We start from the raw sequence: 144,179 nt of genomic DNA, 5'->3' as shown, positions 1-144,179 counted from the left end.
TGTGAAATAGGGAGTAGAAAATAAGAGAAGATAACAGTAAATGATAAACAGAATACATGTATCATGTGTTGTGGATGTGAAAAGGTTCTTAATAAGAGAGAAAAATAAGGAAAAATTTTTTGAATTTGTGTAACTCACTTCCAACCTGGCTCAATTTCATTGTGGAATTTACAAATTTCTAGAACTAAATAATTATTTACTCAAATAGGAAAAAAAAAAAGAGGAAAGAAATGGGGGGAAGTAGTGTAATGTTAGAAAGAAATAATCTGTGAGAGAAGATGTTAAAAAGATAGGTAAAATTACAGTTAAAAGGGGAAAGAGAGGTTCTTATAGAAAATAAAGATTAGAGGAGCCTCCCTGTTGGCACAAGGGTCGTTAAGACACAACATATGAAGCCATCCACAGCCACTGCAGCACAAGTTCGATGTCAGGCCGGCCAGGGAGCTACCAACATGGTGCAGCAGACCTTTCCTGACTCGCCTGCTACTCCCCTCAGCAGTGTATTTCAGTCAATCTGCCTGTTCTGCTCCCCACTCTTTATTTGGTGAATTCTCTCACCCCCCTCACCTCTTGCCTGTACCCCAGTTCTTGTATGCATAATAAAATAAATCTTTAAAAAAGAAATAAAGAAAATAAGGATTAGACAGGCAAAGGATGAGAATTTAAGAAAATAGGAGGATGGACAGGAAAAGGAGGACATAGACAAGGTGTGTGAGAGGAGATTTTGAGATAAGGAACTTGAGCTACAAGAAAAAAGAATAAAGAGAAGAGGATAAAGGTGAGGTTTTATCCTTCCAGCTACAAAGTGATTAAAGATCTTTGATGTATTTTGTCTTAAAATGATATATAAATATCCCCCAAATTTAAAGCATGATAGCTGAAGTGAAAGAATTTACATAGAAATCAGTGTTAGAATTTCAAGGAATTAAATATTTAAATATTTTATAATAGGAAACTGAAATAAAGAAAATGCATAAAATTATGTTCTTTAAATATTTTCTGAAGGAGATTTTAAGATTACACACTTGGATTCTTTATCCAACCTAACTGTTAAAATAAATGTATTATAATTCTGATGATTCAGAGTGTTATATTGAACTTATTAAAAGGTTTGGAACATTATTTATGGCTTACCAGTTAGGAAGGGAAACATTTTGCCAAAAAAATGAACTAACCCTCAGCAACTCTGAATTGAACATCACAAAGTGATTATCTGAGTCACATGCTTGAGTTTGCTTTAGGTCAAAACAAGAAGAATTGTCAAGTCTTATCCCAAACCCCATGTTCATAGAGATATTAATGATATAAAATAGTGAGCCCAAATATATCCAACCTCATTCAGAAAGTGTATAGAGAAAATATTGTTCTTTAACTGATTCTTAGATTTTGAAAGGTCTAAAGTGAGCTGAAACCATCTTCTATCGTGGCAGTTTTACTCCCAGCTCTGCTGCATCACCACTGAGATCATACCACTCCATGTCACCTGAATAAAGTGATGGCACCTCCAGACCAATCTCAGTACACTATCACATCCAAAAGAAATAACTGTTGGATAAAAGTTTTTTATTTTGTCTTAGTTGTACAAAAAAAAAAATAGCACAAATTTAGCAGCTAAAAACAATACCTATTCGCTCATAATTCTGTAGGTCACATGTCAGACATGGTATGACTGGTTTCTCTACACAGTTTATCAGGGCAGAAATCAAGGTGTTGAGTGAACTGAGTTGTCATCTGAGGAATGAGAAAAAAAATCTTCTTCCAAACTCATTTTAATTATTTTTTTTAAGATTTATTTATTCATTTACACAAGAACCGGGGTACAGGCCGGATGCGCGGGTGGGTGAGAGGATTCACCAGAGACAGAGTAGGGAGCAGAACAGGCAGGCTGATGAAACACACCGCTGAGGGGAGCAGCAAGCAAGACAGGAGAGGTCTGCCAGGCCATCTGGTACCCTCACCTACCAGCCGGCCGGGATCGAACCAGCGCTGCAGAGGCTGCGGACAGCTTCGCGGCACTGCGCTCAACCACCTGCACCACCAGGGGAGGCCCTCATTCTAATTTTTTTTTTTCCCCCTGTCGCACCATGTGAGACTCTCCCTGGCCCGCCGGAATCAAACCTGAGCTGCAGAGGCTGCAGACAGCTTCACAGCGCAGCGCTCAACCCGCTGCGCCACCGAGGAGGCCCCCTCATTCCATTTATTGACAGAATTTAATTCTAGAAATTTTGGTGACCAAGATCCCTTTTTTTCACTAGCTGCAAACCTGGGCATTCTAAGCTCCTACAGACTTCCCACTGTTCCCTGCCAAGGGGCTCTCTCCATTGCATGGCATTTGCTACATCCAGCCAAAAGGCGTATGTCTCTGTTGCTTTGACACTCTGAATTCCTTCTTCCACCAGCTAGAGAAAACTGTCTCTTCTTAAAAGACTTTTTGATTAGTGAGGCCCATGTAAGCTAATCTTCTCCAGTGTTATAGGAGTAAATATCTCATTATATTCACAAGTTCTGCACATACCCCCAAGGGGAGAGGATGGGTTAAGGGCCAGGATCAAACCCTATGCTGAATTGGTCCTTAGTCAACATGACATCACAGTTCTTCAAAGGTCTTCCATGCATCACAGAAGAGAAACTAAGAATTTTATTTCCAGAATCCCTTTCCTTGTGTGGGGTTATAGGTTAGAGTCTGCCAACATGAAGATCAAAGTAATTTGAGCTGCTTTGAGAATCACTGAAATAGCTATGCAGGATGAGATCATCAGTGTAGTTTTCCTGCCCTTTGTTCTGCAGAGCTCCCAACAGCTAAATAAACCTCCATTTCCCTGTATTGAAACTCTTTGTGTAAAGAGTGCATACAATGCCTTCTGTGTTCTGACCAGACCCAGACTGTACATCACTAGTATATTCTTTAGGGGGAGACAGGGAAGAGGCACTTTATTCTTTCCTATTAAAGGAGCTCAGTCAGGGATACCCTAATCTATCAGATAGAGTGTGATGATGCTGAACTCCAAAAGGGATCTTAAACTTCTTCCTCCCAGAAAGTCCCCTGGTTCCTATGACAGTGGCTCGAATCTTTATCCTCCTGTCTTTAAATACATTTCCTGAAGTCATTAGGGAGAAGCAGCACAACTTACTACAGAGCAAGAATGTGTTGATTTTCTCTGCAAAAAAAAATTCCTAATACACTTGCCCTGTAAGAGTAAGTTCCAACTTATTACAGTCATGACTGAGACAGTTCTTTCCAGAACAAAAAAGATAAATGGATGGTTTCCCTTTAGAAATAAAATTGCTGACATTAGAACAACAGTTTATCCCATTAATAGGATAATTCCTAAAACTCACCCAATACAACAGAATGAACCTTAAACTCTTTACCTGACTATAACTCTTAATCTGGTCCATGTGGTCTCTATGTTATATTTCAGAATTATTTCTTCCACTATGAATTCAGGCTTCATTTGCCTTTTCATGATTTCTTGAGTCAATCCTGTTCCTTTAGGTCTTGGGACCTTTGTACATTTCATTGCTTTACCTGAAAAAAACTCATGGATTCTGACCATACCTTCTCAACTTCTGTCTCAGTAATTTTTACTCACTTTCCAAGTCTTTTATTTTTTTAAGATTTATTTATTTATAAGCACTGGGTAAAGTCAGAAGCACAGGAGGGTGAGAGAATTCACCAGAGCCAGAGCAAGGAGCAGAACAGGCAGACTGACGAAGTACACTGCTGAGGGGAGCAGCGGACGGCAGGAGAGGTCTGCGTGCCATGTGGGACCCTCGCCCAGAGGCCGGGGATCCAACTGGCGCTGCAGAGGCTGCGGGCAGCTTCGCAACCCAGCGCTCAACCACTGCACCACTGGGGAGGCCCAGGTTCTGTATTTCATATGCAGTTTTGAGTATGTAAGAAAATTTTAAATACACTTATTTTAAAATGTGACAGAATGTATCTATTACTTTTTTTTATTTTATTTTTTACATCATTGTAAAATTTTTAAATACACTTAACTGCTTTGGTGGACTGGTGTGACATCCCCACCTACATTTTTTGGAACGCTTGGCTGACCCTATTGCCACAGAACTCCAAGGACTAGATCAGCAAACAATGGCTCCATCCTTTACTGGATCTTGGCAATATAAAATAGCCTGAATCATAGGACAGGAAATAGAACAGACATGGACCATTCTCCCCTGGGTACACAAGTAACCATTTGCTACATGAAAAGGAAAGAAATGAATGCATTACATCAGCTATTCAGAATATGAGTAGCTCACCATTTGAATCAGTTTGTCCTGCAATATCTGCTGAATGTATACCATTATGTAGTCTCGAATTTCCACAGTTAACTTTGTAACTATCTCCCCAAAATATTCAACATAGCTTTCCCCAGGGATACGTGTGTGTTGGGTCATAAGCAGAAGGAACTTGGCACCCCCAGAACACAAAGATAAGTCATGTCAGGTCAAAGAGAAAGGGCAGGTCAAGAGGAAATGGGAGATATGGGGTGAAGAGTGGATTTCTTTAAAACTAGAGTTGTGGACATTTGCCAATACTACACAACTGCTTATTGTGTGGAAGAATGCCAAAGGTGACAGCAAGAAATTTCCATGAATAATAAAAGCGTCTTTCTATGAGAATTTAATGCACTGAGTTTGAAAAGCAATTCAATTTCATGACTTAAATTTTAGTAAAGATGAATGAGAAAGAGAAATCGAGCTTTCAAATCATGTATACTGAAGAAAAAGTATACACAGCACGTTAAAAAGGTGTTGCCTTCAAGACTTATATTTAAATTTTCCTAGTTCTCTGAAGCAATGAAAGAATCATACATGCATACATATATACAATTCCACATTTAAGGAAAATAAGAGGAAACTCATGTTAATAAGGATTTTGATGAGGATTCTTGGCATCAGATGCTGCTTTAGCTTTCTGTGTTTGCATTCTTATATTGACTGCCTTTGCCTACTTTTCTTACATGATTCTGTGTTGTTCAGATTATCACCTGAGTCTTGAGCACTTTCTTTCCTAAATCTGTACAACCTTCCAACATATTTTCTATGCTATGAACCATTTTACTTTCTTCATAGTAACTACCAACACCTAATCTCTTTTTAAATATATTATTTCCTTAAATCTGTCCCAAGCCATGATAAGTCACCTTGAGAAAGACAAAATACACTAAAAAAAAACTTTAAAAATTCTTAAAATATTTATTCCTTCTGTTTTACCTACCTCATTTATAAACTTTGTACAGAAGTTCTATTTGCAGTAACTAGTCTGTTTGAATTTATATCTCAAAGCTTAAAATCTGCCTTGTGTGTAGCTCAGTTTGTTGTTTATTGCCCCATATGTATACTATAATGCTAACTGATTAAATATGCCAAGTGATTCTCTCCAAATTTTCCCCCAGTGTAATAAAACACTTTTGAATTTTAGTCAGTGGATTGAGTTAATAGAAATATATGACTGAAATATAATTGCATGTTTTACTTTCTACAGATCATGGCTTTCCTCATGATATAGATTACAGATCATTTTGAAAAATAGACACTGAAACAAACTGTTTCTGATTTTATTGCAACTTTGTACTATCTTTCAAATTCCTTATTTAGTTCATTTTAATTGAGTAATATTAGGATAGCCTCATTGTACTATCCTAACATTCTTTAAAAAGAACCTGAAGAAGTAATTTTTCAAAGAATTTATGCATCCCTATATATGAAATCGCACAGACCCAACTGGAGGGACACACTACAAAATAACTGGCCAGTACTCTTGAAAAGAGTCAAGGTCATAAAAATCAAAGAAAGAATGAGGAAATGGTCTAGCCTGATGATGACTTAAGACATCTGCTAATTAAATGCAATACAAGATTCTGAACTGGCTCCTGTGTTAAAAAGACCCTATTTGGAAAATTGGCAAAACTTGAATGGAATGTAAAGATCACATGGTGAGAATGACTGAATGTTAATTCCCAGAATTGGATCACCACATTGCGTTTATGTAATAGAAAGCCCTAATTTGAATAAAAGGCACATTAAGTATTCTAGGGTGCTAGGGCACCATTTGGAAGCTTAATTTTAATATAGCTCAAGGGAAAATAGGTCTTTGTACTATATTTTCAAACACTATCGAATTTTAAATTATATAACAATAATTTAAATGAAATTATAAATAAAAATTAGGAAAAATATAAAAAACATTTAAATAATTTTAAGTCATAAACTTTGACCCAGAAATATACATTCATGTAACATTTGATTAATGACTTCTTCCCTTTGAAGTCCAGGACCTTGTTGAGGAAGTAACTAGAGATATGGCAGAAATTAGAAAAGAACTAGAAGCAGCCTGAAGATGTGACTGAGATCTTGCAATCTCAGGAAAAACTGGAGAGATAAGGAGTTGCTTTTTTTTTAATTTTTTTAATTAGTATTTTATTTTATATAATTCTTACATCATTTTCATTTTTGCACAATGTATGCATTTTCATTTTGGTTATATTCCCCATACAATTGCACCCCCCCCCCTTATTTTGACCCCAGTCTTTCCTCTCCCCTTCCCTCTCCCCCTCCGTACTGTGTCTCTGGTTTATAGTTGCTTGTTGATTTTGATTTTTACTTTGTATTAGTCTTTTTCCTGGTCCCATATTTAGGTTTTCTAAATTCCTGCTACGAGTGAGACCATTCGGTATTTTTCTTTTTCTTTCTGACTTAGGATGAGCAAGGAGAAGTAGTTTCTTGAGATGGAATCTATTCCTCGTTAAAATGCTTGTGAACACTGCTGAAATTTTGATACCGTATAAATTTAGTTCATAAAGCAGCAGAAGAGTATGAAATAATTGACTCTAATTTTGAAAGAAGTTCTAGCTTGGGTAAAATGTTCAAACAGCTACAGAAGAAATCTTTCCTGAAAGGAGGTGTCAATCAGTGTGGAAATCTTCAGTTTTCTTATTTTAAGAAATTTCCACAGGTTTCCAAATTTCTTCAAGCATCACCATGATCCAACTGTCAACATCAAGACAAGAAGATTGTGATTAGCTGAAGTCTCATATTATGATTAGTCTGGAACTGGATCAGTGATAGATAGATGATTGATAGATATATGGTTGAAAACAAGTTTGTTTACAAATTCAATCCCTGGCCAGCCAGGGAGCTAACCCACATGGCACTGCAGACCTCTCCAGTCTAGCCCAGTGCTCCCTTCAGTAGCGTATTTCAATCAATCTGCCTGTTCGGCTCCTCACTGTCTCTGATGAATCATCTCACCACCCGCCCTGCACCTCTGACTAACACCCCAGTTTTTGTATGCATAAATAAAAAAAATCTTTAAAAAAAAAAAAGAAAATACAGCTGGACTTCCATTTACCACATATAAGTAATTTCATTCAAGATTTGGTGGAATCTTTGAGACTTATAGGAGTTATCATTTAATTTGGTTCCACATGACAGTCTGCTTTTGTGCTCACCTGTATAGGCATGTCCTATGATATACCTGGCAGTACACATTTTGCGGCCTCCAGACCACAGAAACAAAGGCAGAGTTGTCTAAATATAGTTTTGCATGTTCATAAGAACATTACAATAGCCTATGAGGGCATCTTCATACAAAATATTTCTAAAATTAAGTTAGCATGAAAACTCTATTCTAGCATCCACCATGCTAAATAAAAACAATGACTAAATCTTTGGATTGTTGAAACTTAAGATTGTATGGTAGAAAATAAAAAACTTAAAGACCTGCCAAATGCCGTAATTATCTTGAGAGTTACATTAGATTCTGAGAATGGTTAGAGTACACTGAAGAGAGGCAATAGCATCTTTCTCTAGTTCCATATTATGTTCCTTGTAATAATCCAAATTAAGCTTTTAAGAGCAAAATTAAGTGCACATTTTTTTTATGGAATCTGACCAGACAATATTGATGAAAACTTTGAATTAGTAAAGATTAGACCTTCCAATAGCATGCTTTGCTGTTAGACAGAATTTTCATCTCAAAAATAGAAATGATGATGGGCTTTCCTGGTGGTGCAGGTGGTTGAGTGCAGCACTGTGAAGCTGTCCGAAGCCTCTGCAGTGCGGGTTCGATCCCGGCTGGCCCTGAGAGATACTTACATGGCACAGCAGACCTCTCCTGGCTCACCCACTGCTCCCCTCAGCAGTGTATTTCAGTCTGTCTGTTCTGTTCCCCACTCTGTCTCTGGTGAATCCACTCACCCTCCTGCACATCTGCCTGTACCCCAGTTCTTGTATGCATACATAAATTTTTTAAAAATCTTTAAAAAAAATAGAAATGATGGTTTTAAACTTGTTTATACAGAAGTATCTTGGAGAATACCAGAAGATGAGGAGAGGGTAGCCTGGTGAAGGAGATAATAATAATATATCTACTCTAATTTCACATTGAACTTTTTATAAATTTTCACTTAAAACATGTTATACAAATTTAGGGGTGAAAAAGCTTGAAACCACTCTAATAAGTGATACAAACCTGGTTTCAAGGCTAGTCACCTATGTGAGGAAGATGGTGCCATTGTCTCCACCACCTTTTGGTGGAGATGGTAGAGTCTGGCATCAGTCAGCATCCTGTCACTTCTCAGATGTGTGAGACATAGCACAAATTACCTGAGCCTCAGTGTTTCAACTAGAACTGGTGGTTAATAATACCTTTTTTGAGGATTGTTATGAAGACATGATGAACTATTACAGACCAGCATCCAACATCACAGATTCCTTAGATTGGTGGCATCTTTTACTTTGCAGCTCCCAGTTTCTGGCACCTGAGTACCTGAACCAACACTAACCTTCCCTTTTTTAGGTTCCCAGAGACAGTTGGTATGTTTCCAGCACTTCCTGTTTTCACAGACCTTCCCTCCTTCAGCAATGACAGAGACTAACCATTTCCATTACCACCATCATTGCTATCCACACACTGTCTCCTTTTTTCACACAGTAACATGTACAGTTGTCTTCTTGAAAATGAAGAGTCAGGCCTCTCTGGTGGCACAAGGGGTTAAGACACAATCTATGGAGCTATCCGCAGCCACTGAAGCATGAGTTCGATTCCCCAGCCAGAGAGCTACCCATGTGGTGCAGAAGATATCCCCTGGCTCGCCTGCCACTCCTCTCAGCAGTGTATTCCAGTCAGTCTGCCTGTGCTGTTCCCCACTCTGTCTCTGGTGAACCCTCTCACCCCCACACCTCTGGCCTATACCCCAATTCTTGTATGCATAAATAAATAAATCTTTATAAAAAAAAAGAGAGAGAGAGTCTTTGAAAATTAAGTCTATGAGAGAATAGAGTATTAAATAGTTTCTGGAGTTAGAGTGCCTTGATTTAAATCCTAACTCTATAACATACTGGATATGTGATTATGGGCAAGATACTAAACATTTCTAAACCTCATATTTATAATCTATAAAATGGGTACAAGAATAGAACCCATTTTCTCAGGTCATTTTGAAAAATAAATTAGATAATCTAATAAACCTCAAAGATGACAAAAGATACTTAGTAAATGTTAGCTATTATCATAAAGTATGTTACTAGAATAACCCCATTTCTAAATGTCACGTTTCTGGTAATAGAACCTCATGAATTAATATAAAATGAATAAGATATATTAAGTGAAAATGTAAGAATATACATGCTATAGATCATTTGTGCTTTTAAAAGGGGGCCTATATGTGTAGATATATGGGCTATTTGTGGAAGAAATAGACATAAGTGATTCCCTCTGAGAAGAACCTGGAAACTAGAGAAACGAGTGAAAAGGAGACTTTCATTTTACTGTAGAATAGTTTTTTACTCTGTGAATTATTTAATACTAACAATATTTGTAATATTTGTCAAGACACATTTGCTTTCAGGGTATAATAATTACAAAAGTATTAATTGGAAGAGTTAATACAAATCATTAACTAATACAAGAGAATTAATTTTGATTACAATGATATCACAATATTGTTCCACTTTACGGATTTTCATTAATTATATCTGCTGCTTCTTTGACAATGAAGCATAAGATGTCAACTCAGTTATCAGAAAGTTAAAAGATAAAAATTATGCTATATTTTATTTAAGGGACTTTAAAAATTTCAGAGTGAGAATACAATTCTAAACTTGATATTTAGTAATACACCATATTCCTCCCCATTCTATACCCCCAACACACACATCAAATTGATATGCAAATTTGATACCAAAATCTGAGTTAATGTATACGGTGACCATTTTTAATTCTACGAAATTTTCTCCGATTCTTTTAGGTAATCTTTTCTTTTCTACAGAAATGTTAATTACAATTTAATGACTGATTTCTATGTGTCAGACACTGCTTTGAACACATTCTTTGCTTTTTCATTTACATTGTTCCCAAGGAAAAAAAAGTATTTTTTAGATTCAGCAATAGAGAATAATAAAAATTAAATAATTTAGGGGCCTCCCTGGTGGCGCAAAGGGTTAAGATGCAACCTATGAAGCTATTCGCAGCCACTGCAGCACAAGTTCAATCCCCAGCCAGGGAGTTACCCACATGGTGCAGTAGACTTCTCCTGACCTGCCCACTGCTCCCCTCAGCAGTGTGTTTCAGTCAATCTTCCTGTTCTGTTCCACACTCTGTCTCTGGTGAATCCTCTCATCACCACCCCTGACCTCTGGCCTGCACCCCAGTCTTGTATGCATAAATAAATAAATCTTTAAAAAGAATTAAATAATTTGGCCAAGAACACATAGAAAATAAATGACCAAATATAAAATAAACCAAAACTATATGATTCTCATCATTAAAAAATAAGTACTGGCCAGTTATTACCTACACATCTCTTTAACCACTTAACTTATGCTACAGTTACAGAGCAGGACCTCCACAAAAAGGAGAGGTTCCAGGTTTCCTGCACCATCTAATGGAACGGAGTGGCAATAGGAGGTCAAAAAAAAAAGAATTAGAAGAAGACTTGGGGGAGGCATGTGAAGCAGAGAGGCATGTGTAGAAGTCCTGCTTATTTCTCAGGCTTGGACATGCACCAGGTTCTTGGGGGACATGGAAGAAATACTTGGGTTAGACACAGGGGGAGGCTGAAAATGGCAGCCTTTAGCTTTATTTGTATTTAGATTTTTCTCTTTTCATCCCAGACTTGACTGGCCCCTTTTGCCCCTTTCCTATGGTTCCCTGCCAGAAGATGTGCCTTATACTATGGCAAGGTGTGGGGCATCAGCAGCCCTACTTTGGGCTGACCCTATTTGGCTGAGCATTTACCCACAAGGAGACAGGTGGCTTTGGGTGTTTTATAGAAAAACTATTATTCTTTCTTTTCTTCTCTGTACATCATCCTATTAAAGTTCTTTCACATGAAGAGTATTCTTTGTCTTTATGCAGTGGATGGCAGAACCTATTTAGAGCATGTAGGTTTGGGGATCCCAATGTGCCCCTCAGTCTGCACACTAACACTACTTTGGGGTTTTTGTTGTTGTTGTTGTTTTTATTTTTGTTTGATTTTTGCCTATGTCCAATCATCCTAACTTGACCTTAAGTCCCTCTTGTAAATAATCTTATATTTTAACCCCTTTGTATTTCCAGCAATTAATTCTGGGCCCAAAGAATAATGATGGAAATAATGCCATTATGGTGACAGAGATAAAGATATAGTGATGAAGTCCACTGGAGATTTGGGACAGGTACTCTGCCCTTGGGTGTATTTATTCATTCAGTATGTATTATCTCAGTATCTACGCTATACCAATCTGGATTTACAGCAGAATAACAAGGTACTGCAAGCACAGTAGAAAATTTTATGGAAGGTACAAAAAGTTAACAATTACATCAAAAATGGAGACAAGACATTGTGGAATATAATTCAACTATATATTGTTACCATTTTTATTCTTCTACATAATAATGAGGGCTTAGTGTATACCAGGCCAAGTTAAGGACTTTGAATGCATTATTTCAATTAATCTTCATTATGACTTTGTGAGCTTGGTGTTTTTTTTTTAATGCAAATGCAAAAAAAGCAATGTTGATTTTTCCTAGGATTATTTAGCATATAATGTTAGGTCTAGTATTTGAGTTTATCACCCCAAAATTTGAACCCTTAAATAATGTTCAACACTTCTCTTCTAAGCCCTTTCAAATGAAAAATATTCCATTTGAAATCATTAAACAGTTCCATAAATTATGCAAAATCCAATCTGAAAATTATGCTAATGCACCTAGCTGAGCAGCAACAACCAGAGCTGAACAATATTTTCTGGATCTTTGCAACTCCACTTTGTGCATGGAAACCTGGGCAATAGATCAGAGAGCAGTGTTATCTAAACTCTATTCTGAGCAGTGGGTTGGCTCACCCACTCCAGACCTAAGGAGTCAAAAGAGATAGCCTAATTAATATTATTTTGAATTTTTTGAAAAGCAAAAGATGGACATTTTAAAGAGCCAAATTTTAAAGCCTGGTTTTTGTTTAAAAAAAAAATTATGTGAATAATCAAAATGCACAGTTTTAAGATTGCAGGCAAACCAGAGTCCAAAGGCATAAGAGAGAAAGCAAACATTAGTAATTTAAATTACTCTAAATTCATTTAATGCAAACAGTTTGTCAAATAAAGTGAAAATAGCCTGGATATGCATAGCTTATAATCTCTTGAGAAAGTCAGGCAGAAAGAGTCAGGAAGACTTTCCCAGAAATAAATCAAAGCTTTACTAATGACATTCACTACTGAAATATGGGATAGAAGTATGTGGCCAAAGAAGAGGCAGAACTATAAAATGGTTTCTGCCGGGAGCCAGTTATTGTAAATAGATTTGACACTGGAAATTTAAGGACTATGACAGAAACACATGGCTTAAAAAATAACATTCCATTCAAGGTACCTAAAGTTTCAAATAAAGCAATTAAATGCTCTATGCAATACAAAATATTTCTGTAGGTGGCCTAAAAGAATAAGGTAAAGTCACACTACTAATTCTTTCCAGTTTCACAAGCTACCTCGGTTACATACAATTGGGAGGAGGTTGCAGTTGTCAGGTTCTCAGTTATCTACAGCAAGTTGCTCAAATTATGATATAATTATTAGAAACACAAAAAATAACAATACTGATGTGTGTAAGAGGGAAAATATAAAAAGACTAGCCCAGATTCTTAGTGTAGTGCACTGTGCAACTATTCTGTATGATATTATAGTGGAGGAGTCATCTTATTATGCACTTGTTAAAATGCACAGAATAGGGCCTCCCCAGTGGTGCAGTGGTTGAGCGCTGGGCTGTGAAGCTGCCCGCAGCTTCTGTAGTGCCGGTTCAATCCCCGGCCACCCGCGAGGGTCCCACATGGCTGCAGGCCTCTCCAGCTGTGCCCGCTGCTCCCCTCAGCAGTGCGTTTCGTCAATCTGCCTGTTCTGCTACCCACTCTGGCTCTGGTGAATTCTTTCACCCTCCCGTGCTTCTGACTGTACCCTGTTTCTTGTATAAATAAATAAATAAATCTTAAAGAAAAAATGCACAGACTATACAGTGCCAAGAGAGAACCCTAATGAAAACTGTAGAGTTTGGATAATGAAGTGTCAATGTAGAGTCATCAATATTTACAAATGAACCACTCTGGTGCAGGAATGTTGATAGTGGAAGAGGCTGGGACTGTGTTGATCAGTGGATATATGGAAAAATTTATATGGGAACTCTCAGTACTCTACATTCAGTTTTGTTACTGCGAATCTAAAGTTCCTTTTAAAAATAGTCTTTAAATATTAGCCCAAGGATCACTTGATTGACCCATAGATCCCATAGACAACATATTAAAAAAGAGAGGATGAGGAATCTGACAAGATGGCAGCAGAGTGAAGACTCCAGGCTTGCCTCCAAACATACACAAAACTGATAAATTGATGCAAAACAAGCCAAAAACCCTGAAAGAAAAAGGACCACCTTATACAACAAGAGCATCAGCCCAATAGAAAAAGGTAGAAAAAACTCTAAGTGAACTCTATTTCGATAATGGGACCACACAGAACACTAGAGGGAGGAGAGGCTACAGTGCAAAGCCCCCTACAGCAATTGACTGGGGCACACACCAACAATGGGGCTCCTGAGACCTAGCATTACCCTATATAAGTGGGGTGCAAGCAGGCACCCCGAACAGAGGTTGCATTGCTCGAGAGCTGCAGAGGCAGGGGCACAGAATGAGGATTACAGGCTTGACTCTGAGGCTTATGACAAAAATAGATACAGCTGAATCCGGTCAGAGCACCTGAACTTCCCTATAGAAGAGGTTACTACTGAATTCCAGGCTGAGATATCCAACATACCTTCTACCCTCCCAAAAAAGAAATGCTTCACAAGAAATGCTTCACAAGAGGGTTGTGATCCTTTGATGCATGTTGTCTCCAGCCTCTTCGCTGGTACCAGACCCCCGACTACTCCAACAGGTGGAAAAACAGCAGGTGAAAGTCTATCCCTACTAAAACACACACAAAATCAAAAATGAGGAGACAGAAGACCACAGCACAAATCCTTGGACAAAAGGCCCTGAAAGGAGCCCCAACTCAGTAGAGTTGTGGGACATGACACAGAGGACTTCAGGGTAACAGTTCTGTCAATGCAGATAGAACTTTAAGAAACAACAGAGGATTTAAAACAACAGAATAAAGAGAATGTGGTAAAAACACACCACAGGATATAACACAGCCAGAAGAAAAGATTAAATACAGCCATTTTCAGCAAAATGGAGAGAATTTGAGAGAATTATGTGCAGCAAAGTAAATTAGAATGCTAAAAACAAATATTGACATTCACAAAGTCAACAACTGACAATGAAAAAAAACACTTTCAAAACCTAGCTGGAAAAGTGAAAAACATCCTGAGGGCTCTGAGATTAAGAGGGAGGGAGAAAAAGAGGGACAAGAGGACACAAGGGAAGGAGGTGGGGAAGAGACAAAAATATGCTCTCTTCTGGTATGAAAAGTAAAAGAAGAAAAAAACTTTACTTCAACCATAATATATTTTACTATAGGGCCTAGTATACCAACCAAAAAAAGGAGAATGAGCAAACCAAACTCCAGAGCTCCACCCTGCAGCATTCTAGTCTTTTGCCTCATTATGCCAAAGAGTGACTAAATATTCCCACTAACTGCTTCTCGTGTTTCTCAGACTATTTCAATGAGTTGTCTACTTTGAAAATACAGTGTGTTCATTCTAAAAGGAAACATCTACTGAATGAGTTAATAAATCCACTGTTGAAAATCTTCAACTGCAAATTTAAGTTGTTACTTTTACCACACAAAATTTAGTCTAAAAGTATTTCCCTTTTGTAGTTAAAAACGGCATCCTAAGCAATATTTTTCACATTTACAGAAAAGGCTCAAAGCTGTGTGATGTGTGCAAACATGAAGGACAGTTACACTATTATCTGTTTTTGAATCTATTTTAAATTCTCCTTAATATAAAGGGAACTTTAAAGGCTTAATTAGAAAGTTACAGTATATAGCAACTTAATGTACAATAACTCTACTAGGGCAATTTGATTGCTATCAGATTGTTATACTCATATATTTTACATTCTACAGCATCATAATATGAAAATATAATAAAGTATTTAAGAATATGAATTCAGAAATCAGATTGCCTCAAGGTTCATTTCACCTTCTCCACTTCTTAGCTATTATAATCTTGGAAAAGTTATTTACTCTGTTTACTCTCCAGTCTCTCCTCCAGAAATAGGAATGATATCACCTTAGGCCAATATGAGAATTAAATGACATAAAATATGTAAAGTCAGAACAATGTCTGGCTCATAATAAGTATTCCATGCACATCACCTATTATTAATATTTCAGAGTTTTATTTGGAACTTTAAATTTTTGATTTAAAACCAAAAGAAGTATAATAGTAAATATGATTGCATTCTAATCTATATTAGGGAAAAGATTTCAAAGGATTCACAATTCAGGATTTAAAAAACACTTTCTTATTCTAGTATTTCTAAGTTAAATATTTAGAAATTGTCTTTTAAATTTTAAAAATAGAAGAAATTATCCTACCATGGCCTAATTTAGGAACCTAAAGAAAATTTTGTCACCGAATTAATCAGTTTTCAATACTGCTCTAACTTTTCTTCCCACCAGACCTTCCAACATTTGCTCTGCACAGTGTACAGCTTCATGCCTAGCTAGAGATAGAGTCTAACTGGTAGTTAGTCATTATTATCACCATTTTTATGTGTGTGGCTCTCAGCAAATATATGCAAAATAAAGTGCTGGTCCTTTTCTATGTGTTTATATTCCCTAATAGTTAAAGGATTAAAGGTCCTCAAGAAGTAAGGATTCTGAAAGCTGGTAAAAAACAATAATTCATTATTCTGAAACTCATTTTCATCTCAAAACAAGTCCTTTCTAAAGGATGATTAGGATCTACTTTTAAAACAGGGATTTTAGAAATAAGTTTTTAGTGAGATCAAATAATGATTGAATAACATAAAATGTCTTTATGAGCATAATTCTAAGATACAGTTTTGAGTCTCCAAAAGTAAATATATTTAATTGTAGAACCCAGAGTTATTAAAAAAAAAAAGTTTTGTAATCTGTGGGATAGTTTTTCAATCCTTTCATTTCCTATACTGTCCTGGTAAAAGTCAAACTAATCACAAGATAAACCTATAGAATGGGGCCTCCCGGTGGCGCAGCGGTTGAGCGCTGGGTTGCGAAGCTTCTGCGGCGCCGGTTCGATCCCCGGCTGCTCCCCGGCCACCGGAGGAGGGTCCCACATGGCGCAGACCTCTCCTGCCGCCCGCTGCTCCCCTCAGCAGTGTACTTCGGTCCCTCTGCCTGCTCTGCTCCCCGCTCTGGTGAATTCCCTCGCCCTCCCGCGCTTCTGACTGTACCCAGTGCATGTATAAACAAAACAAACAAGAAACCAGCAAACAAATAAATAAAGCATGCCTCTATAAAAAAAAAAAAAAAAAAAAAAAAAAAACCTATAGAATGAAAGGCAGCCTGAATTAATGGATTACCTGTATACAATCCCACTCATTTTGAACATCTGACATAATTGTTACCAACAGTTTTTTTTTTTAATATGGGAGATAACTTAGAATTTAAACACAATTAACTGAAAGGCAATTGGAAAATGTAATAAGTGAGATATTATGTTATGAACTGCTGCCATGTAATTTTTCTGTTCTTTAAATTTACATGAATGTGTTCTTATAATAATATGCCAACAACTTGGATGGTCTTAATATGGAAAATAAGAGCCTGCAACAAAAAGCAAAAGAGTATGTAATTCCTCATGGCTATGGAAAGAAGTGAAGAAAGATGTCAAATTTCAACATCATGAAAAAAGGTAATGGTTTTTAAGGCTTAACTTGCATCCTACATTCTCAATATAGTAAAATTTGTATTTATAGTTTATTTTTTTTCCTAACAAACATATTGCAAACTTCAAAATAAGAGAACAGATGCAGAGCAAGGGAGACCAACAAAAAAAAAAAAAAAAAGTTAAGAAAAATACAGCACATTGCAATGAGGCCCTCTACTGACGCATTTTAAATATTACGCCAAAAGTCCAATTTCCAGTGGAACCTCATCTTTTCAGGGTTAAAACATTCATAAAGCTTTAAGGAAAAAATGACTTAAATCCTTCAACAAAGTTTAGTCATTTCCAAGATTTTTAAAAATTGAAGTGATTGATTCTGGGTAACGTAATTCCCAGAATCCCATTATTGGGTAATGAACACAGTGTCTGAGCCGCATGAACCTCAGTTAAATCCCTTAGTGACAACATTATTTATTTAAGAACAGATTTTTATTATTTATGCTGTATATTTAAGTATTTCCAAAAGGAGATTATAATCCTGCCAAATGGTTTCTACAATGACAAAGTTCATCCAATGCTATTGTAAAAAAATAAATAAATAAATTTAAGTAAAAACTCATGTCTCAAAGGCTTTTCCTAATAAAATATCTCTGTTTCTTGCGAAAAAGTACCTAGAAGTTCATAAAATTAATTCAAAAACTCATAGACTAAACCCAATGCCATTTGGCTATCATTTTTAAATTGCTAGCAATTTGAGTTACTGGGAAGTGAATCAAGCCTCACATGCAGGGTTGCTGTGAGTGCCGGGAGTGGCCTTTGTGAGGAAATCTAAGTGTAGAAAATAAAAGAGGTAGCAATAAGGATTTATGTCTATGTGGTATTTCTGATAAATTGCCTCAAGATAACTTAGAATAAAGGGAGCTAAAGTTTCACTGTTCATATAAATTGTCATGATATCTTTTGCTAGCAAACATCATGCTTATTTTTATATTTGTAGTTTTATCTTCTTTTTCTTAAAGAGCACCAACAAAATTGCATAAGCTTAGGATTCGCAATACAAAAGTTGTGGCCCTGAGCGAGACTTGAGTTTGCCTCTGCCACGTGTCAATAGTGGTATATTGCCTCTGCCACTTGCTGGTGGCATATTGTATTACTATCTGCCTGTCATAGGGATATACATTCCATATCACTGTCTTCGTAGTTGCCCAATTAACATGTCTGTCAAATGAAAGTGATGACTATCCCCTTCCTTTGCTGTTAGAACAGCATGCCTATGAGGAAACTGTTCTTTCAGGCCAAGGTTACTAAAAATAAGACATAAGAAGCAGAGAAGCAAGTGCTCTACCACCTACATAAAACATAGGTGACAAATTTTGTTGCTCTAAGTCACTGAGATTTTGGGGATAATACTGTTGCAAAGCCAAGCAGTACCCACTTCAATCATTTATTATTGATTGAGTTAAATAATACATTTTTAAGCAACTTACAACTTTCTGTGCTCACACAAACTCCTCTCACCCAAGGTCACTGCAAATCAGATTAAAGAATAGAACTTTTGCTGAGAGAAATGGGAATGGGAATATCAACTTTGCATCATAGCTTTAGTTCCTTTTCCTACCCTCTGCCATTGCTTCCCTGTTTTACAACCATCCCAGGCTGGGTAGGCTCACTGTCAGTTCTAGCAATTTGAAGGAGGATCTTGGAGCCCTTGGTATCCTTTTCAAAAGTTTTAGTGGTAAGTAGGGGAAACAAGCCAGCAAGAAGACAGCAATTTGAGTCCCCTGCAAGTCTCTATCTGCTCTTTTCTCTAGGCTTTCTCTGGCATTCTCTCATGGCCTCTTCCCCTTGTAGCCATTCCACGATAGCCCTTTTCCCATAGCCGTCTCTGAGTAACACCACCTTATAGTGTTGACCTCTAGGCTCAGGTGTGTACACTTGCACATGCGCACATGCCCATGCTCAGGTGTCCATAGGCATGAGGGACCCATACCCACATGCCCTCTATGTTACCAAAATCAAGGCCACAGGTGATAGCCACAGAGGTGAATGGCGCAAAAGCTTGTCCAACTTCATTTACCCTACACCCTCCCCCCAAGTTCAATACTCCTGTCCCATAAGTGGTATATTCAAGTCCTATCCCATCAACTTTAACGCCTCACAAAAAAAAAAATTGAGGATTTTGTTCTTTGGATGTTAATTCCATGAGAACATTGAAGGGGGTAAATGTCTTTTAAATGATGTCGCTTTTCATGTGCATTTTTGTCCCAATTCTTCTGAGAAAATACTCAGAACCATGTAAGCCCGCTTTAGCTCTGCATATTTACCAGAACTTCTATGTGAAATCCTGTTTATATGTATTCTGTGAGAAAAAAAATTTAAATATAGCTTTAAAAGATATTTCTATTTAACTAACAGTAAAAAAAAAATAAAACTAAAACAAACACCTTAACTAAACTCAATAAAGCAGTCACCACAGAGATGACAGAGAAAAAGCCCAAGAGATGGCACCGTGATTCATAATAAACCAGGTAGATATGACAGAGAAGCAGGTGAGTCAACAATTGGGCCTGAAGACAAGAATATCTTTATTATTCCTGCCCCTCGCATTTCCATTTCTTCACAATGTTGAAAGAACACAGGCTTCAGAATGATACATGCCTAGGCACCTTTGAATCACAGTTCAGTCACAATCTGCACAACCTAGACCAACTAGGCAACTTGAGGTTTACTTTCCTTACTCAGTAAATTAGGGGAAATAAAAGCTACCCTCAGGATTGCTGTACTAAATGGATTAAGGTGGGTGTGGCACATAACAGAGTACTTGGACAATAGCTTCTCAGCTTCTCAAAAAAAATGTATCATTCTTGGATCTTTGTCATTTATTTTTCTTCTTTTCATTCTCCCAACCAATCTTCAACAATCCATGTGCAAAATGCTTTAGTTCCCAGGTTGGGATGCTCCTATAGAGTAAGCGACTATAATCTACCACATAGAGACAAAAGCCAATAAAGCATTTTATGCTTTAAAACTAAGTTATTTAAAGTACATGGCATGGCAGACCTCTTCTGCCTCATACGCTGCTCCCCTCAGCACTACTTTCATTCCGTCTGCCTGTTCTGCTCCCCACTCTGTGTCTGTTGAATCCTCTCACCCTCCCATGCCACTGGCCTGTACCCCAGCTCTTGTATAAATAAATAAATCTTTAAAAAAAATAAGGTAAAATAAAATCACACATTTTCCAAAGAAAGTCATATAAGCAATTGTGTATTTTTTTGATTTCCAAACTGGGGGACAGAGAGAGAAAGAAATGAGACACGAGAGAGAAAATAACCCTTCCAGGCATCAAGAGTCATACTGAGTGATTCTAAGGAACAGAAGAAAATTTATACTGAATCCAAATTTCTAACTTCCAGGTTGCTAACTCCTGGCTACAGTTCCCATGTATGATATAATTTAGAAATTCAGTTTAGCTACAGGAAAATCATAGGATTTAAAACACTGTGCCTCTCAACAGGTGAAAAAAAAACACTGATGGAAAATCCAGGCAAGTCATTAATTGTCACAAAGAAGTTGAAAACCAAAAAGAAGATGCAAACTATCAGAGAGAACTTTTTAACCAAAAAGAGGAAAGAATGAATGATGACTTATTTTCTTCAGTATAAGTTGAATTGGACCTTCCTAGACCCACAGTTTTTCCCTTCTTCAAGAATTTTCTGCAGCAATGATTCCTTACCTAATGCCATTATAAGACCTACTGTAAGGATGGAACAAGCAATTATGTTACTACTTTTCCAATGAGAGATGATCACAGAAATTTGGAAATACACATATATTTTTTTTTTACTCCAATGCAGTAGTCCCAGAATGCACTATCCAGAACACTTGCACACATATGGTTCTCCCTGGTGGCGCAAGGGGTTAAGACATAACCTATGAAGCTATCCACAGCCACTGAAGCACAAGTTTGATTCCCCAGCCAGGGAGCTACCCACATGCTGCAGGAGACCTCTCCTGACTCGCCCGCTGCTTCCCTCAGCAGTGTGTTTCAGTCAATCTGCCTGTTCTGTTCCACACTCTGTCTCTGGTGATCCTCTCACCTCCCACACCTCTGGCCTGTACCCCAGTTCTTCTCTGCATAAATAAATAAATCTTTTAAAAAAGAAAAAAGAGGGCCTCCCCGGTGGCGCAGCGGTTGAGCTCTGGGTTGTGAAGCTGCTCGCAGCCTCTGCAGCGCCGGTTCAATCCCTGGCTGCTCCCCGGCCACCGGAGGAGGGTCCCACATGGCGCGCAGACCTCTCCTGCCGCCCGCTGCTCCCCTCAGCAGTGTCTTCGGTCCTTCTGCCTGCTCTGCTCCCCGCTCTGGCTCTGGTGGGTTTCTCTCACCCTCCAGCGCTTCTGACTGTACCCAGTGCTTGTATAAATAAATAAATATTTTAAAAAAAAAAGCAAGAAAAAAGACTTGCACACATATAATCCTGAAAAAAAAACTTGAGGGCTTCCCATTACCATTCTTGAAATGCAGTGAATTCTTCGATTCTTGATCTGATTTGAGTCAAACATTTTAAGTGATATTAATTTTCATTCATTAATCTCATTTTTACCTATGAAATCTGATACAGTTAATCACAACTATCCTTGACAATGGAGAAGAATTTATCAAATCATACAACTGTCCTCTGCCCCTACTAACATTTTAATCTTAGACATGCTGTGATACATAAAATCAACAACCATTTGGGCATAGCTGATATTCTCCACAGACAAGGCAATAGTTTCAGAATTAAATTACAGAGAGAAGAGGTCACAAATTGTTGCAGCTCAGTTCACTCACATCTTCACTTATTCACTCAAAATTTATTTATTAAGTACCTACTACATGTTAATCTTCTACTTGCTATAGAATAAAAAATTTGTCAAGAAATCTATACTCCTAGTGTTAATGAATAAATAAAAGAAGAAACTAAATTCCTTAGAAAATGATAATTACTCTGATGAAAAATAACAAACTTATTTGATTCTTGACATATTTGATTCAAGGTAGAGTCAACAGTTTTTGTTGTTGTTGTTTTTTCCCATGTGCAAAAAAAAAATTTTAAAAATAAAAACAAGGAGAGTTTTCCCATCTGGTCTAGGCAGAATGGCTCCCACAAAGAATGGTGGTGAGAAGAGGGTGCATTCTGCCATGATTGAGGCAAAGACCAGAGAATACACCATCAATCTTCCTAAGCATATCCACGGAGAGGGTGTCAAGAGGCATGCCTCTCAAGCACACAAGGAGATCTGGGAATTTGTCATGAAGGAAATGGGCACTCCAGATGTAAGCACTAATAATAAGTTCAACAAAACTGGGCCAAAGGAATAAGGAATGTGCCATACCAAGTCCTAAAAAAAATAAGGATAAAGATTCACCAAACTGGACAGGGTAGTTACTTATGTATCTGCAGTCAATGTGGATGAGAACTAACCACTGATTCTCAAGTAAACTTATAAATTGGTCACAAAAAGAAAGAGAAAGTGAGAGTGACACACAAATCAAAGATGACTGCTTGGTATCTGGGTTGAGTAACTACAAGGAGGAAATTACCATAAACTGAGATGGGGAAGAAGTTGGCAAGGCCTGTTTCGAGCAAGTCAAGATAAGGAACTCAGTTTTGCAAGTATTAAGTTTGAGACACATGGAGATGTGGATACTTAATACGGATGCTAATGAGAAAATCTAATATAGGGGAGGCCTGAAGGCCACAGTTAATTTGGCTGACTCTTCCTCCATCACTATATTTGGTTTTATCTACCTTTAAGAGGTCTTTTGATAGTCACCCTTTCCCTTCAGCCTATCCTAAATATTATACATCTTCCTTTCCCTCCATTAGAGAATTGAAATAAATAACAGATACTTCCATTGCTGAGTCTATGGCTAAAGATTTCCTCCATGCTTTTCTTAGGTAACTATTCTGCAATACCATGAATATTAAGTCATGATAAAAGGAAAGCCAAAAAATCTCAAGAGACTGAATTTTTTAGAAATAATTTGGAATTCTAAAAAATGTAAAAAAAAACTCTTGAAGTACACTGACAAACCAGCTGTGGCTCAAGTATTGTCACTGTTAAGACCATTATTCATGTGAGATATTTGCATAATTGTACTTTATAAGCTCAAACTGTTCCCTGTATTTATTATTAAACTAATACATTTCAGCTGCTGTATCTTGTGGTCTATGAATTATCAGGAGCTTGGGATATTTATGGTCATGCAAAGAGCCAAAAAAGATGTCATTCCCCAAATTAAAAACTGACCTTATTACAAATGTGAATATGATGAGCAAAGAGGCAAGCTACAACCTAGACTTGCTTATAGGTCTGTAACGTTTCCACAAAGGCCACGCTCCTACGAGGGGAAATGAAAGAACACTGTTCTAAATTAGATGACAATTCTAGCATTTACTTGGGAAAAGACTTATAGTAATGTTTTAAAACTTAAAAACACACAACACAGATCCTACCACCCCCCTACCTGCACACCGTGTACATTCTAAATATGAGAAGAAAAATATGTATGTTTATGGAATCTTGACTAAAAGTCTAGTTTTCCTTAAACTCCTTGATAAATGATAGGGAGAGACTTGATTTTATGTTTCAAGTAGATTCCTTTAACTCCTTTGCTCCCTTATTTGTGGAAACCCCCAACTGAGCAAGATTACCCACTCTTTCCTTTATACAGTTACACTGCTTAAAACATAAATAACTAGCTATAAGCAGTTTTTCTACTTAGTCCCATGTCTGAAAAGGCAAATCTTGCAGTCATAACAATTTGTTGCAGATTCCCAGAATATCTTCAGACTTATTATTTGTGGTAAATGAGTCTGTTTTATACCCTTCAAAATAAATGAAAATCACTACTTCCATTTTAATAGTCCTATAGTAAGGTACAGTGGCTAAGATTTCAATCTCTGAGCTCAGAGCTCCATTCCAAGCCCAGTTCTGCCTTTCCTGAACTGGGGGACCTTTGGCAAAGTTGACTTAACCTCTCTATGTCCCAGTTTCATTGTCTGCAAATGAAGTCCCTTATACAATCAAAGAGATCCATACCTGACACTGGTCAAAGTGATACAGAGATTTTATTCAGAAACTACTGCAATTTGGGAAAAGAAAGGTCAGTATAGTGGCCCTCCCTGGTGGCGCAAGGGGTTAACAGGCTACCGACGAAGCTATCCACAGCCACTGCAGCACAAGTTTGATCCCCGGCCAGGGAGCTACCCACATGGTGCAGCAGACCTCTCCTGGCTCTCCTTCTGCTCCTCTCAGCAGTGTATTTCAGCCGATCTGCCTGTTCTGTTCCCCACCCTGTTTCTGGTGAATCCTTTCACCACCACCCCCCCCCCACACACACACATCTCTGGCCTGTACCCCAGTTCTTGCATGCATAAATAAATAAATCTTAAAAAAAAAAAAAAAGGAAAGGTCAGTATAGAACTGAGCTCAATTCTGAATACACGAAGGACAGGTAGGAATTTGTAGCCAAAGAGAAGCGTGAGGAGGTCAGTGAATGGAAAATTACTAAGAGGAAAGAGACATCAGGGTAGGGTGATTCTTATTAATCTGACTTAACGGGATTCTTGCTGAAGGCAGGCCAGGGTGATCAGACATCAGGGGTCAGGAGATTCACCATAAACCTAGCAGGATTGTTGTTGAAAATGGACTGTACAAGCCAGCAAGAACTGGGTCCACAGTTGAAGCATAATTGAGAAGTTTAAAAGAACTTAAAGGTTGTTCAAGAAGAGAATCTTTGTAAATACAATACGTCTAAATATTTTAAAGGTATAAAATCAAATCAATGAACTATTAAATGCATGCTGTTTATTACTTCACGTAATATATATACTCTATTGTAGTCTCCTGACTACTTTATGGATAACTCTCTTTATTATTTTTCTTAGCCTATACAGGAATATAGCAGTACCCAAGCTCTTGTATGCATAAATAAATAAATCTTTAAAAAAAAAATGAATGATGTAAAATATATATAAAATAAAAAATAAGTACATAAAAAAACACTTTCATGTATACATACACATGCTTCACATATATATACATATGTTTCACATATATACATACATATGCTTTGCATATATATATATGCTTTGTATACAGACACACATATGAACATGTTAATGTGTTTAAAAATTAATGCAATATATATTTAGATACACATATTAGAGATTGCATTGTACCCCTACTCCCACAAAAATTCGTATGAATATGGAAGGTTTTTTTTTTTGTAATTTATTTATACAAGCACTGGGTACAGTCAGAAGTGTCGGAGGGTGAGAGAATTCACCAGAGCCAGAGCGGGGAACAGAACAGGCAGACCGATGAAATACACTGCTGAGGGGAGCAGCGGGCACGGCAGGAGAGGTCTGCACACCATGTGGGATCCTCATCAGCAGCCGGCCGCAGCCCAGCGCTCAACTGCTGCACCACCAGGGGAGGCCCTCATAAGGAAGTCTTAATCCACAATATGCTTGTATTTTTACACAGGGCCTTTTAAGGAGGTTCTTTATGGTTGAAATGGGTCCTAAGGGTGGAGCTCTAATCCAATATGACTACTTATAAGGAGAGGAAGACAGACCAGTGTGCAAACAGAAAAAGCAAAGTAATACACACATCTTCACAGAAACTTGTGAACCTATAGCAAGTTTCATTTTATGGATAAGGAAATTATCATCAAGGTACAACTGTTATTATGATTTATAACAACCATTGTCTATGTTCCCCAGAAAATCTGAAGACAAAATTATCCCCTTAAATACAAAGAAAAACAATCCAGTTTCGTATCCCCTCAAAGAATACTTATGCATATGGTGACCTATAATTTATCATCCAAACTGTATGGAAGTTAAAGAGACTACTGTTAACAATTATGCCAGAATAAAAATATAAAGTGAGATTGATCCACAAAATGAGCATTGTATTTATAGTATCTATCTGTTCATCTTATTTGTTTTCAATAAACATGCATCAAGAACATAGCAAACACTAAAGTTATAAAAATGAAGCAGAGAATCTCTCCTCTCAAGGAATTTATAATCTATTTAGCAAAACAAAAAGAATTCCTTATGGCTTTTTAAATTATTTATATATATCTATATATATATATATATATAACATCATTGTTCTTTTTTTTTTTTTACAATGTTTGCTTTCTTTTCTCAGGTGTAGTCTCCATAGAATTTCCACCACTAATTCACCCCTGCACCATCACCATAGTCCCTTATGCTCTTTCCACCCTTGTTTTGATCCCTCTTTCTTCCCCTCCCCTGCAGAATGTCTCTGATTTATAGCTGCGTATTTATTTTTGTTTTGTTTTTTAGAATTCGGTATGTTTTAATCACAAAACTGCAATAACTTTTATAGACATGTGTTCCAGAATATCAAAACTCAGTTAAAGCACTAAATGGGGCCTCCCCTGGTGGCACAGGCAGTTGAGCACAGCGCTGTGAAGCTGTCCGCAGCCTCTGCAGCACCAGTTTAATCCCGACAGGCAAGGGTCCCACACGGTACACAGACCTCTCCTGCTGCACCCGCTGCTCCCCTCAGCAGTGTATTTCATCAGTCTGCCTATTCTGTTCCCCATTCTGTCTCTGGTGAATCCTCTCATCCTCCCACACATCTGGCCTGGCCTGTACCCTGCACATAAAGCCTGTACCCTGGTTCTTGTATAAATACATAGATAATTCTTTAAAAAAAAAATAAAGCACTAAATGAAGTTTTATAATGGAAAGGAGATAAAGAGGCAGGGAAGACTGACCCAAGGAGGAAACATTTGAGCAGAGAATACTGAGCAAGAGAGAGTGGGCCTTTAAGTAGGTGGGTATTCTAAGGAAAAAGAAAAGCAACTGTAAGACAAGACAGGGTCTAAAGAAACATGATCTCCAAGCTCACAATCTCGGAATACATTAAGTTTTTGAGAATGTAATAGGAGTGAAACTGGGGGAGTCTTTGGAAGGCTATCCTATAAAGCAGCACATGCATCATTCTAAGGTATTTAGATATTTAGAACATATTCCCATTTCTTCATTTTGCTTGACTTGCTATGTATTATAAATATTAGATAAAATAGCCACTTCTCTTAGTCTTTATGGTTCAGCCTTGTGATGAACTTCATCTATCATTCTGGGGGACTCATAAATGCAAAGTCTTGTCTGTTTTAAGACTTAGGTGGCTTGGGAGTCAGTCTACGAGGCTGATGTCATAACAGCTGAGGTACTAAGTGTGTGTACCTTCCAAGGATAAGATAGCAACTTGGTTTTACTGATGGAGGAAGAAAGAAAAAAAATGGGGGGAAGTTTCCTCCAACTCTTTCAGACTATAGGAAGGATACCAGTCAGCACCTACATGTAGGCTAAATAGAAATCAGACCTTCGGACAGCATCTGGTAAAATATACAATCAATTCCATCCCAGGAAAAAAACTGGGAAATAGATATTATTGTTTGCTCCCTCTGCTCTAAGCCCATGATGATAGTCACAGGTTGTGCTCACATACCCTTTAACAACTGTTTCTTTGTTCGCTATACTTTTCTGAGACTTGTGAATGCAAGCCCTATTGGTCCAAGAGCTAGGTGATTGAAGGGTCTGTTCTCTGCATGACAACCTTAAAAAGCAGGGTGCTATAAATATATATTATAGACACCTTAGCTTCCAGAAATAAGTTGTGTTTGGGGGCATCCTCCCAATTGTAAGGCACTGTGCCAAGGGTGGCATTTATGGAAAGTGTGTCTCAGACTTTCCTACCCATTTCAATATGGGTATTTTCTCAATTTCTGATGTGTAGGAGTCACTCAATTAGTTTCTGGATTTCTCTCAGAGGGAAGTGATCCACAAGTCACTGGATATTCAGTACATATGCAGGACAAAAGAAATTCAGAAGCATCCTATGTTATCATCTTGATGATGTCAACCAAGATGTAAGTTCTTTTCTAAAACATTCACAACTGCCCATTTTGAACTAAGTGGAGATATTCATTTCTTTCTCCTAAACCCTACTACCAAGTGGCATTTTACAATGGAAACAAGCTCCCAAATGAATTTAGTTAATGCTTATCATTCTCATCTTCTTCAGATTGAGAATATCAAGAAATATAATAAAATCAGGTAGATATCAAAATATAGACTTTATTGTTGGAAAAACTAGATTAGGACATCATGTGGAACTAGCTAAGGATGAGATTTGGCATTTTATTTTAACTAAACAATCTATAAGAAGAAAAATTTAGACAAAAAGTCTGAGGTAGTTTCCTATTTAAAGAGAATTTACAGAGTTTAAATATGTATAAGGTCAATTGTACTAAGATCAATGAGATCACATTCAGTGGGTTAATTATCACAAGGTAGGTGAGCAAATTCAATTTCCTAACACAAATACAGCTTATAACTAAATGAGCTAACACAATTTTCTCCAACAAACATTTGAATAAGCGTTGAGTAACACAGTGTTAATACTATAGGCTATAACATTAGAAGATTAAAAATAAAACTGTCTTCCCTTAATCTTTGTTATCTGCACTGAAATGGTAAATATCATATTCTCAACACTGAATTCTTAATGCACTTGCATCAACAATGTTTATTTTGACTAAATTTTTTAAACAAGGCTAAGCTTTTTTCTTTATTTTAATTCCTATTTTTTCTCAAATGCTATTGATTTGCCAATTTTCTACAGAACTATATAATTTTGGGAGCATAACTTCACACCTCCATATGTGCACACACTTCATTCACCTCCACCAAAGCTCCAGTGACGATAGCCTGTCACCTTCCCTCTCTTATCCTCTCCTCTTTCTCCTCTTCCTGTAACAAGTATATTTTTCATAGAATCTAAAAATCATTTTTGATTGTGTTTTTTGGTTATATGTGTTTTTTGGTTATTTATATTCTGTAAATGAATGAAACCATTGGGTAACTGCCTTTCAATTTATGGCTTATTTCACTTAACATAATCACCTCAAGATCCATCAATTTTGTTACCAAAGGCACTATTTAATCATTTTTAATAGCTAAGTAGTATTCCATTGAGTATATTTCTATAATTTCCTTATCCAGTCATCTGTTAATGGGTATACAGATTTGTTCCATGACTTGGCTGTTGTAAATATCACTGTGATGAACACAGGCATGCATAAATCTCTTCATATTATTATCTTCACATTCTTCAGTAAATACTTAGCAGTGGTTTTACTGAATCATATGGTATTTCCAATGTTTTTTGGAGGAATTTTCATACCACTTTCATAGAAGTTGCACCAAATTGCATTCCTACCAACAGTGGATAAATGTTCTTTTTTTTCCACATTCTTGCCAACATTTGTTGTTTCTCATCTTAATATAGGTCAAGAATATAGATTATTTTCACAAGTGTGAGGTGATATAACATTGTGGTTTTGATGCATTTTACTTATAATAAGTGATACCGAGCATTTTTTCATATACATCTGAATGTCTTCTTTGGAAAACTATCTTTTTTTTTTTTTTGATTTTCTGATTGGGTTGTTTGGGTATTCTCAGTTCTCTAATTTGTTTGTTGTTTGGTGAATTGTATGATCCTCTATATATTTGGAAATTAACCTCTTGTTGGATATATACATGTAAGAGAGAGGTTTTAAGAACTTATTTCACACAATTGTGTGGCAAGTCCAAAATCTGGAGAACAGACCAGGAGGCTGGAAACATAAGGAAGAGTTTCAGCTCAAGTCCAGATGCAACCTTTCAGCTCAAGTCCAAATGAATTCCTTCTTGGTCATGGATGCTCTCTTCAGGTCTTCAATTGATTAAATGAAATTCCCCCACATTATCAAGGGCAAACTGCTTTACTCAGAGTCCAATGATTTGAATATTAATCTCATTAAAAAAATCTTCACGGAAATGTTCAGAATAATGTTTGACCAAACAGCTGATATAGCCAAGTTGAAATATAAAATTAGACAGCACAATAGGAAATTTTTAAATATTCCTTCACATTGAATGTCCATATATCCTTAAAGAAGAATATCCTTAAATTGGTCCCAATTCTCTGTAACAGATTTTCTCTTTTGCCTTCATGTGCCAAAATGACTTCAGAATATTTTTTTCCTTTTGTATTTCCCATTCCACACACTTTTGGGTATATAGCTTTATGGGAATCACCCAGTTCTCTGATTTATAAAACTAAAATGAGAAGGAATCTTCAAACATACTCTGTTAAACTGATGTTGGAAATTCTGGAATAATGTTTGGAACTTTGAGGATACAGCCAGAAAATAAATTCTACAATTATCCCTCCTGCCTTCATGCTCTTATGAGACAGAGGGGATACAACTGGAAGGAGACTAGGAAAGATATTGTAATGGCAGAGCTTCTAATATTTTTGTGAAACTTTTGCATTTTCTAGTCAATGTGGGTCATTCATCTTTTAAGAGTTAGTGTGAACAAATATCCTCATCTTCCCTGTGACCATAGACCTTAGGGCAACTTAGGTTCAGCTAACACATGTAAAAAAGTTTAGATTCCCATGCTCACACCCAGAAACCCTGTAATATGCATGGAAAGAGACCTGAAATCCATTTAACTGTTGACTGTGTGGAGAAATTCTGTGGCTATAGTAAAAACCAAAGAAGCACATCACTTTTACATTAGTATCAGGATTCACCCATAATGTCTTTAGCCTTATCCTTAGTCTCTGGCCTTCCAAACCCACATTCTCTTTGCGATTCTGCAATTCCCTTCATCTTCCTCTAGAACTTAAATTGTCTCAACAAAGGAAACATACATCTGTTGCATCACTATCACTAATTTGAATTCAAAGTTCTGTCCCATTCAACGAAGATTTTCCTGCTACCCCTGGCCCCCAATAAGAAAGACAAAGTCCTCGTAGGTTGGCTAGATGTTTATCAGTCAGACCTAAGTCTTTCAGCCACAAATCAAAACCAACAATAACTTCCTAGCCATTCTGAACTGCTGCTCTATCCAGAGATCCTCGAGTACTATCTAGAGGAATGATTTAACTAGACTTTTGTTTTCATTAAGCTTTAACCCAGTCTTTCATCGTTATGAGCTTTTTCCAAGTATAATTTATGAGCGTTGACTAGGACCACTAGTTTAATTCATCACCTTTCCCTTTTTCCAGAGTCCAATATTAAAATGCTAACCTTGCTTTTAATGTTTCAATATGATCGATAACTTCAGGTTCATCTTAAAGGTTGATTTCAACCACTGCTTGATTCCAGGCCCATATCCCTTCCTCTCAAGGATCCCATTTCCATCTTTCCATGGATTTCCATTGGGGCTTACCAATCATCAGAAGTCACCCCTCTCACTCTAGGAGCAGGCACAAGACCCAGTTTGCCAGGAAAAGTCTCCCATTCCCCAGGCTCAATGGTTAATTGACTGGTCCAGACAGGCAAAATATTCCAAGTAAGACCATTCATAATCTTTTGAGGGGCTGATATGGATAAAAAAAGAACAGAGGACACAGCATACAGTTATAAGGACCATTTTGGTCTGAATACACTTGGGATCAACTTTCTTACCACTTGAAAGAGAACCTGAAATAGAAATGATGCCAAAAGGAAAATATGCTTAACACTGTTTGAGAACCTGGAGGCAGTCATGCCTAAAGCAATATATCCCAGAGCTTTTCAGTTATATGAACAAATAAATTAATTTCTTCTGCCTATTCCAATTCAAGTTAGTTTTCTGTCATGTATAAGGAAAAGAATCCTGACTAATTTATTTCTATTTCCACATAGCAATTCCATAGTCATTCCAGGGAAGAGAAAATATTTTACCATCATTATATAGCTTATAGTGCCAGAGAAATTTTTCTTCTTTTTTTTTTAAGATTTATTTATCTATACATACAAGAACTGGAGTACAGGCCAGAGTTGTGGGGGTGAGAGAATTCACCAGAGATAGAGTGGGGAATAGAACAGGCAGATCAACTGAAATACACTGCTGAGGGGAGTAGTGGGCAAGTCAGGAGAGGTCTGCTGTGCCATGTGGGTAGCTTCCTGGCTGGGGATCAAACTTGTGCTACAGTGGCTGTGGCAAGCTTCGCAGGTTGTGTCTTAACCCCTTGAGCCACCAGGGAGGCCCTCTTCTTTTTTTATTTTACCTCAACTGGATTAATAACTGTGACAGTATATCCAATTAGTTAACATTTAGAAGATCCATTTTATTTTTAACTATTTTGTTGTCTTCAGGTAACTTGTGAAGAGATGTGGTCACATAGGTGACCACAGAGGTAGGGCTACCTAATGCTGGTCAACATGGTCCAACTTGCTCATCACAGGTATGCCACAACATCCACACAAAATCCATGTATTGCTGTCAGTGGCTTGCAACTTACAGGGAGACTTAACATATCACCTGTCATGACCAATTACTATCCCTTTTCTCTCTGTCAACTGTGTTTGATCCACTATCATGATCTGTTGCTTCTTTTTGCACAAAGCTGCTTGGATCTGATGACTTCTATTTCCAGAGCTGAACCCTTTATATTGTTAAAGCAGTACTCAGTCACTTTTCATCATGAGGCTCCTGTGTTAAAATGTGTGGCCAGATCTATTGTCCACTATATTCAATCCAGACTCCTTATCATCTTTCCTTATCATCCAGTAATTCCTCCTCCTCCTCACATACCACCTCCAACCACTTCTCTTCTCTCAATGGATCTTCTTTTAAGATGTTTTTTAAAATAAAGTGCAGAGAGGGGGCGGAGCAACATGGCGGCGAGGAGACGCTGCGAGTAAGATCTCCCATTAAAAAAAGTTAATAGGGAGGAAAAGCGGCAGGTCCCAGTGAGAACCGGGACACGGAAGATAAACGGGTGACGCCAGCAAACTGCCCGAAGAAGAAAGTGGCCATAAAAGAGGACCAGAAGGGAGGGAAGCGCAGAACCCTGCTCTCCTCCCCCGCCCACAGAGGCGGCACTCTCCGACCCGCAGAGAGGAGGAAAACAACAAACCAAAACGGCCAACAAGAACAAACGACGCAGCAAGCGGGACTGTGAGTGGAAAGGAACTATTGCAGCCACCACACCCCGTGAACGGGAGCTGTGGAGAATCCTGCAGGATCCGCCGCGGAGGTGAGCTCCAGGCGCCATTAAAGAGAGCCCCGCCCAGGAGGAGACCAGCACCAGCACACAGCCCCAGGCCGCCAGGTAAGCCTGCGCGGAAAAGCAGCGCGCTGGAAAAGCAGGCGCGGATCACGGTCAGGATTGCGCGGAAAAGCGGCGCGCTGGAAAACCAAGTGCGGATCGGAATCGGGATCGCGCGCGGAAAAGCAGTGCAGTTGAAAAGCAAACGCGGATCCAGATCGCAGCTGCCCAGGTCCCTGCGCCTGCGACCTAGGCAGGAACCAGGCGCCCAAGCACGGGAGCGGGATTCAAAAGGCGCCATTCCCGCGCCACTGAACTGGGCTACAGCCTGAGTCCTGGAACTGAGGGCTTTGGAACTGACACCCGGGGCACGAAATTAGGGGCGTGGGTTCCCCACGACGGTGGGGCACAAGGCAGACACAGCACCCCAAAGCCGTTGAGGTTTACCCTACCATTCCCGCTCTATTCCCTGTCCCACGGGGTGGAAAATCAGCTCCCCAAGGGCTCCAGGAGAGATCTCTGGCGCCACCTAGCGACTTGAAGCCAGCAGAGGCGCCTAGAGGAGCCAGTGGCCAGCTGGGGAGTTAGCCCACGCCGGGCCCCTTCCAACCAGTAGTCTGAGCCCACAGGGGGAGCGAGCACCCACAGCCGGGGCAGACCAGGCACGCAGAAGAGTGTGCCTGAGACCGGACGTGCAGGGAGTGTGTCCCACATCACAATCTTAGAACGGGGACACTTCTTCAGTAAAGACTACCTGCAGAAGGCTTCCTCAGGAGCCAGAGGTGAGCGGGGGAAGTTCGCCCATGCCAGACCCCATCTGGCCTGCAGTCCAAGCCCAGAGGGGGAGCAGGAACCCACCGCTGGGGCAGACCAGGCGCACAGGGGAGTGTGTCCCCACATCCGCATTTTAGAACGGGGACCTTTCTCCAGTAAAGACTGCTTGAAACTGACAGATGACTCCTGGAGGAACCAGAGGAGAGCAGAGAAGCTCACCCAAGATGCCGGCCAGTCCCAACTACACAGTATCCCAACGCATACGGCAAATTAGAAAACAGACAGTAGGGAGGAGAAGAACCACAAGCAACCTAGCAACTCCCCAGGGAAAAAGCACACCACAAAAAGAAAAGCAGCCCCCAGATTGCAACGACAGTAACTTGGAAGAACTTCTGAGCCTTCCAGAAAGAGAATTTAAAATTGCCGTGATTAAAAAACTGACAGAAGTGATAAAGGAAAACAATGATAAGGGAAAAATAATCAACGATCAGAAGAATGCAATTGAGTCCCTAGAGAGGGAAAACAATGGTCAGAAGAATGAAATTGAGTCCCTAAAGAGGGAAGTAAAAGAAATGCAGGAGATCAAAGAATTAATGGAAGAACTAAAGAATTCTGGGAAAAGCAATGAAAGCAGAATAGATGAAATGGAAGAACGAATAAGTACTCTTGAAGACACAGAAATAAAAAGAACCAAAACAGAAAAGGAAAGAGAAGTACGAAGGAAAAAGAACGAAGAAAGACTTCGGGAACTATCTGACTCCATGAGGAAAGGAAATATAAGAGTTATAGGAATACCAGAAGGAGAGGAGAGAGATGTAGGAACAGAGAAAATATTCAAAGAGATAATTGAAGAGAACTTCCCAAATGTGAAGAAGGAGCTGAAAATTGATATACAAGAAGCAAGAAGAACACCAAACTTCCACGACGAAAGGAAAAATACAGCAAGACACATAATAGTAAAGCTCCCAAGAATCCAGGACAAGGAAAAAATAATGAAGCTGGCAAGAGGGAAGAAACAGATAACATTCAAAGGAAAGCCAATCAGGCTGACATCAGACTTCCCGAAGAAACACTACGGGCAAGGAGAGAGTGGAGGGACATAGTCAACAGACTCCAAGAAAACAGATGCCAACCAAGAATTCTCTATCCTGCAAAGCTCTCCTTCCTCTTTGAAGAAAGAATATGGACCTTCCCAGACAAACAGAAACTCCGGAATTTCATTACAACTAAACCCTCACTCCAAAAAATACTACAAGGAGTCCTAAAGCCAGAACCTCAGAGGGATGAATAACAATGAAAGAAGTCCAAAAAAAAAAAAAGTTATTAAAAGAATAAATAAATAAAATCAAAGGAAAGACAAACACAATGGCAAATACAGATGCTAACATATCAATATTAACTCTAAATGTAAATGGACTAAACTCTTCAATAAAAAGACACAGAGTTGCAGCCTGGATTAAGAAACAAAACCCAACCTTTTGCTGTCTCCAGGAAACACATTTAGCTATAAAAGATAAAAATAGGCTCAAAGTTAAAGGATGGAAAACAATCCTACAAGCAAATGGACCAAAAAAGAAAGCAGGAACAGCTATACTTATATCAGATAAAACAGATTTCAAACTCAAAAAGATAAAAAGAGACCCCAATGGTCACTACATTATGATCAAGGGGACAATACTTCAAGAAGAAATAACACTCATTAACATATACTCACCAAACGAAGGAGCACCAAAATATATCAGACAACTGTTGTCCTCTCTGAAAACAGACATTAGAGAAAACACATACGTAGTGGGAGACTTCAACACACCACTATCAACAATGGATAGATCAACAAGACAAAAAATAAGTAAAGAAACCAAAGCTCTAAATAAGGACCTAGAGCAATTGGGCTTAACAGACATCTATAGAACACTAAACCCCAAAAAAACGGAGTACACATTTTTCTCAAGCGCACACGGATCATTCTCCAGGATCGATCACATACTGGGGCACAAGACAAACATCAACAGATACACCAAGATTGAAATCATATCAACCATCTTTTCTGACCATGAAGGCATCAAACTAGAAATAAACCATAAAAAGAAGGCAAGAAACTTTCCTACCTCATGGAGATTAAAAACCACACTATTGGAAGACCACTGGACTAATGAGGAGATCAAAGAAGAAATTAAAAAATTCTTTGAATTGAACGACAAGGAAGACACCAATATCCTAAATGTATGGGATGCAGCAAAAGCAGTAATAAGAGGAAAATATATAGCAATAGAAGCTCACATCAAGAAACAAGAAAGAACTCAAAGAACAACCTAATCTCGAAGCTCAAAGATCTAGAAAAAGAACAACAAAAAAAACCCAAAACCAGTAGAAGAAAAGAAATAATAAAAACCAAAGCAGAAATAAATGAAATTGAAACTAAAAAAACAATCCAAAGATCAATGAAACCAAGAGCTGGTTCTTTGAAAAAATCAATAAAATAGACAAACCCCTAGCCAGGCTCACAAAGGAAAAAAGGGAGAAAGCACAAATAAACAGGATCATCAATGAAAGAGGAGAAATCACAACGGACACAGCAGAAATCAAAAGAATAATCAGTAACTACTATGAACAGTTATATGGAAACAAGTTTAACAATCTAGAGGAGATGGACAAATTCCTACAACTCTACAATCACCCAAAGCTAGATAAAGAAGAAATAGAACACCTAAACAGACCAATTACAAGCAGCGAAATTGAAATGGTAATCAAAAACCTCCCCAAAAACAAAAGCCCAGGACCTGATGGATTTACAAATGAATTCTACCAAACATTCAGAGACGAATTAATGCCTATCCTTCACAAACTCTTCCAAAAAATTGAGAAGGGAGGGACAATACCAAACACGTTCTATGAAGCCAACATTACACTAATACCAAAACCGAACAAGGACAACACAAAAAAGGAAAACTACAGGCCAATCTCCCTAATGAACACTGATGCAAAAATCCTCAATAAAATTTTAGCTATCAGAATCCAACAATGTATCCATAAGATAATTCACCATGACCAAGTAGGATTCATTCCAGGGACACAAGGATGGTTTAACATCCGAAAATCAATCAACGTTATCCAACACATCAACAAAAAGAAATATAAAAACCATATGATAATATCAATAGATGCTGAGAAAGCTTTCGACAAAGTGCAACACCCATTCATGATAAAAGCCCTTGAAATTCTGGGGATACAAGGAACATACCTCAACATCATAAAGGCCATCTATGAGAAGCCAACAGCCAGTATCATTCTCGATGGTGAAAAGCTGAAAGCAATTCCATTAAGATCTGGAACAAGACAAGGATGTCCACTCTCACCACTGCTTTTCAATATAATACTGGAAGTCCTAGCCAGAGTAATAAGACAAGAGAAAGACATTCAAGGAATCCAAATAGGAAAAGAAATTGTCAAACTATCACTATTTGCAGATGATATGATAATATACATAGAGAACCCCAAAAAGTCCACAGAAAAACTAATTCAACTCATCAATCAGTTCAGTAAAGTGGCAGGATACAAAATCAACACGCAAAAGTCAGTAGCCTTCCTATACACAAACAATAAATCTGAAGAAGAAGAAATCAAAAAACCATCCCTTTTTTTCATTGAAACAAAAAAAAATCAAATATTTGGGAATAAATCTAACAAAAGAGGTAAAGGACCTATACAAAGAAAACTATAAAACACTGTTAAAAGAAATAGAAGAAGACACAAAGAAATGGAAAGACATCCCCTGCTCATGGATTGGAAGAATAAACATTATTAAAATGGCCATCCTCCCAAAAGCAATATACAGATTCAATGCTATTCCAATCAAAATTTCAATGTCATTCTTCAAAGAAATAGAACAATTATTGATGAAATGCATATGGAATCACAAAAAACCCCAAATAGCAAAAGCTCTCCTGAAAAAAAAAGAAGGGAATGGAGGCATCACACTCCCAGACTTCAAACTCTACTACAAAGCCATAATCATCAAAACTGCATGGTATTGGAACAAGAACAGACATACAGACCAATGGAATCGAATAGAAAATCCAGAAATAAAACCACAGATTTATGGTCAACTACTCTTTGACAAAGGAGCAAAGACTATGCATTGGAGCAAAGAAAGTTTGTTCAATAAATGGTGCTGGGAAAACTGGGTCGCTACATGCAAAAGAATGAAGCTTGACCACTACCTCACACCATACACAAAAATCAACTCAAAATGGATTAAAGAACTAGACATAAGACCTGAAACCATAAAATATATAGAAGGAAATATAGGCGAAACACTACGTGATTTGCACATCAAAGACATCTTTACAGACACATCACCCAAAGCAGTGATAGTAGAGGCAAAGATAAACAGCTGGGACTACATCAAATTAAAGAGCTTCTGCACAGCAAAAGAGACAATAACAAAAACAAAGAGAGGGCCTCCCCGGTGGCGCAGCGGTTGAGCGCTGGGTTGCGAAGCTGCACGCGGCCTCTGCGGCGCCGGTTCGATCCCCGGCTGCTCCCCGGCCACCGGAGGAGGGTCCCACATGGCGTGCAGACCTCTCCTGCCGCCCGCTGCTCCCCTCAGCAGTGTACTTCGGTCCTTCTGCCTGCTCTGCTCCCCGCTCTGGCTCTGGTGAATTCTCTCACCCTCCCACGCTTCTGACTGTACCCAGTGCATGTATGAACAGAACAAGCAAACAAACCAGCAAACAAATAAATAAAGCATGCCTCTATTAAAAATAAATAAAAAAAAAAAAAAAAAAAAAAAAACAAAGAGAAACCCCACCAACTGGGAGAACATTTTTGCACCCAACACTAATGATAAAGGACTGATCACAAAAATCTGCAAAGAGCTGATGAGACTCAGCAACAACAAAGAAAATAATCCAGTCAAAAAATGGGCAGAAGAGCTAAAAAGAAACTTCTCAGAAGAGGAAATGCAAATGGCCAACAGGCATATGAAAAAATGTTCAACATCACTTGTCATCAGGGAAATGCAAATCAAAACTACCATGAGATACCATCTTACACCAGTGAGAATGGCACATATTAAAAAAACTAGCAACAACAAATGTTGGCGAGGGTGTGGAGAAAAAGGAACTCTTCTGCACTGTTGGTGGGAGTGCAAACTGGTCCAACCACTGTGGAGAGCTGTGTGGAGATTTCTGGACCTACTAAACGTAGAGCTTCCATATGATCCAGCAATTCCACTCATAGGTATTTACCCAAAGGACACAGAAACATCAATTCCAAAGAACACCTGCACCCCTATGTTTATAGCAGCACTGTTTACAATAGCTAAGCTTTGGAAACAACCCAAATGCCCAAAAATAGATGACTGGATCAAGAAGATGTGGTACATATATACCATGGAATATTACTCAGCATTCAAAAAAGATAAACACATGCAATTTGCAGCAACATGGATGGCACTGGAAGGGATCATGCTCAGCAAAATAAGCCAAAAAGAAAAAGAAAAATACCGGATGGTCTCACTCATAGCAGGACTCTAGAAAACTTAAATAAGGGACCAGGAAAACGAATAACTATAAGAAAGTGAAAATCAAAATCAACAAAAAACTACGAACCAGAGACACTTTTACGGGGGCGGGGGTGGGAGGGGAGAGATTGGGGTCAGAATGGGGGGCTGCAATTATATGGGGAATATAAAAATAAAATTTATTATTAAAAAAATAAAATAAAATAAAATAAAGTGCAGTCACTATCATGTGGGGGGCCACCCCATCAAAATTTGCTTATTCTTTTTTTTGAGAAAATCTTCATCATTGAAAATACAAATTTTTTACTATAGTACAACTCTTGGGAGCAATTTTTGTGATAGGGTCAAAAGGGAGAAATTTGATTTGATATTTGAATTGACAAAAGTGTTTTCTTGGTTTATTGTCTTTATTTAGTTATTTAAATTTCAAAACAATCTGGCCCCAAGGGCCCTGGAACAGGGATGGGGATTTGTACCATTACTTTATAATACTAGAAATGTTGGTTCTGTTCTTCCTAGTGTGCATATATTAGAAACTTGATTTAACATTAGTTACTTCAACAGAAAGTTCCCTAAATCATCAAATTAGCTATTTTTCCCACCTTCTTCATTACCAAGTATTATTTATTATTATTGACCAGCTATTATGAGTAGAGCACTATGCTTGGCATTGGGACAATGGAGAGGGATAAATTTTCTTTTTGAGATTTCCTCTTTGAGCTGCTCACAAACTAGCTATGGATGGTACATGCTTTCTTTTCTCTAATACATCAAATTTGTAAATAAATACTTCATATTTTCCAAGGACAGAATGGTCACTCAAGACTTTAATCTCCTGGGAACTCTACAAAGTAAATAAGACTTATGCTGGAGTTGGAAGGATACATAAGAACTACATAAACAGAAGAGGAAAGTGCATTCCAAAATAAGAAAGAGGACATAAACACAAGAAATTGGAATGACCATAACCAGTTCCTAAAACAATGAGATTTCAATTTAGTTAGAATGGAAGTATATGATTATTTTAATACTGACTGTCCACTTTTTTTCCAACATTCAACTGGAAACTTGAAATGCAACAGATTTAAATAAGAGCAAAGGGTATGAACAAAGGTACATGAACAAAGCATTACCCTAAAACTGTATAGGTGTTTTGATACAGTGACATGAAAAGAATAGTCAAATCCAGGTAGGTAACTAAGAAAAGGCTTCTTAGTGAAAGTGGTGATTAAGTTGGATCATGGAAGATCCACGAGGGTAACCACAAGCATAGAGCAAGAAGTTGTTCTGAAACACTGTTATCACAAAGTGGATCTATATTATAAGTTTAAAACTCTTACAGTAAGAAAATTTTCGATAACCATCTTAGCATTCAATAGCCATTAGTCTTACAAAGTTATTTTACTCACCATGTTATTCTTTTCTTATAAAACCGAACATGGAGTATTTTATAACTTCCAGATTAAGTTTCTCAAGTTCATATTAAAGTTTTCTGTATAAGACAATTAAAGAAGAAATATATGTTGCCTAAATCTCACTACAAACAACTTTAACTCTGTAACTCTGATACAAAAGAATGCTTGATTTGGCCATAGTGTTAGCAGTCTATCTTCCTTGACTTCCTTAGGCTGCCCTAAAAATACATAGAACATTTCTGCTTTGGAAAACAGGATTAACTAAAATCCAGGTGCTTAAAATGCTTCTCAATCCAAATATATACATACCAGAATGTTTATCCATCATTCATTCCAAGTAGTCACAGGATATTTTACATTCCACATTAGTGGTAATCCCTTGGTAATCCTTGGTAATCCCTTCTCTACCACATACTGAGAAACACTATTAAATGATGGCAAAGTTTCTCCTTCTGGTATATGGAAATTCTCTCTTACCATTGGCAGAATGTTCAAATCCCTTTACACTTTTTTTTTAGGCTCTGCCAAGCCACCTGTGCCCATTACCCATATTCCTTTAAATTTTAAGATAATCTTATTGAAACCAGTCACCCCCAACATTCTTCTAAACAGATTTGATACATTACTGTTTTTTTACAACGCATGATTCATGAGTACCCATCTTTCTTAGGGTGCTCACATTCCTGATTTTCACATGCTCAGAAAAAGGACTTTCTCATGCTTTCCAAGTCTAATGTCTTCTTTGTTCATTTTACCCTTTACATATAGAGCCACTATACCTATTTAGAATTGCATCATAATTGATCCTTCAAAACAGAAGGCCCACTTTTTATTCTTATGTCTAAAATTTCTGGGACATAGCACTGCTGTCCAAGTGGTTGCTGACTGAGTGGAGTATACAAATAAAACTGGTGGATTTATACTGTGATATCTAATACCATTTTAAATTAATGATGCAAATATTAAGATATGTACCTCAATATTTTGAAATTTTCATAATCACTAACAAAAATAACCATATCTAGAATTTTGAGCTTTTTGTTAATCATTACCTAAAACAGAAAATATCAGTTGAATTTTACCTTCTGGGAATTAGGAACCCAGCAGAAGGGGAAAACAGTCTTATCAATGATTTGGTATCTCCCTATCTTCAATGTTCAAAAGGTATTTTTATTTTAAAACACAATATTTTTTTCAAAAAATTTCTAGCTATTAGATAATCTGTCAGCAATCAAAATATGCCAAGGAGTATGGGGAAGATATTTTGGGGCAGTGTGATTTCCTAAGTCCAGAGACTGGAATGTTTAAAGGACCCTCATGGCAGCTTTCTGCCTTATCCTTTTATCTCTAAAAATGAACTACATAAATGCTATTTTCTTGCAGTCACCATTTCTGTACTGTCTCCATAGTTCCTGCGTCAAGATCATTTCATTACTTTCCTAGGAGGGGTGGGGTAGTGGGTGCCTTTGGTCCTAGGCTTCTGCTCCTGGATTACTGCCCTCAGTTAGGGACAGCTGTTCCCCACTTTTGATCTGCTCAAGCCATCTTAGCTGGGAACTCACATTTGGGGTGGAATTTGAGTTTAGAATAAATTACAAAGGATTTATTTCAGAGTTAACCACCAACAATAATATATTTACCTGAGAGCTTTACTATTTACAAAGCACTTTCACACTTGTGGCCTTATTGGCTCCATCTAATCACCCTGAGAGGTAACATGGTGATGTAGTGATGATGATGATGATGATGATGATGATGATGATGATGATGATGAGAGGCTATCTCCATTTTACAAGCAACAAAAGACTCAAGATGATGACTCAGGTCATTGTTTTAAAATCTCAGAACTGAGGGGCCTCTCTGGTGGCACAGGGGTTAAAGTCAGCGCTAACAAGCTATCACCAGCCACTGTAGCATGAGTTCGATCCCCGGTGAGAGAGCTAACCCACATGACGCAGCAGACCTCTCCTGTCTCACCTGCTGCTCCCTTCAGCAGTGTACGTCAGTCAATCTGCCTGTTTTGCTCCTCACTCTGTCTCTAGTGAATCCTCTTCCCCCACCCCACACTTCTAGCCTGTACCCCAGTTCTTTTATGCATAAATAAATAAATCTTTTTTAAAAATCTCAGAATTGAAAGTTTTGCACTTCAGATGACCAGCAAAAAAATTTAAAAGATTACCTGATAATCAGTGAAAATACTTATATATTATATCCAGGAAAGGATTAGTATCCCAAACATATACATTACTCTTAAAATTCAATAACACAAAGGCAGATGATCCAATTAAAAGGTGGAAAAAAGATCTGGATAAACATTTCTCCAAAGAAGATACACAAATGGGAACTCCCCTGGTGGCGCAGGTGGTTGAGCACTGCACTGTGAAGCTGTTCGCAGCCTCTATAGCGCCAGTTCAATCCCGGATGGCCAGCGAGGGTCCCACATGACAGGGCAGACCTCTCCTGTCTCAACCGCTGCTCCCCTCAGCAGTATATTTCATCAATCTGCCTGTTCTGTTACCCACTCTGTCTCTGATGAATCTTCTCACTCTCCCACACATCTGGTCTGTACCCCGGTTCTTGTATAAAATAAATAATCTTTAAAAAAAAAAAAGAAGATATACAAATGGCCATTAAACACACAAAATGTTCTACATCATTACCATTAGGGAAATGCAAGTCAAAACTACAACCAAAACTACAGTAAGATACCATTTCATACCCACTAGGATGGCTATAATCAAAAAGACAGATAATAACAAGTATTGCCAAGAATTTGGAAAACTGGAGCCCCATCATCTACTGCTGGTGTGAATATAAAATGATATAGCCACTTTTCAAGATAGCCTGGCACTTTCTCAAAAGATTGAATATGGAGTTACAGTAATTGCAATCTTGGATAAATACCCAAGGGAAATGAAAATATGTGTAAACTAAAACTTGTACATGAATGTTTATAAAAGCATTAATCAAAAATGGAAACAAGTCCAATGTCCATCAGTTGATGAATAAATATAATGTGATCTAGTCAACAAGAGGATATTAACTAACAAGAAAAAATAAAAATGAGGTTGACACCATGCAGAGGATTAGGAAAGGGAAATAAATAGAAACAACCAATGACATAAGAAGAAAGTCCAATCTTTGCAACCACCCTGGATGCCCTAGGGGTTATTGGTCCCACTTTACCAACAGGTGAACAGAAGCTCAAAGTGGTGATGTTACAAGATCCTCTAGCAAAACAGTGTCAGTATATACACTCTGGATTGTCTGGGTTTACTGAAAGCTTTTCCATTCCGCAGGATTGTAACTGAAGAAAAGAGATGATTCTAAACATGTACATATTATTGCTACTATCATACTCATTTATTGAGTTAGGGTTAGGTTTTTTTGGTCAGTAATTTATATAATACTTACATTGCTGAGTTAAATCTCTCCCACTGTGAATAACACAGCTCTTATCTAATTCTATCAGCATTCCTGATCGAAATTCTCCATATGATTAAATTGAAGAACTTCTTTTAACTCACAAGGTTACCAAACCAATAGTAAAGCATGTTTTAAGCAAAATTCTGGAGACAGCACTGGGTAATAGACCTGAGGACAGAGACTGATGTGAAGATTGTGACAGCTTCAGGCTCCCACTGCAGCCACAGATATGTAAATTTGCCTTACATCTTCCTCCCCAGTTCTAGTTCAGTCCTTTATTCCATGTTTGGTTTTACAGCATTTTCCCTGCTGTCCTATAGTTCCTATGTTTCCATTTAACCAGAGAACCATATACAGTTAAAGTAGCATATACTCTAGCTTAAACTTCTAAGGCACAGAGTATTTAAATCTAGGAAACATAATTTTAGCACAGTGATAATTATTTAAAAATATCTTGGGCCTCCCTGGTGGCGCAAGGGATTAAGAAGCAACATATGAAGCTGTCTGCAGCCACTGCAGTACGAGTTCGATCCCCAGCCAGGGAGCTGCCCAAATGGTGCAGCAGAACACTCTTGACTTGCCCGCTGCTCCCCTCAGCAGTGTATCTCAGTCAATCTGCCTGTTCTGTTCCCCACTCTGTGTCTGGTGAATCTTCTCACTCCCCCACACCTCTGGCCTACCCCAGTTCTTGAATGCATAAATACATAAATCTTGAGGGGCCTCCGTGGTGGTGCAAGGGGTAAAGACGCAGCACTATGAAGCTATCTACAGCCACTGCAGCATGAGTTCAATCCCTGGCCAGCGGGGGTAACCCACATGGCACAGCAGACCTCTCCTATCTCACCCGCTGCTCCCCTCAGCAGTGTATTTCATCAGTCTGTTTCTTCTGTTCCCCACTCTGTCTCTGGTGAATCCTCTCACTCCCCCCACCCCCGCATCTCGGGCCTGCACCCCCAGCTCTTGTATGCATAAATAAATCTTTTTAAAAAAGAATCTTGAAAAATATTGCAAAAACTATGTTGAACTTTTTAAAGCACCCAAAATTTACATTTAGAGTCAAAAAATTTCCAAAATTTCCTAACTACACCTTATTAAAGTTCTTTTCACATTTACAAAACCTGAGACAAGATTCATTATTTTTAAAATAAAATCCTGACCTCTAGTGGCAAAACTGAATAAATTCAATACTGGAAACAAAATCTTAACATCACAGAGTCAGACTTTCTAAACTTTTTAATGAAATATAACAGACAACACACAAATCCACCTTGAAATATTTGTGAAAAAAATCAAATTTGAATCTCATCTAGCCTTCAGGTCCAAAGTAACAACTAGATTAGAGGAAATGAAGTAGATAAGTATGTTAAACATCATCACTTTTGATGTGGGAGATTCTATCACACAAAAGACCCAGTTTATTTTTAAACAAAGGACATTTAAAAAATGATGGGAGAGAAAACTATCACAGACTAAATGTCTTAAGAGACATATTAAGCAAATGAAATGTGTGGACCTTGGCTGAGTTCTGATCTGAACAAATTTTCTTTTAAATTGTGAAAACTAGGAAATGCAAGCTCTGATGGTAAATCAAATGATATTATGGAACTATAATTTACTTTTTAAGGAAGATGTGCTGTTGATATTATCTTTACTTTTTAAATGCTCTCTTAGATATTGATAGTGAAATATTTGCAATTCAAAATTTTAAAATATAAGTAACAATTACTTGTGTGGAAAACTACAGATGCAAATGTCCTGAAATATGTTTGAGAAGATGAGATCAAAAATGTCATGGAGGTGTAGGGTAACACAGAATTTTGTAGGATTCTTTATAACTTGAGCTATGTGAGATGGAAAGCAGAGTAGTGATAATCAGACTCGGATATTTATAAGGTCATTTTGTACAGAAAGCCAATTCGACAAGCAATGGTAAACACAGGGCAACCAGTTTGGAAACTACTGCAATAGTCTCAGGCAGCGAAGATGGTGGATTGGACAGCATATTGAGAATTCTAGTTATCGTTCAAAAATAGAGCTTATAGTCCTCACCAATCACTAGGTACACGTGTGTAAGGGAAAGAAAGGAGTGAAAGATGGCCAGTTTCTAGCCTTAGCTATTGGAAAGATGGAGTTGTCATTTGCTGAGATGAGAAAGATGGCAGGACAAGAGTTGGTGGAGAATTTAAAAGCTTAGTTTTTACCCTATCTCCCCCTGCCAAGTTGCACTTTTTATTAATTTGTGCTCTCTTCTATTTCTTTCATCAATGTTCTATAGTTTTTCAGTGTACAGATCTTTACCCTCCTTGGCTGAAATGTATCCCAAGGTATTTTATCTTTTTTTAAAAAAGAATTTTTATTTATTTATGCATAAAAGAACTGGTATGTAGCCAGAGGTGTGGGGGGCAGGGAGAGTGAGAGGATTCACCAGAGACAGAGCGGGGAACAGAACTGGCAGATTGACAGAAATACATTGCTGAGAGGAGCAATGGGTGAGATAGGAGAGGTCTGCTGCACCAGGTGGGTTAGCTCCCTGGCCGCTGGGGATTGAACTCATGCACAGATGCTGGTGATAGCTTGATAGTGCTGAGACTTTAACCCCTGCTCCACCAGGGAGGCCCAGTATTTTATCTTTTTAATGCAATTTAGATCATTTTTTAAATTTATTTCTGATAGTTCATTTTTAGTTACAGACACAACAGGTTTTTGAATAAGTTCATTTTTAGTTACAGACACAACAGGTTTTTGAATATTAATTTGCATTCTTCAACTTTATTGAATTTGATTCTAACATACTTTTGATGTACTTTCTAGTTTTCTGTATAGAATATCATGTCATTTTCAAATAGAGGCAATTTTATTCTTCCTTTCAATATAGATACCTTTTATTTCTTTTATTGCCTAATTGCTCCAGCTAGGACTTCCAGTCACTTTTATAGTGATAAAAGTGGTGAGAGTGGGTGCCTTGTCTTTTCCCTCATCTTAAAGGAAAAGCTTACAGTTTTTCACTGTCAAGTATATTAGTTGTGGGCTTGTTGCATATGATTTATTAAGTTGAGGTACATTCCCTCTACACCCACTTTGTTGAGAATTTTTGTCATATATAGATGTTGAATTTTGTCAAATGTCTTTTCTGTCTCTATTAAAATGATTAGATGGTTTTTACCCTTCATTTTGTTAACGCATGTATCACAATGATTGACTTGAGGATGTTGAGCCATTCTTGTATCACTGGAATAAATCCCACTTGATCATGATGTATGATTCATTTCATGTAATGTTGAATTAGGTTGCTAAAATTTTGTTAAGATATTTGCATCTATGTTGTATTGGTGATACTATTCTGTAATTTTCCACAGTGTCTTTAGCTTGCCTTGATACTAAGGACATTTCCTTCAATACTAAGGAAATGTCCTTCACAAAATGAGTTCGTGAGGAATCCGCCTTTTCTAATTTTTTGGAAAAACTTGAGAAGGGTTGGTATGCCATTTTCTTTCAATGTTTGAAGGATTTCCTCATGATCTGGTCCTGGACTTTTTTTGAGAGCTTTTTGTCACTGATTTAAATACCTTACTATAATTGTTCGATACAGATTTTTGTTTCTTCATAATTCAGTCTTAATAAGTTGTATGTTTCTAGGAATTTATCTTTTTCTCTAGGTTGTTCAATCTGTTTGTCTACCATAGATGCTTGTAATCCCTTCTCTTTCTGAAATAATAGTTGCATGTTTCCTCTTTATCAATATAATTCTATTTATTTAAGTCCCATTTTTTTTATTATTATAAGTGTAGGTCAAGGTTTACCTATTTTATCTTCTCTTGAGAAAACAGTTTTAGTTTCGGGTCCTCCCTAGTGGTGCACAAGTTAAAGACACAGTACTATAAAGGTCTTGCAGGCCAGGGAGCTAACCCATATGGCACAGCAGACCTCTCCTGTCTTGCCCACTGCTCCCCTTAGCAGTGTATTTCAATAGATCTGCCTGTTCTGCTCCCCACTCTGTCTCTGGTGAATCCTCTCACCCTCCTCCCTGCCACACCTTTGGCCTACACCCCAGTTCTTGTATGTATAAATACATAAATCTTTTTAAAAAAGTTTTCATTTCATTAACTTTTCCATTGCCATTTTAGTCTGTATTTCAAAATCTTCCCTTAAGATAATTAGGAACACAACTGACATTTCTCAGAGTTTCCTGCAAATCCTCTTGCCCTTATAGCCAATACACATTGTTCTCCTATCCTTGGTTTCAACTGTCATCTTTATGCCAATTATTAAGAAATTAATATTTCAAATTAGGAGGAAATATTTTAAAGTGTATTGAGTTTCCAGATCTGTTGGAAGCTGTGGTGACTTAGCCAGAAATTGTTTCAGGTAGACCCCATCACTGTGAACAAAAGCATCCGTAAGCAACACCATTAGCCTGTTACCCCCGGGTTACAACAATGTTTATTTTTGGTAAACTTTAAAGAAGATACACAGATTGTAGATCTTTGAAAAAATTCAATTTGTTAAAGGAAAATACTAATATAGTACTAGCTATTCCATTGACACCACAAGATGTCATTTATATATAAGAAAATTCTCTCAATTGTGAGGATACCAAGATGTGATTCTAATAAAAGTATGAATACAATATGGTTACCAACCTCAAGGGGCTTAAAATATCTCAGCATGATAGATATGTTTCAACTAGCTAAATATAATGCACAGTACATATAATGCAATGTCAGAAATACAAACTGTCCAGGCAAAAACAGACCCTGACAAAATTTAAAAGCTTAGAAACAACTTATTCAAGGCTATTGAAATAGGAGAGAGACCAGAACACAGTCTGAAGTCAACTCCACTGAAACAAGGAATGGTAGAATTGTTCGAGGGGAGGAGGAAATACTTTGTATTATAATAAAATATATATGATAAGAAATTTCCCATAAATTTCAGTTGTAAATGCTACATTTTCTATCTCTAGCAGAGCAGGTCCATTTTCTAATTTTCATAATCAAAAATTACCATTTTATCTAATAATGTTACTATATTAGTTTGCTGGGGCTGCCATAATAAAATGCCACAGAGTGAATGATTTAAGTAAGAGAAATTTATTCTCTTATAGTTCCAGAGCCTGAAAGTTCGAGGTAAGGGTAAGTGCAGGCTTGATTTATTCTGAGGAGACTCTTTTAGATTTGGACATTGAAGTCTTCTTACTTCATCCTTCTCCATATACTAGCGTCTCTGGAGTATTTCTGTGTGTTCTAATCTCTTCTTACATGGACATGAGTCATACTGGATTAGGGCCACCCTAACGGCCTCATTCTGAGATATGTGACATTCTGGGATTTAGAACTTCAAGATGTGCATTTGGAAAGGCTACAATTCAGCCTGTTAATAGTTAACAGCAATTGCTTAATACCCAGTTCATGTTCAATTTCCTATAAAGAGTATAACATATTATGAACTAGGTGTATTGTGTTGCCATGGTGTCACTTAATATCTTACTCTGTCCATCTTTTTTTCAATAAACTGGTAGTTAGATCTACAGCCTTGATCAGATTCATACTCAATTTCTGTTTTACAATCATCATATGTTTTTTATCTTTCTGTCAATGTGGTGAATTGCTTTGATTGATTTCAGAATGCTGAACCATTATTTTGTCCCTGGAATAAATCCAACTTGGTCATGGTGTATAATCCTTTTTATGCATTGTCAGATTTGGTTTGCTAAGATTTTATTAAGGATTTTATTATCTGTGTTCATAAGGGAGATTGGCCTGGAGTTTTCTTGAGTTGTCTTTGTTTGATTTTGGTATCATTGTGATGTTACCCTCATAAAATGTATTTGCAAGTATTCCTTCTCTCTCAAATTTTTTAGAGTTTGACAGGATAGGCATTAATTGATCTTTGAAAGTTTGGTAGTACTCACTTATGAAATTATCTGGTACTGTGCTTTTGTTTTTTGGAAGAGTTTAATTCCCTTGCTTGTGATTAGTTTGTTCAGGTTTTCTATTTCTTTTTTTTTCTTTTAAGATTTTTATTTATTTATTTTTGCATAGAAGAACTAGGGTGTAGGCCAGAGGTGTGGATGGTGAGAGAATTCACCAGAGAGTGGGGAGCAGAACAGGCATATTTACTGAACTACACTGCTAAGGGAAACAGCAGGCAAGACAGGAAAGGTCTGCTGCAACACATGTGGGTTAGCATCCTGGCAGGGGATTGAATTCAGTCTTTAGTGGTAATCGTGCTGAGATTTAACCCCTAGGCCACCAGAGAGGCCCCAGGTTTTCTATTTCTTCCTAAAATCATGGTAGAGCTCCTGCAGGTGAAAGTTAACAGAAGTATGGAGGCCCCCAATGACTGGGTCCTCATGGAGTTTTTAGCAATCAGAGTTGTTTACGTAGACTAATTCTTCAATTATAGGTTTCCCTCTGCCAGTTCTCATCCCCATGGAGGTTTCTGCTCCAGAAATTTGTGATTTTATATTCACCTATCAGTCTTCCTAATTTGGGATGGCAGTTTGTCCTCACTTCATATGTCTAACAGATGTAAGAAGAATTTTTGAATTTTCAGTTTGTTGAGCTTTTTAGTTATTGTTAGAATGGAATGGCAACTTCCAAATTCTTTACATATGAAAGTAAAAGCATTATTTTTTTTAAAGGTTGCAAGTTGGTGATATTGTCATTCTGTTCATTTATTCAGCGGAATTTTTCTGCAAGAAAGTTTCCCATCTATTACAGACGTTAAAGAAAAAAATGTTTGCTTTCATAAATAATTTGACTACCCTGAATTTCAGTTTGTACAGGAAGAGTAGTTGGGGGGGGGGTGTTAGCTTTATTTACCAATTTCAGAAAAATGAATACGTATCCTAGCAATCTTGAGGGGCAACCAGTGAGGGTTTTCTTAAGCATTATTAAAAATTCATTTATTTTAACATTTATAATGTTTCAATCCATTGTAGTCAAAAACTTGGTGCTTTAATTACCACTTCTTCTGCCAGTAAGAGCTCTTTCAAGTTGTATATTATGTCACTGGTGGCAGAAACACATACATATGCAAGACTCTATCTTGTTTCCCAGATAGTGGACATATATCTGCTCACATCCCATTGACCAAAGCAAGTTATATGATGAAATGCAAAGTCACTGGGATGGAAAAATGTGCTCTGCCCAAATTGAAGGCATAAACTATAGTGGAAGATTATGGGATTTGGTGGTAGGTGTAATGTGGTATCATATATTTGAAAAGGTGTGAATCTATAGTCATAAGTCACAGAAGAGTTGTAAACCTCAATGAAATAAACATAGTGTTAAAAAAATGAATTCAAGAGAAATGGGATTTTTTTTTAAGTTTTGAACTATAATACTATTTACCACATTGGATGTAATGATTGGTTTCATATGTCAACTTTACTAGACTACTATACCCATTTACCTAATCAAACACTAATCTAGCTGTTGCTGTGAAGGTATTATGTAGATGTGTTTTTCATCTATAGCTGGTTGACTTTAAGTACAGGATATTATTCTTGATAATGAGGGAAGGCCTTTTACAACCAGCTGAAGGTCTTAAGAGAAAGAACTGAGTTTTCTCAGAGAAGAAATTCTGCCTCAAAACTATAACAGTAACTCTTACATGGTTTTCAATCTACCAGCCCATCCTAAGATTTGACTTGCCAGTCACTACAATTGCATGTGTCAATTCCTAAAAATTAAGGGATGATGTGAGTCAGTCCAATAATGCAAGGAAAAGAAATAAAGATATCCAATTTGTAAAACATAAAACTATCTCAATTAAGAGATGATGTGATTCTATGCATAGGAACCCTGAAGAACACACACAAACAGAACAGATACACATACACTCATACAAACACTTGTAGCTAATAAATTCAGCAAACTTGCATGTACAAGATCAACAATGAAAAATCAGTTGTGCTTTTATATGCCAGCAAGCAATAATTTAAAAAGGAAATTAAGCAGAAATGTCTATGAGTAAAACTGTGCCCTAAAAATTCATATGTTGAAGCCATGACCCCCAATATGCCTATTTTTGGAGACAAGGTCTACAAGATGGAGTTAAAAGTGAGATCCTGACTATATAGAATTAATGTCCTTATGAGAAGAGCCACCAGAGCTTGCTCACTTCACTGCCCTCTCTCTCCCTTTCTCCTCCCATCTGTGAAAACGATGAGAAGGCTGTTATGCGTAAGTCAGGAAGACAACTCTCACCAGAAACAAAATAACAAGCATTTTGGACTTACCAGCCCCAGAACCTTAGAGAAATAAATTTCTGTTTGTTCAAGATACTCGATCTGTTGTACTTTGTTATAGTAGCCTGGGCGGTCTAAGATAGCACTCAAATAAACGAATATCCAGTGATAAATTTAACTATGGTGGTAAAAGATATAAACACACTGCTGAAAGAAATTTTTGAAAGTATAGATAAACAGAAATATATTGTGTCATGGATTACAAGACAATATCTGAAGGTACCAATATTTATCAAAGTGATCTGCTGATTGAGTGCAATTCCATAAAGATCCCAAAACCATCTAAGGAAATGGAAAAGCTGGTTTTCAAATTCACATAAAATTACAAGGGAAGCAGAATAGCAAAACAATATTTGAAAAAATGAAACTAGAGAATTTACATGTTCTAATCTCAAAACTTATTACAAAGCTACAATAATCAAACCATGTGGTACTGGAATAGAGTAGACATACAGACCAATGCAAAGAATTAATAATCCCAAAACAAATCCATGTCTGCAGCCAATTTGTTTTTGACAAGGATGTCAGATCAGGGGATAAGAATAGTTTCTTCAATCAGTAGCTCTGGAGCAACGCGCAAAAGAATGAAATGAAAACCCTACGTCATACTCTACACAAAAACTAATTCAAAATTGATGAATGACTTAAGTAGAAGAACTAAAACCACAAAGCTTTTAGAAGAAAACATCAGGGCACAACATTTTGACCTTGGATTCTGCAATAGATTCTTAAGCATGACTATAAAACACAAACCACAAGAGAAGAAATTGATAAATTAGACTTTATCAAAATTTTTAAAGTTTGTGCATCAAAGAGCAAAGAAAATTACCAAGAAGTGAAAAAACAACAGGGATAAACAAATGCAAATCATATATCTGGTAAGGATTTAGTATACAGAATATTTAAAGTGCTCATAATTTAAAACAAAGACAAACAATCCAAGTAAAAAATGAATTAAGGATTAAAATGCAATTCTCAAAAAAAAAAAAAAAGAGCTATACAAATGGGCAAGAGGACATGAGAAGATACTTATCGCTAGCCATTTGTGAAATGCAACTCAAAACATGAGGAGAAACTATCATTTCAGACCTAACAGAATGACTATGAAAAAAAAAAGCAAACATTGGTGATTTACTTTACAAATGGTTTGCAACTGTCTTAGCCACTGTGGAAAATAGCTTATCAATTCATCTTATGTTTAAGAAAAGAATTACCATGGAACCCAGCAATTCCATTCCCAGATATTAACAAAGACTTTCTCCTTACCTATACATTTGTCAGGCTCCTCTAAGTCCTCCAAGTTTCCTCATTAACTTCTGCCCTATGCAATCTGAATACCTGAATCAAACAGTTATAACAAGAATCTAAGTTAGAGCAATGGCTCCACATGTGTATCTAACTACACTCAAACTCTGATCAAATTATTCATCCCCTGTGTTCTTGGTGCCTTTAGTGGGAATCCTGTCAAGTCAGATTAGCTTGAAACCGCCCAAATTCCCTTTTTCCTTGTTTCTGGTATTTCTTCTAAGGAAATTTTGTCCACTGATCCTCATCCTGCTTATACCCTGTAAATATCCAAATGTTCATGCTGTCTTTGGAATTGAGCCTAGTTCAATACAAGATCTCTTTTTTTTATTGTAATGGAAATCTATTTTTACTACTTGAGCTACTATCACCTTCGTTGTTTAACAGATTATACCCAAAAAAAAAAAAAAAAACCCTTGAAAATAGGGACTCAAATAAAGCCTCACAATATTCATGGTAGCATAATTCACAATAGCTCAAAAGTGTAAAAAGCCCAAATGTATGTTTATGTTTGATTGGATCAAATTGTAGCATAGTCATGCACTGGAACAGAATATTAGCCACAAGAAGAAATTAAGTACTGACATTTGCTACAAGCAGGATGAATCTGGAAAACATTTCTCAAAAGGTCACTTTTCACTTATATGAAATATACAGATTAGGTAAATCTATAAATCAGAAAGCAATTGGTATCTGCCTGTTCTGGGAGAGCACAGAATGAAGAACAACTGCTTTATGGGGGTGATGAAAAGTGTTTAGAAACTGAACAGATGTGGGGTTGCATTTGTCACTTCAATATATTTTATTTTTATGTTCAATGAATTTCATTCACCTCAACATGTTTTTAATTTTATAACCAACAACCAAAGCTGTTTAAAGGTACAGAACTGCAATTAGACACTACAGTGTGTTCTGTTTACACAGTTTTTGAATTTTCAGAACTCTTCAGTAAAGTGGGTTTTTTACATTAAATTCATTAGTACTGTAAATTACTGTTGTAGGCAGCCAGGCTTGAACCAGTAAATGCAGGAATTATGTCGTTCCCTCTCCACGTGGATGCATTGGGCACCAAGGCAAATGAGTTCCAAGCTCTTCCACAGGACTTCCCACCCCAAAAGCCACAGCCCACCTCATATTTTACGGCCTAAAAAGGCAAGACTCTGAAGGTGGTCCAGGTCCCGCCGCCTGGCGGCCGATTTTCGCACGGACTTCTCTGGAGACATGCCCGCAGGCCCCACCCCCTGGCGCCCGAGCCAATCACCGGCGGTAAATTCCTCCCAGCCCCACCCCTTCCGCCCACAGACGCACGCTCGCCCCGCCCAGCGCTCCAGACGGAAGTGCGGGCGCCGGGACGGGCCGGGGGCTGCGCGGGGGTGCTGCGCCGGCCGCGGGGTGCTCCGACCGGGCAAGTATCCTGGCGCGCGGAGTAAGCCGGCCCCCCTCATTCCTGCTGAACTAGCGGCTGGGAGTTGAGGCCCAAAGCGGCGGCGGCCGGCCCTGGTGGGCAGCGGAGGGGGGCGTGGCGGCGGGAGGGTTAGGCGCGCGAGAGCCAGTTGGGGTCGGAAGTGAGCGAGCGGCTTCCCGAGCGGCTTCGCGGTCATCGGAGCCGGGAGCTCGCGGGGGATGCACATTGTTCCCGGGGCCGGGCCGGGCCGGGCCGAACCGAACCGAACCAAATCAAACCAGCCACCCTGCGGGTGACGCCCCGTCGCTATTCGCGGCGTTGCGCATCTTCGTTTGGGTTTTTTTTTTTTTTTTTTTTTTGAGTCCGGGATGTCGGTTACAGGTACTTCCAGAAACTCGCGAGAATTCGGCGTAACGTTCCTCTGGGGGCGGGAGTCTTGGTGTCCATGTTGAATAGAGGCTGCCGTTGGCGCCGCTGCGTCGTTGGGCGATTTGCAGGTGAATGAAAGGGTTGGCGCTGTAAGGAAAGGAGAGCCAGGCGGAGTTTCTCACAGGCAAGAAATTTCCTGCGCTCACAGGCGAACCCCGTTGCGGGAGAGCGCGAGATTTTATTTATTTATTTATTTATTTTTACTTTTATAAAGCCCCTTACCATTGCACCCCGCTTATTTTGACCCCAACCCCTCCTTTCCCGGCTCCCTCCTCCCTAGTGTGTCTCTCGTTTATAGTTGTTTGTTGATTTTGATTTTTTTCTCTCTTAGTTATTCTTTTTCCTGGTCCCTTATTTAGGTTTTTCAGATTCCCGCTATGAGTGAGACCATCCGGTATTTTTCTTTTTCTTTCTGGCTTATTTCGCTGAACATGATCCCTTCCAGCTCCATGACCATGTTGCTGCAAATTGCATGAGTTTATCTTTTTTGATTGCTGAGTAATATTCCATTGTGTATATGTACCACATCTTCTTGATCCAGTCATCTATTTTGGGGCATTTGGGTTGTTTCCAAAGCTTAGTTATTGTAAATAGTGCTGCTATAAACATAGGGGGGCAGGTGCCCTTTGGAATTAATGTTTCTGTGTCCTTGGGTGATGCAAATGGCCCACAGGCATATGAAAAAATGTTCAACATCACTTGTAATCAGGGAAATGCAAATCAAAACTACCATGAGATACCATCTTACACCAGTGAGAATGGCACATATCAAAAAAACTAGCAACAACAAATGTTGGCGAGGATGTAGAGAGAAAAAAAACTCTCCTGCACTGCTGGTGGGAGTGCAAACTGGTCCAACCACTATGGAGAGCTGTGTGGAGATTCCTCAACCCACTAAAGATAGAGCTTCCATGATCCAGCAATTCCACTCCTAGGTATCTACGAAAAGGGCGAGCTTTTATAGGCAGGGTTTGGCCTTGGAGGGAGGTGGAGAATGCTGAGGCAAAGTTGCTTTTCAGAGAAGTTTTTTCTCTCAGAACTGGTTGGTCTTTCAAACGCTGCTTATCAGGCCTTGTGCCAACAGGGCAGAGCTGGCTCCCTGGATGCAGGTGGCAGCAGTAGTTTCAAGTTCCCTCCTTCTGAACCTCATCTCTGCCCTGGCCTCGACCTTACAGTAAACCCGAAGCTGGAGCTGTTGGAAGAGACTCCGGTTTATCAGTAAAATGAACGGAATGATTTCGACGTTAGTTATTGGTAGTTCAGAACCACCGCAAGATGAGAGCTGCGTTTTCTCGGGTGCTGTGTGTTAAATTCCCTGGCAGGATTCACGCAAGGGAGCGACTAGCAAAATTTTTGGAGTAGATTAAGTATGTGATTGATAATCTTCATGTAAATTGGATCAAAATATAGAACAGTGTGAGCTGAGCAGAATCGTGTATTTAATGCTTTGTTTTTTAGAATCTAAAACTGCTGGCTTGAGTGGTCTGAAAATTGTAAGACTTGGTAAAAAGAATCTAAGATGAAAAATTGAAGAACTTTGAGTACGTGTGGTCTTGTGTCATCTCGGGAAAGTCACTTTTTCTGAATGCCACATTTTGTGAAATGGAAGTGAAGATTGCAATAGTTGTCTCATGATTCTAGTAAATTTTGTTCACAGTTGGATTGTTTGGGTTGTGTTTGACATACTTGATGATTTTTGTGTGTTTGTGTAGCTTAAAGTCACAAAACTTTCCTATCTGCCCAATTTAGTGACTTAGATATCTAAGTTTTGCCTGGAGGTAGTGTATCTTCATTAAGATTCCATGTTCAGAAATTTGCATCTTCACCTGAAATCTGTGAGCTCTTTGAGGTGAAGAGTATTCTTTTTTTTTAAGATTTCTGAAATCTATGGTGCCTGTCGTGTGTGTGTGTGTGTGTGTGTGTGTGTGTGTGTGTGTGTGAGAGAGAGAGAGAGAGAGAGAGAGAGAGAGAGAGAGAGAGAGAACGACAGAGACAGAGAGAAACCGAGAACCGAGAATCCACTGGGGAGCTCCAGACCAATTAATCAGAATCTCTCAAGTGCCTCTGAAGTGCTCCCTAGATTGAGATGAGAATGCATGTGTGGCAGAAATGAAATTCTTTGAGAAAGTATCTGCTTAAAAAGAGAAAGGGCTGAAGAGACTGGGACTACATCTGACAATTTAGGAGAGGGGTGGGAAATATTAGATTATAACCATTGGATATGATACCTGTGATTTGTAAAGTGAACTGTTAAGTGACTGAAGTCAGTGAGCAAACTGTTAGAATAATAGGAACAGTGAGAGCAGCAACAGTGATGATAAATGAAATTCAAATCATTTTTCTCTTTCTTGAATATTAAATATTTTTAAAGAAACTAATGAGTTTAACTTACAAACTTTATTTTGCCTTACTTAGCTAAAACTACTTATTAACTGTGAATGCTGGTTATTGAAAAGTGTAAGATATATATATGCCTCAAATAATTTTCCTTGTTAATTGCTACATCTCATTCATCTATGTTAATATGATGGTTTTGTCGTTTTTTACTTTTACAGTACCGAAAGATTTATATTAAAAGACATGGTTTTCACCTCACTTCCTCAACAAAGATAGATTTTTTTCTTCTTTTCGATGCCTATTTTATACCACAATGGTAAGCTACAGCTCAGTACAGTTATATTTGTTTTCAAATGTTCTTTTCCTTCATCTCCATAAAAATACCTATCTTATATTGTACACTGTCAGTTACTTTAATTGGGAAATTACTTAGCAGTCACATGCAAAATGTTCTTTACAAAATATGGGGCTCATCTCTCCATTCAGAGTTAAAATTATATGTAAGTTACGTAATCTTTTAATCTTTGTGAAGTATTAAAAGAAGATCTATCCACTTTACCAATTTATTGGCAAGGAGGATGGGTATAAATACAAATAGTTTGTGGGGTACCCCAGGTTTCTCATGTTTTAAAATTCCTCTTCATTTAGATTTTTTAAAAAGCTAACTTAACCTCCTTACTGCAAAAAAAAAAAAAAAAAAGCCATCATTTAAACAGCATCAGTGTTAGATTTCTGTTGTCACATTTCTGTTCACCAATTTACAGTTACTAAAGGTACATATGCATAGGATGGGCATTTAACTTTTCCCATTAAAAAAATTGAAGACAAATGGAACGAATCATTTTTTAATGTTTGAAAGAAGAACAGCATTTATCAGAGAAAAATGAACATTAACTGCCATGTTGAAAATAGATCTCAGTAAACATTTAACTTCCTTCTGTGGGCATCTTGCTATCAGCACCCATTCTGTTATTGGGATGCAAACCTCATCTGATATTTTGCATCCATAATAGTTAATCACTTTTCTCTTAAGTATTTAGAAGAGATAGGAATTAATGATACTTGTATTTACATATGGCGGTATCTATCCAGATCTTTTGATGTTTAAATTTCCAAAGATGAAAATAATTTGCTTGAGAAGACTGAAGGTTTAAAATTGTCCTCAAGTATATGCTTTGTTGTGTTTATTATGATTTTTATATAATCTTACATTAAAGTTTTATAGCCGGAATAATCAAAAGAACCTATGTATTTGCCAAGGGTATATGTCCAGAGTTATGTTTTTGTGATGGAAAGTGGTTTATATTTAATTTCATCCTGAATCTTGGAACTTGTTTCATTGAAAAATCTGCTCCTTATAAGATTTTTTAATAAATTGCTATCAGTTTTAGCTGAACCCTTTGAAATAATGGCATATTTCAGATTTTTTTCCACTCTTTATATTTTAATGTGGTCCTTTTTTTGCAGCTCGAAAAGGCCAACTATTTTTAATCATGAATTCTCTATCCTCAGGGCTAGCCTGGTAGTCATATAAACCTTTTCATAATTTTAAAAACTGGTAGTATTTATTCTTCCCCTATCCTCTCTTGGTGGGTGCTGAGAGTTCTATCCCATGCTACTTGGCAGATTGAATTATTGTAGTCTATGAAATAAAAGAAAAATGTAGGTGCAATGTGTGTGCCGCGTACACACACACACACATATATAAATAAATGTGTGTGTATAAATAATGAAAGATTGATTTATACCTCTCAGTGAAATTAAAAATTACTATTTTGAATGAAAAATACAATGACCTTGTATGGCACCCAAAACACAAAAAGAGAAATAAGGGCCTCCCTGGTGGCACAGGGTTTTAAGTCTCAGCACTATCAAGCTATCAGCAGTCACTGCAGCATGAGTTTGATCCCCAGCCAGGGAGCTAACCCACATGGTTCAGCAGACCTTTCCTGCCTTCCCCACTGCCCTCTCAGCAGTGTTTTTCAGTATATCTGTCTGTTCTACTTCCACTCTGTCTCTGGTGAATCTTCTCACCCCCGCACACCTCTGGCTTACACTCTAGTTCTTGTATGCATAAATAAATAGAAATAAATCTTTAAAAGAGAGAACTAAAATCGTTGGTTATATATTTGCTATAATGTTGATCATACTACTTTTTATTCTTAGATTTTATTACAAAATAATGCTTTACAAAGGAGCAAGACAGAATTTACCTTTTTTCTCCCTCTCATCTTAAAATAATTCTCTAAGAAACTGGATGAAGGGGGATTAGTAGTAGATTACAAGCCATACATGTGGCAGTAGTACTAGATGCATTTTCTCTTTTCATTTTAATATTACTGAATTGATGAATCTATAATTATGATACATTATGTGAAGTTATAATTGGTAGCATTTTTTTCTTCCTTACTGTTAGCTAAAATAATGCTCATGAGTGATAGTATCTTAAATTCTCTGAAACATGGTTATGATAGCCAACACTTATTGCATTTCTGCTAGGCACTAACCTAGAAATGTTTCATTGTACATTCTGTGTTACTATATTAAGATTTGTCAATTTTAGTTATTAACATATCAATACCCCAAATTTTCAGGATTCCTAGCAGGTTAGGGGAGTTTAGTCTTTGCTTCACTGTAAATACTTGATGACAAGTATATTTTCCTGAATGGTAGTCTTAAATAATGTCAAAGAAATTAAGTTTATAAAATGTCCTTACCACACCCAACCCTCAGCCTTGTATCAGCTTCACAAGCCCTGGCCAGAGAAAATCATTTTAGCATTTCTATCTTAATTTGTTTTCATAATCAAGTGCCCAAGACTCGTATTTTTTTCTCTTTTTTTTTTCTTAAGATTTATTTATGCATATAAGAATTGGGGTACAGGCCAGATGTGTGGGAGGGTGAGAGAGGTAGAGTGGGGAACAGAACAGGCAGATTGACTGAAATACACTGCTGAGGGGAGCAGCAGGCAAGTCAGGAGAGGTTTCCTGCACCATGTGGGATCGAACTTGTGCTGCAGTGGCTGCGGATACCCTCATAGGTTGCGTCTTAATCCCTTTCACCACCAGGGAGGCCCTGTCGTATTTTTTTCTATGTAATGTATTTTGAGCATTCTGTGGAGTGGGTGAAAAAGGGAAGGAGAATGTGAGACTTGTTTTTAGAAACTTTCAGATAATAAAATTCATATAACCACTTAGAAATGTTAAGTGTATATTAAATGTTTTTTTAAAAATAACTAAATACACTATTTGCTTTTTATAGCAGCAAGCTTTAGAACTAGCTTTGGATCGTGCAGAGGTAAGGCATGACTAAGTTACATATTGAAATCGTGTTGTCTGACAAAATTTGTACATACTAAAATATCAGGTGATGCCTGGATCATCTGTTAGTTGGACTCCTCAGATAATAATGTTGGGAATGAAATAAAATGCTATGGACTATTGTTTGAACTAGGATGTTGAATTTCTAAAATTATGTTTTCCTGTTTTGGCAAGTTTTCTGATAGCTTAAAGGGAAAAATAGCTCAAGACACTAGAGTACTTGCAATTGGATATGCTATGCATATTATGAACAACCATAAAACATTAAAATATTTCTGACCTGAAATAAAAGTCAGGGAACTGGATGGTTGCTTATGTCATAGCAGCGAAATTAAAGTGCTAAAATTTAGTGTAGTTAAAATTTCACTTATTTTTAACATATATTTAGAGGTTACGTTGTATTTCTTACAAGTGAGATTTTAATATGAATAAGACTTGAATTACTGGATAGCATTTTTTAGCCTCATAATTGTTTTTTATATACTTAATGTAGTTGTTTATGCATCACGAAAACTTTTCTTTTTCAGTATGTCATTGAAAGTGCCAGACAGAGACCTCCTAAAAGGAAATACCTCTCTAGTGGAAGGTATGAATACTGAATTGATGTCACCTTAGATAATGATAGCCAACATTTATTACAGTCCCACTAGGCAGTGAGCTAAAACTGTTAAATTATGCATACTTTTGAATGTATCGGAAATTTCTCTAAGTTGATGTTAACTAGTGTATACAGCCCCACTAAATACATTATTTGCTTTTTATAGCAGCAAGATTTAGAACTAGCTTTCTCTACTATAGGGGGAGTTGTTGGAAAATATGGGAAAATTAAAAAATAACTTCTGTGGTTATTACAGTCACATTTCATATATTTTCTCTGTTTTATTCAATAGAAAATCTGTATTTCAAAAACTTTATGACTTATATATTGAAGAATGTGAAAAAGAGCCTGAAGTTAAGGTAATTACGGTGTGTTTGTGTCATTCTGTCATTTGAAATGTAAAGAAAGAAATTTGAAGAAATTAAATTGCAAGCAATTTAATGAAAGTAGTCACTGTACTGAGTGAACTAACATTTGTTCTAGCCATTTGTTGTAGTCAGGTCTGCAGCTGACCCAAAGACCTGGATAGTCTGGCACCAGGCAGAACCAACATCACCTGCGTAGGCAGGAGATGGGAACAGTATTTACTGTGTAGTAGAATATTTCATTGGGAAATCAACAGAAGCAAATTCTGTATTATGTTTCCCTTTTTTCCCCCAGGAAGTGATTTGTAAACCAAAGACAGGAGAAAAGTAACTTACTTCTTCATGGTGGTTTGCAGCAGAAAGTTAAAGCCGTTATAGGACATGTAGAAAATTCAAGTGTGATAATAAAAAAAATTAGTTACAAAAATAAGCTCATGGTTCCCTGATAAAAAATTTGTTTCTGTTTTGCATATAAGTAGAAACTTGCTTAGTCTACTGTAGAAATGTAGCCTTTTGGAACTTCAGAGGGCTCCAACAGCTTCTGTTTGTCATTTATTAAAAAATAAATACTTTTTCACCTTTAGGCAAAAATCAGTGGAATCTAGTAGTATCCAGTCTTTAAAATCTTTACATTAAGAAAAAGGTGATTGCTAAACTGTAAATGAATCAATCTTATGGTATGTTTTCCATACATTTTATTGAGATAGTTGACATACAAAAAACTGCACCTATTAAAAAGTATACATTCTATAAATACCCATATTAGCCCCACAGTCAGCATAAAGGAACATAATCCCTTACCTCAGAGGCAGAATTAAGAGAAATAAATCAATATTATAAGCTAGGTTTTGCAACCATTGTCCACCAGCCAGATCTGGGCCACTTTGTTTTTATATATGAAGTTTTGTTGGAATCTAGCCATAGCTATTGGTTTAGGACTTAACTGTGACAGATTTAGGGTACAGCAGCAGAGTTGAAAAGTTGTAAACCATATGGTCCAGAGCTTAAAATACTATTTGGCCCTTTAACAGATAATTTTTTGACTCTGAAATAAACAGCAGCTTGTTTTCTTAAAGAGGTACTCATCATCACAATTTTTTTTTTTTAATCTTAGATCAAATTATATGGTTTTCCCTGTACTTGAAAACACATGAAAATTTGTCTGTCTCTACTAGTTTTAAATATCAAAGTGGCTAAAAATTGTTTTTACCCCTTATTTTTTTTCAGTTTTCATCATGCAGTTTTTTGGTTCTGTGTTGACAGATTAGTAATTGATTTTCTGCATGGGCCTGAATATATCGATAAACTCAATATAAGATACTCAAAACATTGATTTTTTTTTTTTTTTTAGATTCTGCAAAATATTCTGTTGTCTAATTTTTATAAGTAAGATTTGACAGAATGAATTGTTACGTATATAAGTGAATTTCTTTTAAATAGTATGTTTCTAAAACCATGGATTTTGATGTTATTTATTCTATTAGTACTTCCTGATGGATTTTTATTTTAAACAAAGTAGTTTCTAAAGAGCTATAAAATTTAGAGAAAATTATTTTTACTTATCAATTAGATATTTAGGGATCAACATTGCAGCTAATTATAGTTGTTGAACTTGCTTAGATATAATTTAGGCAGGCTATAAAATATTTAAGAAATATACACTTGCAACAGCACAACCAAAGAGAATGCCCTAAACTTTTCATTTATTTATTTACTTGCATACTTACAGAAACTAATATATAGCATGTTTTATATTTTAACACTATGTTTTAATAATGTTAAGATTTTGATATTTGCTGCTTATGTACTCAGTTTTATATTTAAGTATTTTATTGCTTTATAGATCTCTAGTTTTTCTTTATGATAGAAATTAATGTGTATAAAACATAGTAATCATTAAAATTAAGTTTATGTAGAGATCCTATACTTGGTAGCAATACTGTTTTTTTTCCTACCTATTCATGGTGTTAATGTGGACGAACACCAAACAGTTGATCAGGTCTGATTTTGTTAAAGCATACCATTTTTTGTTACGCTTATGCTGGGTTATTTTCATGAGCTCTGCCTTTCTTTAAAGCAGAAATTAAGAAGAAATGTGAACTTGTTAGAGAAGCTTGTTATGCAAGAGACATTGTCATGTTTAGTGGTCAACCTATACCCAGGAAATGAGGGATATTCTCTGATGCTCAGGGGAAAAAATGGATCAGGTAAGAATCTCCAGAAAGCAGAGGATGAAAAATCCTCTGCCAGGTAGGATGTACTGTGTTTGGAAGTAGCTTCCACTGAAAGGTCTCTACTTCAGATCAGTAAAGACTTGATAAAAGAAATTTTGGTTCCAAATTTACTCTCTATGATGCTTTGTTAGACTATCTCTAATATGATTAGCTTTCCTAAATAGGCATTTGAGAAGTCTTTAGCTTAACTTGATCTTTGAAGTTAAATAATAAAATATATTGTTCTTAAAGTCAAAATTTACTTTTGTTTTACTGCTGTTTCTATTTTAACATAAGGTATTTAAAGGTATGTTTCTTTACATATTGAATTCTACATCTAAAATCTTCAAAATTAAACAAACTCATTGCCCTTTGCATAATTTTCACTTCTAATATTTGTTTCTGTTAGTGTGTATATATAAAAATAGTTTTTAAAATGTAAATACTCTTAAATTTCAATAGAGAAGACTGAACTGTGATATGATGGTATTACATATGGGTTCTACAGTGAACTCAGCTAGTTATATTTCTTATGATAATTATAAAATGTAACAGTGAATTTTCTTCTATGAGTAACTATTTTTCAAATTAGGTATCAAATTATCCTTTTGGTTTACAGATTAAAAATTTTCAAAGAACTTTCAATTTCTGATGTTGGAATTTTACAACTGCTCGTTGTGGTTTGTCTTGTGATGTTATGCCGATGTTTTTCTGTACTAGGTTAGCCATTTTTCTCCTCTCTCACCTAAATTGTATACAGTCTACCAAGTCTTTTAGAAATAGGTAAAGTTGTAAGGGATTTAAATTAAAAGGATGTTAGTAGCACCTTTGGTCTTTTTTTCTATTTTTTTATGAAAAGCCATTTAAATTACGCACCTAGGCTTTTTATTGAGCCTGATTATTTTCAGAAACTTTGTTTTAAAATTAAGATTCTGAGACCATTCGACTGCCTTATGAAGAAGGAGAATTGCTTGAATACTTGGATGCAGAAGAATTGCCTCCTATTTTGGTTGATCTCCTAGAAAAATCTCAGGTACAAAATTATTCTCATTAGATTATCCTAAAATTTGTCAACTATATGTTAATTTGTGTTGAATGATACTTGTTCTCAATAGTGCTCAGAACATAAACATGACTTTGTGCATAGTTATGAGGAAATTGGCTTACTATGGGATATTTATCCTTTAGACTGTACTGAAAGGTATTTTAGTTCTTCTAAAATTACTATATTAATTAACTCATCTGTTGAAAATGTCTCTCAAGCTACAATCAGGACATTATAGAACAAACATCTTTACTCCCTAAACTTTACCTCTGACATACTGTGAACTTCACTGAGGGAAAATGAAGCTGTCAGATGAGAATTCCATTTTCTCTTAGCACCTGTCAGCCAGCATCTCCACATCTCTGCCCAAACTTTCTGAATGCCTTCCTGTTAAAATGGCTGAAGTATGCTATTCCTAAGAATTTTCTTCCTCTGTAGGAACTTGGAACCACATTGTATTGTCTCTTAAAAACTTTTCCCTTGACCCCATGTTCTTCGCCAGCTACTGCTCTATACTTCTTCTCTTACAGAAAAGATACTCAAAAAAGGCTATTTATAATCATGTCCTTTTACTCACAACCCATTCTTTTCTACCCACCTGTTATATCACTATCATACAGAGGCTGCTCTGGTTAGGTTACCAGTGATCTCCAGCACTGAATCATCCAGTCTCTTTTTTTTGGTTGTGTTGTTTTTTGTTTTTTGTTTTTTTTTTTAATTTATTTATTTATACAAGCACTGGGTACAGTCAGAAGCGCGGGAGGGCGAGAGAATTCACCAGAGCCAGAGCAGGGAGCAGAGCAGGCAGAAGGACCAAAGTACACTGCTGAGGGGAGCAGCGGGTGGCAGGAGAGGTCCACACGCCATGTAAAACCCTCCTCTGGTGGGCCGGGGAGCAGCCAGGGATCAAACCGGCGCCACAGAGGCCGCGGCCAGCCTCGCAACCCAGCACTCAACCGCTGCGCTACTGGGGAGGCCCGTGTTTTTAAATGGTTTGTTTGCATTCAATTCAGATGACTACTTCCTCCTGAAAATATCTTTTTCTCTTCTGAGCACACATCTGGCTTTTCTCTTCCTTCTCTATTCCTCTGGTCTTTGCTGTCACCTCTGTACCACCCATAAATGTGTTAAGGTTTAAGAGTTGAGTCCTAGACCCTCTTTTCCTTAATTACATTGTCCATGGGTGATCTTGGTCCATTACATAAGGTTAAAAATGGCATTTAATTCCTTGCTTATGTGTCTCTCACAATGACCATTTCACCAATCTCCAAACTAACATTAACTAGAATATAGGACAAAACTAAACTTTTTCATTTAATCTCCAAAATCAGTTTCTGTCACCAGGCCTCTATCTAATGAATGACCCTACTCTTGACTTTCACACTCAGTCCGCTAGCAAATGTCAGTTGTACCTGCAAAAATATGGTTGTGATCTGCTATAGTTACCTTGCTAAACTCTTTGCTTTCAACTCTATAAGCTCGGAACTTGGTTTTCCGACAGACACATTAAAGTTACAAAGCTGAAACAAAGCCAAAATATTTGCTTAAAGTTTTCTAGTGTTATCTCACTCCACAACCCCCCTGCCTTCCTGTGTGTCTTTACCTCCTGTTTCTTATTCCCACTCACTATACTCTAGCCATTTCTTCCCATACTAAAACACACCAAACTTATTCCTGCTTTATTTATTCCTTTTCATCTGCTGTTCCTTTTGTCTGGAATGATGTATATACCTGATGTCCAATCCTCTGAATAATCCAGGTTTCAGCTGAAAGGTGGCTTCCTCAGAGAGGTGTTTAAGCACCCAATCTAAATTAGCTCCTTCCTGTTTGAATTTCTTAATAGCATTTTTCACTAATAAAGATACCTTGGTTTTTGGTTTACATATTTATTGCCTATTCTCCCATACTGAGAGTAAGTGTTGTTTCACCACTTTATTGTTGAAACTTGTTAGACAGTGATTGGCACATAGTTTACAGTAATATGACCCAACAGATAACTTATTCAAAATCATGAACATAATAATGGCTGATATAATGTGGAGTATTGGAACTCACTAAAACTTCTGCGGGGTGCAGAGACATACTATGAACCACTATACAGCTGATAAGTAGCAAGACTTGAGTGATAAAAGATACCTTTGGAGTCAGAAAAAGGACCAGGCCCTATTTTTTAAAGACAGTGTTTTTAACAGAAGATTATTTGAGTTTAAAGTTAGCTTTCTTCCTATTACTAATTAATACACTATCTTATTTCTAGAAATTTTGTTAGAGCAATTATGGAATTGTATCCAGGAGCTAAGATTCTGGTTTGGCTGATATGACAATTTATAACAGTGACATGGTTAACAGAAAATCACCATGAGCCTATGCACATTAAGAGGAACAGCAGTTCCAGTGATCTATAACATTAATAGTATATAAACGCCAAAAGTCACTCTATAAGCAAAAAAACAATTAAAACTGCTTCTTTAGTCTCAGTGATGAGCATAAAAATTCTTTTTACAAGGTTTATATAGTAGTAAGTTCACCAAGGAAATTCGTTTGAAAGTATGGTGAGTGACTAGAAATATTGTACAACAGTATTAAGACCCTGAGATATTTAGGCTTTTGAAAAATGACATTTACTCCAATATTTTCACTCAACACAGGTTAATATTTTTCACTGTGGATGTGTCATAGCAGAAATACGTGACTATAGACAGTCTAGTAATATGAAGTCTCCTGGTTACCAAAGTAGACACATTCTCTTACGTCCAACAATGCAGGTAAGGAATGATAAATTACGAAGTGTTAGCTTTAGATTTTTATTTGGAGTTTTATTTATTAAATACTTTCATATGCTAATGTGCCTATACATTAATGTGTTTATTTTTTCTAGACTTTAATCTGTGATGTACATTCAATAACAAGTGATAACCATAAGTGGACCCAGGTTAGTTGTTTTGCTTTTTAATTCCAAAGAGTCAAAATACAGGTGTAACAATACTTTTATTCATGAGTAATGTTTTGTGGTTCATTTTTATGTTTTAGAAGTCAGTAGTCTCTTCATACATGCAGTATTTCCTCAGGTAATTTAAAGTTTATCTCAGATGCTTTAGGACCAGGATCTGATCTGCCCAGCACTTAACTTTTTCATCCTTTTTCAATTTGAAGAAAGATGTCTTATATGTACCATGGGTACAGATAGATAGCTGTTTTTTTTTTTTCTCTGTCAAGCAGAACTAGCTGTCTTTTTGCCATTCATACTTGTTGCAGCAGTAGAAGGACCTCTCTTAAACCTGAGAATAACTTAACCCTTCAGTGCTTGCTCATGTAAAGTCCCCATTCGCAAGACTGTTCAGATATTTCTCTGTTGCTATAGAAAGGGAGGGGTGGTAACTAAAAGAAAGAAAACATCATTGTGAAAATACTCCATTGTGAAAAATTATAAAGTAATAGTTCAACAGTAACCGTTAAGTGTTGTATTTTAGTTTGGGCTGTGTAAGCTTTTCCTCTACAGAAGTTAAAAGGTATTGAAAAAATGCTTAAAAACAATAAAATCATTGCTCATCATTAGAGAGAAACTATATTAATTATTTTGCCTTTTCCTGTGTGAAATAGAAATGAAGAGGAAATTCTTTTCAAAAATTCCACCAAATAGATTGTAAAAGAAAGGATAGAATTTTGACAGCATCACTTTGGTTTACACTACTGTATATGATTTAGGGGAATAGAGTCATACCTTTTCAGATACATATTACTACACCTCATTCACCACCAAGATTCAACACAGACCATTGGAACCTGTCCCTCCTCTGTTCCCATCCCCACCCTCTCATAGTAGCCTCAATTTTATAGAGTATTGTGAACAAATCTTACTTTAATTTAAAAAAAATACAATAAAGTAGTCCCAGTGGAATTTTGAATGCCAAATGTTTCCATTGTCATATTTGTATATAATTTTATCCTATCTCACAAGGTAAGTTTTATCTGATTTATGATGTACCAGTAAAAATTAGATTATATTTGTTTTTCTTTGGTATTTAAAATAAAAAGTGATAATTATTCTGTTTAAGAGAATACTTGGAAAGTGTAGAGGTCGTTTATTCCCTCTGGTTTATTGAAGCTTAAGTTTTTATAATAAATGGCACTCATAAAAATTTTAAAGAACGTAAGTTGAAGCTTACATAATAAAAAATTCAAGTCAGCCAAAAAAGAAAATTACCAGTTTGAAAGACTTAATCAATTAATGAATCTGGACAGATGTAACTATAAATGTGAAAAGCTTTTAGGTAAATGTATGGGAATTTTTTAATGCAGAGATCTGACTAAACTGCTGGTCTGGAAGTGAGACAGAGGATCACTGTTTGCCTTCTGATGTGCTGCAAGAGAAAGCGCACGCCAGTACCAATGAAGAACTCTGGCTTTTTTTTTTTTTTTTTTTTTTTTTTTTTAAAGCGCCTGAGTAAATCAGGTCTCTAGCTCTAACATTTCATAGGGTTTTCAGGGAAGTAAAGAAACCATTAAGTGACACAGTGATTAAGCAACCAGCCAGACTCAATGAGAAGCAATTTAGCAAATCAGGCACATGGGAAAACCAAAAATAAAAAAAGCTGGGGGAAGAGGTGATAAGTACTGAATAGAAAAAGGTATGTAGGCTTTCTCTGAGTTCTTGAAACCAGCTTTTTAACAGAATGGGAAATTTAAATCTAGCCTAAATAATAGACTTCCTTATCAGTTAACAATACAATGTATATTCAGGTGAAATAGTAGAAAGTTGGAATTACTAGGGCCTCCCCGGTGGCGCAGCGGTTGAGCGCTGGGTTGCGAACCTGCCCGCAGCCTCCGTGGTGCCGGTTCGATCCCCGGCTGCTCCCAGCCACCAGAGGAGGGTCCCACATGGCGCGCAGACCTCTCCTGCGGCCCGCTGCTCCCTCAGCAGTGTACTTCGGTCCTTCTGCCTGCTCTGTTCCTCGCTCTGGCTCTGGTGAATTCTCTCACCCTCCGCGCTTCTGACTGTACCCAGTGCATGTATAAACAAAACAAACAAACAAACAAATAAATAAATAAACATGCCCTTAAAATAAATTAAAAAAAAAAAAAAAGAAAGTTGGAATTACTTCAGGAAAACAAACCTCCAGAGAAATTAGAAGGATGGTTAATAAAATTGTTCATACATAGCTGTCGTCACACATGTTTTTCGTGTATGATTGAAAATTGCTATAATAAAAGTTGAATGGAACTATTAAAAGCAATGCCTCAATTTTGGTAAAAATTCTTAACTCATTTTAACTTTAAAAAAATTAGTTATAACAATATTTCAGAGTTTAAGCTAAAAATAATAGGATTCAATGAAGTAAGTTACATGATATTAGCAAATAGTCTGTACATTTTAGAATTGGATAATTGGATTCATACAGTTACTAGTGTGGTCACATTTATATTTAACAAAGTTGAGTATAAAATAGGATCATTACATGTCAGTTACTCAAAAGTACTGTGATCCATCATGATCCTGTAAGCTTTGTAGAAGTAGACAGTTTTTTCTGTTTTGCTTTCTGCTTTACTTTCAACCATAGAACAGTACCCAGCACATGTAGGTATTCAATAACTAATTGCTGAATCAGTAGTCACTCATAATTTGACCATTTTGTACTCTATTGTTGAACTGCCAGTATGCTGTCAGGTTTCTAAAGTTGATACACATAGATTAGAACTTAAAATACTGTGTTTTATTGTAGTAGACTTCCATGGAATAGTTCTACATTAAACAATATGTATAATTTAAAAATCTTTAATTTGGTATTGGCGTATTCTTTACATGTTTCAGGAAGACAAACTTTTGCTTGAGAGCCAACTGATCCTAGCTACAGCAGAACCATTGTGTCTTGATCCTTCTATAGCAGTAACTTGCACTGCAAACAGACTGCTGTATAACAAGCAAAAGATGAACACACGCCCAATGAAAAGGTATTGTATCTGCCTGATGTGTGAATGAAAAATGCTGCTAGAGAAGTAGGTTTCAATTTTGCTATTTTTGTTATCTTTTTCCTCCAAATTACATAAGTGCTATGATTTTTTTTTTTTGTATTTGCTTTGTATTTTTTTGGTCTCTTGTGATTTTCTTAATATTCTTTGCTTTGTATTAAATGTGATATATTCTCTTCTTTTATTTAAAGAACAAACTTCCTTTAAGTTTAGATTCTAGTTACCAAAAAGATAAGAGGCAAACGTAAGCAGAATAATTTACTACTTTCTAGACCCAGTAACTAGTTTTAGGTTTCATTAATAGTACTCGTAAGGAAATGATTCATAATTTTTTTTAATGTGGGAAAATTTTTTAGAAGTTATCTTAAAATTTTTGTAACTCAGTAATTTATGTTTTAGCTGTCTCTACTATTTAGTAAAATTAATACATACTAATTTTCAATTATAGTTGGCTAATTACTTGTAACATAATTTAGTTGTACACTTTGGATCTTCAAGTTTGAAGGGGCTCAAAAAACCTATTCATTTTCTAAGTCCATCATTTATTATGTAAATAATACATGTTGAGGAAAGATACTGTTTAGGAAATAGTGGAATAAGTTCACCTAAGATCTGTCCTGCAATGTTAACAGTTTTATAATTTCTCCTTGTGTCTTGGTCCACATCTTTCCATGCCTACTACCAATACCTTAGTCCAGCTATCATCATCTTCACCTTGACTCCTGTAAATCTCTTACCTAACGAGTCACCATAGTGCTAGCTCTGTTCCCTTTTGGCCCATTTGCCACATAAACAAAGTAATCTCTTAAAAACATCAAAGCAAATGATACCACCACTAGATTAAATTCCCCTAAAAATCCCATTGCAGCTTCACATTAAATCATTATTGAATTACAGGAGTCCTTACTCTGACCTCATCTCCTACTCTGTAGACACTGGTGCTCTGGTTACATCTACCTTTTTTTTTTTGTTTTTAAAACAAAGTGTGTTCCTGTCTCAGCACCTTTTTAAGTTTCTTTTCTCTGCTTCAAATACTTATTCTATGATCTTTCCATAACTGATTCCTTCTTGTCATTCGTATCCCAGTTCATGCATTATTTCTTCAGAAAGAAGAAATTTCTTTCTGCAAAATTTCTTCTCTCATACCTATTTCTTCTCTCATACATGTCACTTATTAATACATAGCTTATTGCTGTCCAAGGGACCTTACCTGTTTACCTGTGAGTATCTATCTTCCCTCTGGACTGTCAGATGCTTGGTGGTAATTTTTTGTGGTGTTGATTTTTATTTTATCAGTGCTTAGAACACTGCTTAGCAAGTGATTGTTTTATAAATATATAACTTAATTACCTTTTTAATGCTTACTAATATAAACCTATATGCTGCATTTCTTTCATTAGCTTTTAGTTCAATTTCTTTAATATTTCAGATGTTTCAAGAGGTATTCCAGGTCCACTATGAATCGGCAGCAGGATCTGTCTCATTGTCCACCTCCTCCTCAACTAAAATTACTTGATTTCTTGCAAAAGAGAAAGGAAAGAAAAGCAGGTCAGCATTATGACCTCAAAATTTCTAAGGCAGGGAATGTAAGTATATATTTTAAAATGAAACTTAATCTGAATAAAGCCTTTACTTGTTTTGAATTTTCATTATATTTATACTGTTTAATTTTTCAGTGTGTGGATATGTGGAAACGGAGTCCCTGTAATTTGGCCATACCTTCTGAAGTGGATGTAAGTCAGTTCATGATTTGCACTTATTTTCATAAAGAATTAGTAAGGTTAAGAACAATGGTTTTTCCTTTCAATCAAAGCTCATTTTCTTTCACATGAGCATGTATAAGGCTGTAAACCCTTAATATGTATCTGTTACAACAGGATCAAAACCCAAAGAATTTTGAGATATGGAAAAATATAGTGCATGTTACATAATACACATTAAATACTTCTGGGTTTTTTCCTAATATTTTATTATGATTTTTTTAATAATGCTTTTTTTCTCAGACTGGTTTAGGTTAAAAAGAATACTAGAGCAGTGACCAAGATTAGGAACCTTGGGTGGTTTTCTTTGTTGGTCCATAATTCACAGAACCTATGAATGGTCAAAAACAGTAAAGAGATCTTATGATGAGCGGTCCCATGTTCTTTTTTCCCATTTCGCCTGCATTTTTATTCACTCCATTCTTTGCAGCTGATTAACTATTTTAACAGGTGTTCATCTTTCCTAAGCTAGCTCATACCATTTTTATTATATGTGATTTTAAAATCATTGTGGAAAGCACAAAGCCAAAAGGATCAGAAGCAGAATATATATGTGTATAGTTTTTATACACACACACACACACACAAGTTAAGGAAGTAAGCCATGAGATCTATTGTGCTCTTCAAGGATGAGGAGCAGGGCTTAAGAAGAAATGTTTAATGTAAATACCAAAGGGTAGAATTTAGCTCTGTTAGGGTGAAATATAAAGCAGTGCTTTTAAGCTATACGTACAAATTACCTGAGTTGCTTATTATCTTGCAGCTCTCCCATCAGCAAGTCAGGGTTTTTCTCTTTGGTCATAATACTGATTCCATTATATCTGATGTCTTCATTTGATTACTTAGGTAGAGAAATATGCTAAAGTAGAGAAGTGTATCAAATCTGATGACTCACAGCCAACAGTCTGGCCAGCCCATGTAAGTAGCCATTACAGTCTCTATTTCTAATGGTGCTGTTACTAAGGGGATCTGAATTTATTAAACGTAAAGTATAGTTGTCTTTAGTTTGGGATGATCTTTCTTTAAAGGACTTGCTGGGGGTTTAGTGAATTAAAAGAAGAAACAACTAGTTCCTTTCATTAAAAGTATAGTATCCATAATTTTGGTTGAATCTTGGTACTGTTTTTATTTTCTGTTTTCAAATTAGTAGTTATTCCTAGAGATGTATTCTGTGTAAGTTTCCTTACTTGTAGTAATAACTTACCTGGGGATGCAAACATAATACATTAAATTGGGTGACAATATGAGTGAAATATTTTATATGTACCTTGGCAGAAAGTCTAATGACAATAAAATTGTTTACCTTCAAAAGTTTTATCCTTTATTTGCATTTTTATGTCCAGTATGTGAAATTCTGCCATCTTCAACTGAAACTTGGTTAACTAAATGTCCCATTGAACCTCTCATTTCCAAAGAGCCATGTAAAAAGAAATCACAGGTTTTAGTCTTCTGAGCAGGGTTAAAAGGATCTATAGACTAAGATCCTATGTCTTCTATTACTGGATATAATTTAAGAGTATTATCCCCGGTTTTCTTAGTTTTGATCATGTGTTTACCGGAGAACGGGTTCATTTGGGATTTCTTTTTCAGGATGTAAAAGATGATTATGTATTTGAATGTGAAGCTGGTAATCAGTATCAGAAAACGAAGCTAACTATTTTGCAGTCACTTGGTGATCCACTTTACTATGGTAAAATACAGCCATGTAAAGAAGATGAAGAAAGTGACAGCCAGTTGTCTCCAGCCCAGTGAGTTCTCTCAAATATATGTAGTTGACCAAGTCAGGCATTAGAATTTACTCAACAGCTACTAATAGATCATAAATGTAAAAAAATCCCCTATGGGGATTCACTTGTTTGTTAAGTGCTCCAGTTAGATTTGGATGTGGACCTAAATAAACTTAAATTTTGGTTACTTTATTGAGTTACTTAAAATAATTTCTATGATAATTTTTATACTTGCTTGAGAAGATATGCCTGTGATATCCTTCCTGGTATATTTATTTGCTGCTGAGTAATGACTCTACCGTCTCTGTGAGCCTGAAGTTTCCAGGCAGTAGTTTGTTTAAATAGCAAATTTGTTATAAATGTAAAAGCCATTAAACATGCTAGGTATTTCAGTACTGTATAGACTCCTAAATGTAGTTAGTGCCTCCTGAAATATACCTATATATAGTTGATTTTCCAAACCTAGGGACTACATGTATTTAGTATATGGAACCACATTTAGTCTTGTTTTTTATTATTATTTTGTTTCCAATCAAGTTAATGCTGTTTTGAAAAGAAAATAAAGAACTCAAAAGAAAAGAGCAGGAGCCAGGTCTATGTTAAATCATTTATAAAAACCTCTTGTTAGAGAAAATGCTAACTAAAATTTATAATAGAAAAAATGAGTTTTAAAGAATAAGTTCCCAATACCTAAGTAAAAGTCAGTGAGAGGAAGTAGTACAGTGAGGATCATCAACTTAATTTTTTCCACATTAGCAGTTTCTCATGTTACATACCAAACAAAGATTTGGAATACCTGTATTTTAAAATCTTCTAGGGCCTCCCCGGTGGTGCAGCAGTTGAGTGCTGGGTTGTGAAGCTTCCCGCAGCTTCTGCCACGCCTGTTCGGTCCCCGGCCGCAGAGCGAGGGTCCCACATGGCGCGCAGGTCTCTCCTGCTGCCCGCTGCTCCCCTCAGCAGTGTACTTCGGTCCTTCTGCCTGTTCTGCTCCCCACTCTAGCTCTGGTGAATTTTCTCACCTTCCTGCACTTCTGACTGTACCCAGTGCTTGTATAAATAAATAAATAAAATCTCCTTGAAGACATACATTGGTTATTCATTTTAAATAAGTTTGTGAAAGTATCTCAAAACACAAGAGAATCTCATTGTGTCATTGTAAAAAAAGATAATTGATTCAAAAAGCCAGGTGATTAGATTTGTTTAACAAGAGAACTGAATTTTTTGTCTTTACATCAGGGAGTTGTGGCAGAAATGCTACATATCTAGTACCTTTCATTGATTCTTTCATGTACATCAATAAATCAGGTTACTTGATTGAATAACTGAAGTTCATTTTGAGCTGCATTAACCAAATTTTTTCTTCTTTACATTTTATATTTCAGCTCTTCCACAGATGATCATTCAAATTGGTAATTAAATAATAAACTCATTATTTCACTTAATAAATCGTACATGTCACACTTTAGAAAGATTGATGAAAATATTTTATTTGAATTGGTAATAAACTGTTTGCCTTGTCTAAAATATATTCTGAGATACTACTATGTGGACAATAATGACTCCAAATTCAAAGGTTAAAAAGAAAGAAAGGCCAAAGGCCTTGCACACAGTAGTTTATTAAATTTTGCGAAAGATATATATTTGGAAGGGTGTATAACACTTGGTAATTTTTGGCCCAGATTTTGTTTTGATAGATGTTTTGTGCCAGAGTAAATCTCCCTTAAATTGATCAAGTTAGTCACAGAATTAATTTATAATGCATGTAAAAGTTGGTCACTGCTTGATAAGTTTATTTTTTTTTAATTTATCTTGTTTGGTTTTAATTTATAGAAGTATTGTCACTAAAATATGGAAGACATCAAAAGTAATCCCAATGCTCCTTAAGATAATTCTTATCTGATACTTTATTTTATAATTATTTTAGGTTCATTATTGGATCAAAGACTGATGCTGAGAGGTAAGAATACTTGCACCTTCAGGTTTAATTTGCATAGCTATGAAAAACTCACTCCTACAAGATGGCAATTACTCCATTAGTACAACTTTGGTTGTAGCGTGCCTTCGGTATTCGCATTTTTTATACAATTACGAAAATAACAAAAGAGAAATACTTAAAATATAATTTTGTTTTAAGTAAGAAAACTTAGATATAGCTAAAGATGGTGATTTCTTGATCACTGCTTTAATTAGAAAGGATGTAGAAATCAAAGGATAATTACTTTGGGTGTGCTTATTGTTTGACAATCCCTGTCATTTCTATATCAGAAACAAGATACTAAAGCATATCTTTTAGTTGTTAAGAGAAATGTTTTGAGCATTAACTTGCCATTGGAAGGATTATAAAACTGTACTTTTAGCACACAAATGAATTGTCTAATTTTAATTTTTGTGGTAACTTTTGATATGGAACTTTTTTCATTGTTTTGTATATAGTAAGTTCATATTTAACTAATATTAACCTATCTCCCCTAATATTTCAGAGTAGTCAATCAATACCAGGAATTGGTCCAGAATGAGGCGAAATGTCCGGTCAAAATGTCACACAGTTCCAGTGGTTCAGCCAGCCTGAGTCAGCTTTCTCCAGGGAAAGAAACAGAAGTGTGTTTGGTTGCTAATTTTGTTCCTAATTTTTGTGTTATTACTTTTTTGTGCCCAGTTTTTCCTTAAGAAATGTGAGGAATATTATGGACTATTATTTGAGAGTCCGTAGTATTGTTTAGTTTTGCTTTTATTTTGTGTATGTGTTTAATATACTTAATGTTTTATAATGTTAATTTTCAAATAAACATAGAACTTTTTTTATATTGAACATTCATGAATACTAATCACCTGACTTCGTTATTATTTTCCTGGAAATATTTAAAGCCTCTGCCTGTCTCCTTCAAACTTTTTCTACCTTATTACTCAAATTTCTCCTTCATTATTTATATATTCTGTAATTTATTTTATGGATCTCATGTGAAATTATGTTATTAACATCTGTCTTCACTAATAATTTTTGCAGTTTTAAATTGTGTACTTTCTTCTGAGCGTTGCAGCATTATTAACTTAGGAATTTCTGATCTGACTTTAATTTTAACAAGTATACTTAATGTCACTGTCTCTTAGCAGCCTGAGACTGTTTCAGTTCAGTCTTCAGTATTGGGGAAGGGAGTAAAACATCGACCTCCACCCATCAAACTTCCCTCAAGCTCAGGAAATAGTACTACAGGTATTACATCTCTTGATTTTCTGTAATTTAATGTAAAAGGTACACAATTATAATGTTTTTAAAACATTACTCATTATTTAGATTTACACAATTCATAAAATTTTAAATTGCAAATTTAAGAGATGACTTTTATATCCTTCTAGGTAACTATTTTACACCGCAGCAGGCCAGCAGCTTTCTTAAATCCCCAACTCCTCCTCCTGCTTCTAAGCCACCAAGCCTTTCTCGGAAGTCATCTGTAGATCTCAATCAAGTTAGCATGCTTTCTCCGGCTGCCCTGTCACCTGCCAGCTCATCACAAAGTGAGTCATAACTTACATTCTTCATTAACTCTTCATAAGCTTTTGCATTAGTGTTTCTTAAGACAGCTTTTTTTTGACCGATGGAATAGTGAAAGCTGAATGTACTGTGTACCCAAAATGCATAAATTTTGGAGAAGCTTCAGGCAAATCTCTTGTTGATTGTATGTATTATGTGTTTATTGTAATTGTATTTGTTTTTCTGTATCTATGTATGCACTTTGTGTATACCTTTCTTAAAGACTTACAACCTACACATCTCCTAAAAGATTAATCTAGTAGTTAAATATGGCATTATGATTCCAGAATATCTTTTTTAACCAGGGTACCTACCCTAGGATCATTGTACATCTTATGTAAACTATATGGAGATAATATGAAAAAATGTCCTAAGAGTTGTTGCTGCAGTCATCTGTCTATATGAGAAGCCAACTAGTTCCAAGGTGGTAGTACAATAAACTGAAAACCTATTTTTCAAAAACACTCTACACTCTTTTAAATTATTGTCAGTTTACTAAAAATGTGGTAAAGATCATAAGCATTATCTGAAGATATTAAAATGTAATTTTTACTATTGAATACTTTTTTTAACATCAAGAAAAGTTATACAAAAAATCTAGCAAGATTGGGAAAATTTCTTTAAATTAGTAACTATCTGAGGTATGTAGTTGCCAATTTGCAAAAATGCATTCCAGTTTTTTAGATTTTTTTTTATAGATAACGTGTGCTGCAAGTTTTAGTACACTGCACAGTGATAGGGTGGTCTTCGCATTAGCTATAAACATCTTCATCTTGATAGCTCAAAAGGTGTAATTTTTCTGCCTTCTTGTTTTGCACAAAGAAAATTTATAAATTTCCTTGAAAGTCTTATTCACACTTCTTATGTTGTGGGTCTGGATTATGTTAATCTACTGCACACAGTTGTTACTTTAAGTAAGGGTTGAGTGACAGCTTCTGGACATTCACATTTCTTTCCTTTCTTTCTGCAGGACATGAAAGCTAAAAAAGAAAACACCTCAAGAGCTTTTGGTTTTATTTTTTTGGTTTTCGTTTTTTTGTTTTTGTTTTTTTAAAAAGTTGATAAACTGTGCATACTTCATTCACAACAGATTTTCTATACATTCTACATTTAAACAGAAGTACACAGTTACTGTTAAAGATGCAGTATTATCTATCAAATATTTGCTTTATTACTGTGTTTTGTAAATTTGTTTGTCAGGATAAACTTGATGTGTTAGGAATTAAACATGTATATTTAGGTGCCAAATATGATTGTTAACCACATGTAATTTATTAAATATGTTCAGAGTTTTATCTAAGGCTGTTACAGAAAATAAGCAATATTTTTAAATGAAGTCCTAAATTAGTGAAATAGTAAATAACAAAAATTAATTTTAATTCCTTTTAAACTGTTTAGGCCAAAGGTAGCATGTAGAAAACTAACTTTTAAATGGGTATTGTGGTAGAATACAAATGTCTATTTTTACTGTTAATGCAATAGCATCTTTGATGGGATTCTTAGGTGATATACTGCATCCTTAATTGTAATTGAGTGTAGCAACACTCATGTATCGCGTAGAAATTAACACTTGCAGTTAACTGCTTTTAAAAAGAAACTGGAACAAATTGTCAGTGCTAAGTAAGATTCCATTAACCTTATTTTAAAAAGGACTGGCCATTTATAACAAACTAGCAATTTTTATTTTTCTCAATGAGCAGGATCTGGAACTCCTAAGCCATCTACTCCTACACCAACCCCTTCATCGACCCCACACCCTCCTGATGCTCAGAGCTCAACTCCTATTACCCCTTCAGCCACCCCTACTCCCCAAGATTCAGGCTTCACCCCTCAGCCCACTTTGTTAACTCAGTTTGCTCAGCAGCAAAGGTCTCTGAGCCAGGCAATGCCTGTAACGACCATTCCTCTTTCCACCATGGTAACATCTATAACTACAGGAACCACAGCCACCCAGGTCATGGCAAACTCTGCTGGACTTAACTTCATCAATGTAGTGGGCTCTGTTTGGTAAGTTTTGATTATCAATGATATAATTCTTTTTTTTTTTAAGATACTTTTGCCTTTCGGACTGAAGTCTGTTTGTGAAATTAAGAACAAGATGTGTAATACAGAAACTGAAAATAGGTGTGAATAGAAGTTATCTTAAGTATGTGTTCATTTTAGGTAATGCATCTATGAAGTGCACTAAAATGATACTACTACACATTGACAGCAGCTTAGATTTTCTTGTTCATTCTTCTTTGTTACCATGTTTCAATCCTTTGATTAATGCTTTACTCTTCCAGGTTATATTTTGAACTTTAATATACAGCACTTAATTTTTTAGCCAAATTATCACTTCATAGCATTAAAATGAAATTGAATATCAAAATTGAAATTCATGACAGAAGTAATACCTAATATTGTGGGTTTAGTAGTTTGTTTTTTAATCCCAGGAAATACTGTATGTCTGATTGTTTCTTTTATACTGCAAGTTTAATTCCTTGTCTTATTCTCCTGCAGTGGAGCTCAGGCTCTGATGAGTGGTTCAAACCCTATGCTGGGCTGTAACACTGGTGCCATAACTCCTGCAGGAATAAATCTGAGTGGCCTTCTACCCTCAGGAGGTCTGCTACCAAATGCATTGCCTGGTGCAATGCAGGCAGCTTCCCAAGCAGGTCAGAATATTGGAAATAACCTGTTTAAGAAAAAGTAAATGCTAATGTGAAAGTGTGATTTTAATGGTGTTATTGTTATTGAAGACATTTAACATTGTTTTATAAAGTCTGGTAATCATTTCAATAGCTTTTAAGTTTGGATTTTTTTTGAGATTAATTTTCATTTATGCATGCAGAAACTCGGGTGTAGGACAGAGGTGCGGGGTGGGGGCAGGGTTGAGAGGATTCAACTGAGAGGGGAGCAAGCAGGTCTCTTGAAATATACTGCTGATGGGATCAGTGGGCAAAACATGAGAGTTCTGCTACCTGTGCCATGTGGGTTAGCTCCCTGAGCAGGGATCGAACTTGTGCTGCAGTGGCTGGAGATAGCTTCATAGCACTGACTTTAACCACTGCGCCCCCAGGGAAGCCCAAAGTTTGGATTTTAAAATAAAAAATTACCTACCGATCAAATGTAAAGAAACTTGATAAATCTCTGAGTCTTAAAATTTTATCTTTGCCTTCCAAATATTATAAAATTAACTCTGCTAGTTTTATTCTCCACAGTGCAGTCCTGTATCAGGTAAAGGGAATGTATTTTGAAAGCATACTCTCTGCAGGAAAGATGACATAGCATGGTAGTTAAAAGCCAAGGTTATGGAGTCAGTCTTGCGTTTGAATCCCACTTTATACGGTTTAACTGTGTATTCATGGGAAAATTACCTTTGTGCCTCACTTTCCTCATAAGTAAAATGGGGATAGTAGTAATAACTTCTCTCAGAGCTATGACGATTAAATGAGTAATACAGTGAAGTGCTTCAACCTTGCCTGAGGCAGAAGTATCTAAAAATACTTGCTGTCAGTAGTAGCAGTAGGAGTAGTAGTAACTATTTTTCAGTATATGTAATAAAAATTATTAATATAATTTCTTGGAACAGTTAACTTAGTACTGAGGAGAAGTAGTAAGACAAGCTTGACATAGTGAGAATAAAAGATTTATCAAAACTGTTCTTTAATTACAAGAATCCAAAAAACGTAATTTATCCATACTAACATTTTGCTCAGATTTCCTGATTCTAGCTGATACTTTCTTATTATGCATAAATATGCTCTTAGTGGCAGAACCCTGGAAATGAAGTCAGGTTGAGAATTTAGGATGTGTGTATTTATATGTAACTACCATGTACCTGCAATTGCTGACTGAAGCCTTAAAGACGTCACTTAGTTTTTCTCTAATAGTCTCAGTTTCATGTGATTTAAAATGGGAGTGAAAATAGCTATTTTCAGTGAAAATAACTATTCTCAGTACTTGTGAGAAATAAATGAAGAGATATAAAAGTGCATTTGGTCAGCTGTAAGCTTTAGATATCATCTACCTTTAAAGGGAGTTATTACACAAAAAAGTACTTTCTGAAGGAGACATCAATACTGTAATATTTTTGTCTTTTAATTGCCTTTTTTTCCTTATACTGCTTAGAAGCTTAGATTTACTTCTAATTTTTACATCTAGTTACTGAGCAAACTATACAAACTCTGAGACTAAGATTGGGCAATCATAACTTACAATCAAAGCTGAGAATGCTATTTCATTGTTTGGTTGTTTTTTTCCCTAAAGAAAGAAAAACAAGAAGAGGATATACAATTTGACAGAGGCTATATATGGCCCATAAAACTAATGGAAAAATTATACAGCCCTGGCTTTAAGATGTATTCTATATTGCATCACAGATTTTTGGGAATGAGTTTAGAATTAATAGCATTATTTACTAATGTTCAGTTTTAATCCTTACAGAATTCATCATTGTTTAGCATTATTAATAGCATTTATACTAAAAAACAATAGCAATTATTTGCATTAACATAATATTCTTTAACACTGAGAGTATATATAGATGCCAGTACCTGAAATGTATTCTCTCTTACAACAGTGATAAATTTATTATATTCATAGCACCTTGAATATCTCCAGGTTATACTTTCTTAAGCCAACAATCAAAATAGAGATAAAAGTGCTCAGTTTCTGAAATACAGACTATTATGTACATCTGTTATCATTTTTGAATAAGATCTGAGTATTAATATATATTGATGTGAAAATTTATTTTAAAATAAAAGTATAGAAAATGAGCACAAAATCTACAGAAGAAAGTATTTAAGTATTGTATTTACATCTACTAAAGGATAAAATATTTTCAAGTGTAATAAAATTTCAATTTCTTATTATAACCATGAGTTTTATTTAACAGGTGTTCCATTTGGCTTAAAAAATACGTCAAGTCTCAGGCCCTTGAATCTACTGCAGGTAAACCTGAAACACTGCTTTTGACTCAAGATTTTGTACTTTGATTTTAAAAAACAGTATCACTTGTGCTTGTGAGCATTTGAAATTTTAAGATTTGTTCAGAAACTTTAAGGAGGTGGTTTTGATTGCTACTTGTGCATGGTCAAATTAATATGGAAAAAAAATCAGTATCCTAGATCCTAACTCTTGTTAACCTTAGCACCCCTGCATAATCAAGAACCGAGCTGTTCCAATGCGGGAAATTGACAACTGTTAACATAGAAGCAGTTGGTTACACTTAGAAAATTATTCCTCACTCAACAGACATTTTATGTATAACATTTGTTTACAAGAAGTTTTCTGCTTTTAAATAGATTTTTAAAATAGTATGTTTTCTTGAGAATATTTCTTAACCCAGTGTCAGGCACCTGATAATCATTTGATAAAAGTTTATTAGAGATTACATTACATAACTAATAATGATGTTTTTCTTATGCATGTTATCAGTGTCAACAGGGAGAGTGAAGGTGGAGAATTTAGTACTCATTTTATAAATACACTGAGTGTTTTGCTATATCCTTTAAGAATGGAAGTCCAGTATTTAAGCATTTGGAAAGTGGAAGGGATTGTTGGCACAAAACTTAAGGAAATGCATTTAATACTGTTACGTGTTGATACATAAGAAGAATTAAAGTGTGTATATGAATAGCTAACTATTAAAGTAGATTAATGTTTGAGAGTATTGACATATTTGGGAGACCATAGTAATAATACTTAAAAATTGGGTTTAACCAGATCATGTTTTTAAAGGCAGGTGTTTTAGTTTGATTTTTGTTTACCTGTTACTTCACTTCATAGAAAACTGTCACATAGTTCACAACTCCATATTCGTGGAATAAAGAAATTAATTGAAGTTGACTAATTTTTGCTTACATTCTTAATAGCTTCCAGGTGGTTCTCTCATTTTTAACACTCTACAGCAGCAGCAACAACAGCAACTCTCACAGTTTACACCACAACAAGCTCAGCAACCAACAACTTCTAGTCCTCAGCAGCCAGGGGAACAGGTTTGTGCTTTCTCACTTTCCATAGGCTTTGTATTACAGAACTGTGCATGTCTTTGTATATTTCAAATATAGTTCATTTAATCTGTTCAAACATTTCCACTGCTTTTTTAAGTAACAGTAATATGAGTTACACTGTTCCTGTTTCTAATTTTTACAACAGCCCTACTAAATAATGTCATTTCCATCTAAGTACAAAATCAGTCAACATAAAAAATTGGTCACAGCCATAGTGTATCAAATCCAAACCCAGTTCTTTCTTCCTCTATAGACTGTAGTTCTCAAGTCATTTTGTGTACGTATATTGCCTATTAGGATGTCCTTATTGTGGATCTTAGGGCAGAGAGATTATAGACAAAAACAAATACATGTTGCCACACAGAATGAAATTGAATAAGAACTGCAATAAATTAAAGGAAGAACTGCAAGTATTTCTGAATTAATGCTCCATTTTGGAGTTATCTGAGAAACTAAAAGATAACTGAGTGCCATGTCTTCCCCTCAGAGCTCCTCTTAGCTCACAATTAAATGTATGTAATGTTCATTATCTGTCTTGCCATAATTACCCAAATAGTCATTTAAGTTAATCCTCCAGTATCTCTCAGGAAGGGCACATTCAAAACTTTTTAATTCTTGGCCCTCCCTTGTGGTGCAAAGGTTGAGTCTCAGCACTGTCAAGCTATTGCCAGCCACTGCAGAATGAGTTTGATCCCTAGCCAGGAAGCTCACCCCACATGACACAGCAGACCTCTCCTGTCTTGCTCGCTGCTCCCCTCAGCAGTGTATTTCAGTAGATCTGTCTGTTCTGCTCCACACTTTGTCACTGGTGAATCCTCCTACACCCTGCACCTCTGGCCTACACCCCAGCCTCTTGTATGTATAAATAAAAAATACATTAAAAAATAAAACTTATTAATTTTTAACGTATGAATTATTAGCTAAATACAAAATTCTTGCTTTAGATATATTTTTTTGTAAAATACATGTAACATAGAATTTGCCATATTAACCATTTTTATGTTTAAGTATATTCCTAATTGTTGTGCAATCAGTTTCCAAATCTTTTTCATCTTATCACTAAAACTGTACCCATTAAGCAACAGCTCCCTTCTATTTGTGTTCCAGAGATTCTGACTACTCTAGGTACAGTATTTAAGTGAACTCAAAAGTACGGCTTTCGTACTTAATGTTCTCATAGTTCATTCATGTTGTAGATGTGGCAATCTTTCCTTCCTTTTTCTTAGCTAGCAGTAATCACATATCAAATAATCCTCGTTGGCTATGATACTGCTACTGTGCAAAGCTTCCTTTTTTTAAGACTTAATAATGTTCCAGTTTATGTACATACCACATTTTCTTTATCCATTCATTTCCTAGTGGACATTTGGGTTGCTTCCATCTGTAGACTGTTAATGCGGCTGTGAACATGGGTGTACAGTTAGCTTTTCAAGGCCTTGTTTAGAAATATTTGTATATGTACAGCAATAGTATTATTGGTGGAGCATAATTAATTTTAATTTAGGAACCTACATGCTATTTTCCATATGGCTGTACCATTTCATCTCCACAAGTAGTACACAAGTTGTAAATTTTCCCTATCCTAGCTAAAACTATTTACTCTGTTGTTTTGAGAGCAGCCATATAATAAATAATTGTGTTTTGATTTGCATTTCACTGTTTATTTGATGATGCTGAACACCTTCATATGCTTGTAGCAGTGTGTGTATCTTAGGAGAAATTTCCCTGGATTCTTTGTCCATATAAATTGAGTTATTTTGTTAATTGAGTTCTAGGTGTTCTTTTTATATTCTGGATATTAATGTCTTATGACACATTTCATTGCACATTTTTCCTACTCATGGATTGCCTTTTCAGTGTATTTTGATGTTCAGAAGGTTTTAATTTTTATGTAGTCCATGTTGTTTTTACTTATATAATGTGTTTTGAGTGTCATATTGAAGAAATCTTTGTCCAATTCAACATTACTAAGCTTTTATGTGTTCTTGAGTGAGAGAATTCAGGGTCTCATTAAATTTATTAGACAATGCTTCCCACTGTGTACTTGCTTTTGTATATCTTTGATGTCTAACATTTTCATTAGGTATGTGGCACAATTAATTTTTTTCATATTGGCCATTTTAATGTGTAGATTTGGGTCTTTTTTCCTGGAACATTTTCTTGCAGATTATAGTTTTAATTTGTTCACCTTTTTCTAATTTCTTCAAATGGAAACTTGGTTGAGTTGAGGCCTTCTTTTCTAAAACATTTAATGTTATAAATGTACTTGTTACTGCTTGAGCTGCTTTATGCAACTCAGTGTTTTGCTTTCATTTTCATGTACTGGAAAGTATTTTTCATTGTCCCTCATGAATTCCTCTTAAATCCATGGACTATCTAGATAACACAAATTGATCTCCAAATATTTTGAAACTTCCAGATGCCTTTCTGTAAATGATTTCTAATTTAATTCCATTGTGGTCTGAAAATATTTATTTCAAGTTCTATCAACTTCATTTATTTTATGGCAAGTCTTAATGAATAGTCCCAATTGTTTGTGGAAAAAAAACATTCCCTAGATTTAAGCCTAAATTGGTGGTGGTGGTTTTCTTAAGCAATTATGAGCCTTAGGAATTACTACCATAGCACTAAAGAATAAACAAATGCAAAGTCAATTCGGAAAGACTGTTTTCTTTTAAAATACCATACCGTACATTTGTTCTTATTCTTATCTAATTTAACATTAATGTTTTTCTTTTGTATTTTTATTCAGGGTTCTGAACAGTGTTCAACCAGTCAAGAACAGGCCTTATCTGCTCAGCATGCTGCTGTTATTAACCTTGCTGGAGTCGGCGGTTTTATGCAGTCACAGGCAGCTGGTTAGTATCTTAATAATTTCATGTGTTGAGTTTACTATAAGTAGTTAAACTTCAATATGCTGAATTTACTAAAAGTAGTCTTTTGGGGATCTAAACATTTTTAATTACTATTTTTTTTCTCTTGCAAACATACATTAGGACAAAATAAAGTTGTATTTAATGTGTGAACTACCAAATTCATTAATTGATGTCCCTGAGATATTTAAGTTAATTAATTAAAAATGCTTTGATCTAGATTTATTAACAGCAGTTTTCCTGATACTAATTTGTTGGCAAAATTTTACACAATTTGCTAAGAAGCTACCAAAAGAGTTCTTCAGTTCTGGATTGAGACTGCATTTTTCTAATCTAATTTACATAATCTCTCATTCTTGTACTTGCATGAATTAAATCTTAGTGGTCAACAGCATAACTTTTGTAAGCCACTTCTGTCATTTGTAAAAAATGAGATTATACTAAATGACTACTCATCAGTTCCAGCACTAAATGGTGAACTGAAGATTTACCTTTAATTAAGATTATCCTGTCAGCTAAAGACAATTAATTAAACAACTTTTACATTAAACTGAACAAACAAGTTCATAAGAAAGCTGTGGTAGAGTTAGAAGAAATAATGAACACATTGGCAACGTTTTGAATTATCAATATGGGCTTACTGTAATGCCTTTAGTATCCTAATACAACTCCCAATGTCTAAATTTAGAAGTCCTTTGAAGATAGAATAAGCAAGTTCTTAATAAAAAGTTGTGATTTCGAACTAGTTAATTTCCAAATGAATATTTGATTACAAACTTTTCCCATACGTTATCAGTTTCCTCAAATAGCTATAGTGTAATTTAGTGGAAAGAGCACTTGCCTGTTCCTAACTTAAATATCTAAACCTGAAATTTCCTCAGCTGTAGAGTAAGATTTGATTGCTGTGGCCCCACTCAGCTTGAAAAGAATGCAGTCTCATTTCACCATCTTTGTTGTTGTTAGTGTAGTCTGATACTCATTACAGCATCTTTTCTTTAAAGCACTTGTCTACCAGTTTTGTCTTTAATGCAATTTGAACTTCTCTCACCACCCACTTTTCCTATTACATTGTTCATATTTTAACATAATGTACTGTATTTTACGTTGTATAAGAAAGTCTATCAACAAAATATTACTAGTATTAAATGTTACTGAGGTGCAAGGAGAGGGACACGCTGCTTTGGCACACATGTGTTCCCTTCCCTTTTGTGTCCAGGAAGTTCTATAATCAGTGGTACCCTCAACTAACAGAAGACTACTAAATTTATTCTGAAATGTCTGTGATTTGATACTTAAGATTAATCATACTGATAACTTTTCTATTTCATTTTCTGTGTTGTCCTTTTCTAACCCTGATAGCCTTCAAACTTTTTGACTGGCCTGCTTTCCCCTTCTCCTCTCTGTAGTGTTGTCTCAGCTTGGCTCTGCCGAGAACAGACCTGAGCAAAGCCTTCCTCAGCAGAGATTCCAGCTCTCCTCTGCCTTTCAACAGCAGCAGCAACAGATACAAGTAATCCAGCAACTTCACCCTGAGTACATTTTTAAAGATACTCTGCTCCAAAAGTACCTCAAAATACCTGTAGTTTTATTTCACTGTCTTTTAAGACTACACGTAATTGGTAAATAATTTAGAAGATTTTATTTAAAAGTCTGATATTTTAGCCAGTCAACTTGGAGCACTAACTATATTACATACATTTGAGCCATACTTTTCCCTAATTATCACTTTCATGAAGTGCTGGTGGCACATTAACATACATTTTTCTAGTTTCTAGTACATTTTCAAATAGACAGCTATGCCAATGGTTAGGTTTTTAATATACTGCAGAAAAAGGCAAGTATACCAGTGTTTCTATTAGTAAATTATTCCTGTTTTAGAAAAATGTCATTCCATTATTTTAGGAAGCCAGCATATTACAGTTGACTATTTTAATATGCAGGTGGTTTTATATTGCTATAAACTCATATAAAAAAATGGTAACTGAAGTTGCTGAGTTACTGTAATATAGACTGGCAGGGCAAAGTAACAGAAATACTTTTGAAGTTTACCAAGAATCATTTTAAAAGCCCTTAGCAGGCTTCTGTGCCACTGACTGGTGCTGTTTGGCTGTGCGTTGTCTCAGTGTGGTATAGTCCCTTTTTGTTATCTTGGTGCTTTCTAAACCCTTTCAGTTTTGTTCTCATCATTCTCAGGAAAAGTACCTTTCTGTACCTGCCTACACTTAACATAACTTGATTTTTTTCTCCTTTCCTTTTGCAACAGTTGCGATTCTTGCAGCATCAAATGGCTATGGCAGCAGCAGCAGCACAAACAGCTCAGCTACATCGTCATCGGCATACAGGCAGCCAGTCAAAAAGTAAAATGAAGAGAGGCACGCCAACCACTCCAAAATTCTGAGTCTTGCATTATTTTTTTTTTTTTAACATAAGAGCATTGAATCAGAAGGTTTCTGAGTTTCTACTTCGTTTCGTTTTTTTTTTTTTTTTTTAATGTCAGTATTTTACATTGCTAGATGTATAAACTTTATACAGAAGCACAACCCTATGATTTTTAAATAAAAACAGGGAAACGGTCTACCAGACTATTAGGGTTGGTTTGCCTAAGTCATTGCTTTATAAAAATGGTTTCACTGTACATAAAACATAGGGAAGTGACCTAAGAAATATTAGAAACATCTTTCAGAAGAATGTAGCTTAATATTTATTTAGTATAAAAGGTTTGTGCACAGTTCAACAAATACAATTTTTACAAATCTGTTTCAAAATGTGGTGTGTTTATTTGGGTTTCATACTCTTAATTACTTCATCCATCAGTTTTTTTACTTCTTTATGTCTTGTAACTGCTCGGCTCATACAGTCCTGAAGTTTAGCTCCAGTCAGCCCACTTCCACCTGAAAAATTGTGTGAACACTTTTAGTGTCTGGTTTTTTTTTTTTTGTTTGTTTGTTTTTTTCCATTTTGTAGATCAACATCAAGTCAAGTTGCAAAACAAAAAACTTCAATTTTGTAAACCAGTGGCATGGTCTCAAGATTTACTAAATTATAACAAAACCTGAACCTCCAAGTGATTCCAGTCTATTCCATAAATTTAAGAATCACTAGTGCACAATATAGTTGTACAATATAATAGTAATAGAGCTTTGGCTCTCCCTGATATAAAGAATCTCATTTTAAATTTTCATCTACATGTTTAGAACTGAAATGGGAGGAACTTGCCTGGTTTGTGAAGACAACATAACCTGCCTTCCTCATCCATTACTACTGTTAAGGTTCCAGTTGCCAGATGTTCCTCTTCTCCAGTAGGGTCAACTATGAGCAGGGTACTATTTAAAAAAAAAAAAAGTGTAAGTGATTTAATCATGGAATAATTTTATTTTAGGTTATCTACTGAAGCCAGTTAAGAGCTAGGATAGAACTGGTAGGAAGCCAGGAAAGTTAATAGCAACCTAAAATTTTACCCTGTAAGAATCTCTGCCCCCCAGTTTATTCATGTTACAGTCCATTGCAAATACTGAAGATAGCCTAAGTTAAAGTTTTTAAAAATTGAAAACATTACACAGGAATAAGCAAACCAAGGGACAGGTAGAGAAGACAGACAAATCGGAATGCTTTTGAAAGTGTAAAGGTTAGCTAATAATTCTGAAGGGACAACAGGTGGAAAGTCAGATGTCCATGGCAAACTAAGGTCACCTTAGGCGTTAGGCATTTCCTGAAAGTTAGATGAATAATCCATTATCTTAAATACACAATTTTAAAATAACTTACTCATCAAACACAGCAAAGGAAGTTGCAACCGGATGAGTTCTAATATTCAAATAACTTTTCTTCTTTAAATTAACTTCTGCTAGAGCAGTTTCTTCATTTATACTAACTTCAGGTAATTGTACTATAAAAAAAAAGCAAAGAAGTAGTCTAGTTAAAGTCACATGGTTTTCTATGCTTTGCTCATTCACTTCTCCCTCTAACCTTGTCCAAGTCATGCTTTTTTTAAAAAGTGTTAGTACAATTAAGATATAATGAATAGTTTTTCAAACATGACATTCTGACAGAACTTTAAAAAAAAAAGTTTAAGAGGGCCTCCCCTGGTGGCGCAGAGGTTGAGCACTGGGCTGTGAGGCTGCCCGTAGCCTCTGCAGCGCCAGTTCGTTCCCCGGCCGCCAGCGAGGGTCGCACAAAAAAAAAGTTTAAGAAATCACAAGGAGTATTAACAGATAATAGTATGCTTCCACTTTTTTCTTGGGTACATTAATCCTAACCTTACAAAGTTTTCCTATTTTTAGGAAAACTTGAGCATGGTGGTAGGGCCACAATTCAAATTTAAGTCCTTGATTTAACAACTACTGTCATACTGCTATGCTTGCTACCTATTCTAATGAGTTATATATCAACTCACTAATAAAAGGAAATTGCATGTCTTAAAAATATAAAAAAATCATCTACTCCTTACCAAGACATTACTATTAAAGGACACATCTATGGATGGGCCTTACAGTAAAAACAACTCTTCTACTTTTTTTTTTGTCAACATCACATAAAGTGAACAATTTTAGGGAATGCTTAAAAGATCTTCAATCACCTATGCTGTAGTTCCAGCTGTCCACCATATTAACACTAGGGAAGACTGGGCCCCAAATAGATGGGTATGGTTGAGGGAATGCTTTCTAAAAGGCAGTCTGAGAATGTAAGACTCATAAATACGGAAAAATCATGTTAGTATTCAAAACTCATTAACCTAGAAACACGCAAATGATATATAGCAAGGTCGCAATAAAACTTTTTCAAAGTTTGAGAAAGTTCACAAAAAGAACATCAAACTTGTAGGAATATTTCTTTTAATAAGGTTGCTTACCATTTTTTAAAGCTGCTAACAAAGCAAATGTACAGGCATCCAAAATGTTTCCATCATAGTCAAGGCAAATGAGATCACAGTACAGAACCCAAGCAAGCTAAAATAAGAGTCATACAAAAATTAAAGCCTTCCGGTGGGTATAATATGGCACTTAACACAGCCACAGAAACATTGGTTAGACAAGATAACCTTTTTAAAGCTCACATCCTTAAAGAAAAAGCTTTATAAAATAGAAGTCAAAAAAAAAAAAAAAACAGGACACGTTTGGTAAAAGCTGGCCTCTTGATTACCCAGCAGACGTGGCAAATATCTCCATTTCTGGTCTGTAATCAGCCTAGGTCTGATTTTGAAATTTACTGTGTAGACTGACCTTAAACTCATGAACTGATCAGAAATTAATAATCTACTATAAGGAATAAACTGAATTCTCTAAAAATTAAGGAGAAAAAATTTACCTCAACTTAGAGGGTAGCTCTCCCTTTAAAGTGGTAATAGTCACAATAGGTTTTATGAACTAAATTGACTTTTTTAAAACTGAATTCCATTTAAAAATAAGCAATCCATAATTACTGGGGGTTATTTTAATTTCCCTGTTCACATCTCCCTGCAAAAACAATTTAAGATTAATAAAAGCTTATTGCTTCTTTATTATACCTCTTACCTTTCCTGGAGAAATGCATAAGTCCTCTTTCTGAATTATCTGTGAACTTGATTTAATGACAAAGAACACAGTGAATGAAAGGTCAAAAACTATCTGAAAGTGAATGCTAATCAAATATGTTGATCTTACTTTTCAATAACATCTGCAATGAACTGGCTAGCCACTTGGGCCTCTTCCCCAGGCGGTCCTGACCGAAATCTCGATGAACACAGAGGTGGTAGATCCACATTAGGAACTGAAAGAAACACTCTGCAGCTATGAACTAAACTTCACCATCTGGTGTGTGCTTTCAAAAAACCCAGGCAAGAAAAAAGTGACATGGTAGTATAAACGAAGAATCTTTAATAGAAACAAAAAACTTTGTGGTAACAGCCTTCCATGCTTTGGTCTGCTTTCTTAGTTGATGACAAATGAATAACAAAAATTGATCGAACCATTTGATAGGGAAGTTTATGAAAATACTATTATATTGCTATTATGTTATCTTCTAACAGAAAACTTTAGGAATGTCTGTTTCACTCGTCTTTTTCCGAGTCTTACAAATAATTTTCTTTAACTACTATGACTTAACTACCATGTTAATATTAATATGTTAAAAGTATCTGTATGAAAATTACAAGACCATTTAACTTACCAACATAACCCTTATCAGGGGTGTCCGCTGGTGGCGTTGCAAATTCCTACAGAAGCAAACAAATGTCTCTTGTGACAGAAGCTACTAAAAAGTTGTGAAGACATCAGTTACTGAACGCTTTAACAAAGACTATCTTAGTTAACTACCACATAAACATCTATGCTTTGGGAGTGATGTCAGGAGCACCATGGACACTAATGCCAATCCTCACATTAGCTATACAAGATAAAAAGGCAGTGTAACATACTTGACTATACTGTAGTGTTACTCAAAGATTACCTGGGCAATCTTTTAAAAAGTCTTAATTGGATTTATGCCCCACCCTTATTTCCACTCACTCTGTAGCCAAGAATCTGAATTTAAACCAAGCGATGCTAACAGATTTAGAACTGCGGGTAAAGTGGTCAAAAGCTTTGGAATCACTATAAGCTGGTTCAAAGAGCATCACGCTTCCTGAGACATTTTGGGTAAGTTAACCTCTTATCATTCAAGGTTAACATCATTACAACAGGAAGTAATAGTGCCTAGTTCTAGACACTGTCAATGTGAATGAAATAAGTCCCTGGCATAATACCTGGCAGGTGCTCATATCTTAGTGTCAGCTATAACTCTAGCTTTACTGAGGAAAATCTGCTCTTCAGTAACTCACAAAATAGATTATAGCCAAAAAAGTATAAGCTTTGGAGTCAGATTTATGTCTATAAATGAGCATTATATTGCACGACAAATTACTGCACCACATGTAAAACAAGAGATGAAAGATTATACCTTAAATAATTTTGTAATACATGGTCTCTAGGACATGGGGGGGCACTCAGTAGACAGACAGCTATTATTCCCTCAAACTTTGCTTTTGAACAATCTCATTTTCTACACACCTGCAAAAGTTAAATGCCCTCACTAGATAAAAGAATATCACCAAAAACCTCTTAATTTGTCAAATAAGCAATCTTAAAATTTAAAGGTGGTGAGGATTTAAAATGTTTCATTTTAGTATATTTGAGCAATGTTCATAAAATTATAATTAAGACTCATTACTTGGGCTGTATTATCTAGTACCACAAGTGAAAGCTCTTGGTAAATAAGAACATACTAAAAAATTGATACCTGACTGCCTAGTCAATAGTAGAATTATAGGTGTATTTTATAATTTTAAAAGCAAATAAAACTAATTTGGTAACTCAAATATCAATAAGACATATATTAAACCCACCGCTTTAATTCCACAAATTACTGTTGTGTTTCCAAGCTTCACTAAAGCAGAACCATCTGCAGTACTAATTGAACCTGAAAAAAATTAAAGTCCATAAAAAGAAAATTTCATTTTGTACACATAACTATCTTGCTACACATCTCAGTTACCTGAATATTTATTCCTAACTAGAGTCAGTTTAAAACTACATATTTAAAACTACTACTATTTTAGTATGGAGGTTTTTCAAAATATTAGAAACAGCTACCATATGACCCAGCAATTCCACTCCTATGCATCTACCCGAAGAATGCAAAAATACTAATCCAAAGAGAGATATGAGCTCCTAGGTCCACTGCAAGGGCTGACAATAGCCAAGTTAACAGCAATAAGCTAAGTGCCCTAGGACAGAGGAGTGGATTAGAAAATTGTTGGAGGGCCTCCCCGGTGGCACAGAGGTAGAGCGCTCGGCTGCAAAGCTGCCCTCAGCCTCTGCAGTGCTGGTTCGATCCCCGGCCGCCGGCGAGGGTCCCACATGGCGCAATAGACCTCTCCTGTAGCGCCCGCTGCTCCCCTCAGCAGTGTATTTTGTCAGTCTGCCTGTTCTGTTCCCCGCTCTGTCTCTGATGAATTCTCTCACCCTCCCATGCTTCTGACTGTACCCAGTGCTTGTATAAATAAATAAATCTTTTTAAAAAAAATTTTAAAAAAAAGAAAATCGTTGGATACAATTTACACATCTATTTAAAACAAAAAAAATCTTGCCATTTGAGACAACATGGATGGAACTGGAAAGGGTCATGATAAGGGAATTAAGTCCAAAGGAGGAAGACATACCAGATGGCTTCACTTACATGTGAAATACAGAGAAACAAAGGGTCAGACAAAACCAACTAATAACAAACCCTTGACATTCTCATTGCCAAACTGAGGCAAACAGGATAGGGTGGTGTGGCAGGAGCAGAGGAGGGAGGAGGTCCATTGGAGCACAGTGGAGAATTATCAGGGTTTTGGTGGTAGGCGTAGAGTGAAAACATTTGCAGAAGTCTGAACCTACAACCCCTAAAATACAATGATGTAAACCAAATACCTCAATAAATGTAATTGGACAAGGAAAAAAAAATAAGCCACCGTTTTAAGAATTATTCACCTGTCCTGAATGAGTAAATCATTTTTCATTCAGATGTAGGATTGTTATACAGACAAAATTCTCTGAAACTACAACCCCTAAAATACAATGATGTAAACCAAATACCTCAATAAATGTAATTGGACAAGGAAAAAAAATAAGCCACTGTTTTAAGAATTATTCACCTGTCCTGAATGAGTAAATCATTTTTCATTCAGATGTAGGATTGTTATACAGACAAAATTCTCAAAATCATTCAAATCCTTTAACCTGGTAGAATTTGGCTGAAATACTGTTGAAATGGTTCAGAGGCTAAAACTGTAACAGGATTTAAAAGTATAAAACATAAGAAAACCACATCTTGGAGGTTTGGGAGAAAGGGAGAAAAACACATTATGGTAACTTCGAAATTTAAAGTGAACATATCAACTGAGGAACTAATTATTTAAAAACAATTTACAAGTAAAAATTCTCTAATAGTATAAAAAAATCAAACATTTTCAAAGTGGGAAGCAACTTCAACATTCTATTTAGAACTCAATGTATCCTCACCTATGTTGATAGTTGTTGTTCTGAATTCACCAAGTTCTCTTCCATCAGGACGGCAATTCTCTTTCTACAACATGTAGTATTTTAGAAATTTTTTTTTATTAGTTACATCTACATGTATATTTTACCCTAGGGAAAACAATAAGCCTCATCAATTCAAATAACAATTTGAATTACTACAAAATTGTCTTTAAAAGAGGCATGATATTGTTATTAAAACACATAACATGTATATAACTACCTAAACTCACCAAAAATCTCCTGTAATACTCCAAAGGTTCCACAGTTCTGAAACAAAATAAACATTCTTAAGAGGTGAAGCAGCATGTATCTCCACAATTCATAACTTGTTTCTTTCATGAATTCTGACACTTATGTTACTCATGATTATACAAAGCAGACACCCTTGCAGTAACAATCAACTGCTGTCCTTAACTCTGCCTGAAACAATTAGATTGGAGTCCAAAGTGGGGCATCTTTAAAAGAGGATTTAGGGCCTCCCGGTAGCACAGTGGTTGAGCGGCCTCTGCAGCGCCGGTTCAATCTCCCGCTGCTCTCCAGCCAGGAGGAGGGTCCCACATGGCGCGCAGACCTGTCCTGCCGCCCACTGCTCCCCTCAGCAGTGTACTTCTGTCCTTCTGCCTGTTCTGCCCCCTGCTCTGGCTCTGGTGAATTCTCTCACCCTCTAGCACTTCTGACTGTACCCAGCACTTGTATAAATAATAAGTAAATAAATAAATCTTTAAAAAAAAAAGGAGGATTAGTCAAGTGTTAAAATAATGTCATTCTCATTCTGAAACAAGGATTCTTAACTTTGTGATCATAAAAAAAGTTAACATCATTGTCACTGTGCTAAAACTGCAATTTAGCATATTTAATAATGATTTAGCATATTTAATAATGATTATGATGGCAAAAAGCCATCATATTAGCTGCATATGCTACATTAACAACCAGAATGATAGGATGCTTTTGTTTCTCATAATAATCAAGAATAGCACCAAAAAAGCCTTAGGTAAAACCTTCCACATATGATTTTTTTTTTTTTTAAAGAAAATACACAAGTACATGGCATGTAGCTCTGATGCAGCTTTTTTTTTTTAAAAAAAATTACAGATATCCGCCCACAACATTGCAGAATAAAGAGGTTGGGATCAACCTTTCTCCTAAAAACAACTATAAAAAAGAACTGATATGAGCAAAGGATATACACCGGAACAATGAAAGACTTCAATACATGGTGTTGGGAAAACTGAACTACAACATGCAAGAGAATGAAATTAGACTTCTGTCTCACAAAATACACAAAACTGAACTCAAAATGGATAAAAGACTTGAATGTAAGAGCTGACACCATAAAATATATAAAAGAAAACATAGGCAAAACATATCATGACATAAACCTCAGAAACATCTTTGAGGATGCTTCTCCAGAATCCAGGAAAACAAAGGAGAAAATAAACAGCTGGAACGACATCAAACTGAAAAGTTTCTATAGGCAAAAAAGAAGGTAAACAAAACCAAAACCCACCCTACCGAATGGGAGAAAATATTTGCACATCATATAACGCATAAGGGACTTACACCACAGATCTACAAAGAGCTTACACAACTCAAAAACAAACAACCCAGTCAAAAATGAGCAGAAGAACTAAATAGACACTTCTGCAAAGAAAAAAGTACAAATGGCCAACAGACACATGAAAAAATGTTCTACATCAGTAATTATCAGGAAAATGCAAATCAAACTGTTATAGAGCAGCCCCCCCTAACAAAACTACAATGAGATACCACTCACACTGGTGAAAATGGCCCACATTAAAAAAAAAAAAAATGGAAAGAACAAATGCTGGAGAGGATGTGAAGAAAGGAACCCTCTTACACTGCTGGTGGTAGTGTACACTGGCACAGGGATTATGGAAAGCTGTATGGAGGTTCCTCAAAACATTAAAAATGGATCCAGGGGTTCCACTCCTAGGAATCTACCCAAAGAACACAAAAACACTGATTCAAAGGAAAGCTGCGCTCCAACCCGTGATAGTTCACGGGTAATATGGTGGCAGAACTATGGGGACTATACCTGAAAGAGAAACCAATTATTGTACAAAAACAAACAACGACGTAAGAAAATAAAAAATGCCTAAATAAAATTTAAAGAGTAAAAGATTAAAACTGTCTCCTGGTATTGCACGTCCACTACACATCAAACCAGAACTGTACACAGTTCCTTCCCTCACGCATCACACGCGGTTAAGATGAACCCTTCCCCTTTCAGTACCACCCCCTGCCCTTCTCCTGGCTCTTCCAGGGGAAAAGAAGTAGAACCCTGACGGGGTAGCCTCAAAATGAAAAAACACGGGCCAAGGATAAAAATAAGCCGCTATCTGCCCCACCACAAACTCGCGCCCGCCAGCCGCACAAACTCACTTGAACCCAGCCGCCATCTTCCCGCCGGACGCCTGCGCCTGCGCCTTAGCGACAACGCACCTCCAGCTCACGAGTGTGATCAGCTTCCGCACTTTCGACACTAACTGCCGTGTTCCTCTCCCCCTGCAGGAGATGGAGAAGGTCGGGAAGAACCACGCGGTGGTTCCCGGCCCAGCATAGCTTCGACCGCCTCTAAACGAACGCCCTTCTAGGTGTCCTTGCCAGCAACATATTTTGACGAATCTACGATCGGAAAAGTGAAGGCTATCTTTCCTTAGAGACAGATTGCTGATACGAGTTTAAGTGAAAACCTACTTTAGAGCAAAGAAAGGATCGAGTATTGAATGTGGAGCATTATTCCTATGTTCCAGCGTTCTTTTCCCGCCTCCGCCTCACGCTGGGCTCTGGGCCTACCTCTCCCAGGTAACGGGCTACCTGGTCCAGTAGCGGAGAGTTATATAAACGTTGTGTGCGCTCCTCCCCGCAGCCGCTTACGACGTGCAGGTCTCCGAGCGGCTCAGCAGAGCTGTTATGTTGTAGACTCTGTCATGACTTGGGGCTTCCACCTCCCTCCTAGATAAAATACAGGACACCCAAATAAATGTGATTTTCTGGTACTTAGTAAGTTTTAACTGGTGTGCCCGAAGCAGTGCATATTACAGCGGGGAAAGTTTTAGATACAGAGAGTGGTGATGGTTGCAGAGAATCGTGTATGTAATCAATGCCACAGTATTATATGGTTAAAATGTCAAATTTTATCAGTTTTGTTTAATGTAAAACACCAAAAACTTTTGAGTTGTCGAATTGTAGGGTATACGTATTATGTTTCAAAAAGCTGTTTATAAAAACCATCAGTTGCTCGGCCTCCCCGGTAGCGCAGCGGTTGAGCGCTGGGTGGCGAAGCTGCCCGCAGCCTCGGCGGTGCCGGTTCGATCCCCGGCTGCTCCCCGGCCACCGGAGGAGGGTCCCACATGGCGCGCAGACCTCTCCTGCCGCCCGCTGCTCCCCTCAGCAGTGTACTTCGGTCCTTCTGCCTGCTCTGCTCCCCGCTCTGGCTCTGGTGAATTCTCCACGCTCTGGCTCTGGTGAATTCTCTCGCCCTCCCGCGCTTCTGACTGTACCCAGTGCTTGTATAAACAAATAAATCTTTAAAAAAAAAACTATTAAATACCATCAGTTGCTTATCTGAAATTCCTGTTAAGTACATAACCCTGCAGTTTTCCTGGCAACCCTTCCTGGGCGCCCTGTCGCGTTCTTGCCGCGCGGGGGCGCTGTGGGCGGCGGGCGCCCAGCGGCGCGGCCTCTCTCCAGCCAGGCCTCTCTCCTGCGCGGCCGCGCTTCCGCGTGTGTGTAGGTGCTAGGAGGGCGGGCGGCGGCGGCCTGGGCATGGAGGATGGCTCCGCTCCTGCTGCAGCTGGCGGTGCTTGGCGCGGCGCTGGCGGCCGCAGCCCTGATACTGGTGAGGAGAGGGGTTTGGGGGCGACGCGGGCCTGGGCGCGCCGCTGCCCTGGAGGCTCGGCCACCAGGCGTCCCCTCCTCCGCTCTAAGCTCTTTGACGTGTCCCTTTTCACCATGCTTCGCCTCACCCCGCACAGCCTTTACCCTAGATTTTCCTCTCCTAGAATTCTCCTCCCCTTTCTTTCGTGATTTATTTTTATTTTGGAGTTTTATCTCCTCGTGTACCCAAAGCCTTGTGCGTTTTTCACATTGGGACGTGCCCACTCAGCCTTCCATTCCCCTTTTCACTGGCCCACCAGCCCTGTCAACCCGGACTTCCCCAGGATTTCCTCCCGACCCTGCAGGCTCTGCAGTTCTGGCCCCACGCGGGGAGATCTTGAGTCCCCAGAGAATGTGTGCTCTCTAGACTCTCCTCTTTCCTGATACGGTTAAGCAAATAGAATGTGATGGCAGAGCACAGACTGGAGCCATTTATTACAGATTGGAATAATTCAGTGTATCAAAAAGACTCAATAGAGACTCAGGATAAAGCCTGGTGTGACAAAGCCTGGTGTGACCTGGTGTAACCATATGTCTGGGGGTCTTTATGTCCCAGAATTAAGCACCCTAAATTTGCTGCCTCTAAATGAAGCAGTACAATAGACTTCAAGTTCTGACTTTTTTTTTTTTGCTATTCCTCAGGAAACAGCTCTGTAAACACTTGCTGATCCATAAGTAAAAGAAAATTGTAAAGTAAACTTTTCTGCTATAAACAAAAAGTCTTTGCTTAACGTTTGCTTGGAAACTGATTTTAAATAACTGTGAGGAAATCAGGTCCTTGACTAACTGATTTCAGTATCAGCAGAGATTCTATTTTTTTCCTCATCGAGGAAACTTGCTGTAATTTGGAACGTACCTGCCATATTATTAATAAATAGAGAGGTTTCCCTGTTCTTTGGCATTTAGATTAGCAGCCTAGAATAGCACACTGCCTGCAGAGCCACTTTGTCATTCTCCCAGGATGTCTCCCAACTTAGAAACAATTTTAACAGAGAAGAAACAATATATCCTGATTTCTTTGGTAATTTGGGTCTGCATAATAGAAGAATCTTCTCTTTTCCATTTTCGGTATTTTTCAGATTTTTTAGAGCAAGCCAGGTTTTTAGTGGAGCAAAGTTGGCGCCAAATCCTAAATTGAGTCTGCTGCACAAATTTAAATATGTACATTATGAAGTTGTTCTGGGAGTATTTGATCCCACTGGCTTAAAGTGATAATAAGAGCTACCACTTAACAAGTTCATACAATATATTGGGTATTCAGTGTTTAACAGAGATTATCTCATTTGATCTTTAAAACAACACTCCGACATAAATGTGGTCATTATCTTCATTTGGGGGAGGATAAGGAAGTTGGAGAAATGAGTTCATGTACTCAAATGCCACACAGCTAGTGAAAGTTTGTCTTTTGAATGTGAGTAGAAAATCTTTCTATATGTCTGTAATATATATCCACCCTCCATACTTCCTTCCCATCCCACTTCCTTTCTGAATTATTTTGAAGCAAATCCAAGACAATATTTTATCTGTAAATCCTTAGCACTTATCTCTTTTAAAAATAAAACCACAAGAAGGTTATCACAGATTTTAAAAAGTTTAGCCATCATTCTGTGATTCAAATGTCCAGTTGGTTCAAATATATGGTTGTCTCATGAATATCTTTGTATAGTCTGTTCCAATCAGCATTTACACAGCACTTGTCTGACAGCTGTCAAGTCTATTAACCTGTCCAATTTCTCCTCCCTTTTTTCTTTTCCTTAGGTAAGTGGCTATTTGTCCTATAGAATTTCTCACAATCTGGATTTTATTGATTTCATTCCCTTGGTGACTTTTGACATCTTTGATCCCACTGGAGACTAAGGGTGCAGAGCAGGAATTAACCATTTGTCTGCTGCTGCTTCCTTGCTCCTACTAATCACATTCAATTTCAGTTTGTACACAATGGAATATTATGAATGGATGAATGGCCATCAAATTACAAATGAATAGCATTCTAAAAATTTGTAGATTTATTGTTTTGAGAGCAAAAAGTGTACCAGCAGAAACAATTTTTATACAAAAATTTTTATACAAGTTTATACAAAAGAAAATATTGTGTTCTAATCAAATTTGGGATAAGTATGAAGAATATTACTGGTCCCTACTATGGGAGTTGAGACAATATCTCATACCCTGAGGAACTGAAGATTGCCTTCACCCCACACATGTCAGACTGCCATATGAGTTTGTCCTCTGTTAGATATAGGCTTCACCTGAGGGTGGGACTTCACTGTTTCTGCCAGGGGCTGGGGAATCGAGGGCATGTGAGAGTAGATTATGTTTCTGTAGTGACTGTTCCCTGTATTAGATCTGGGGTGACAGAGACCTGGGGAATGAGAGCTGGGAAAACACAAAGATCCTCCTAATGGAAAAAGAATGGTACTGTACTAATGGAAAAAAAATGGTAGGTCTTAAGAAGGGGACTGTCTTTGACTTTTGGATTAGCCTTCAGACCATTTTATTTCTAAAAACTCTGTACTCTGTAAGCATAATGAATGTTAAAAAAAAGGTCAGCATAACATAATTTCTTTTTAACATATCTACTTTTAGATTTCCTTTGTTGCATTTATAACTGCTACAGAAATGCCACGCCTTCACCAACATGAAGAAGAAAAGTTCTTCTTAAATGCCAAAGGCCAAAAGGAAACTTTACCCAGCATATGGGACTCACCTACCATACAGCTTTCTGTTGTTGTGCCTTCCTACAATGAAGAAAAACGATGTAAGTCCTATTTGATTTTTTTTTTTTTTTTTTGTCAAGGAGTAGTTTGGGAAATAAAGAAAATTTACCATATTATACTTTACTGTCTTTGTCAGAACATTAATAGATGTGGGCTATGATGAGTGCATAGTTGGTAGTTGTTAGTGCAGAAAAGGGGAAGTGAATATTAGCTAGAAAGAATAGAAGCAGTGTCATGAAGGAATGGTACTGAAATATAATGAGGAACTATGTAAACAGAAGACAGATGTCCTAGATGGAAGTGGAGAAAGGGACTAGTTATATTATTTGGATTTTTTCCCACGTAAACTGCTGGGGCTTGATAAATGATTTTCAAAAGTGATTTTTAATATGTGTGTTGATCTCTTTTAGTGCCTATAATGATGGATGAAGCTCTGGGCTATCTAGAGAAGAGACAGGTATCATGTTCCTCTTTCAATATGCTGTCTCCAATTAATACCAGACCAGGTCCACTAGCTTGTGGACCCCAAGCTAGATCCACTGTGAGGGCCAGTACCAACTGTGCACAAGCCATCGTGACCAGTAGGCCTCATGGTGCTCTGTTTTCCACGTGCCATTAGCTATTAGCAGCCAGGCCCAGAAGTAGCATGCCACCTCCAGGGGCAAGTGGCTTATCCCGAGCAAACAGAAAAGCTAAAATTCCTGAAAAGTGAACTTCCCACCCGCTTTTTATCCTCTCTTGCCTAATGATATATTTTAAATTGGGTGACAGGTATCTGCAGACTCTGTATGACAACACAATGCTATTTTTACTTTTGTGCCTTTTTAAGGACGACGTCCTTTTAAAAAAGATTATAATTAGAGTGATATTATTTTATACTATTCTGAAGAGTTCCCTCTGATTTGTTTTCCTCTTTTTTCTCTGCTTAAAGAGAAGAAAAGTAATGTATGTACCTATTGTTGTATCATGAGCTGCCCTCGAAATCTCCTTGGATTATTTAAGAAAATAAGTGAACTTTGTGACTGGTTGTCTTTTTAGGAAATTCCTGTTATCATTGACTTTGGTCTTAGAGTTTTTGTATAAGGGGAAGGTAGTATTCATTGAAAGAGAGGGAGTCACATTAGCTACTCAAAAATTAAGAAAGAAGAGAATTGAGCTTTTATTATATATGAATCTTCTATCTTATTACATGTAATCTTCAAACCATCTAAGTTTGCTTTCTTTTTTGGGGGGAGGGTCGTTATTTTGTTGAGATAACAAGCCAAAGGTTATAAAACTAAGCAGTGACTTGCCCAAGGTCATAAAACTAAGCAGTGGTGCAGCTGGATTGGTCTCTGCATACTCTGACTTCAGACCTGATGGGCTCCTTTCTTGATACCTTGGAGCCTCACTCAAGTGTGCTCAGCACCTGATGCCTTTGATATATATGGGGCCATGGGCCAGGGGAAAGAGTGGGAGGCTTACAGAGATTGAGTTAGTATTTGCCTTGTCCTTCTGTCCAGTCTGGCACCTCATTTCTGTTCCTGGCATTTCCATTTTATGTGATTTGTGCACTTTTTTTTACATTTATACACATTAACACCAAAATAATTGTTTTTTTAAGTTCCTCATAATTTTATTAGAATTCTTCGTGGCAGTTATGTCAAATCATGGGATTTTACTTTTGCTTCTTGCAGAAACATGATCCTACATTCACTTATGAAGTGATAGTAGTTGATGATGGCAGCAAAGACCAGACTTCTAAGGTAAGGAAACTTGTTCATATAATTTCCAGTAGATAGCAAATGTAGAATAATTAAGCAACTTATAAAATCTTTTTTTCACTTGTCAGAGAATCATAGTTATTCCAGTTGCTTTCCTTTGTTATAATGTGAGTAGAACATGCAGAGAGATTTCATTTCTGAAACACTGAAAAATATACGTGCTGTCCCACTGTATATCTTGGGAGAGAAGATATGCAACAGTTTGTCTTGACCCCTAGGGAGCTATCTACTAATTCATGGTTCTTTTTCTCCTAAGCATTGTTCTTCTCTTTATGCTCCACCTTGGGTTATAGGTGTGTCCATCGGTATACATGCCCTTCTAGATTTATCCATGGGAAGCAATGTGTTTAGAGTATTAATCCTTCCTGTTCCTGCATTCCTACATCTGTAACTGCTGGGCCCAGATGCACTAATCCTTGCACTACCCATGTTAAGTATTGCCAGTGATCCTGATAAATTACTCTCTTAACAATAAATTACTCTCTTAGCCTTTAATTACTCTCTTAAAGGCTTTTTTGTTGTTGTTGTTTTATTTTAAGATTTATTTATTTATTTATACAAGCACTGGGTACCATCAGAAGCGCGGGTGGGTGAGAGAATTCACCAGAGCCAGAGGGGAAAGCAGAGCAGGCAGATTGACAAAGTACACTGCTGAGGGGAGCAGTGGGGCGGCAGGAGAGGTCTGTGCGCCATGTGGGACCCTCGCCCGTTGGCCGGGGATCGAACCTGCGCTGCAGAGGCTGAGGGCAGCTTCACAGCCAAGCGCTGAACCGCTGCGCCACCGGGGAGGCCCTCTCTTAAAGGCTTTTTAATGAAGACTGCTTCTTAATTCCTTCTTTGATGCTCATGTTTTTTAATAAAAGTTTTGCTTATTCCACTATTAGTTTTCTTGTTAAATAGATAAATTGGACATTAAATATATAAGAAAGTGTCTGTTTATTTGATTATTCATTGGTGATGATTCTTCTTAAATACTGACTAGTCACTAAGTGTTGAACACTGGGTAGACCATACAAGTACATAAATCTGCCTCTCTGTGCAAGGAGCCACTAGGACAGTCACACTGCCTACAGATTCTGAAACTCAGTAAGGTTAAGAAATAAAGATTATAAGGCATTTAGGAAAAAGAGAAGTAATTTTTTGTTTGAGGATTTTTTGTTGTTTTTTTAAAAGATTTATTTATTTATACAAGAAGTGGGGTACAGGCCAGAAGCACAGGAGGGTGAGAGGATTCACCAGAGACAGAGTAGGGAGCAGAACAGGCAGACACACTGAAAGCACTGCTGAGGGGAGCAGCGGGTGAGGCAGGAGAGGTCTGTTGCGCCATGTGGGCATCTCCCTAGCCAGCCAGGAATCGAACCCTCACTGCAGATGCTGCAGGCAGCTTCACAGTGCTGCGCTCAACCCGCTGCGCCACTGGGGAGGCCTGAGAAATGATTTTTGAACTAAGCTTTTAAAGATGGTATGACAAAGAATATGGAAGATAATATGTTCAGGTTGAAAAATAGTGTAAACAAAGACAAAGCGACCAGGGCCTTCTTGGTGGCGCAAGGGTTAAAAGACAGCACTATCAAGCTATTGCCAGCCACTGCCTCATGAGTCAGATCCCCAGCGGGCCAGGGAGCAACCCACATGGCGCAGCAGACCTCCCCTGTCTCTCCCGCTGCTCCCCTCAGCAGTGTATATCTGTAGATCTTCCTCTTCTGATCCCTACTCTCTCTGGTGAATCCTCTCACCCCTCTTACCTCTGGCCTGTACCCCAGTTCTTGTATGCATAAATAAATCTTTAAAAAAAAAAAAAGACAAAGAGACCAGAAAGTATTGGTGGTATTTGTTTAAGGAAGACTGACTGCTGCACTTTGATTAGTGAATTAATGATGTGAAAAAGGAACACACACTGTTCCAGCAGCTTAGTAATATGTGAAGGGAAAGGCATAGAAAATAAACCTTAGGCATTTAGTACTGAGATTACAGAAGCAGCCTCAACAGACAAGGAGATACAAATTTTCCTGAAGAGCACTTCTCTTGGAGGCCTGTGTCATGTTGGTGGCAGGCTGCTCTCTCGGGAGGATCACTGAAGGAGGATCAACTGCTGAGGATGGAAGAAACAGAAAACTTGAAATCATATTTCAAGTAGAAGTTTTTATTTTAAAAAAAGTTTTTATTTAAAAAAAAAAAAAACATTTCCCCTAAGTTGAATATTTATTATCTGCCTGTTTTGTGTGTCATTCTCTAAGGGGTATCAGAAAATTTTTAAATATAGGTCTCATTCTTAAGGGGTTTTAAACTAAGGGGGTAAAATTTATGCACAAAACATAAGAGAGTATTACAATTAAACAGTGATATTTATTATACACTTAGATAATATAAGATGCCAGAAAGATAAGCACTCAATGCAGTAGACAAGTGACAGATAGTGCGGTGTTCTAAAGACACAGTCTAAAGTTTCCATGTTCATGTATCTAACAATATTTGCTTTCTTCAAAGCTCTGTAGACCACAGCCCCTTAAGAAGAGTCTTTTCAGTGAGCCTGGCAATAATTCTTTTGGTCCACGTGGTCGTTACCCAATGACTCTGTCGTCCTGTTTTTGGAGTCTTTTAATGCATACCGAGCTTTATGTCATATGAACCAACACTGCAATTCAAGTATTCTCTTAAGAGTTCCTTAAGCTGTTAACATGTGTCTAGGGCTGTGACTGGTACTGAAACACAAAGATCAAGATTTGTCTTCCTCCAAGGTGTTCACTTCTAATAACTGGAGACATGCACCAGAGAGCTAGAACACAATGTGTTCCGATCACCCTCCATTGGGTAGCTTAAATAACAAAAGGCATTTAATTATCTCTTAAACTGGTAGTGTGGACATTGTTGTTCAGCATTTAAACAGTGTCAGATTGCTGGATCTATAGCTTTTCAGTTCTCACACATTCCCTTGCCTCAAAATGGCTACAGTTCCAAATATCACATGTCCTGAAGCAGTAAGAGACAGCCAGGACATTTAAGAATTATCTTTGTGTGCTTCTCTCCTTTTTAACTGGCTACAAAAATCTTTACCAGTAGCACTTACCCTCCAGCACATCTCCTCTAGAGTTCATGAGGCAGAACTTGGTGACATGGCCAACCATGCCTACAGGAAGGCCAAAAAATACGTGTCAAAGAAGACTTAGACCAATCATGATTTATCTCCTAGGACTGTACTCACTGTCACTATGCAAGATTGGAGCCATCATAGCAAGCAAGAAAGAGGCATTGTTTGTTAAACATGCAGCTAATAGCAGGCAGCTAATTCTACTACAGTGCTATAATAGAAGTATGTACAAAGGACTGTGGCTACATGTGTTTGTTGAGATTAATCAATCCAGGCTATGTTCACACACTAGAACTATTAATCTTTGTCTAAGTGACTTGCGCCTATTGGGAAAAGTCTGTAGTTATGTGATGAGTGAAAACTGTTTCCTATTCAAACACTTGAATAGGAAAATGACTTCAGAGCTCAGTTTATGATTACAATTATACTTACCTTTTTCCTAGAGAAAAGTGAGGATGGACATGGAAAGCAGGAAGAATTGTTTGAGCTGCCTCTTAAACTCGCCTAACAGGAGGGCAAACACCAGAATGGAGTAACTTCACAAGTATCTAATGGAAATGAGTATCAAATGCAGAGGGTGAAGAGAGGGCAAGTAGAAAGGTGATATGGAAAAGCAAGGGGCATGAGTCATATTATAACAAACTGAAGACTGAGTGATGAAAAAGTGTGCAAAGCAAATATTGATCACTTTTTCATGACTATAACTCAAAGAGTAATAGCAGTTGCTTAAGGTAATAGTAAAGTCAAAAGAAAGTTTTTAAGTTACTGGGATTTTGAATACCTTAGAGGCTGAAAAACCAATGGAAAGGAAGAAATTTAAGATTCAGTGGAGGACAAGGTACCCCGTAGACAAGGTACCCACTCTCTGCTTGGAGAGAGAGTGAGGAGATTTGGGGGAAAATGGTCCAGGATACAGACAACTTCTCTGTGGAACTAAACCAGTTGCTGACAAGTAACACATCATTAAGCAATACTAGGGGCCCTAACGTGAATATGTGCCAGTTAGAACATGGATTTTATTTTTTTCTAGCAGCTCAGTAGCTTAGGTAGAGGAGTCAAGAGAATAAAGTGATCACTAACTGTTCTGGTCCTCTGTGGGAAAGTGAATCATAACTTAAACCTTCTAGGTCAGTAGACTGGATCTTTACACCAGGAATTCAGCCACTCTGCTGGGCTACCAGAATGTACGGTAGGTATAATCTAGTCACAGGAATTCAAGTTAATTTTATTCTGACTTTTATATAATTTTACAGGTAGCTTTTAAATATTGCCAGAAATATGGAAGTGATAAAGTACGAGTGATAACACTGGTGAAGAATCGTGGGAAAGGCGGAGCTATTAAGATGGTAATATGTAGCTTCAACATATTAATGTAAAATATATAGATATTTTGAATAATCTCTTCTGTAAAATATAGTACATGTACGTTCTGCAGCTGACTAGTTGAATACCAGCATTTCAAGTTAATGGCATATCACTTTTAATAATACTGTCATATATATAGGAAAAATATGATCAAGTCTAAAAATATCATGCCATATTTATAACGTACTGAGTAAGTGGGAAAAATATGTTTATATTGAATTTTTAGTGTCCTTGGGTAACTAAGACAATGACAGTGCTGCATTTGGTATAACCAGACACAAGATTGTTTTGTTTTTTGAGTCTTCTTTTTTTTTTGCAGTTTACAAAATGCTTTTGTAAGTTTTACTAATATGTGGAAACTGTGCTAAACATGGTAGTATGAAGTAAAATAAATCTGATGGTGCTTTCTATTGTGATGAAATTTATAGTCTAATAGAAAAGATGGTTGTACTTATGAGAGATTTACAGATGAAAGAGAGATTACTTATAAGTCACCGTGATCATGTATCATTGAAATATCCTTTTTTCCACTTTAAATTTAACTCCAGATATTATACCTTGTAATGTTTTCTACTTTCTAAAACATCATATATGTTGTTCAGATGTTTAATATGATAAAAAAAAAAAGTATTTCTTTTTATTTTGTTAACCTCTATGCTAATAGGTATGATAAAAAGATTTCATATATACTAACTACTGGCCTTACATCTTGGGATAAATGATCAAAATTCTATCTACATTTGTATACATATATATTGAAAACAGATATATCTTACCTTTATTTACACTATTGAATGGTATCAAAGCCATATACTACTGTATCAAACCATAAATATATTTAAGAAACAATGAATTTACTCAAATACAACTTAGAATGAAAGTTAGTGTATGTAAAGTATACTCTCATAGAACCCTAGTTTGGACAAAAGACCAAACAGTTCGAAATTAAAGAATTTTGTTTAGTGACATTCCATGTTTCTTTATTCAACAATTAATGGAAGATGCTTTAGATTCCATATTAAAGAATACTAAGTCTGTCTTATGATTCATTTTATAGCAACTCTATGTATATTTGTTTAATCTCTCCATAAATTTACTTTTCATAGTCTGCTTATCTCTTTTAAGCACCTTAATACATACACAATATATTTGGAATGTTTATGATAGAATATTACTTTTTTATCTTATTATGCAGAACATCTCTAATTTGTCCAGATCTTTTATTCTCATGATATTTTCAAAGCTATTAGTAGTATGACCTCACAAAGTTTTTGAAATCATGAAATACACAATAAATGTATTTGGGGCAATCTTGTGAATGTAATTTGTTTTCAGTGAACTTTAGACTCTTGCCATTTAATGAAAATATATTACTCGTAGGTATTTTTAGTAAAGCAGAGCAAATTCATGTTATTGAATTTAGCCTTAATTTTAAGCAATTTTTTTTAATTGAAATTTTTAAATACAGGGTGTATTTAGTTCTCGAGGGAAAAAGATCCTTATGGCAGATGCTGATGGAGCCACAAAGTTTCCAGATATTGAGAAACTAGAAAAGGGACTGAATGACCTACAGCCTTGGCCTGTAAGTATAAGAATGTATTTTAAATGATGTTTAATCAAAATACATAGGGTCACTTTAGACTTAAGATTAAAATGGAGTCGACATATAAGTTAAAAAATTGGGAGGTATTTTTGGTGTGAAATTCCTATGTAAAGTTGGAAGAAGAAATAATGATTTTGTTATAAACATTCACTGATTTTCTGAGATTTACATAATAATTTTTCAATATTTTGGCCATCTCATTCAACTTTTAATTGCTTCCACTAGTGTTTTAATATTTATCATGCATCTTTATTTAAAGACTTAGACCGACTTTCATTTAAAAACACATCGTGGGACTTCAGGTAAAGAAATGAAATGAAACTGAATCGTGGTATATTCTTGTTGAAATAAAGATGATCATAAGCAGTAACCATTCAGAAAATATTATGTGCCACTTTATGCCACAACTTCAGAAAAGTGGAGCTGGAAAAAAGAAAGAAATTCCTGGTGCCAGTCACCTTTTCAAAGACATTTAAAGAAAAAGATGAATTTACCAAATTTTGATCTTTTGTCAAATATTCCCAATCTGGGAGACTGAATAAGCATTCTAGGACAACACCATGAATTTCAGCCAAAGCAAGCAAAGTACTAAAGCTCACTATTTTAGGCTTCAGGCTAATTTGGGGGTACAGCTCCATGTTATTCCTCAGTGAGTGTACCCTTGTACAGGACATGAAAAAAGTCATACAATAGCAAGAAACCCAACAATACTACATAGAGCTATAGGACCTCTCCTTACCTCCCTCCCTCTGCCCACACCCCCAACTATAATACTTAGGTCTTGAAACTCTAGTTCAGAGGAGAAAAATAAGTATTACAAAAGGTAGACATTTTTTAAGGAGAATTCATCAATACTATATGAGAGCTACCCACATTACCATGACAAAGTGGGAAAAAAAAAATGGCAGCTACACCAAAAATCTCATGCTAAAGAAGGATGAACCTTATATGAAAGACAACATAACCCAAGGAAAATCATAAAATTACATGAGAGTATTTTTGCTAAGGAAATAATACTTACAAAAATAATAAGCATTTAACAATATAGATGTTTGATGACAGAATAACAGAATGATATTAAAAGAGAAGTTTCAGAACAAAGAAAACAATTGAGGACCAAAATAATATCAATAAAAGATCTATACATGAATGAAATAGACCTAACTTAAAACACTACTATATATTTACAGAAAAATCCCTACTTTTATAGCAAAAAATAGACAATAAAAAAAAACCACACATACAAAACCCATTAACAAAAGCTCCCAAGACAGAAAATTTAATAAAAATTACAAAAACTACTTCCTACTACATACTACTTCTTGGAAATAAATTATTTATTCATGAAATATAATGTTTCTTCCTTCACCATCAGCCATTCCCCTGACTTTCCAACAGTTTTTTTTTAAGATACTGAATAAATTAGTATAAGTGAAAAGAACTAACTTGAAAATATCCATTGTAATCTGTGCTGTTCAAAACAGTAGCTACTAGCCACATATGTCTATTTCAATTAAAATTAAATAGAATTTCAGTTCCTCAGTCTCAGTGGCCACATTTCAGATACTTGTGACTAGGAGCTGGCTAGCACAGATACAGAGCATTTCCACCATCACATATAGTTCTGTTAGACAGTGCTACATATACCATATGATATGAAATTATTATTGGATATGTCACATGTTCATTTTACTAAAGAAGTAGTTCTTCCACCTCTTAGTAAATCATGATAAGCTAAAAGAAGTTGTTGAGTCTGATTTTCTAATTCTCCCTAGTTGTTTCTCCTCAGAGACTTGATAAATGTGTTTCCTGCCTTATCCCTCTACCTTTCAGAGTCCTGAATAGGAGGAAGTGTGGAAAATGTCAGATTGTTAGCAGCTGAGTTTATCTTTCTATAGTAGAGCAAAGAAAAATAATTTAGCCAAAGTTAGGTGATAAACCAGATATAAATAGGAAAAAATTTTGAAACTTCGTCTTGTGAACTTAGTTCCCTTCATACTACTCTGAAAAGGAAAGGGAGTTCTGATACCATCTTTTTTTCTTCATCATAATCCTTTACTATGTTGTTATTGTTTTAAAGTACTAAAACACATGATTATCATTAAAATGTTAATTCGTAGGGCTTCCCCTGGTGGCGCAGTGGTTAAGCGCTGGCCGGCAGGGTCCTCCCAAAAAAAAGTTAATTCATAGCCTTGGTCTACAACATCTCAGGGTATACCAAATTAAGAGTATATCACAACTTACTAGAATAATTTGAACTCATAAAGACTTTTAACTGATCTGTATCAGATAGCACTGTTTGGAGGGAGTAGAAAAATGGCAGACAGGCGTTAGGTAAAGTTCCAAAATCCATAGTTTTTGAATTAACCTAGGAAAAATTATTCTTAATTTGAGACCTTGTATAGTTATGATTTTGACAGGAGCTTATAGTCAATCTTTGCTCTCAAAAGAGTGACACTTTGCAGCTAGCATGAATAGAAGAGTTAGAATGATTGAGCTTAATTACCTTAATTGAAATGTTGGTAAACTTTTTTTGTAAAAGATTATATAGTAAATATTTTCAGCTTTAAAGCCATAAAGTCTCTGTTATGACTTGTAAGGGCAGGAATTGGACACAGTGCAGGTTTTGTAATCCAGCAGACCGGGTAAAGGAGGAGAGGAAAGAGTCCTGGAGACCTTGGTGCCTTTTGCAGGCTTTTATTGGGATTTACCAGGTACACAGCAGGCAGGGGTGCTGAGGGGCCGGGAGGCTGGCAGACCTCCCAGCCCCCAGCAAGTCTTCACTCTATCTGGGCTCTCCGGTGTGTTCTCTCTCTCTCTCTCTCTCTCTCTCTCTCTCTCTCTCTCTCTCTCTCTCTCTCTCTCTCTCTCTCTCTCTCTCTCTCCTCTCTCTCTCTCTCTCCTTCTCTCTTTCTCTCTCCTTCTCTCTCTCTCTCTCCTTCTCTCTCTCTCTCTCCTTCTCTCTCTCTCCTTCTCTCTCTCTCTCTTCCTTCTCTCTCTCTCTCTCCTTCTCTCTCTCTCCTCTCTCTCTCTCTCCTTCTTTCTTGGCTTCTGCTTGCATCCCCCCGACGCCGCCCCTAAAAAGCCCAGTCTTAACCCAGGTGAATCCCATCTACATATGCTCACACCCTATTCCAGGTGCCCGCCATCAGGCCTGCATTTGGGACCACAGGGTTCTGTCATCTATCCTAATGGTGGGAGGGCAGAAAAGCCTGATACTTTTTACCTTACCCTACATAACTATTCAACTCTAGTTATAGCACAAAAAAAGATAAAGACAAAAAGAAAAGATAAAGACAATAAATATATAAATGAGTGGCCATGCCTGTGTTCTAATCAAATTTTATTTGAACAAGCAACAGGTCGGATTTGGGCTATGCACTGCAGTGTGCAGACTCTTGATCTAATCATTTATTCCTCTACCTTTGAGAGTCCTGAGTAGAAGGAAACTTTTTATAACTACGAAGTGATTTTACAGTTTCTGCCTTTGTAACACTAGTGATTTCTAATAACCAATTCTATCTTAACTCTGTTATCAAGTCCCTCTTTGTATTAAATACAAATTTGGTTTCTTTTTATCACCGTCCTTAATTCTGTTGTTGTACCTAAGCAAAACAGTCTAGCACTGCTTCTTTGTGACAGCCTTTCAGAGTTACAGTTGTTTTCCATGGGTCTTCGCTATTTTACGCTGTTAATAAAAACAGCATATGTATTTCTTATCATCTTGATCATTTTCTGCTAAAGATACTTCAGTTGAATTGGAACTGGTTACCACCTTGCATTGTTACCTCATATAATCAAATCTTTTTCATATGAGTTGCAATTGAGCCTCATCTCACCATCCTTACTGGTACAGTTGTTTGGGTTTTTTTGTGTTTCTTTTCGGTTTGTTTAGCAATGGAGGTATGACTCTATTCCTATTAAAGATTATCATGTTAGATTTCAGTTTCTTGCCATGTAAGGTTTTATTCTGTCTTTAATTCAATTGGTATTCCTTTTTTAGTTCATTTAAGTCACAAATTTGATGTCTTACATATATTTCCTTAAGCCCTAATAAAAGTTGGCTAGAATAGTTTTTAAAAACAATGAAACAGTAACTTGAATTTCAGAATAATCAAGTCATTGTAATGACTACATGACTGATTCACTAGATGGCAGTAGTCAACTAAGCATCTTATACAGTATGGTTTTGATAGACTCTCAAATGTATTCTTCAAAGACTTCTAATGCCTTTTTTTTTTATTTTCAGCTGATTTTATCCTTAATTGAAACAGAACAGATACTTGCTACTACTTCTTAACTTGTATTTCCTCTTAGAGTAACCAAGTTACATGTTCTGGTTGGATTATTCTTTCATAATGAACTTAGTAAAATTGCCTACAGTTCCTCCTCTCAGTATACTCGTAAGGATTTAGACTAAATGTACATAATTTAAGTAGGGATTTATATAACACAAAATTTACGGGGCCTCCCCTGGTGGCGCAGGCGGTTGAGCGCAGCGCTGTGAAGCTGTCCACAGCCTCTGCAGTGCCGGTTCAATTCCCGGCCATCCGTGGAGATACCCACATGGCAAGCAGACTTGTCCTGTCTTGCCTGCTGCTCCCCTCAGCAGTGTATTTCAGATAGTCTGCCTGTTCTGTTCCCCTCTCTGTCTCTGGTGAATCCGCTCATCCTCCCACGCATCTGGCCTGTACCTCGGTTCTTGTATGCCTGAATAAATAAATCTTTAAAAAAAAAATTTACACTTTATTTGTATTCTTTTTAAGTATAAAGCTTTTCTTTTCAGCTTTTTGGTTTTATAACCAGTATTCTCTTTGATTTTATTCTCTTAGTTTTGTAGTAATTTTTCTAAGCTAAGTATATGGCTTAATAATTTGAAGTAGAATAAGAAATTCCTATTCAACAATAGAAGAATTCCTCAGGCCATTACTTGGATCTTAAATTCTCATTTAGACATAGTTTCAACCAAGTTTATTTTGGGAGGTTTTTAAGTCCTCAGATGATTAAAGGTAGTAGCAAATAAGAAAGGGATATGGAGTAAAACCCCATTAAGAAAAACTAGCCTCCCTGGTGGCGCAGAGGTTCAAGTCTCAGCACTATCAAGCTATCACCAGCCACTGTGGCATGAGTTTGATCCTCAGCCAGTGAGTTACCCACATGGCGCAGCAGACCTCTCTTGTCTCGTCCGCTGCTCCCCTCAGCAGTGTATTTCAGTGGATCTTCCTCTAGTGAATCCTCTCTCTCTCTCTCTCTCACACACACACACACACACACACATACCACATGCCCCCCACGTCTGACCTAGACCCCAGTTCTTATATGCATAAATAAATAAATGAATTTGAAAAAAAAAGAAAGAGAAACTATAGAAAGCTGTTCATAATATAGTAATCCTTGGCCAAATCCAGTTTTGGTACAGCTTTTCCTATCTGAATGCATAGTTTGGTTGTTCTTAAGAGAATGTGACAATTATTACTTGCCTTTGGTGTGGGTTTATGGAGTATATGACATATCTAAGAGTGTAGTATATTTGCTTCTCCCTCTGAATATATAGGTAGATGACCAGGCTTCCAAGACAGATCCCTTAGCTTCCCAAATTATTTATTTTATAGAACAGAAAGTTGCATTGCATTTGACAGATCTTTGTGAAAATCAAAACATGGGAAAATAGAAAAATTTAAAAGGCAGTCTTAGAAATGTAAAAAAAGATAGATGTTTAGGAGAGTCTGTCTCAGCACATCACAAAATGTTTTCCCCAAATCCTTAAAGAACAAGACATAGCTTCAGAGTACGTTTTTAATGACAGCAAACCTAGTTTGAAAGTGATTCCTCTTAAAACAGGGAGCAGCAAACTTTTTCTGTAAAGGGCTAGAGAATAAATATTCTAACTTTTGTGGATCATTTCTTTGTCTTTTCATATAGCAATGTTTTTAATAAGAGGAGAAAGCTAAAAACAATTTTAATGTCCAATATTAAATTATGCTGGTTAAATTCATTATTATTTAGGAAGATCAGTAAACATAATTAAGTGAAAAAAATTTCAGCATCCGGATATATATGGATAGATATAGATATCCAGTTATCTATAAAATAATATTTCAACATCAGCTGTCTCTGGATTATGAATATCTTTTCAAATTTCTATTTTTATTTCAATTTCATTGTTTTTAACAATGAACCTATATTGCCTTTTTTTAAAGATTTATTTTTTTAATATATTTCTTACATCATTTTTCATTTTTGCAAAATGTATGCATTTTCATCTTGGTTATAACCAAGATGAACCTATATTGCTTTTGAGAGACAATAGGGAAGGAAAGATATTTTTAATCAAAACTATATTTTTAATAAATAAAACTTTTCTTAACTCAATACTTTGATTCATATACCAAGTTTTCCATTTCTGCCCATATCAGATGAATATGACTGATTTTACTAATTCTACTTTTATCAGCCTTTTCTTCTACTGCTTTCTAAGTTGTTTCAACTTTGTTTCTATGTCTCATCATTTGGAGTCTGTTTTTGGTGTACCTGTGCCAATTTCCATTTTCATTTCAGTATGTGTCTTAACTTTGGATGTGGAGTTCAAATAGACCTAGGTTCAAATTTCATGTGACGTTGGACAAGTTAATCCATCTACCTTTCTTCATCTATGACACATATACTATGAGTCCAGTTTATAATCCTGAGGTAATGATTAAAAATTTTTAAATGTATGTCAAATGTTTAGCATGTGTTCAGTATTCAATAACTGTTATCTCTAATTATTAACATTAGTCTTTGTATTTGATTTCCTGAGCTAATTCTAATGTTACTATTTATAATTGTCACCATAGATTGCTCCTATTTCTTCTGTTCCATCTCTAGTGAATTGTGAGAAAATACTTAACTGAGAAAGTACTGGGAAAGAGATACTCTGATTAAGCTTTTTTTTCTAGAAGGCAATAATGTACCACTTTTTATACCTGAAGAAGTGGGATCCTATATTTCTGAAGCATATATAGTATTGTAAATCAATTTTCCTTTATGAAAAGATTATTTTTAAAAACACAGCTATCATAACAAATAACGTTTTAAAAAGCCATAAAAAATTCAACTACTCTAAAAGAAGTTTAAAAGAAAACGATTTCATAAAAGCTTTTGGTTTTGACTTGTTTTTAGTTTAATTGGATGATACTTTAACAACTCAGTCTCTGGAAGCAGAGGGATACTGTTTTTTGTCTATTGCTCAGGATCTTGCTGTTCTTTTTAGATGCAGAGATGAAACTATTTACCAGATACTGTCTGTTTACCAGAGATGAAACTACTTACCAGATAATGTGGTTCTTTAAGAAAGAAAACCTTAAAGAAAGCTTTTCTCTTCTTCCTGAGCAAAGTACCTCTTCCAGGAAAAAAAGGGCAGAAATTATACTTAGTACTGAATAAGCAAAATATTTAATATAGAATTTGCACAAGGAAATATAGATGGCCAATAAAAGTTCTCCCAAAGTTTACCTTTTTTTTAAAGAAAATTACATCACATGTGATTATTATTTTCCTCTTATCAAGTTAAATTTAAAATAAGAATAATTAGAGCTGTCAAGGATTTGATGAAATAGTCAATATTAGTGGGCATGGATAAAGATAATTTAGCCCCTAAAGATTAATAACATTCATATTTTTAGCTTAATATTGAAATCATGTGTCACTTAACAATGGTAATACATTCTGAGAAGTGAGTCGTTAGGAGATTTCATCATTGTGGGAACATAAGAATATACCTCCAGGTATAAATCTAGATGGCATAGCCTACTACACACTGACGCTATATGGTCTAGCCTACTGGAACCATCATCACAAATGTGGTCTATTGACAAAGATTTCATTAAGTCACTTTTACTATATCTACTTCTTGACTTTCTCCAAAGAAAGAAATCCAAAATATAGGTAATTTTGTATTCAAAGATGTTATTTTAGTCACCTTTATAAAATGAAATTTGGAAATGGCTAATACATAGTCAAAATATGGTAAATATATATGATGCAATGTTTTATTGCCCTTAAAATTGGCATACAAAGACAGACCTGTGACACTAGTAAGACAAGTTCTTGAAAAATATACCTGAATCTTATCAAACCTCTAACTCTTAACAACTAGTTTTCAGAAAATGTAGGGGATGGAGGAACATGTTCAGTGTCACCAGGGAGAGTAATCAGCAAAATTCAAAACCTAGAAAACTCTACAGGAAAAATTAGATGTTTTCTTGTACAAATAAATAACCCACATGGCACAGCAGACCATCTCTCCTGACTTGCCCGCTGCTCCCCCCCAAAAAATTAAAAGAAAGTATGGAAAAAAAATATATATTAACCAATTCGTATGAATTATACTTGGCTCCTGATTCAAGGAAACTAAGAGAATTCATGAGATTATTGGGTATTAAGGAGTTATTAATATTTTATGTATGATGATGATATTGTTACTGAAATATTTATCAATTTATATTGTATAATGGTTAGAATTTGTTTCAAAATAATCCCAGGGTGTGTGGGATGGTAGGTGAGGGTCTTTAGAGGAAGCAGACTTGGCCTTATGTTGATATTTGATAGATCCAGGTGATGGGTAGATGGGACTTAATTTTCCTTTTCATTTGTGTATGTTGTAAAATGCCCATCATAAAAATGTCAATAACAATGAACTTAAATATAAGAAAATTTCAGGTTCTTTTAAATGAGAAAGAGCATATAATAGATGAGCAAATTTCACGTATGGTTTTTAAATTTAGAGAGAAAAACACAAGGAAATATATAAAATGTTATCAGTGGCTGCTTTTAGGTAGTGATACTATGTGTGACTTTTCTTTTTATGGTAAAGTTGTATCTTATATGTATAAATTTATAGCTTGCCATTTTTTTAACAATGAACACTTAATTTTATTTATTTTGGTGTGAATGGTTCAAAATTCAAATGGTACAAAAAATACAGTAATACTAACTCTACTCTTCATTTCTCAGTCACATAGTTACAGAAGTAACTGGTGTAATTCATTTCTTACATATTCACGTGGAAGATGTGTATGTGTGTTTATTATTAAAAATGCAAATTTAGAACATACTATAACTATTCTGTTGTTTCTATTTAACAGTATATCATGAAAATGGAGCCATATTTTATACATCATAGTGCTTCCTCATTCTTTCACCACTTCATCCCTTTAATAGATGTACACATTTGCTGCCTCAAACAATACTAGATTGATTAATTTTGCATGAAAGTCATTTTTTACACATGCAAGTTTATGGGAAGAATTCTAAGATGTGAAATTGCTGGTCATATATATATATATGTAATTTTGATAATGGTTTTCAAATTGCCATCCACAAAGATAGAGTATGTAGGCAAAATATGATAAAAACTGATAGATTTCATTTGCATTGCTTTTAAGATTAATGTGATTGAGGATTTTTTTCCATTGCTTAAGAGCTGTTTCCACATCCTTGTTTATGAACTCTGTTCATGGCCTTTGCCTCTTTCCAACTGAGTTTAGAAAACTAAATTGGGTACTTTTATAACAATTTGTAGAAGCATTTTGGAACGTAGCCTTTGTCTGCAATATAAATTAAAATATTTCCCTCCAATTTATGTGTCCTTTGATTTGTGTGTATATTGCATTTAATTTTGAATATGGTTGGATTTTTGTTGTTTTGTCATACTTTTATTTATCAAATTGATCAGTTTTCTGGGTGTTATGTATTTATGTCTACCTTAAAATCATTTTTAAAATAATTTCTGATATTTTTTACACCTAAATCTTTAATATATGTGTACTTTACACTAGTATTGAGGTCCAGCTTACTTTAGTTTCCTGATGCCTACCAAGATGTCCCACAGCATTTATTTATTAGTTCGTCTTTTTCTTAGCAACTTAAAATGTCATCTTCATCATATCCTTAGTGCCCATGTTTTTATGATTTTGTGTGTTTCTGGTCTTTCCATTCTGGTTCTTGGATTTATCTATATAACATTCCTGTACATTAGTTTTAACTACCTAGTTCCTTAATAACTTTTTTAATGCTCTAGAAATAATCCTTTCTTACTCTTAAAATTTACCTGGCTCTTCTTGGTTCTCTATAACTCAAATCAGCTTTTCTGGTTGAATTTAAATTTTTTTTTTTATTGTTTTAGCCTTTCATTTGAAGGTTCATGTAGGAAGCATTTTGCTTCCCTTGGTAGCATTTTCATATTTCCTTTTAGATCTTACCACATTTCTTGTAAAGTTTTTTTCTAAATTTTCCCTTTTTATTAATGTTCTAAATGCTGCCTTTTTGTCTATGTATATTTTTCTTATTATTTGTACATATGAAGGTACTACTATTATGTTTTCTCATTTAGTGCCCACTCACCTTTTAAGTTCTTACTCTTTGTACCAGCTTCTCAGTTGATATTCTTGGATTATGCAGAATATAATGATTATATATAAACCAACCATGTACAAAATTAGACCTTTACCACTCATTTGTATAGCTATATCAATGCAATCTTTTTAGTTAGAAAATCATTTAAAAATATGAGTTTTGAGGTAATATATCCCCTTAAATTTAGCCCTGAATAGTGGCCTCTCAGTATGATTAGACCTTTTCTGAACTCTTCAGTAAACCTTTGAAAATATTTAATGTTACTTTTTTAAAAATTACTAAAAATCACTTTGAAAATAACTGTATTTATTAATGATACTTAAAATTGAAATTTTTTTCTTTAGAATCAAATGGCTATTGCATGTGGATCCCGAGCTCATTTGGAAAAAGAATCAATTGCTCAGGTGAGGCTTTCATTAACAGGCATGAATCAACAGGTTTTGTTTTTTTTTCCTTTTTTTACATATACATTACAAAAAATAGGCGTTCATGTTTATTCTCAAAAATGAAGCTCCTTTCAAGAAAAAAGAAAAATTTTTAATTTTGGAAAGTTTATATAAAATTGACACATTTAGTAATTGATTTACTTTAATAAATATACAAGAAGAGTGTAGACTTTCTTCATTTTGATTTAGGATACAAGTAGCTCTTATTTCATTTTTTTTAATCAATCAACTTGCCTTTAATTTTCACACATAAGTGCTATATTTTGAGTTTCATTCAAAGTTTAATTTTTTAAAAGAGTATTCTCAGAAAACACACTAGACCTGATAATTTGACAGATTGTGACTATCTTTATGAGAGTATAAGATAATTCACTGAAGACAGCAAATTCTTCTGTAGACTAGCCTTAAAAAGCCAGATTAAGTAATTATTTATTTTGTGCAGTTTTTTATTTTAATTTTTTTTCACTTAAAATATAGGTGTATTATACCAAGCCAGTAATTACCATTTATATTGTTAATGGTCATCTACTAATAGGTAAGTTCAGTCAAAGAATTGGTCAGTCAAATTGAGGAATGTAATAAAAGCAAGAATTTTTCAATGCTAGGTCAAATTATCTAGGGAGATATTTTTCTTTTAGTCATATTCTTAGGTTAACCCTAGACACAGAAACAGACTGTATCTGGGGCCAGGAATATTTATGGTATGCATAAAGGTGACCATTTTCTAGGTCACCTTTATGCATACCAAGGTTTGAGAACTAGTGGAATGAAACTATGAAACTTCTCAATGATTCTGCAATAAAATATGAAAAATTCTAATTCTTTTTGCGAACTGTACTAATGTTAGTGTCATAAAGCCTCTTGATGATTATGCTCAAGTGTGGAAATCTTGTCTCTCCTTTTTTTCTAAAAGTTAGTTATTTTAACATCTTTAGCATTTATTCCAGTATTCTGTACCCCTGTAGATTCTCATTAGTTTTGAAAAAGATTAATCTGTTAACCATGGAAAATGTCATACTTCTAGAAATTTAAAATTGAAAGGGAATTTAGAGATTACCTAGTCCAACTTCATCAGTTTACTAATACATCAGGGATAAGAAAAGAAGAAATACATATCCAAGCTGTTCACACATTGTAATTATAAAATGCTCAATTCCAACCTAGAAAATATAGATATTTACCCAGAATGAAATCATGCAACAAGTAAAATATAATAGTGGAGGCTGTATTATAATGTGGGAAAATACCTAATATATTAGGTTGTGTGGTGGGGGTGGGGGGACAATGCAATTCTATAAAAATACCTATGCAAGAATTAAAATAGACTGATGTTAATTTTAATGGCTTTGTGAATATTTTTTTTCCTTTTAAAAAATACTTATTATAGAAGAAAGAAGGAGTACTTGCTAAGGGTAAAAAGGATTGGAAAAACAGAAACCAAGAGACTAATTAGGACATTATTGAAGTAATCTAGGCAAAGGTAGTTGGGACTTTAGGGTTTTTGGTTTTGTTTTTATTGGTTTGAGTTCTTTTCTCTTAGAACTTCCATTATTTGAAAATTGACTTTTCCTAGGATTAGTAATTAAATGAGACTATTTTGTTGTCTAAATCTTCTTTTACCTACTGATACTTTTAGACAAACATCAAGGGATCTGTCCCAGGGTATTTATCATTTAGCTTGTGTTCCATTCATCCATTCCCCCATCTCTAAAACCTGGTGGTTGATGTAGTACTTTTGTACCCTACAGCATTGGCTGCTACTCTTTAGAAAGAAAAATGGAGTTTTCTCCTGACTAGAGGTCAGCAGTTGTCTACTGCAGATTTGATATATAACTGTATGCAGTAGGCTTCAGCTCCAGAGATTCTCATAGAACTAATGCATGTCTTGTATAAGCTTATTATCAAGAATCAAAATGTTCATTTGCCACATGTCCAAGAAACTATAGTATGGTCTTCCATTTCTTAGCCATTCAAGTTTTTTGTACATATGCTATAGATTATATAAACTCACGTATGGTGATCAATCTATAGACAGAAGGAAAATTACAGAGCAATTAATCAGGGTAGTAAAAAGCAACTTCAATAGTTTTCAGACTTACATTTCCTAAATAGTTCTATCCATATTAGTTGATCCTACCATCTGTTCTGCTACTCTCTTGGAAGATAAAATATGATAGATACAGCACTTGCATCCTTAAATGTATTCATATTCCCATGTGTTCTGTTTAACAGTTACAATAGTAATGTTTATATTGTCTGAGTTTTCTTGAATTTGCCATTTAAAAAGAATTCAGAATAATGTTTATTTAATGTCTTTAGATTTTCTTTGACAAGCCTTTGCTTCTTTGAACTTCTTATGTTAAGATATTGAAATTACCAGGTAGCTTTAAATTTCACCTAAATTCCATGTTTACATATCATAAATATTAGAAACATTAATTTTGTTATTCAAGTAGATGTCTTTTTCCTTCATGTTTTCAGATGTCCATTTCAGAAATTAATATCATGCTACTCTTGACTTTGTTAACTGCAGTTAAATAAATCTATCCTTTATTTTTAAGTATCTTCTAAATTTTAAGATATTTTGCCAAGTTATAAAATTTAAAGATCCCCTTATTTACCTTTTACCTTGCTATACTTTTAAACAAGTTAGAAATCAAGTAAGTTAAGGTCTTCATGTGAGCTCCATGTTTCTGGTTTTTAAAAACAGCCATTATCCAAAGAGTAACAAAAACTTGCATTAACATCCAAGCAAAAATAGTCATGAATATTTTGGTTTTATAACCAATAAACTCACCTAAATCACATTAAAAGTCATTCAAGGAGAACAGTTTATAGGTATAATTTTTCTACCTTTTAATTTTTATTTTTCTATCTTTCAATTTCTATTTGTTCCTTTCCTAAGCATAAGTGATCTTTTGGAGGTTTAATCAGTCAGCAAGTATTTATTGGAAGTATTTTATATGGAAGGCCCTGAGCAAGATGTTGTGAGATTCTCAAAGTATTTTAAAATGAGGTTTCTGCCCTATCTACTTAGAGAGGTAAGATATGTTTACATCAAGACATGACTAATGATTTTAGGTGATAAATGAGAATTACTAGATCCTTCTTAAAAGTATGTTTTATGTGACTCATGGATAAGTATTTTGTTTTAGTGTTCCTTCCCTTCCTGCCCTATTTAATACACAAGTAGAATTGTGGCAGGAGGTCAAAGTAAGTGTTCTTCTTTTATGAAAAACATTTATTGAGGTCCTGTTACTACCTGTGCCAAACACTTGGCTAAAGACTTTAATGTCATCTCATTTAGTCCTTAAAATAAGTTTGCAAGGTAGGTATTTTCATTCCCATATTATAGATTAAGAAAGCAAGACTTAATTGGAATAACTTGCTCAAGGTCATCCTGCTAATTATTAATAAAACCAGAATTTAAATATAGGTCCGCTCAGTTCAGTGGCTTTTCTACCATGTCATGTTATCTCTGTTAAGTCAGGGTTCTGTTTAATGATGATTGAAAAAGCCAAGTGAATGAAGAATAATAATAAAGATTATAATTACAAAAAACAAAAACCAAAGGAAGGAAGGCACCTTGATTGTATAGTAGAGATATTAAATATTGCCCAGACACCTAATTGATTGTTTATTTCTATATGCAATGTATCATTTTATGGGTCTACTACCTTAATTATAGAAAGTTTTAAGAGTCTACCTTTTTTAAAAATCCTAAATTTGAAAGTCTTGAATACAATGATTGCTATCTTATATTTTAGAGTTTGCAGTGTTTAATGAATAATGGAACATTATGTGCTATAACTGCTACTAATATAATTTTTAACAACAGTAGTGATCCTCAAATAGATTTAAAAAGCTACTGAAATTTAATATCCAAATTGTTGCTTCATGCATTTAACATATTTAATCAGATATCTGACATAACTATGGTAAACTTCTGCTGGTAGATTAAGGCCCTGACCTCTCAAAATTGTTGTGATTCTTCTTGTCTGACTCAACCTCCAGCAAGTAATTGCTTCCCTAGAGCCTGGGCCCTGCTCTTAGCAGTAGGCATCCTCTCAATTCCTGTTAAGACACTTTGCCAGTGGAGCTAATGGGACAGTGGTATTTGTATGTAAGATCTACCAGTCAATTAAATATTAAAATGCTGTCATCTACAGTTAGGTGTTTTCAGTGTCTCCTTTATAGATAAATGGAAAAGTCATTTATATTTTGTTTTTGTTTCAGCGTTCTTACTTCCGTACTCTTCTCATGTATGGGTTCCACTTTCTGGTGTGGTTCCTTTGTGTCAAAGGAATCAAGGACACACAGTGTGGGTTCAAATTATTAACTCGAGAAGCAGCTTCACGGACATTTTCATCTCTGCACATTGAACGATGGTAGGTTCCTAACCAGGATGTGTCTGGTGTATCTGATTACACAGTGGTTATTCCAGGTAATATTCTCAAAATAAACTTCCAGGTAATTATTCGCATAGTAAACATCCATCTTAAAAAAAATTGACACTTTTATATATAAACTTAATCTGAATCTTTATCTTTTACTCAGTTGGATCTCATGTTGAAGATACTCAGACCCAACATATGGTGTAAAGTTTTGTGTTCACCTTAATTGTGCATAGTACATATTGAGAAGTATGAAACATCCTATTTCCTTAAGCTTCCCTTTTTTCCTTGAAGAAAAAGAAAAAGCTCAAAAACACCAAAGCAGAAAAGGGGCCCATTTTCTCTTCTCTCTCATTTTACAGGAGTACTTCTCTCTCCTGCTTTAGACCAGTCATTCAACTGCTGCATCCCCTTTCACCTTCTCAAGAACCTAATCCAGGCCGCTTATTTCTTGTCTTGTGTATTCAGCCTTTTCCCCTCAACTACACCTTTTTCATCAGTTGTTTTTTTTTTTCTTTTTTTTCTTTTTTTTCTTTTTTTTTCTTCTTTTTTTTCTTTTTTTTTCATCAGTTTTTAAAACAAAGTTTAAATTTTTCTTGACATTAAAAAAAAAAAAATCTGTCCATTACCCCTCCAGCTCTAGCCTTCTTTCCTTTTACAGCCAGCCTTTTCTTAAAAAGTGGTCTTATTCACTCTCTCCATTTTCTCACTGCCCTTTTACTCCTCATCCCACCCTAATATGGCTTTTCCCATCCTTCCATCTAAGCATCTAGTTACCCCCATGTCATTAAACCCAGTGGTCATCTTTAATATGCCTACTCATTTACTTATCCATCAGCAGCTTCCCATACTTCTGAGTTCTCCCTCTTGAAATACTCTGTTCCCTCTGCATATCTTTAGCCCAATCCTGCCTCAGCGCTTTACCTGTTAATGAATGATACTGTCACACAGAAGCTAGACACCTCAGAGTCAGCCTGACATTCCCATATATCCAGCCCATGATCAAGGCATATTGATGTTAGCTCTTAGGTCTCTCCTTCCCTCTTTGTCTTTACCACCACCTTCCAGGATATCATAATTTCCCATACCTCCATGCTACTGTGAAGGGTGTTTCCAAAAATTGAAACTATTAAGTCAAATGCACCTCTCTGCTTAAAATCCTTCAGTGGCTTTCCATTGCCTTATGCGCCTTCCTGTGGCCTTGCAGAGTCTGCAGAGTCTGGCCCACTGTGTCTCCATGACTGGACTCTTCCTTTCTCACTCTTTTTCACTCTTCCTCCCACTTTTGCTTCTTATCCTTCAGATCCAGCATAACTCCAGACTGGGTCAGACAGCCCTAAGTGTGCTGTTGTAACCCCATGAGCTTTGCTCTAGCTCCTATCACAGCTGTCATTTTTCTTATTTGTGTAATATTTCCTTTTTTCCTATTAAAATCTAAGTTTCACAAGAGCAAGACCTATCTGATTTTGCTTACATATATCTGTAGACTGCCTGGCATATAGTAGGAGCTCAATAAATATTGTTCAAAGAATTATACTTAGTGTTAACCATGGGGTCTGTATGAATTCTGTTTGTGGTGGGAATCTGCATAATCTAGTAGATGTTTGTTTGGTTTTTTTTTTTTGTAATCTCAACCATCTACTTGCAAAGATCTGCTATCTCCCTAAATGTCATTAACCCTCCCCCAAATTAAACATACAAAAATTATTTGGTTAAACACGTTTTTAAGTCATTTTTTCCTAGAGTAAAAAATTCTAAGTAAGGTATACTTGGTCCTCAGATTCAGATACCTGTTTCTGTTATATGAAAAGCAAATATACTGAGAGTTAATGAACTCTGAAATCAAAGAAGCTAATACAAGTAGCCATTCTAGAAATAAATCCCTCCCTCTGCATTCGATATTTTTTTCAGTCAACTGTTAGATCCAGAACTAGAGTCAAAAAACTAGGTTTTTAGTACTTTAAAAGGAATTATTTAGAAATTAGGGTTAGGATTAATATTTATGGTAGAGTTGATAACTTAAAATCATGAATCGCAGTTAGGATTGCTCTAGGGCAACATTGTCTATTAGAAATACAGGAGACACAATTTCAAGCTATATTTGTAATTTAAATTTTCTAGTAGCCACATTGAAAAAGTAAAAAAAAAGTTTAATCATATACTTTAACAAATTACAAAAATTTCAGAATGCACTCAGTATGAAGAAACACTGGGATGTTTTACATTCCTTACTACAAACCAAATCTTTAAAGTAAATCACATCTTAGACTGGGCTATGGTCTGCACTAGCTATCTGACTACTGGCTACCATAGTGGGCAGCACAGTTCTAAGATTTTGTGGGGTTTGTTTTTAAGCGAAAGAACTATTTTTTTCTTTTTTAAATTGTATGTTCCTGTGCATTCTTTTTTAATCAATTATTTTGCATTTTCTTGACATGATATTGACCTGACTTAAAGTTTTAGCCTCTAACATTCTCTACTTAGGGTCCAATGTGTTTATTCTGTGTCTTTAAAGAGAAGTACCCAGATATGCATGTATCATCTTTATTAGCAGTATACCCATCACCACGGTAGTGTTTCATCAATTATTTTTATTTAAACATCTCTGTTCCTGTACCTTAAGTCAAGAGAGGTGTTTCATATGCAGCTCCTGTCCTCCTTGTTTCTACATCGTTCCCTGTGACTACAGGTTTTTTGTTTTTTTTTTTTAAGGATTATTTCTAAAGATTCATTGAAACTTTTCCCATAAGTTTTAGGGAAATCCAAATCAAGTAGAATTACTAGGTATTAGAAAACATCAAGTATAGCTGAAGTTAAAAGACTATAGGCATCTTTTTGATTCAGAATTACAGGCTTGACTAAGGGTAGTGTTAAATATAAATATACATATAAATCTGCTTTCTCTGAATTGTCCCTCACCTAAATTCTTTTCATCTGATTTTAAGGTATAATGAGTAATTTCTCATTCATGAGTAATTTCTAAAATAAATTGTTTAAACAGTGCTTTCTCTAATAAATATATGTATATTATACATATTTAAAACTTGAAGTCAGTTCTGTACAGGTTTATAACAAAAAAATAGTTGTCCTTTCCTTGCCCCATCTCCCTTCATCCCCAATTCCTTCTCCCTAGCTACAGCCATTTCCAACTCTTTATTTTTTCTTTGTGTATTTGCTTTCATAGTCAAAATACAGTCTGTATTATTTTTCAAGTTAAGGTATTATTTTCCAAAATAGAAAATAAGTAGATAAGTATTGAGTTATCTTAAACTCCTGTATGTACTCCATACTTATCTTCCTAATATAGTTTTAAAATAATTTTGTTTAAATCAATATTGATTGTTACAGCTTTATAAAGATAATTCACTTTTGAGCCACAGAGTGCAATGATTGCATTACCTTTCTTTGCAGTACTTTGTGTTTTTCTGAAGATAATAAATATCTGGAATTTTTTGTGTGCATTACTTTACTGTGGATAAAGTAAAGTATTCATGCTCCGACTCTGTCAGGAGTGCAAATTCTCGCTCAACATGTCCTTACACATCAGATAATGCATCAGTTGCATCTCTTTTTTTTAGAGACATTTCATCAGCTCATCTGTTCTAGTTGTTCTCTGGCTTGCTACACCGCTCCTATCCTCCATATCTCCTTTTCTTTGGTTTTCCCCCGTTTTATTAGAGCATATCTTCTGCTAACTTCCTACACATATGAGAAACTTGGAGAGACTATTTTGAAAGTTATCTTTATTTTATCCTTACTCTTCTCTGATAGTTGGAAAAACAGTTTAGGTTGGAAATCATTTTTCTTCGGGATTTTGAAAGCATTGTTCTGTTGTCTTCGGCATGCAGTGTTTCTGTGGAGAATTCCAATTTCATCAACAATTAGAATCTTGATTCTTGTCTAAGGCATGTTGTCCTTGCCCCTATGGAAATTTTTTCTCCATGGTATTTTGAAACATCATGCTTTGATGGCTTATTGTGGCTCTATTTCATGTATTTTATTGAATACTAAATAGGCCCTCTAAATCTTAATTCTGAGAAATATCCTTTAATCATTCCTTTGACAATCTCCTCTCTGTTTTCTCTCTTCTCTCTTACAGAACAGATGTGGACCTATAATCCTATAATCTCTATAATCTCTCCTCTTCTATTTTTCTTCCTCTAAGGAGATTTCCTCAACTTTATCTTCAACTTTTGAATTTTTATTTCTACCGTCAAGATACTAATTTCCTATAACTCTTTTGGTTTCCAGTGTCCATATTTTAAAAATTTATTCTGTTTCATGCTTATAGTATTTTCCACTACCTCTTCTGATACTTCATTTAAAACTTGAAGAGTTTTTCTTTCACTGAATTGTTTCTGTTGCTTCAGGTTTTTTGTTTGTTTTTAAATAAAGTTCTACCCTCATATGTCTAGTATGGTATGAAAAGCTCATCACAAGTTTCTGATCAACAGAGATTTCATTACAGATTAAACTAGTGGGACCATTTTGTATGGGAAACTCAAAGCTGGTCATTTTCACTAACGTGGGATCCTTCAACCTCCTGCCTAGGAGATACCAGACCAGCTGCCAGTATTTGCAGAACTAACTGAAGGATAGGAAAATCTCAAGTAATTTACAGTCAACTCTCCCTTTTCCAGCCTCATATGATGAGATCAAATGATGAGGCCTCTGATACCTGTGCCTTCAGGGGGTTCTGTGGCACCCATTAACCTGGGCCTATGCTTCTCCACTGCTATTGTCTACTTTCCTTAGTTACCATTTGTCCATCTACTTTCCAGCTTCCAACTTTTATTATTATTACTATCACCTCCTATTCTCTTTGTTCTTGTGTGTTTATCACATCAATGTTTTTTTAATTTTAGTGGGGTTTTAGGAGGGAGTAGTAGGGTACATGTGTGCCTACTGTGTTTAACAAAATTTCAACATACTCTTTATTCTTCAGGGATATATCTATGAGGTAACAGCTATCCCAGGAACTGAATAATAAAGGAAAATGTGGCTCTGCCCTTCCCAAATTTGCAAAAATACATGAAAACATCATTAAATGGAAAGTAACCCCTATATTGCTTCTCTGTATAAGCATAAGGTTCCATTCAGAAGTGTTTGTATTTTAGTTAGTCTTTTAAAAGATTTGCTTTGGTAACAGGTTGGTCTTATAATATGATGATATGCATTGTGATTTTTTAAAAATAAACATCTTCATATCTTCCAAAGTGTTTAAGGAGAGAAAGATAAAATAAAAATAAAGTTTATAAACGAATAGCGCTTTCAGCTTTTTTTATATAAAATTATTTCAGTTAACTTTAATTCAGTTAAAGTTAATCAGTACAGTTTTCCCCCACTTATTTTCATTCATCATTCTTAATTGTTTTGTGTCTTTTGTTGTTTTTGATAAGTTACTAACTATACACTGATATCCTTAGAAAAATATTTAATAATCTTGTTCGGGTTATTTAATATTAGAACTAACCCATCCCATTAGGTAATTTCGTGTTTTCCTGTTAAAGGAGAATTAAGAGTTAAACACCACCAGGCTTAATATTCTAATTATTTTCTTCCTTCATGAGTGTCACAGTTCTAGTTAACAGTTGTACATAGTCCTTTTAAAACAGAAAGAACCTTTTTTTGTTGATCGTGTGATCATCTTAAGTAAATATTTTACTAGGATTAAAAAAAAAAATCATTAAGTGTCCATGTGTCCATGTTGAATTATCCAAATACTTGGAATTTCAACTAGTTGCATAATGAATAGTGGTAGTACTGTAGCCAAGAAAGCAAAACTTCCAAATTCAAGTTGTCTGAAGTAAGGAAGTCAAATAAAAGTGGGTTTTAGACATTTTCTTGTCTGCACTAATATTTTTAAACCAAGCCCTGGAAGTTTGAAGTATGTTCTATGCAGTCAGAAAGTAGGGGCTTAGTGACTTAAGGATGAAAGCTTTTAGAGATGATAAAGATGATTAAAAAACAATGAAGAAGCCTTAACAGGTAGTGATACTTCTGTTCCTGAGCTTCATGCCAGTGAAGAAGCAACTGATAAATTTTAAAAGCAATCCAAGAAAATTTCTTAGACAGGATTCAGAAAATTTAGGCAAAGCAGATTTAACCTAAACCAAGGCACTAAGAGGCACATTAAGAAAGAAACTTTCATACGGAGCAGGAAGGATGAACCAGAAATTCAGACTAGAGATTAAACACAGTACATGTTAAAAGGCAACATTGAATTCTTATGTATACATGTTTTTATTTATTCTCAAAGAGCACTTCAGCCTCATTCTAAACTGACTTTTCCCTGTCATAATAGCTGCCAGTATCCTATTGTTTAGGACTGCATGAAGAAGGAAAAAGGAAAAGAATGATGCTATATATAGAAAACAAAACTTGGCCCTTTGGTAGTAGAAGAATGTAATAAGAAACTCTAAAGTGATCAAGAATATTTTCTCCTAGAACATCTCAGACTTCTATTGTATCCCCTCTCCTAATCTATTGAAAATGCTATCAATTCGTATCTTGAGCTAGTTAAGACTGGGATCAAAAATCATCAGTCTTGAAAAATTTCAGCCTCTTGATGCCCCAAGAGGCTCTTTTACCTCTGAGAGTTTCTAAATTTTGGTAGACACCATATTTCTCATTAAATGTTAGGGAGTAACTAAATTTTATTATTTGCCTTGAAGATTCTGAATTACTGAACTTTCATTTGATCTTTTGTGAATCTGACTTTCAGTTTTATATTATAAACTTTATATCTGCCATGTAAGCTTCTTTACAACTCACCATGGTAGAGATTTAATTACACTGTATTTGTCTTTTTAAAAATAAGTATCAATATATTTTCTATTTAAGGGCATTTGATGTGGAACTGCTTTATATCGCACAGTTCTTCAAAATTCCAATAGCAGAAATTGCTGTCAACTGGACTGAAATTGAAGGTGAGTGTATTGCTTATGTTAAGCTGATCTTAAGTAGAGGGTCAGACAATACAGTTGTCCAATGAAGGCAGCTGGCTTTCATGTTCTCCCTCTCTTCCCACCAGCACATAGTCAGCTATCTTGACTCAGAGAGACAGCACCATAGGAAGTACTGCCTACTAATCCTGTCACCCTCCATCTTGCCTTTTATATTTTTTTCAGTCTCTTCTTGGAGTCTTTAGTAGGCCTATTTTCCTACAAAATAATTAAATAAAACTTAATATTATAGACAGTATTGTGGTGATCCAAAGGTAGAAGTGAGATTCACAGGCTGAGATAAGCTTTATTGTTTTTTTTTTTTTTTTTTTTTGTTTTTTTTTTTTTTTTTGAGCAGGGGGAGTATTATATTATTTCATTACTTGGTGGGTATTGATACCACAAACCACTGTGCAAAGCTAAGTAAGAGATTTAAGTTGTTTTTACTCCAAATGCCCACAGCCTCTTGAGAGCCAATTTTTAAGAGTTGTCTGTATGTGTGTGTGTGTGTGTGTGTGTGTGTGTGTGTGTGTGTGTGTGTGTGTATATATATCCAAAACCATAAAGATCTCGAAGATCTAGAATAATGCTAGAATAATGTGAAACCTATCAGAGTTCTTAATAATTCCTTCTCAGAAAAGCTTAGACATCTCGGGCAGTGTGGAATTTAAAATATGTCCCAGTTTTTTCCTTTGCTTTCCTTAAAATCCAGAATTCAGAGTGTAGGACATTAACAATCAACTGGAGACTTTCAGAGTCACCTCCCCCTGATGAGCTGGTCCCCACTTAGAAAGTCCTTGTTGCAGGAAGACAATGCTCTGTATCCTAGACATTTAGGAACAGAAAAAGGGAAAGAACCAGTCTGGAGATTATACTAACTACATAATCTAGAATGAATTCAAACCTCTTAGAGTCCTGCTGAATCAAATTGAGTTCATAGAAACATAATGAATTTCCACAGTATCAGCCTAGAAGGACAGGGACGGGAGACAGGATCACTCAGAGTTGTAATTATCAACTCTGTGGCAAACTGAAGTGGGGAGAAGTTTATATCACTTGCATTACAGAGGTAGTTGTGTCCTAATATAAACTATAGGTAACTCAAGTTCCTCATTTGTGGAATGAAGATTATAATAATAAAGAATAAGACTAATGTCTACATAGTGCTTTGATGGTAACTTTTTTCTGTTTAAACTTATGCATAAATTTAAAGCAATGAAAAGGTCTTTTTTGAAGACAATATAATTAAAATGGTAATGAAATTTTAAACACTCTTCCTCACATATGTTTGTTTATCTGCAGGTGTAGGACAAATAGCAAGTAAAGGGATCCACTATGGACTATGAATCATACATTTAATTAAGCTGGTATTCCTGTGTAGCCTGAGATAGACATGGACAAATTTGTCATGAGATTGATCATAGGCTTTATTTTTCACCATTAAGATTAAACTCATATATAGAAATAATCTTACTTATCTATTACGCTGTGTCTTACATTATTTTGCATGTAGTTATTATTTCTCCACTAACCAGCACTCAAGGATATTTTCTGGATTAGGCATTTCCTCAACCCTCAGCCAGACAGTAGGGATTTAGAGTAGGGCCATCTGAAAATTTCACAATTTAGATTCTCCCAAGTTTCACTTCACTTCAAGAGGGTTTGTTTTGTTGTTTTTAGAGAAAGTACTCACTTCAGCTTTGAAGATTGGTTAATTCTTTTGTCCATGAGTTGAATAAAATTAAGGTGGATGTGTTGATTAACTTCATTGTGGTAGTCATTTCACAATGTATACTCATATTAAATCATCATACTATGCACTTCAAATATATTTCAATTGTGTCAAGTATTCCTAATCTGGGAGGGAGGGGAGAAAAAGATAAAGAGGCTCGAGCATTTGGACCAAAGTCTAAAACTGTCAGTGATTCGTACTGTGATTTTACTACCCGACATTCCCATTACATAAACTATAAAATTTGGGAGGTGGGAGGAAGGCTATATTCCTGACTTAGTGAAAAAGCAATTCCAAGGGGTAAAATCAAGGATTATAAGTTTTTAAAACATGCTCAAGTAGACACATCTCATTTAGTCAACTCAGCTTGACACGCTACCATTTGGTAACCAGTGAACACCACATCAAGCTAGCTAAGATGGCATTTATTTTAGCTGTTTGAGAGTCTTTGATAGATTTAAAAGTAGGTTTTGTTCCAAATTTCTTATCTCATTCATCAATATTTATATTATCTGTGGAGGGATGCCGGATACTTGGTAGTACACATGAGACTGAAAGTGGTATGTGAAACCTAAAAATGTGCCCCCCAAGTCGCTTTAATACAGATAAAGTTAAATATTTTACATGCATACGTAATATAAATGAGATCTAGGTAACTAGAAGCTCATCAAGGTGCTGTAGATTGACTATTAAAATACAATTTTAAACTAATATATTTCTTCCTAAGTTTATTTAAAGTTAATATGTAATTATTTTTAAATTGCAGGTTCAAAATTAGTTCCATTTTGGAGCTGGCTACAAATGGGCAAGGACCTACTTTTTATACGACTTCGATATTTGACAGGTGCTTGGAAGCTTGAACGAACCAGGAAAATGAATTAGAGTATTTCTGTCTTTGACTGTATTCTGTATTAGTGTCACATTATTTCATTTCAAAATAAAATTTTAAATAAAGTTGGAATAAACCTATGCCATTGTATGTCTTGATAATTCTGGAGAATTAAATATCATAAGTAAATTTCATACCTCTTCTGGACAAAAAAGAAAAATAAGGTGCTTGTAAATAAAACTCAGATTTTCTTTTGCTTTAGGTTAAATATATCATGATTCTTAACTATAATTTCAAAACGGAAAACAGAAACAATTACTCTAAAGTACCTACCTGATTTTCATGAGCTTAAAGAGAAACCACAGTCATTCAACAGTGTTATGGGATTTAAAAATAAAGTTAGTATTTGTTTAAATACATACAAATTTATTAATACTGAAGAAAACCATACATGACTCTAGGAAATTATGTCAAAGACTTGGGCTCAGTCATAAATGTATCCACTTCCTTGTATAGTCTTTTTTTTTTTTAAGATTATGTATACAAGAACTGGGGTACAGGCCAGAGGTGTGGGGGGTGAGAGGATTCATCAGAGACAGTGGGGAACAGAACAGGCAGACTGACCGAAATACACTGCTGAGGGGAGCAGTGGGCGAGACAGGAGAGGTCTGCTGCACCATGTTGGTAGCTCCCTGGCCAGCCGGGTATCAAACTCATGCCGTAGAGGCTGCGGACAGATTCACAGTGCTGTGCTCAACACCTTGCACCACCAGGTAGGCCCTATAATCTTTTTTTTTTTTTTAAATACCATTTTTGTTGATGTAAGATTGGTTTACAACCCTGTATATGATTTAGGGTTATAGATTCACATTTCTTTGCACCCACTACAAAAGTTTCCATAACCCTCCACTATAGTCCTTTGGCCCATTTTCCCTTTTGCTCCCCACCTCTGTTTCTGATAGATTTCTGAGGTTGGTTTTGGCTTAGTTTTGCCTGACCCTTTGTTTCTTTTCATTCAACATATAAGTGAAATGTAGTGCCATCAAGGCACAAAGCAGGTTTTCTATGATCTGGGCAGACAAGTAAAGGGGAGTCCTGGAGCCCTCAGTGGCTTTTTCAGGCTTTTATTGAGCTTTTTCACATCATTTATAGTGTGGCAACCAGGTACATGGCAGGCAAGGGGGCTGGGGGACCGGGAGGCTGGCAGGCCTCCCAGCCCACCAAGAGTCTTCACTATTTCTTGCTCTCCAGTGTTCTTTGCTGCTACGGTTCCTCTTCACCTCTGCTGCTGCTGCTTCTACCACTGCATCCCTGAGACTCCACCCTTATATGGCCAGCCTCTTGGCCCAGGTGCGCCCACACCTTGCTCCAGGTGTCCCCATCAGGCACATGTGTAAGACCATAGGTGTGGATCTTAGACGCCAGTGGCAAGAGGGTGGAAAATCCTGACAATTTTCACTTACCCTACGTGAAATCACCCAGTATTTGTCATTCTCCTTCTGACTTATTTTGCTTAACATAATGCCCTCCTTTCCCACCCATGTTATTAACAAATGGCAAGATTTTCATCTTTTTTGATAATCTCCCAAATTTTATGTATATTTACTGCACTTAAGTCTCTTACCTCCCTGCAACCATTTCCTTACAGGTTCATGATAGTAGAAATGGAAATTCTTTATTAAAAAGATAGTTTTTTATATTTTATTTATTTTTAATGATTTTATATATTTTGGGGTCCATTATTTTATAATTGCTAGTTATTAATCTTACAGTATTTTAAAAATACTGTAAAAATATTAACAAAAGTTCTTTAGTAATATCAGAAGACTATCTTCTGATATTACTAAAGAACTTTTGTTAATATTTAAAACCAGCAATTATAAAATCATAATTGGATTGTTTCTGATGTTTTACAGAAACAAACATTAATTGAGTGCTTATTATGTGCCAGCCACTATGCTAAATAATCAATATATATGATTCACCTAACTTATACAATAGAAGAGAAAGTTGAAGCCCAAAGGATATTACCTAAGGTCCCCCAGGTAAGATTGTGGCATTGCAAGTCTAGCCCATGTAGTCTGGACCGAGAGCCTGCTCTCTCTTTTGATTATAATACTTCAGTTTTCTGAAGGTATGAAAATTGGGGATATAGGGAGGGTAAATGAGATGGTCAGGCTTTTCGGCACTGGCCTCTGTGGCTATCACCTGTGGCCTTGATTGTGCTAATCCAGGAGGCTCTTCGAAGCATGGGCTCAGGGCACCTGTGCCTGATTGTGGATAGCAGCAGTGTGATGTGGGTGTGCATAAGTGGGCACACTTGAGCCTGGAGGCTGAGGCTGTAAGGGGTGCGTCACGCAAACGGTTATGGTGAAACGGCTGCCAGGGCAGAGAAAGGATGAGTGACTACAGAGAGGCAGGACCACTAGATGACTGAGTCCAAAGAGAAAAGTGTACAGATTCCCCAGGGGCTGGGAGGCCTGCCAGCCTCCGGCCCTTCAGGCCCCCTGCCTGCTCTGCGCCCGGTTGCTGACACTACAACGTGTAAGTAGAAAGTTTCTAAATACATTTTACAGGCAAGACTTAAGTGAAAAGTAAATAAGCTAAAACTGACTCTTCTTTAGTTTCATCAACAGTGATACTTTCACATCTATATGAGGCAATAACCTCCTTAGAAATGGAAACCTTACCTTACTCAAAATAGTATCCCCGGCACAGTGCTTAGCATATAGCAAACACGTTATATAAAGTAAATAAACTTTTTGTTTAACTGCCAGATCTTGAGAGCATTTTAGTTACTTAACTGAACAAAGCAAGGCTTTTGCAAGTAGAAATGATAGAAAGCAAATAGAGTGACTTCTAAGTGAGCATGTATAAGAACTCAAAAAAAGTGCTGCTGCAGACTCCCCCCACCCCTTTGCATTGTTACATCTGGCCCCACTGAAGAGGTAGCAGGTGCCCCACTAAGGCCAGCTCCAGCCGTGGCTCCTGAGAACTACTGGCTATGAACCTGACCTGAACTCAGGGTAGGTCGAGTCTGTGCAGGTACCTGGCTTTTCCCATTTGTATTTGGTACCCGGGCCATAAATAGATCAATCAGGTATGAGCTCAATAGACCAATCAGGTTCAAGCTCAAGCTCATTTTCATTCATGTGATGATTTAATTATTTGGATTGAAAAATGGAAGCAAACTGATTGGTGCTAGCTAGCACCAATGTTTAGGATGCTTAGGATTAAAAATGATCCAATTAGGTTTGTAAGGTGGGGGACCCTAAAAGAAGATACATAAGACAGAGTAAGAGCCAGCCTGGACTCATTCTGCTCCTATCCTCCAAAGAGAGGACTCAGCAAATTACCTCTGAAGAGAGAAGGAATTGGCAAATGGTCTCTGAAGAAGACTCAAGTAGATGACCTCTGTGGGATTCAGCAGAATTGCAGACCTCCATAGACCTTCAAAACTTCACAGACTTTTGCAGAGACTGGCCACTGCACCTGCCTTTGCCCTACTGTGACACTGCCTGCAAAGAACACCACTGGCCTGTTGTGGTGTCTCAAAGAGCTGGTTGCTATGGGCATTAACAAAGAGCTAATCACAAAGAGCTGTTTATTGTTCGTGTAGGCCAATAACTCACAGAGAACTGTAACACTGGTGTCTCCTGGGGACCAATGACAAGTACTAACCAGCAGCATTGACAGGTGACCAGCACTTGGTGTCTGGCCACCTTTGAAATCTGTCCACTGCTGCTTATGTGTCGATTCAGCATGACTTCCCAGTGCTGTTTCCTCTCTTGCTGTCCAACCAGCCTTCAGGGGGCTGCTGCGGTGTCACCACAGCCACCCCACCTGTGAGCACCTCCAGCTGGCACCATGAGTTGGACCTTGGTACACTGCTGACCAAGATGCCAGCAGCTCCACGCCCTCATTGATGGGACAGTGCCATCTTCCATGAGCGGCCTTTAGTTGGGACTACAGGAAACTGCGGACATAATCTGCAGTGAGACAGTTGACCACTTGTGGCATTACAAACTCTTTGTTTCCCAAATATTTTGTTTGTTAAATAAACACCTCTGTTGTTCCCTGAACCCTAAGTGGTCTTCCAGTTAGCAACAGGTGAGAACCCACAGTGACCTGACCCCTTTGGCACTGTTAAAAGCTCTGTTTTAAGTACTGCCTTTACCACTGTTATAGTTAACTCTTCTAGAACCCTCCCACACCTTGCTGACTCAGCTACTATGAAAATAATGTCACTATGAAAGACAGCAAAGATCAAAAAATCAAATCAAATAAAACCATAGCACTACCTGTAGGAAAAGTGAAAGTTCAAATCTCTGAAGTCACTACTCGAGTTTTTTTTTTCAAAGATTTATTTATTTATGCATACAAGAACTGGGGTGTAGGCCAGAGGTGCGGGGAGTGAGAGGATTCACCAGAGACAGAGTGGGGAACAGAACAGGCAGATCTACTGAAATACAGTCCTGAGGGGAGCAGCAGAGGTATGCTGTGCCATGCGGGTCACCTCCTTGGCCGGGGATGGAACGCATGTCGCAATGGCTGGCAATAGCTTGATAGCGCTGTACCTTTAACCCCTGCACCAGCAGGGAGGCCCCTGGAGGTATTTTTTAATAGGGAAATTTAGGTCCAAAAGATGGTGGCAGAGCAAAGAGGCAAGAATTCCATCCTCCCCGTACAACTAGATTGCAACAGAGCAAAGCCAAAAACCCCTGAAGGAATAACAGAGTACTACAGCACACACTAGAAGCAATGATCCAGTGAAAAGGGGGAGGAAAACTTCAGGTAAACTGTATTAATGGTGATAATAAGGCAATAAAAACCACAAGAGGGGCACTCAATTGCTGGCTCAGGGTCACACACCAGCATCCAGGACTCCGGAGACCTACACTGCACTGGATAATTGGTGCTCAGCTCGGTGCCCAGGACAAAGGGTGCTCTGTTGGAGGACTACAGGAGTCCGAGTGCAGTAGGAAGGTTACTAGTTTGAGCTTGAAGTTCTCAATATAGAATCGCTGGAGCCTGACATGATGGTGTTAAACAGGCTGGGTCACCTGTGTCTCCTTATGGAAGCAGCTACTACTTGGAGCTGAAGCTCCAAGTATATTAAAAACACATGCTAGGCCTCCCTGGTGGTGGAGGGGGTTGAGTGCAGCCCTGTGAAGCTGTCCACGGCCTTTGCGGTGGAGTTCGATCCCGGCCAACCGGGAACAACCCACAGGACGCAGCAGACCTCTCCTGCCTCGCCCACTGCTCCCCTCAACAGTGATTTCAGTCAGTCTGCCTGTTCTGTTCCCCACTCTGGTGAATCTCCTCACCCCCTCCCACCTCTGGCCTGTACCCCACTTCTAAAAATTTTTTTTCAAAAAAAAAAATTTAAAAACAAAAGACACATGCTGCCATCTACCCCAGGGCTAAAAACGAAAGAACTGAATACTTGCATAAACTAGAGTTCAAACCCCTATCAGAGCAGGAGCAAATACCCCCATGAACCTTTCCATGTTGGAAAAGAGAAGAAAGGAACACCTGGCCCGTGACCCCATTTCAACTACAAGCCATACCCAGCGGCAGCCTGTGGTGCTCAAACAGCCTAGAGGGAAATACTGAGATGAGATCATACAAGACTTGTAGACGGAGGAGCTGGCCTAGAGGAGGGATCGCCGTGGACCCCAACCCACAACGCTCATCCCCACAGCACAGTAGGAAGCGTGGATCCCCAACACTCACCGGAGGGGGTCCTTTGATCCTCTGTTGCCCCAGTCTTCTCTTTACCTATTACCCCTTGCTGGTACCCATTCTCCAATGATATCAATAGATGCAACAGCAACATTGGAGAAGTCTCTCTACTGCAATCCATAAGAACAAACAAAATGAAGAGAAAGAAAAACATACCATAAATGCTAGAGAATAAAACCCTGAGAGGTGTCCCAGCTCAGTGAGCTGCAGAACGTGGCTGAAGAGGAGTTCAAGGTGACAGTTACAGCAACACTGTGGACTGAAAAAACAATGGAGGACACAAAACAGGAGCAGAATAAAGCCCAAGAACACGTGAGGCAGTTACAATTAGAAGTAATGGGGCTAAGACAGACATTCTATTGGGTTGTTGGAAAAGTCACAACATACTTTTTCTATATTCTTCAAGCAAAAATGTGTCATGACTTTTCCAACAACCCAATATAACCAAATTAAACGATACAGGAGAATTGGTGGTCTAATGGCATTAGTCTATCCTCTAAAGGAAGGGGAGAAATTCTAATAAATTTGAATGAAGGGTAAAAACTTAACTTTAAACTAAGGGTTTTGATTTCCCCACTGTTGTGGACTGAATATCATTATTTTTTCAATTGACTTACAACACTATATGATTCAGGTTCATACCTCCCCAGATGTACATCACCACACCACACCTACCACCAGAGCACCCATATCTCTTGTCATATACCACTGCCCCCCTCCTTTATTTCCACCGCCACTCTCCCCTCTATTTGCCTCAGTTCTGCAGTCATAATTCTAGGCTTTGATATAGATTTGTCAGTTCCTTTTATTTTGTTCCCCTGTGTTCCACATATAAGTGAAATAACCTGGCATTTGTCTTTCTCCTTGTTTATTTCACTTAGCATAATCACTTCCAGTCCATCCATGTTGTCACAAATGTCACAAAAGGCAAACGTTCATCTTATTCCATGATGTATGTGTGCCACATGTACTTAATCCACTCATCTGTCATTAAACATTTAGGTTGTTTCCACAATTTGGCTATTGTAAATAGTGATGCAATGAACATAGGAGTGTATATATCCTTTTGAATTAGTAGTTCTGCAATCTTTGGATAAACCCCAAGGATAGAATTGCTGGTCCATTTGGTATATGTATTTTTGATATTCGAGAAATCTCTATGCTGTTTTCCATAGCGGCTACACCTGTCTCCACTCGCGCCAACAATGTATGAGGGTTCTTCTCCACATCCTTGCAAACATTTATTTTTGATATTTTGTGAAATCTCTATTCTGTTTTCCATAGGGGCTAGACCTGTCTCCACTCGCACCAACAATGTATGAGGGTTCTTCTCCACATCCTTGCAAACATTTATTTTTTATATTTTGAGAAATCTCTAGGCTGTTTTCCATAGGGGTTAGACCTGTCTCCACTCGCACCAACAATGTATGAGGGTTCTTCTCCACATCCTCGCAAACATTTATTTTTTATATTTTGAGAAATCTCTAGGCTGTTTTCCATAGGGGTTAGACCTGTCTCCACTCGCACCAACAATGTATGAGGGTTCTTCTCCACATCCTTGCAAACATTTATTTTTTATATTTTGAGAAATCTCTAGGCTGTTTTCCACAGGGGCTAGACCTGTCTCCACTCGTACCAGCAATGTATGAGGGTTCTTCTCCATATCCTTGCAAACATTTTTTTTCATATTTTGAGAAATCTCTATGCTGTTTTCCATAGGGGCTAGAACTGTCCCCACTCGCACCAACAATGTATAAGGGTTCTTTCCACATCCTTGCAAACATTTGTTGAATTTATGGGCCACATTCAAAGGGAGGAGGCAATATCTCATTGAGATTTTTGTTTGCATTTCTCTAATAATAAATGATGTTAAATATGTATTTATGGGCCTGTAGCCTATTTGTATATTTCTTGAGATGTGTCTATTTAGCTCTTCTGCCTATTTTTTAATTGGGTTCTTTGTTTTCTTTTTATTGGGTTGTGTGAGTTCTTTTAGACTTTGCATATTAGCACCATGTCAGACATATGATGTGCAAATATTTTCTCCCATTCAGTGGGATGTTTTTCATTTTAATAATAATTTATTTCACTGTGCAGAAGCTTCTTAATTTTATGTCATTCCACTTATTTTTTCTTTTAATTTCCCTGTCATTGGCATTGAGTCCCCCAAATCGTCACTGAAGCCTATTTTTTAAAGTATTTTTTGTTTGTTTTTCAAAATCTATTTCCTCCTGGAGTTTGTTTGTTTTGTTTTTTGTTTTTTAAAATCTTTAATGCATTTTATGGTTTCTGGTCTTACATCTATTTCAATCTACTTTGCTTTAATTTGGAGTTAACAAAAAGCTCATCAAAAAGTCAGTAAGAAACTTGAATAAACAATTCTCCACAGAATATATACAAATGACCAACAAGCATATGAAAAGATGTTCACCATCATTAATAGTAAGAACAATGCAAATCAAAACCAGAGCAAGATATCATCTCACATCCATTCAAATGGTCACTATCAAAAAACTAATAAGTGTTGGGGAGGA

At 36.4% G+C, this 144,179-nt stretch overlaps 3 protein-coding genes across 11 annotated transcripts; 2 read left to right on the top strand and 1 right to left on the bottom strand.

Annotated features, from left to right (window-relative positions):
* Positions 1-55,579: 55,579 nt before the first annotated feature.
* On the top strand, positions 55,580-90,452 carry SUPT20H (SPT20 homolog, SAGA complex component). Of its 8 annotated transcripts, none has more exons than XM_054701704.1 (26): positions 55,919-56,021; positions 58,509-58,606; positions 61,552-61,587; positions 62,138-62,196; positions 62,501-62,567; positions 64,651-64,780; positions 65,716-65,819; positions 68,480-68,596; positions 68,710-68,763; positions 71,641-71,780; positions 73,228-73,384; positions 73,475-73,531; positions 74,405-74,476; positions 75,149-75,306; positions 76,668-76,694; positions 77,210-77,242; positions 77,766-77,883; positions 78,397-78,496; positions 78,640-78,798; positions 80,752-80,821; positions 81,317-81,471; positions 83,697-83,752; positions 84,676-84,798; positions 87,566-87,671; positions 89,093-89,196; positions 89,950-90,452. In XM_054701704.1, exons 2-26 carry the CDS (start codon positions 58,604-58,606, stop codon positions 90,082-90,084), a joined length of 2,340 nt encoding a protein of 779 aa, XP_054557679.1. In that variant the 5' UTR covers positions 55,919-56,021; positions 58,509-58,603; the 3' UTR covers positions 90,085-90,452. The 8 variants fall into 8 exon arrangements, with proteins under 8 accessions (XP_054557678.1, XP_054557677.1, XP_037383099.1 ...); XM_037527203.2 differs by having other exon boundaries at positions 78,394-78,496; XM_037527205.2 differs by having other exon boundaries at positions 55,920-56,021; positions 64,654-64,780; positions 78,394-78,496.
* EXOSC8 (exosome component 8) lies at positions 90,364-99,184 on the bottom strand. Its single transcript, XM_037527208.2, has 11 exons — positions 99,128-99,184; positions 96,952-96,988; positions 96,704-96,767; positions 95,044-95,117; positions 93,831-93,876; positions 93,326-93,431; positions 93,197-93,242; positions 92,536-92,632; positions 91,452-91,572; positions 90,903-91,009; positions 90,364-90,577 (listed from the first exon to the last, which is right to left on the bottom strand). The coding sequence occupies exons 1-11, from the start codon at positions 99,142-99,144 to the stop codon at positions 90,462-90,464; spliced, it is 831 nt and encodes a 276-aa protein (XP_037383105.1). The 5' UTR covers positions 99,145-99,184; the 3' UTR covers positions 90,364-90,461.
* Positions 99,185-99,400: 216 nt separating this feature from the next.
* Positions 99,401-136,037, top strand: ALG5 (ALG5 dolichyl-phosphate beta-glucosyltransferase). 2 transcript variants are annotated; one of them, XM_037527194.2, is made up of 10 exons: positions 99,401-99,550; positions 103,211-103,382; positions 103,752-103,798; positions 105,018-105,086; positions 109,446-109,538; positions 111,026-111,139; positions 121,900-121,959; positions 126,238-126,389; positions 133,239-133,324; positions 135,838-136,037. In XM_037527194.2, the coding sequence occupies exons 2-10, from the start codon at positions 103,244-103,246 to the stop codon at positions 135,951-135,953; spliced, it is 876 nt and encodes a 291-aa protein (XP_037383091.1). In that variant the 5' UTR covers positions 99,401-99,550; positions 103,211-103,243; the 3' UTR covers positions 135,954-136,037. The 2 variants fall into 2 exon arrangements, with proteins under 2 accessions (XP_037383091.1, XP_037383089.1); XM_037527192.2 differs by lacking the exon at positions 99,401-99,550 and adding an exon at positions 100,475-100,586.
* The last annotated feature ends 8,142 nt before the right edge of the window (positions 136,038-144,179 follow it).

The sequence above is a fragment of the Talpa occidentalis genome, unplaced genomic scaffold (genome assembly GCF_014898055.3).
Source record: "Talpa occidentalis isolate TD23 unplaced genomic scaffold, MPIMG_talOcc4v2.1 talOcc4.5, whole genome shotgun sequence".
In the NCBI taxonomy this organism is placed as follows: domain Eukaryota; kingdom Metazoa; phylum Chordata; class Mammalia; order Eulipotyphla; family Talpidae; genus Talpa; species Talpa occidentalis.
Note: the sequence above shows the minus strand (reverse complement) of the source record. Positions and strands in the feature narration are given on the sequence as shown.

Coding starts and splice junctions, on each gene's coding strand:
- SUPT20H (XM_054701703.1), top strand. Junction 62,197..62,500: donor AAATACCTCTCTAGTGGAAG/GTATGAATACTG, acceptor TTTATTCAATAG/AAAATCTGTATTTCAAAAAC. Junction 76,695..77,209: donor ACAGATGATCATTCAAATTG/GTAATTAAATAA, acceptor TAATTATTTTAG/GTTCATTATTGGATCAAAGA.
- EXOSC8 (XM_037527208.2), bottom strand. Junction 96,768..96,951: donor AGTATTACAGGAGATTTTTG/GTGAGTTTAGGT, acceptor TACATGTTGTAG/AAAGAGAATTGCCGTCCTGA. Junction 93,877..95,043: donor TAATTTGTGGAATTAAAGCG/GTGGGTTTAATA, acceptor TTGCTTCTGTAG/GAATTTGCAACGCCACCAGC.
- ALG5 (XM_037527192.2), top strand. CDS start 100,521: ATGGCTCCGCTCCTGCTGCAGCTGGCGGTGCTTGGCGCGGCGCTGGCG. Junction 100,587..103,210: donor CGGCCGCAGCCCTGATACTG/GTGAGGAGAGGG, acceptor ATCTACTTTTAG/ATTTCCTTTGTTGCATTTAT. Junction 126,390..133,238: donor TCTCTGCACATTGAACGATG/GTAGGTTCCTAA, acceptor TTTCTATTTAAG/GGCATTTGATGTGGAACTGC.